The sequence below is a fragment of the Saccostrea cucullata genome, unplaced genomic scaffold (assembly GCF_032062105.1).
Source record: "Saccostrea cucullata isolate Sc308-1 unplaced genomic scaffold, CSIRO_AGI_Scuc_v1 ctg381, whole genome shotgun sequence".
NCBI lineage: Eukaryota > Metazoa > Mollusca > Bivalvia > Ostreida > Ostreidae > Saccostrea > Saccostrea cuccullata.
This window is the reverse complement of record NW_026925537.1, coordinates 2,201-124,096: the sequence shown is the minus strand read 5'-3', so window position 1 is coordinate 124,096 and position 121,896 is coordinate 2,201. Positions and strand designations below refer to the sequence as shown.

The 121,896-nt window shown below is 33.2% G+C and overlaps 8 protein-coding genes across 9 annotated transcripts; 4 read left to right on the top strand and 4 right to left on the bottom strand.

The window, feature by feature from the left end:
• Positions 1–1,460: 1,460 nt before the first annotated feature.
• LOC134269143 (uncharacterized) lies at positions 1,461–5,724 on the bottom strand. 2 transcript variants are annotated; one of them, XM_062751366.1, is made up of 6 exons: positions 5,679–5,724; positions 5,237–5,447; positions 3,172–3,295; positions 2,833–2,896; positions 2,401–2,598; positions 1,461–2,008 (listed from the first exon to the last, which is right to left on the bottom strand). In XM_062751366.1, exons 4-6 carry the CDS (start codon positions 2,873–2,875, stop codon positions 1,821–1,823), a joined length of 429 nt encoding a protein of 142 aa, XP_062607350.1. In that variant the 5' UTR covers positions 2,876–2,896; positions 3,172–3,295; positions 5,237–5,447; positions 5,679–5,724; the 3' UTR covers positions 1,461–1,820. The 2 variants fall into 2 exon arrangements, with proteins under 2 accessions (XP_062607350.1, XP_062607349.1); XM_062751365.1 differs by lacking the exons at positions 5,237–5,447; positions 5,679–5,724 and having other exon boundaries at positions 3,172–3,345.
• On the top strand, positions 5,240–7,738 carry LOC134269142 (uncharacterized). The gene is made up of 3 exons (XM_062751362.1): positions 5,240–5,295; positions 5,686–5,883; positions 6,531–7,738. Exons 1-3 carry the CDS (start codon positions 5,253–5,255, stop codon positions 6,722–6,724), a joined length of 435 nt encoding a protein of 144 aa, XP_062607346.1. The 5' UTR covers positions 5,240–5,252; the 3' UTR covers positions 6,725–7,738.
• Positions 7,739–10,172: 2,434 nt separating this feature from the next.
• LOC134269152 (transcription initiation factor TFIID subunit 6-like) lies at positions 10,173–27,624 on the bottom strand. Its single transcript, XM_062751372.1, has 12 exons — positions 27,386–27,624; positions 27,070–27,156; positions 26,735–26,888; positions 26,248–26,474; positions 26,028–26,093; positions 25,608–25,685; positions 22,890–22,991; positions 15,876–16,000; positions 14,397–14,529; positions 13,950–14,075; positions 13,134–13,343; positions 10,173–11,187 (listed from the first exon to the last, which is right to left on the bottom strand). The coding sequence occupies exons 1-12, from the start codon at positions 27,542–27,544 to the stop codon at positions 10,741–10,743; spliced, it is 1,914 nt and encodes a 637-aa protein (XP_062607356.1). The 5' UTR covers positions 27,545–27,624; the 3' UTR covers positions 10,173–10,740.
• A 3,454-nt stretch (positions 27,625–31,078) lies between these two features.
• On the top strand, positions 31,079–52,365 carry LOC134269148 (probable ATP-dependent DNA helicase HFM1). The gene is made up of 37 exons (XM_062751369.1): positions 31,079–31,290; positions 32,817–33,103; positions 34,841–34,891; positions 35,224–35,291; positions 35,465–35,603; positions 35,750–35,901; positions 36,019–36,099; positions 36,310–36,474; positions 38,441–38,484; positions 38,772–38,928; positions 39,207–39,345; positions 39,533–39,634; positions 39,818–39,963; positions 40,309–40,356; positions 40,481–40,527; positions 40,624–40,757; positions 40,865–40,912; positions 41,002–41,085; positions 41,192–41,283; positions 41,394–41,500; positions 41,798–41,845; positions 42,016–42,113; positions 42,541–42,669; positions 42,848–42,933; positions 43,099–43,182; positions 43,710–43,867; positions 44,028–44,131; positions 44,274–44,371; positions 44,551–44,787; positions 45,195–45,343; positions 45,641–45,747; positions 45,854–45,896; positions 46,005–46,085; positions 47,711–48,524; positions 49,311–49,357; positions 49,478–49,541; positions 52,235–52,365. The coding sequence occupies exons 1-36, from the start codon at positions 31,079–31,081 to the stop codon at positions 49,539–49,541; spliced, it is 4,650 nt and encodes a 1,549-aa protein (XP_062607353.1). The 3' UTR covers positions 52,235–52,365.
• A 2,582-nt stretch (positions 52,366–54,947) lies between these two features.
• Positions 54,948–72,073, bottom strand: LOC134269147 (inactive ubiquitin carboxyl-terminal hydrolase MINDY-4B-like). Its single transcript, XM_062751368.1, has 14 exons — positions 72,011–72,073; positions 71,088–71,105; positions 69,615–69,726; positions 68,421–68,491; positions 68,066–68,185; positions 67,094–67,188; positions 66,316–66,481; positions 65,117–65,182; positions 63,717–63,787; positions 63,360–63,519; positions 59,170–59,256; positions 57,450–57,627; positions 57,090–57,186; positions 54,948–56,112 (listed from the first exon to the last, which is right to left on the bottom strand). The coding sequence occupies exons 1-14, from the start codon at positions 72,071–72,073 to the stop codon at positions 56,061–56,063; spliced, it is 1,356 nt and encodes a 451-aa protein (XP_062607352.1). The 3' UTR covers positions 54,948–56,060.
• A 3,358-nt stretch (positions 72,074–75,431) lies between these two features.
• LOC134269151 (ADP-ribosylarginine hydrolase Tri1-like) lies at positions 75,432–81,456 on the top strand. Its single transcript, XM_062751371.1, has 9 exons — positions 75,432–75,679; positions 75,840–75,950; positions 76,214–76,363; positions 76,861–77,004; positions 77,277–77,431; positions 77,697–77,850; positions 78,532–78,690; positions 78,795–78,925; positions 79,209–81,456. The coding sequence occupies exons 1-9, from the start codon at positions 75,659–75,661 to the stop codon at positions 79,276–79,278; spliced, it is 1,095 nt and encodes a 364-aa protein (XP_062607355.1). The 5' UTR covers positions 75,432–75,658; the 3' UTR covers positions 79,279–81,456.
• Positions 81,457–83,052: 1,596 nt separating this feature from the next.
• LOC134269149 (protection of telomeres protein 1-like) lies at positions 83,053–106,421 on the top strand. The gene is made up of 12 exons (XM_062751370.1): positions 83,053–83,329; positions 85,705–85,844; positions 88,636–88,776; positions 89,174–89,281; positions 89,629–89,702; positions 99,989–100,124; positions 100,357–100,855; positions 101,005–101,167; positions 102,150–102,176; positions 102,322–102,392; positions 103,107–103,201; positions 106,043–106,421. Exons 1-12 carry the CDS (start codon positions 83,200–83,202, stop codon positions 106,232–106,234), a joined length of 1,776 nt encoding a protein of 591 aa, XP_062607354.1. The 5' UTR covers positions 83,053–83,199; the 3' UTR covers positions 106,235–106,421.
• A 2,525-nt stretch (positions 106,422–108,946) lies between these two features.
• Positions 108,947–111,063, bottom strand: LOC134269141 (uncharacterized). Its single transcript, XM_062751361.1, has 4 exons — positions 111,003–111,063; positions 110,781–110,871; positions 109,574–109,711; positions 108,947–109,238 (listed from the first exon to the last, which is right to left on the bottom strand). Exons 1-4 carry the CDS (start codon positions 111,021–111,023, stop codon positions 108,967–108,969), a joined length of 522 nt encoding a protein of 173 aa, XP_062607345.1. The 5' UTR covers positions 111,024–111,063; the 3' UTR covers positions 108,947–108,966.
• Between the last annotated feature and the right edge of the window lie 10,833 nt (positions 111,064–121,896).

The following is a 121,896-nucleotide window of genomic DNA, read 5'->3' as shown; positions in this document are numbered from 1 at the left end:
ATATTAAAATTTAAAAAATACAAATGTACATAAAAACAATAAATGATTGGAGTAATTCTACCTGAAAAGATCTTTTCTAATTGAAAAGATTAGAAGGCCACTAAAGTCATCATATATTCGCCACTTTTCAAGCGGGGATATAATAAATGTATGAAATTTATTCCTGAAAGCTATATCAAAACACATATTTTACACGTTTCATTGGCCTCAGTATCGGTAAATTGGCATTTTTCATTTCGAAAAAATCTTGCTTGAATCTTGCTTGAATCATGGGTATTCTCAGATACAACTGTGAGATACACCTTTAGGTAAATTACTGAAACAATTTCTAAAACGAGATAAATTATTGACAAACAAGTTGATGAAACAAGAATATCAGCAGTCTCGTTTAAAGTCATCATTTCGTAAGTTCTTTGGTCGATAGAATGACCTTAGCAAATACAATTTGTCATTGAGTCAAATGCTGACATACGTTTTTCATACTAATAGTTAGTCCATTATTTATACACTGAATTAACGACAGATTTTTTACTCCTATTCCCTACCTTTCTTATCTCTCTGCACCCTTTTCTTCCTTTTTTTTTTTACATTGTAGATTTATTTGTTGTTCATCACGTGTATATAAATTTGTTTTTCTTTGTGTTGGAGAGGACATTCTAAGTTGGAAAAACTTGTGTCTGATCCAATTGATTATATCAATAAAATATGTTGAAATTCAAACTTCTGTAATTATCATGACTACAAATGCTATATCGTGATGAAGTTCATTAAAAACATTATTATATGGACAATGTATAATCGACGAAAAAAGAAAATTTGTATGTTTGTGAATTAAATTTGTAGTGAAAATTCCACGGACAAAATTTTAAGATGTCCACATGCCGTCTACGGATATCATCTTTGTCATGACTAAACATAAGCTGTGGAGCATGAAGGTTCTTCGGAGTGAATTTATTAATAAACTTCATCAAATCTGTGAAGATTACGGTATATTCGATTCTATATAGTATCCTATTGCTTCTTAAATGCCAGCAATAGATTCTAATGTGTCTCAGGCAAGAGAGACGCCCAAATTTACGGTCACAGTTAACGGTTACCCACCAAGCAGGAAAAAAATATTGAGTAGAAAATAATATTTAAATAAAAAATGGTGAATTTTTTTCCATTTTGGACGAATTTATTGGTACAAGATTTCAAACAAAAACAATTTAAATGTAAAATTGTGGCAGTAAAGCATTTTCTTTCAATAATAGTGCAGGATTTATATAGCTCATTAATTTAAAATTATATTTTTCTATAAAGTTTTGTCTTCTTGAAGTCAAAACATTCGTAAACCCCAGTCAATACTTAATGTATCCTCATCTATATCATACACATTCATTTGATGTGAATGAATTATAGAAAATCAACTGATAAAGTAAGCAATAAATAATTTATTAACAAGAAACAGTTTTGGGTGCCCTCTAGGATAGATATTATATATCTGATTTTTTCACTGCATATTTGTAATATCTAAAACATTTACAAGTAATGATAAACATGATACACTTTCCTTTGTTTATAAAGAGATTTAACACAATTATCTTAACATGTACAAACTTCAGTAATATATTCGAAATGCGACCGCAATTTTGCACCGATTTTAAAATCATAAGAGACTTTTAATCTGAGAAGAAACGTAATTTTCATCTGAGAAGAGTCGAGGCAGCAACAATGAGAACAGCAAACATGGCGATTTCGTTCTTATTCCTTGATTATCTACAAATTCAGTCGTAGATGGAAAATCGAAGAAAGCCAAGACAACCTACGACAGAGAAAGTTTAACCCTGAACTTGCTGGGCCTGCTGAAGGTATAAAAGGTCAGTTCCGGTAAGGTCACCATTTCCGCCAAATCCGGAACCGCTGCTTCCGGCTCCAGACAGGAAGTAGGCGGCCAGAGCACCGACGGCGAGAACTCCAAGAGCGTTGTTGGTAGCAGCAGTGGTAGTGGTAGATGGAGTTGTGAAAGCTGAAGGAAAAAAAAATAAATAAAAATACATGTTGGGATTTAATGATGTTGCACAAATAGCAAGATTTAGCTACAGAAAATATCCTTTTTTTATCTCTCTGTTGGTATGTCAAGAACTTTAAAAGATTAATACAGTATAACTTATTTCAACTATGCACCTCGCAAGACACGAATGGGTGAATTTATTTGAAAGGTCTGCAAAAAATGTACAATTGCATACCATCGTCAGAAACCAAGGTCGGTCTCCTCCTCTTATGAGCTGGTTTCCGACGATGATTTTTTAACATGTAATGCTAGATCGATAAGCCAGATGAAGCCAGACTGTAGGGATGGTTGAAATGATCTATTCTTTTAATTCTAAGGAGGTTTTAATGACAACAAACTGTACTTACTTCCGCATGTGGAGCCGCTGTACCCGGCGTAACAGATGCACTTTCCGGTGGCAGCCGCAGCTGTCAGGGGAGAACCGGTGGTTGTGAAGGTGTCGAGTGCGCAGAATCCGTTAGATGTGGAGGTACAGGCAGCGACACCACTTGTGGAAAAGTCACATGTACCACCTGCGTAACTTTGAGCCATAGCATTCTGAAGGCCTGGAAATCAAGAATCAGGATTAATACATCTATCATAAATTTGAAAGATTCGTCGTTTTACTGACTTTGATAGGTGATATAAATGTTATATTACTCCTTGCTAAGTACATGTAATCAATTTTAAGTTTTTTAAAAATATTTCGGGGGAGGGAGGTTTGCATGCTCAGAATACCGAATAAATTAAACACTTTTAAAATATTCTGTAAACTGAAATGAAATTCGCAAATTACTTACACAAAGCCATCATACAGGCGATAACTGCGATCTGGAATTTCATCTTCGGTGCTGGAAACTGAGTCTACATGGAAAAAAAGAAAAGAATTTTCATATATACTAGCAAGTATCACTTCAATTTTAGTCATGAATGTTAATTAATAATAATAAAAATGAATTAAACTAATAAAAGTATTAATAAATGTGCATAATTTTACTGTTGTAAAAATATCAATTTCTTATTTTCAGTCACAATTTTAAAAAGGTTTCATAATTCTAATGACACCATCTAGTTGGTCTTGGACTTGATTTTTCGCCTTTTTTATCTTTATAGGAACATGTATTCAAAGTCTACCTTACCTTCGTTAGTAAATTCACTGGACTGGCGATAGTTCGCCTGTTCTCCCTTTTTGTACTGCCGTAGTAGACGGATTATGCGTGTTAGGTAATTTGCCGATAGCTATGCAATTCGGCTGAAAAAGAACTAAAAAACAAATTTTAGCGTGTTCGATTTCGTCACATTATGTTGCTAAATCTAACAGAAGCAATCGCCCTCAGACTTCCTGACTCCGGGGTATCACAATTAACTTCAGAATACCTTGAATAACGTTAAAAAATATATATATCATTTTTCGTTTTGAATTTTCTAATTTTTTTCTTCTTCTCTTGAATTTGTTTCCATTGAAATAAAAGAAAAATTGGTCACATATTCTAGTATATATTATTAATGATATGTGGGTTACCTCTATCAATTTTTCAATTTCAGATGCGATACATTTTTTTTATTATTTTGATGCTATGTCTTTGTAACCAGTGACAAAATAAAAGTGGTATAATTATTTTCAGATTGCTTTGAAATCACGACTCTACTTATATTGCAGATCTTGAAGTCATTTATATATATATACGTAGGTAACACAAATCTTTCAACATTAATTGTAAAACAAACTCGTAGCATCTTTTTAAAGTTTTGACGAGAATAACCTCATTTTTATTTATATAGCAGTGACCAGAAAATACGCCATTCATAGTTTTTCTTTAAAAGAATGGGGTGAAATATTTAAAACCCACTGTATGAGGTGTCTTAAATTTTGTGTTCTAATTCTCGTCCTGATACAAAGGTGTTCAAGTATTAGAGACTATATTATATTGTTCAAGTATTACAGACTATATTATATCGTTCTCTGTTCTCTTACGTAAAAATAAAAAAATATAATAAACATGTAGTTCAAATTACTCCAGGCATCTTTGGTACCGGTAACACCCCCCCCCCTTCCCCCCGTTTTAAATTCGTAATTAAGTTGAGAAAATACAGCATCCTTTATTTAAATGGTACACTACTCACTAAAAATTTGAACCAGAATAAAATGTTTAATAATTTATCTAACAACACAACAAAGAGAATTTTTCCAATGTACTGCAGTTTATAGATTGGTCTTGTACAAAACCATACCAAAATTCGAAGTATTTCCAATAAGAATAAAATTATACAAAGGTAGAAAAATGTCGCTCTGTTTCCCTCTCCCTGTAAATTCTTAAAATAAGATGTAACGAAGGAAAAAGTCAAAGAAAGAAAAAACAAATAAAAAGTATTTCATAAGAATTCTAACCCTAAAGTTTATCTCTACTTTTATCAGTATTATAAACTTATCACTTTAGATGTTTTCAAAATCTTTTAATGTACTAGTATCAAAAAAGGTTTAGAAAAGAACTGGAGACTCTTCGAGATCAGCATATATTCTTTGTAGCATATCTGAGGATTGAAATCACATCTTTTTCGAGTGTACGCGAGAAAAGGGAAGTCTAGAATCTACCATAACATTGCAGATATAACGGGTGCTTAGATTTATGCAGATTTACATGAAACATCAGACGTGCGTTTTTCCCTAAGGCTACCGGCGTAACAATTTTGTTTTAAGAAACCATCCCCTGTATCGGGGTATATTTAAAGGCCATCGAGAGTCAAATCATCAGTCTTTTAGATTCACTGATACAGGTAAGTTGTAAGAAAAAAAATGGTGTAGAAACATAGTCTTGGAAAACATACGGTAGTCTTGGAAAACACACTTTTTTCCTTTTGTGAGAAAAGGGAATATAACATTTGGATTTATTAAACTGAACAAATATTGTCACGTGTATAACTTAGATAATCTTATTTTTGTATTTATAATTTATTATATCGATTTTAATTTCGTTTTTTTTTTAAATATTTGAATGTATACTACTTTTTATCATTTTTTTCATCGTATGTTAATTTCATTGTTGCAACTTAAATTTTAGTTGGGGATCAAAGGAATGTTCCATTTATTTAATAAAAAAAACTGTCGTGAGAATTTTTTAGTTTCCTAGTAAAAAGATTTTTTTCATATATTTTCTTTTCCTTTCACTGATGATCTTTTAATTAATTAAATTATTTTTTTCTTACAGATCAACAACCCACAATGAACTCCCTGGTTGTCGTCGCTGTTTGCGCTTTTGCACTGTGTAAGTATTTCAATCGTTTCACTGGAGAGAGTTTAATGGTTCGAAATCCTCTAAGAGTTTCCCGCCTTGTATGTCACCTTTGTCAAAAGCAAGGCCACGGCTGTTTAACCGCTCATTTTAATGAACAGCCATCATTAATTCAATATTTTTATCTATAAAAAACAAAATATATGAATTCAATATCTAAAATTAGCGAATTGCTATGCTACATCATTCCTTAATTTTTATTTGGAAGGCTCCAATTAAATTTTAAATTAAATTCCATTTTACTAAGAAAAAGAGATTACGAGGGTACATTCCCCAGCTTTCACTAACCGGACTTCCGGATATTTGCTTTATCCGTATATCCAACAGTATTTATAATGTAGTCGTATACTTTTAACCTGACAGGCCTTCACAGCGCCCAGGCTTTAACCTACGGAGGTGGAACATGTTCTTTCGCCACCAGTGGCGTCGCTGCCTGTACGTCCACTGCCGCCGGATTCTGCTCCGTGGACACCGTCGCTGTCGCCAACTCTCCTGTCACCGCCATTACTGTCACTGGAAAATGTATCTGCTACCCCAACTACAGTGGCACTGTGTGCGGAAGTAAGTATTACGCATTTAAATGCGTTTGTTTCCATTTAAAAAAAAAAAACACACACACACGAACAAACAAAAACTGGTACATCTAGATAATGTTAGCTGTAATTAGTTTATTGGCGGGACCATAGCAATGGATTAACAAGATATGTTTGTGAAACGCTATATGCGCCCGGCGGCAAAAAAAGGTTTGAAAAAGCTATTTTTAGCATATAGGTCACAGTCAAGGTCACAAGGTCATTGACCTTGGTGTCGTTTGAAAAAACTCAATTAGTGGAGTATGCATTTTAAATATGAAGTTTCTATCTCTTATGGTTCAAAAGTTATGGCGAAAGTTCGAAAATGTTTTTTTTTGCATATTAGTCAGTCAAGGTCACAAGGACATTGACATCGGTGTCATTTGAAAGAACTTTATTAGTAGAGTATGCATTCCAAATCTAGTGAAGGTTAAAGTTGACAACAGACAGACAAACAGATATACAGCTAAACAGACAAACAGATAAACAGACAGGACAAAAACAATATACGCCCTAGATCTATCGATTCGGGCGCATAAAAATAGCAAAATTTTACCTTATGATATCTTCATCTAAATTTTACACAGAAAACGTGTATATTTGATGCTCATTTCTTATTATTCTATTTATTTACAGCTCAAACCGTAACTTCCACCTCTACCACCACCGCCAGTTCTAACAACGCCCTGGGAGTTCTCGCCCTTGGAGCCCTGGCTGCCGCCGCCCTCTCCGGATTCGGATCTGGAGCCTCCGGCGGACTCGGCGGAAGTGGCGACCTCAGCGGAAGTGATCTGTTATATCTCCAACAGATCCAGGGTTTCCAGGGTTAAGCCAGTTTTGAGTCTTTAGCTGGCTCTTTTGTCCTGTCTCTCTTCAAGCTTGAATAACTTATATTAAGAAATATATATACCGTGGCATATTTTGGTTTTCAGCAGGCATTTCTTGAAGATTTGACAATGCATAAACCAAATTCACATAGTTTTTCAATTACCGGTATATTATTTTGTCGTCTTCAATAAAATTTCAGTGCAATAGAAATGTAGAGAAATATTGAAAGGAAATCAGTATACAGTGACTACTAGTATTTTGTAATTGTTTTATTAATCAGTCACATGCATATTTTAAATAATTATTTAGTAAATTATTATATGGCAAGGCGTTTCACTTTCTCTAATTTTAGCTAAGTTAGCTAAAATCCCAAGTTTTGACTTTTGTTGTCGTCGAGTAAATCGAAAGTTCAAATTATCATTTCTGAAATGTTAACTTATTTACTACTTATTCTCAGAAAATATTCTGGTTCGTTCTGTATGAAGTAAAACGGGAAACAAAAATCAAAATCCCTTGTAAAATTTACCTGCAGTGAACTACATTAATCTCAAAAGATGGCACACTTTTAATTTTGGCAATAAGAGAAACGCGACTGACTTAGATCTATATTGTATATACATGATATAGTTCATGCAAACTACGTTATCCTACAAAACCTTTAGGACTGTTTGTAATGCACCATGAATAAAAAACATAGATTTCAATTTAATTTAACACTTGTCTGCCATTTTTCATAAGGATTAAAGTAAAAGTTCCATGTCAAGACAAAGTCCAAAAGTTCCATGTCAAGACAAAGTCCACGCTTTGATTCCACTCATCTTTCACAACGTCTCATTAGACATTTGCAATGTGGTGAATTTAAGAGTAACAGTCATTACTACTTGTTACAAACTCAGTAGTATACAAAAGTATACATGAGTATGTCGTGAGTATTCCAAAATTTGGACACCCGAAGTTGCCATTCAAGTTAATGCTTATACTTTTTTTGTTCCAAGTCAGAATGGGTTTGTTGTATTTATTACCATCTGTTTGTGTGTAACCTGTTTTACATGTATTAATAAAATTATTTATTGATAGTTACTTTTGGTTAGTTCTTGTTTTTCAAGGAGCGCATTGTAGCGTAATCCTTGAACAGTTGTACATTTGTCTCAGTTTTTCGATTGAAAAATGCTAGCTGTTATTGAAATTGTGAAAATGGCGGGTGGCTACCAAAAAAGGGTACCATTTTGTGTCCGGATAACTCATCTATGACAACATATAAATCATTGTACTTTGAGAACATATTTCAAAATGCGTCAATTTTTGGACAAAGTCAACGCAATTTCGTCTTTGTTTTTTTTTTTTTCAAAGTTCGTTACGAGTGTACATCAACATTTTTTTTTTTACCATGGAAGCACTTAATAAAAAATAAATCAGGACTTTAGTAATAGATAGCATTACTGTATACATGGAAAGTTTCGCCCCCGTTTTATTTTCGCCCTAGTCGCAAGTGGGCGAATTTAAAACGGGGCGAATTCAAGGAACATATTATAAATTCTTATACAGAACTGTGACTGGGCGAATTTAAAATGGGGCAAAGTTGTTAGCAAGTGTAAACGGGCGAAAATAACGCGGAGCTTAAATGTTTTCTTTTTTTTCTTTCAAATAGTAATGAATCGCTGAGAACGAGAAGACAGGTAGAAGGGCCATCAGACCATTTATCTATTTTTCCTACCCAAATATATTTATCAATTCTTTCTCTCAATAAATATAAGTTATTACCTAAAACAAGCTTAATCAATTTTATGGTATTTTGTGTCAAATAAACGCCCTTTCATTTATCATTCAGAAGTTATCACCGAAGTTGATTTTTTTTTTAAATTTGGTCAGTCGTGAAAGTCATGGTCAAGGGGTCAGAAATTGTAGCATGCTCGGAGATATCTTGTCACGGGAAATGTACATGTCAAATATGAAAGCCCTATCTCTTCTCAGTCAAACGTTATACGGAAAACTCAACATTTTTTGAAAATTAAAGTCAAAATTCAAGGACAGGGTCACAATGTCAAAAATCATAGTGTATTTAGAAAGGTCTTGTCACAAGCAATACACAGCTTTGATATAACAGCCATATATCTTCTCATTTTAAAGTCATGAGCAAGGTTAAAGATGTTGAAAAGCAAATTAATCTTCAAGGTCATGAGGTAAAAAAAATCCTAGTGTATTTAAAAAGGTCTTGTCACAGGTAATATACAAGTTTAATATGAAAGCCGTATCTCTTTTCATTCTAAAGTTATAGCCAATTTTAGGTCTTTAATCTTTTGACAAGTTAGTCAAGCTTCAAGGTCAAGTTCATGGGAGAAAATCGTAAAGAATTTAGAATGGTCTTGTCACAGGTAATACACATTTTTATATGAAAGCCTTATCTCTTTTCATTCAAAAATTATAGCCAAGTTTGTCTTTAATCTGTTAACAAGTTAGTCAAACTTCAAGGTCAAGGGCGAAAATCGTAGTGTATTTAGAATGGTCTTGTCACAGGTAATATGAAAGCCCTATCTCTTCTCTTTCAAAAGTTATGAACAAGTAGGTCAAACTTCAAGGTCAGGGTCATGAGGTTAAAAAAAATCCTAGTGCATTTAGAAAGGTCTAGTCACAGATAATATACATTTTAATATGGAAGCCCTGTCTCTTCTCTTTCAAAAGTTATGAGCAAGTAGGTCAAACTTCAAGGTCAGGGTCATGAGGTAAAAAAAATCCTAGTGTATTTAGAAAGGTTTTGTTACAGGTAATATACATTTTAATTTGAAAGCCCTATCTCTTCTCATTCAAAAGTTATGGCCATTTCAAAGTAATGTTAAATTTTTTAAGTAGGTCAAGGTCTCGGGGTCAAAAACCAGAAGTAAAAAGATCTTTAGAAAGGTTTTGTCACAGGTAATATAAATGTGCAACATGAAAGTCCTATCTCTTCTCATTCAATAAATATGACCACAGTTTAAGTTTTTGTGATGGACGGACAGACTGACAGAAGAATGAGATTTTATGTCCCCTCACTTTAAAGAAAGCGGGGGACAATCAAAGAAAGTAGAGTGTTTCCAGTAAGGTATGTTTCGCCTGCCCTTACCTTCTTTAAATATGTAACTAATTCTATGAATGACCAGCTATTTATTAGCTACTACCATATAGTTAATGGAAAAAAAATAATAAAATCCACTGATAGTAAGACTGCAATTGAATCTGACAATCAGATAGAAATACAAACCCCTTACCCTAACCGATCGAGCCTCTCAAAAATTGTATTTTCAATAATTTCCAGATAAAAAAAGCTCTTAAATATATTTTGAATTATTTTCGAGTGAAATCATGATATTATACAGAGAAGAAAATATTAACTTCAAACCAGAGTCTAAGCAACTTTAAAGCACAATGAGAACTTTTTAAAAGGAAATATACCTTTTATTTTATATAATTAAATGCATGAAGGTGGTGCGTTTGGATGATTTATTTTTGACATGTCTTTCAGTCTGCATTTCCTCTGACCATACTGTCTAGCAATAGTCATTAAATCAATTTATAGAGGTTTGTTTTCTAGATTGTTTAATGTACAATAAGGTAATACAATTTGGAATCTACTTTATATAGTTTCAATAAAGATTCTGACACTTTTAGACAAGAAATACTATTTTTATAAAAAGTACCACACCTATTATACGGAAAACTCTACAAGACTGCAGAATTGTAGCTCTCCAAAAAATATATTGATTTTTTTCAGACCAGCAAGTACAGATCTGCACTGATGTGTCTGTCAGTGGTCAGTAGGAAACAACGTACTATTTCTTCCATTTTGGAGGCTTATCTCTCCAAATTAACAAAGAAGAATAATAAAATGAAACATATGTTTGTTATACATTTTTACTTTTTCTTTCTTGATTTTTTTTTTGGGTGGATTTTTTTTTTAAATACACTGAGTCTGCCTTTTAAATAACACATTTCATTGTCATATAATCTGCTACATATGTATTCCTTGACCTTCAGCCACCTTCATTCAACCATTTTCACTTTCCTTTTTCATGTTATTTAACTGTTCACTGAACACACTTCTCATGCCCAAGTCCTGACTATTTCCTCCTGATTGTCCCGCGATGGAGGAATTTCCTTGCGACATTGACATCACCACAATTTTGGGTGTGGTGGGTGTCCTTGGCACTGCTGTTGGCATTTGACCTTGAGCACTTCCTGACATAACCTTGACAACTGTAGGTGTCCCTGAACTTATAGAGAGGGGTTTATCTGACTGTCCATTGTTGCTTGGTCTGGCCTGTGATGTCATGACTATAAACTTTTGTTGCCCTGGGGTGCTGGGTGTTTTGGGCTGACCTCCCTGGATTACAGAGGGTGTCCCTGGTGTACGGATACCTCCTTGTGGGGTTTTGGGTGTTCCTGGCAGACTGCCAAGTGATGATGATTGCTGGATAACAAACTGGGATCGTGGCTGTAAAAAATGAACTTGATGTAATCATAATAATCAGATTTAAAGGTAGATGCAAAACAAAGAGCAGAAAAGCTTGTAAGACACAGTAAAAAGGATAAAATGGGTAAAACATACTGTAAACGAACTATTGTTCGTGTCATCTTTTATTAGCCATTAGTCAGTTTAAAAACAATCTGCAATGTCAGATTAATTATCGCAACTTAGAAGATATTCTCCACCCATATAAAGCAAATTAAATGGTTCACAGTGATAAATATTCACGATTTGAAACTCGCAGATATTTCTCGCATGCAAATAAAAGTTGATTAACAGTACCCTGTACTTTCTTTTTAGCTACTTTCTCTATCAATTTCAGAATTAAGACATATTTGAAAGAATACAAGTCCATTCTTTCATGACAAAAAAATTTTTGTTTTTTGCCCTCATGCAAAAGAAGTTAGATAACAGTTAAGACATGAGATTTACCGTTGGGATGGTGACCATTGGCCGTGTTCTGTCCTGTGTTTGACTTACCGTTGGGATTGTGACCATTGGCCGTGTTCTGCCCTGTGTTTGACTTACCATTGGGATGGTGACCATTGGCCTTGTTCTGCCCTGTGTTTGACTTACCATTGGGATGGTGACCATTGGCCATGTTCTGCCCTGTGTTTGACTTACCGTTGGGATGTTGACCATTGGCCGTGTTTGACTTACCGTTGGGATGTTGACCATTGGCCGTGTTCTGTCCTGTGTTTGACTTACCATTGGGATGGTGACCATTGGCCGTGTTCTGCCCTGTGTTTGACTTACCATTGGGATGGTGACCATTGGCCTTGTTCTGCCCTGTGTTTGACTTACCATTGGGATGGTGACCATTGGCCTTGTTCTGCCCTGTGTTTGACTTACCATTGGGATGGTGACCATTGGCCTTGTTCTGCCCTGTGTTTGACTTACCATTGGGATGGTGACCATTGGCCGTGTTTTGTCCTTTGTTTGACTTACCGTTGGTACTGTGATCATTGGCCTTGTTCTGTCCTGTGTTTGACTTACCGCTGGGATTGTGATCATTGGCCGTGTTCTGTCCTGTGTTTGACTTACCGTTGGGATTGTGACCATTGGCCTTGTTCTGTCCTGTGTTTTGACTTACCGTTGGGACTGTGATCATTGGCTATGTTCTGTTCTGTGTTTGACTTACAGTTGGGACTGTGATCATTGGCTACGTTCTGTTCTGTGTTTGACTTACAGTTGGGACTGTGATCATTGGCCGTGTTCTGTCCTGTGTTTGACTTACTGTTGGAACTGTGATCATTGGCTACGTTCTGTTCTGTGTTTGACTTACCGTTGGGACTGTGATCATTGGCTATGTTCTGTCCTGTGTTTGACTTATCGTTGGGACTGTGATCATTGGCTATGTTCTGTTCTGTGTTTGACTTACCGTTGGGATTGTGACCATTGGCTATGTTCTGTCCTGTGTTTGACTTACCGTTGGGATTGTGACCATTGTCATTGGCCGTGTTCTGTCCTGTGTTTTGACTTACCGTTGGGACTGTGATCATTGGCCGTGTTCTGTCCTGTGTTTTGACTTACCGTTGGGACTGTGATCATTGGCTATGTTCTGTTCTGTGTTTGACTTACCTTTGGGACTGTGATCATTGGCTATGTTCTGTTCTGTGTTTGACTTACCGCTGGGACTGTGATCATTGGCTATGTTCTGTTCTGTGTTTGACTTACCTTTGGGACTGTGATCATTGGCTATGTTCTGTTCTGTGTTTGACTTACCGCTGGGACTGTGACCATTGGCTATGTTCTGCTCTGTGTTTGACTTACCGTTGGTTGATCATTGGCTATGTTCTGTTCTGTGTTTGACTTACTGTTGGGATTGTGATCATTGGCTATGTTCTGTTCTGTGTTTGACTTACCGCTGGTATTGTGACCATTGGCTATGTTCTGTCCTGTGTTTGACTTACCGTTGGGATTGTGACCATTGGCCGTGTTCTGTCTTGTGTGGACGTCCCTGCCGCCGCCTTGGCCAGCTGATTTCCCTGGTTTCCAGAGGATTTCCTTTCCCTCCCCACAGCTGTGTGGAGCAGGTTCCCCAGGGACCCAAACTCAGAGACATAATCGTCCACAGACGCCCCCGCCCCCTTCAGAGCCTTTAGTACGGGGGACAGGTATTTCTGTCAAACAAAATTACAATAGCCACATAATACAATAGCCCATGTAAGCCCACTTAATGCTAATATTAAGCCCATTTAATGCTCCTAAGAAAAGTTCAATAGTAAATTGTTTGTTACAGAAATAAGAAAGAAAATAATTTTATAAAATTAATATATTGATATTAGTGTTGGCAAATTGGACAATTTTTAGTAACCCGTTACTCCCTTAATCTTCCGATCAAGTACCCGGTTACTCAGATGTTATTCTTTCAGTTACATGTATATCATCCTTTACTCATTGGTAGTAATAATCACAAATATATTATGTATGAACTATATTGATAAACTTAAAGACACATAGGCACGCACTATCTTAAAAGAATTTGATTTTAAATCCGAAGAAAAGTAATATTCAATGTTTCACACTATTTCACAATGACGTTTATAACCTTTAACTTTTTGGCCCCCCCCAGTATATGTCCTTTGTTATTTTTTATACTAGTAATGTGTTTTACAATGTGGTATTTTTACTTTATAATGTTCCTAAGCAAAATTACTTTCATTTATATAATGTTTGAAAATTATGATACATGTAATATTGCATCTGATAATACAAATCTGACTCACAGCCAGTGACTTCTTGATATTTTCTCCTGCTATCTTATCTGCAGCATTGAGGATAGGGCCCTCCAACACACTCTGTACCTTCTCCCCAATGTCCTTCACATGCGGGAGTAAAAAGGACTTGATGACCTACAAAAGAAAACATAAATCTACCAAAATAAACTAATAAACTGAGTTGTGTCTTAAACAACATTCAATTTGATACATAGCCCTTTCTGTAATTGACTGCCCCCTCCCCAAAGAATTTGCAGAGTTATTAAATGTTCAAATATTACACTAACAAAAAGAGACAGTAATCAAAGAAATATATTTCACATTTAGGAAAGGAATTTATTTTTTTTTGTTTTTGCTTGTCAAGAATATTGTGGGTAGGATTCTTTTTGGACTGGGGTTGAACATCCTCCCTCCCCGCTTCCAGGAAAAAATACCTGGATCCATGCCTGCTCTTACCTCAGATCCCATTTCCCCCAGACCAGCTATAGCTCCATACTGAGTAGCCAGGGCTGCCTTCTCACTCTGTATTGCCTGGGTGAATGTTTTAGTGATACGGGCCTGGATATTGTTGGTGCTAGTGCTGAAATTCCTGTACAGCAAATCAATGAAAGTTTTCACTGTCATATTATAGTTTAAAACCCCTTGAATTGTAAATGTAGCAAGAAACTGAATAAAACTAGAACTGTCCAAACGGGACAAAATACCCCCCGCTGGGTTTTTCAGAAGTAAGTTTTTCCATAATAAAGATATGTATCAAACACGAATTATGAAATTTTTATTCCAGTGACCTTGAACTTCCCCAAATAACCTTGGGTCAAGGTCATGACACACCCTTGGGTCATGGGCAATCTTTCAGTGAAATGAGAACCTACCAAGTTTATCCATAAGAAAGATATGCCAGACATGAATTATGAAATTTTTCTTCCAGTGACCTTGAACTTCCCCAAATGACCTTGGGTCAAGGTCATGACACACCATTGGGTCATAGGAAATCTTTGTGTGAAATGAGAACCTACCAAGTTTATTCATAAGGATATGTTATGATATTTTTCTTCCAGTGACCTTGAACTTCCCCAAATGACCTTGGGTCAAGGTCATGACACACCCTTGGGTCATGGGCAATCTTTGTGTGAAATAAAAACCTACCAAGTTTATCCATAAGAAATATATGGACCGGACAGGAATTATGAAAATTTTCTTCCAGTGACCTTGAACTTTCCCAAATGACCTTGGGTCAAGGTCATGACACATCCTAGGGTCATGGGCAATCTTTGTGTGAAATGAGAACCTACCAAGTTTATCCATAAAAGATATGTATCAAACATGATTTTTGAAAATTTTCTTCCAGTGACCTGAACTTTCCCAAATGACCTTGGGTCAAGGTCATGACACACCCTTGGGTCATGGGCAATCTTTGTGTGAAATGAGAACCTACCAAGTTTATCAATAAGAAAGTTATGGACCGGACACGAATTATGAAATTTTTCTTCCAGTGACCTTGAACTTCCCCAAATGACCTTGGGTCAAGGTCATGACACACCCTTAGGTCATGGGCAATCTTAGTGCGGAGTAGTTTCTAATGTCCCTCTGTATATGGACCGGACACGATTGCACAGACAGACGGACAGACAGACAGACGGACGGACGGACAGACGGACGGACAGACAGACGGACAGACGGACAAGGTGATTCCTATATACCCCCCAAACTTCGTTTGCGGGGGGTATAAATAGGAATTTCTCATCATTACATTTTTCTCCTAGATTTTTATATGATGCCATTTTCTACTGGATTTTAATTTTAAGAGGGTTGACTTAACAATACTAATGACTGACATTTTCTCAGTAGATTTATTGAAGTATTCATTCTCTATGTACTCAATTTTTTAAAACTTTTGCTTGATTTATTCCAGAAAAAAATATCAGAGTTTCCTACTTGCAGATTTGTCCCATTAGACGCGCCGCGAAGTCTCGTAGTGCCCAGTGATTATCAACCTCTGGTCTCATACACAACTGTTTACTGACAATACAGGTACACACTGCCGGAATGAACTCATGAAGCTACAAAAGAAGTTTTCCCCAATTTCCAATAGCTGAAAACACCGCATTAAAACTTTTAATTTTTTTAATGATGTGATAAGACAAGAAGAGAATATGAAAACAATTGTCTGTGTTTCAGTTGCATAATGTTCTTGTTTTAATATGTACGAGGGGTGATCAAAAAGTTCGTGATCTATCTCTACATGTATATCTACAAAACCACAATTAAGATTAGAAAAAATTTTGTACACACATAGCCATACATAAGTTCTATAAATAGCATATGCTGAATCCAGTTTGCTCTTTGTTTGTGACGTCACAATGTGAAAATGACATCACTACGTAGGTCACTTGTAACAATCAAAGTACTGAAAGTACTTGAAAGCGCTAAGCATATTGATTAGAAATTCGTCAGAATTATTTTAAGCGATATTTTGACAGTGCGATAGCGCTAAGTCGAGCAAGTTGTCAAAAAGTATGTGAGTCCTATATGTGAACCCTGTTGGGATATGAAATTCAACATTATGCAAACGTAGCGTTTATAATGTGTAAACTTTGCCTTTTTGCTCACAAACTGAATAAAAGTGCGAAGCACTTTTATGTAAAGTTTGTGAGACAAAGGACTTTTACACATCGATAAATTTAAAAAAGAACGTTTAATTCTTATAATTCCAATTACGATTTTTTTAAATTATTAAAATTATTTCCCTTTGAGGCCGCCATACAATCCGTTATTTTGCACGGCGTAGGAATACTTTAATGCCACCGATGCCACAAAGAAACGTGTACAAGATGAATATCGATAAAATCCAACTTAAATTGTCAAAACAATCAAGAAATAAACTTATAAAAATTCATTGAATATTGTTTAAGTCAACAAATATCGTAAATACGCGTATTCTCCAGAATAATTCGTCCTTGACCATGGCCATGTTGACGTCATGACGAAAGTTGAAGACCGACGACGTCCTCGATTTGCTCTGTTTCGTTCAAAGATTTAGGGAAAATATGGGATCTGTAGGATGTAATCATATGAATTTGATGCCAGAAAGGCAAGAGTATGAGGTACGTTTCTTTTCCCTATCACAACGATACCAACTGAGCTGATATGGAACGTCGAGAAAATGACAGCATGATCAGCGATTTTTTAAAATTCACACTCGTGATGCGACAGTGACATAAACATAATATTCCCGTCTGTCAGTCCTGTTTATTTCCTTTTCATTTATTCATTCGATCATTCATTCATTTTTTATTTCAAGTTTCTTGTAGCTAAAACGGACTAGAAGTATCTGTTTTCATTGTTTTTACAACAGTCAAGAAAGTAGTTCTGATTGAAAGAATTTATCGATGTGTAAAAATTTTCTGGAACGTGTTCTCCTCCAATCAAAACACAGGAAATCATAAAATGAAGATTGGAATTATTGTCTCATGCCTTTTTTTTAAGCATTATACATTATCAAAAGATCAATCAATTTCACTTAAAGTACTGTACACGAAATTGCAAGAAAATATGTTTGCGTGTAAAGTTATTTTCTTTCCCCATCGCCTTGTAGGAATTTATAAGAGGTCGTATTTGCGTATGAATTGCAAATTATTGGAAGGGAGATGTTTTCCGATGAAATTTAAACTCTTAATGTACATGTAGCTATACTTTTGCTGGAAAATGTATACACTGTATTTAAAAAAAATGTGAACACTTGAAATTGTCGCTAAAATTCCTCTCATTTACGCGCAACACTGAAAAATAAAATCTTCTTGTGATCATATTCATTAACAAATTCATTCTGCGTTTACAAGTTTTTCAAATTGAAGATTGGCATCATGTTTGTAACAACGTCATATGACAACACTCTATGTAAATGAAATGAACATCCGTAGAATTAACGCCCTTTATGTGTGATATGTGAACATACATTTTAGTATAAATATATTATATTTATCTTTTGACAAGTATATGATTTATAGCATACATGTATTTGCAGTAACATTTGTGTTGATATACAATATGTGTCACTCATTAGTAAATGATACGTTTTTGTAATAATTTGTTTTTACACTTTTCTTCTTTGGATTAAAAATACGTCATTAAACCCCCAAAAGTACTTTTGACTATTGTTGAAATAATTTAAAATGCTTCAATATTTTTTGCGGACGCTTATTGCTTTTCACCATTCTTTACTTGTGTATCTATGATCTTCACTACCACGCAAAACATGTTGAGAGGTAAACATATCTACTGCATTGTTGAGCTAGTTAAAAAGGAATACTGAAAATAATTGCTCATAATATTTCTGCTATTTCAATAATTAATAATTCAAGAGTCCAAGAAAGAAAACATATTTCTGTCCATATTGCTATGAACATTAATTAAGGTTTTAGCATTTTTCGCCATATCCTGCACACTGCACGCACAATTTTAGAGCACAATACATGTATTCCAAGGAATAAGTTCTACTACTTGAGTGAATTCGTTGAAAACACATCCACCACATGCTCTACATGTCTGTACAGCCACAAACTGCCCTTCCTTTCGAATTATGTACAACACAAGTATAGACATTATAAAATACCGTCCTATTGAATGCATTCCAGTCTGTTACTAATTGATACTTATATGCAAAAATCACACTGATAAATCTCAGCATGGTGCAAGATGTTAATAGAAAGGCTTGTTTTAGTTACATTGCCTGAAATAATTGTCTAGAAGAAAAAAATAATTATAGTTTATATGGATATATAGAACGTACCATATTATGTAAGTAGTAAATTGTAAATAAATTTTATGTGATTTCTTTTGCTGAATAACTCACTTTTAGTTTCAGATTTAAAAACTTAAAATCAAAATCCCATCTGAGTTTTAAATCATGTACCGGGTACGTATTGAATATTCAATCACTATATTGCATGTACATGATAAATAATATGTACTGTTTTTTAAATTAAGTATTTGTGCCATAGAGGCAGCATTTGTTACAACGTGGTACCAAATTAATGAGTGCCGACATAGTTAAATGAACATGATAAGAATGCTCTTATCTACTAACTGTGGAACATCCTTAATTAAACCTTATTTGCCTTCTATTATTAGAAATGCACGTAACGCAGCATTACACTAAAATACATTTCCAGTTGCATATTTTTAGAATGACAAGTTTTGATCCAGAACGGAAGTCAGATGTGCACAGAAAGCGCTTTGCGCTGCGCTTATTAAAAAAGTGACAGTTAAAATGAAAAATTTATGGTATACCTTCAAAAATCCTTTGCAGTAGCGTATAATAATTTGTACCCAGTTTATTAAGACAAAGGACTTCCTATAAATTTAAATAATGATTGGACTGATCGTTTTAGTGAAGGACGGCAGATGGTTAAAAATGATATTTGTTATGTTGCCCAGTGAAAGCAAGTTTTAAAAGACCTGTTTTTAATTAAGCAATTTGCTATCAAAGACCTCCACTTTTCACTTTGCCAAATAGTTGAATATCTTAACAATAAAATAATTATTAAATATCTAGGATATCGTTTACTTTAGATTTTAAACATATTAGATATGATAAAAGTAGGCACTCATTCTCTATTCACCTTAAATAAAGAGACAGAAGATTTGGGTTTTGATGGTCGTCATGCTTATTTTTGGAAAGGATATTCTTATCCACCCATTCTTTTGCCGAGATTTGATCATTTCTAACAAATAAGCTGTCTCTGTAATAAAAATCAACTTACAAGGAAAGAAATATAAAAGGCAGAAAAAACTTTCAGCTTTTGTGACAGAACACTACGGAGAGGGTCACGTGACAGCCTACATCATGTGATTCGCGCATGAGCAGAACAGTGGCAGATATGCATTAAAGTCAGAGAGGGCTACTCACCAAACGAAGTTGAGGAACATGTGTTTTTACTCTGTTTCCTTGATTATGTCGCCCCGAACGGTCGGGGACGACATATAATGGCATGTTGTGTTTATCCAGGCTGTTTCTTGATTTTGCTAGGGAAAATCTGCTAAATTTTCCCCAAAGGACGATCACTGGTTGTAGTTGTGCAGTGAGGTCATTCAGTTTCTATGTCTACCGTTGCCATGGAAACCTGTAAAAAGCGACGAATTTCCTTCTGTTTCTCTCTGGTCCCTTAAACGTTCGTCATGAAACTCTTTTTATTTTAATGATTAGTATCTGTAGTTGTGCGCTTTGCATTTAAAATTTTCAAATAATCGATTATTGCCATGGAAACCAGGGGAATGTTAAAATTCTTTAATTTCGATTTTCTCAATAACTACTCAAGCAATCGTTTTGAAACTTTCAATGTTAATTCCTTGCAATGTGTCAACATGATTTCTACTTTTAAAATAATTGTAATGAGTCGCTAACAGTTGCCATCAAAACGAAACAGAAAAAAAGGTTAAGATGTACACATGTGTTTTCCAAGGTCTAGGTCAAAGGGTCAAAGTTCTTCGTGTCCAATAAAAGTTCATTTCACAAGGATTGCATATTTGAAATACGAAAGCCCTAGCCCTTACCGTTCAAACATTAGGTACTATGTTCAAGACGACCCCCCCCCCCCCCCCTTTTGAAGCGCACTGCCAGGTAGAATACACAGATATAACATATACACCTTACAAGTAACGTTTTAAAAGTTTCATTCATAAAATTCAGTTCTCCTGATGTAATTTGATAGTTTGCCAACATCCATTCTTCTTCTGTCTTGTCTCAGATTTTTAGATTTTATAATTAGTTTATTTTATCTATATAAAAAATAACGATTGTCAGCTGCATTTATTAGCATTTCGCTTTTTTTTTTGTACATGCATATCTATTACTTGTATAGTATTAATTTCATTAGATAGTGCAAGTATAAAATAGAAAAATTGGTACGTTATTTCCATACTTTTTATTCATTCATAAATCCTTGGATCCACGCCTACAGGTGCGCAAAGCCTTGATCACTACTGTAAACAAAACATTCATATCGCCGAAAATGTTCATGATTCCGCTAAACTGAGAAAGTTTACACATGATTTATCATCTCATAAGAAACATCAGCCCTGTGCAATGCAGAAATGCTGGAATTGAAGGTGTCATGTCAGATTCGTTTTCCGGCAGAACCTCTGAAAATGAAAGTGAAAGTAAGGAAATTTCAGAGTTCTCACTGGCGCTATTATACACAAAATAATTCGGCTGATATATAAAAATTACATTTGCCAAGTTTTTTTGGTAGGAAAGATACTGCCAATTAACAAGTACAAGGCTCATTTAAGTACATCAGCTCAATTTCTTTTATGCAAGTCTGCAAATTTAGGAACTTGTAATTTTTTCCTGTACTACTTTCTTCTCCTACCGATTCTAAAAATAATTAGTGGGATGTACCCAATTAAGGTCTTCCGTTTCCAACAAAAAGGACTTATACGACTCGATGGTTGTCCAAGCTTAGCTAATGGACCCTTGTTTTAGTGATGATAAAAATGAAAGTTTTGTCCAACGGGGCGACATATGCTATTGCTTGCAATAGCAGACTTTTTATTTTTCTTCTTGAAAATTTTGTCACAATGATCTTTAAAGTACACATCCGATTAAGGGGAAACCTTTTTAGGATAAGTAGGCATGTTATGTAGATTTGCGGAACGAAGGTCATATTGCGCGCACGTGCTTGCAAGAGCGCGCACGTGCAACACGTGAAATGACCAATATACTTGAAATTGCCGTAACTTTTACATTTTTTGATGTAATGCTTTGATATTTAGAATATATAGACATATTATAAATGGAGATAAAACGACATTGTCAACATGCCATTTTGCGCGCACGTGCTTGCAAGAGCGCGCACGTGCAACACGTTAAATGACCAATATAATGGATATAGCCGTAACTTTTCTATTTTTTTTATAAAATCTTTTGAAATTTATAATGTAAGGATATATTAGTAGCGTATACAAGATGACATGATCAAAAAAGCAAGATCTCACGCGCATGCACGTGCACTTCGCTCTGATTGGCTGAAACTAAAGTCTCTATATCTTTCTTGTTTTTCGACGAAATCCTATGAAATTTTGAACATAGCCATGCATTAAGATATCCTACAATATGATATATAGCAATTATCATGAAAACACGTGCATGCACGTGTGCTGCAATCTGATTGGCTTAAATTTTAAATAGCTATAACTCCTTTGGGTTTCAACCAAACAGGGTGGAATTTGGAACATACTCGTAGATAGATATAATGAACTTCTACAAGACAGTATGGTCACAATGCACATGCATACACGTGCGTGTACGTTCGCTGTAATCTGATTGGCTGAAACTTTAAACAGCTATATTTCCCTTGGTTTTCAACCAAATAGGGTGGGATTTAGAACATAGATAGATGTAAAAGACTTCTACAAGAAGATATGGTCACCATGCTGATGTATGCACGTGCGTTCACATGAAATGAGATAAATCAAAAATACACTTGAATGAGCGTATTTTTTAATACTTTTGGATTAAAAACTTTAATATTTAGTATATAAAAAATATATAGATTGTGTAGACAAGATGATATGGTCATTACGCACATGCATTCACGTGCGAACGCTTGCAATGCTAAAATTTGAATGAACTTGGCGTTGTTAAAGTCTCAAATGCATAGATTTTGTCCTATTTAATGAAGCTGTTACAGGGAATATGGCACCAAAAGGGAGTTTGGGAGCGTTTGGGGAACATCTGTAACGGTCCCCGTTACAATTAGAACTAGTTTAAAATTAAATCAACACTGAAACCAAATATTGTTTCTTACAATGAAGTTATTCAATTAGTTCGCGAACTTTTTGATCACCCCTCATATAGACATGTACATTTAAATTAGTGTGTTTGTGTGACTTATTCATATACAAATACATGTATTTATTGTACAGTACTTACACACATAAAGTACTTACATATTTTTCAAGATAGAGTGTCTGGTTGTCCATGATAGATTTTACCATCCTCATTAGATAAATAAGCAGGGCCAAATTGTTCTGTACTACATTTATTTTAACCTGAAAATGACAAATGGAAATATTTTCAGAAAACCAGAAGTCTCTGTCGAGACTGAAGCTCTACTGGTTTGAACTTATAGCAAAGGAAGAGAAAGTACTTAAGCAGCTGGGATTTGAAACTTTATAAACAGCATTAAATAGAATAATGATCGTTGATAAAGTCTCTTTATGTTCTTAGTGTAGTCTACTTGTGTGCCAAGTTATACTGAAATCAGACCAAAACTGTAGGAGGAGTAGCATTTTGAAACAATTTTACAGACATTTCTATTTTCAGTAACCACGGCAACACCGTTCATCAAAATTAAAATTCGATATACAGAATTATGTATCTTAGTGTATTCTACTTGTGTGCCAAGTTATATTGAAATCAGACCAAAACTGTAGGAGGAGTAGCATTTTGAAACAATTTTACAGATATTTCTATTTTTAGTAACCACGACAACACCATTCGTCGAAATGAAATCAAAAACCGATTTACAGAATTATGTATCTTAGTGTATTCAACTTGTTTGCCAAGTTATACTGAAATCAGACCAAAACTGTAGGAGGAGTAGCATTTTGAAAGAATTTCACACCTATTTTTAGTAACCACGGCAACACTGTTCATCGAAATCAAAAACCGATGCACAGAATTATGTATCTTAGTGTAGTCTACTTGTGTGCCAAGTTACACTGAAATCAGACCAAAACTGTAGGAGGAGTAGCATTTTGAAATAATTTTACAGAAATTTCTATTTTTAGTAACCACGGCAACACCGTTCATCGAATAAAAACCGATACACAGAATTATGTAACTTAGTGTATTCTACTTGTGTGCCAAGTTATACTGAAATCAGAGCAAAACTGTAGGAGGAGTAGCATTTTGAATGAATTTCACAGAAATTTCTATTTTTAGTAACCACGGCAACACCGTTCATCGTCAAAAACCAATACACAGAATTATGTATCTTAGTGTATTCTACTTGTTTGCCAACTTATACTGAAATCAGATCAAAACTGTAGGAGGAGTAGCATTTTGAAAGAATTTCACAGAAATTTCTATTTTTAGTAACCACGGCAACGCCGTATCGAAATCAAAAACTGATACACAGAATTATGTATCTTGTGTGTCTACTTGTGTGCCAAGTTATATTGAAATCACCAAAACTGTAGGAGGATAATTTTGAAAGAATTTCACAGAAATTTCTATTTTTAGTAACCACGGCAACACCGTTCATCGAAATCAAAAACCGATATACAGAATTATGTATCTTAGTGTAGTCTACTTGTGTGCCAAGTTATATTGAAATTAGACCAAAACTGTAGGAGGAGTCTATATTTCTGAAAAATTGTTTACAGACAGACGGACAGACAGACATGCTTACTGTGTAAGCTCTTCTGGTCTCTGACTAAAAGACAAAAAAATCACATCCTGTAAAAAGTAAACATTTTTGCAATGTTTGGATCATAATCTAGGATAGCTAGAATTTGATGCAGTTTTAAGGTGCATTTCGTAAACATACTGATTTACATGTAATTTTAGAGCTAGAACTTTTTGTAATTCAACCCCTTTAAGGACGTTCGATCCTGAGATTTTGAGCATATTTTGGTCAGGTCCTTTATTTATAAAATTCTGCATCATTTTTAAGTTCTAACGTTAAATCTGAATTCTACAGTGCAAATTTAACTATATTCAATGAAAAAACCGCGATTAAATTCCCTTCAAGTAGAATTAATATAAGCTAGGGACTATATTTTGTGGCGGAAGGTTTTTTAGACGAAAATGATCAGTTTTTCCATTTTGAACTATAAAGTATTGTTAGTTTTGGATTCCTCTTTTCCCATCCTGGTTGCACACAAAGCTGTTTTTTGCAGTGAAATGTGTTATTCTGGTTCTGAAATATCTATTAAATTATTTCTTATGAATTCTATCAACAAAGTGTGACAAATATAGTAAATACATTCTGAAAATCCAGGGGAAAATTGAGCCAAATTTAACGTAAAATTGACACTTTTTTAGTAATATTTTTACATCATATACCCCATGACTTTTGATGTTCTTTTTTATTCAAGATAAATTTGACCTATTTGCTTAAAATCAGAAAAAGTTTAAGACATTAAAATAATTTTCTTGCTTATTTAAATTTCAACGCCAAAAAAAATCATATTTTATTAGTGCAGAAAGGTCAAATAATTGATTATGCGAAGCAATTTGAAACTTTTTCTTAGTCACAATTTTTAAGTGTCTTTTTTTAAACAAACTTAGAGTTCATTTTGTTTCATGCTTTAATTGGATAAAAATATTGAAGGGAAAACGTCAAAAATGTAATTTTTAATTAAGACACAAATTTCAGTGCAGAAAGGTCATATTAAATGTATTGTAGCGCCAAAAGAAGCGTATTGACCCCCATTTTTTTTATTTGAATTTTAATTAAGCTATGAATGCAGAAAGTAAAAATATACTTGGCAAAAAAAGTTTAAGACTTTAAATATCAGGATCGAACATCGTTAAGATAACAAATTAATTCTGAATACATTTTTTTTAATTCATCCCATCCACAAAAATCCACAAAAATTGGACAGCCATAGAAAACACCTGTGATGAACTTTTAGACCATATTACTTTCCAATTCTTACCCCTTCTGATATAAAAGTACTGAATCTGGGCAGCATCTGATGCAGACCAGGGTCACTAGCCAAACTCTGCAGTGCTTCCTGTCAATAACAAATTGTATGTCTCTGTTTCGCTATTTTCATGAATATACAACTGGATTAGAAGACATAGCACTACAGCTGAATATCAGCTTTCGATGAATTAAAATTTGGTTTATAAGTGGTATATTTTTACTGATACAATTGAATTTTTTTTTTTTTGAAGAAATTCAGCTGTGCATACAGCTATAAATACAGTTAAAAGAAAATGGTAATAAATGCCTGTATTGAAGTCAATGGATTTTTTTCTTATTTTTGCTCTTTTGGTGTTGTAAATAAGCAATTTTAACTGTCTCTTGCTTTTCAGGTTTAATTGTTATATTTTTCTTAGTCTGAGAGTCGTACCGATCTCCTGGCTTCATCTGGTCCTACACAGGCCTCTGTTATCTCCTTATAGTACAGCTGCTGTTCCTGTGGTCATTGGAAAAATTTGAAGAGCATTTCAGTACATTGAAAAGTAACAATAAAAATATTTTCACTTGGAAAAAAAAAGCACTATAAACTCTTAAATGTTTTCATACTACACTGACTCAAAGGTCATCTGACTCTGCCCAACAAAACTCACCACAGAGAGTTCGTGTGTAGACAGGTCCTTGACCTTGGCGAGGTCAGTAATGGCTTTGTGTTTGTGCTTGATTTTGCTAGGTTCTGCTACAGGAGGCACTTTCTGTTGTTTGTCGATCACTTTCTTTATCGTTGTGTCCAGAATTTCCTTCTGTTGTTGGTCCTTGGAGGCCGGGGGAGGATTTTCTGCAGTGGAGGGCTGGATTCCATCAATACAGAGCCAGTGGGCTGGGGAATAAGAAAATCCTTTTTATTGCATTTTAAATTTTGTGATCCATATATCATCCCATTAACTCTCCCACCCACCCTCTCCCCTAAAAATTACTCATTACTGAAATAAGATTCCTCATTCTAAGTAATGAAACAAAGGAAGATGATAATTAACTTGATATTTAAAGTTGAATTCTACATTTGCTGCACATTAATGAATTTTCAAATAAATAAAAAAGGTTTGCCAGATTTTACTTGGTTAACGAACAAACTCAAACCTTTTAAGGAAATATCCACAGGTATTTTAGGCAATGTTGAATTCACGACGTCCTGTAGATCAAATTCTTTTTCTTCAATGAAATGTAGTTCTCTCCCGCCACCACTGGCAAACCGGAAAGGAATACTGTCCCCGGCCTCAAATCCATAGAGAGGCTTAAATTAGAACCCGCAAGTGTCATTAAACTCAAATAAATCAGGTTACTTACATATGGTCATTGATGTGCACTCATGAATGTCTCAGTTGACTCTGCTGTTCCATGGTTTTTTAAAAATATATATATATATAATTTTGACATTAATTCCTATTAAGCAAATTGAAACATAATTACTGCACCTCAATGTTTTCAGCTCTCATTGCATGATCTATGTCAGCTGTGGATAATTTAAGTCTTTTACCATGATGCATAAACTTCACAGCTTCCTGTACAAAGAAATAACCAAGCATGAAACATACATTTAAGTCTTGAAAAGTCACAATGTTTTTAAAAATTTGATTTCTAAAATGCTGAATACAATGTCCACTTACAGTGCTATCAACATGTATAAGGTAAACATGCAATGCAGTTGGCCTATAAATAAATCTGGCATGGAAACTAAACAATTTAGAAAAATTATATTGTTTTATCACGTTTATGGAGTATAAATGAAACCTGAATAATCTGTTTGAGTCTGTAGCTGCTGTCTTCAGCCAGAACACTCGCTGCGTCATCAGGTATTCCACTGATTCCCACTGATTCAGCAATGACTTTTATAGACTCTCCTGACAGCTGACTGCCAATCTTTTGTTCCTTGTGCTCCTTTTCTGCCATTTCAATGACCTTTCTTTTCTGGCATTACAATATCTTCTACCGGGTACATTGTTACTGTTTGAATTTATTGGTCTCCTAAAAATTAAAATCAGGTGGTAAATAAATTAACTGTAGCAGATGTTTCAAGTGATAAGATATTCACAAGTTTTACACACTTCTTGAAATATCTTTATATCACTCATTAATATTTTTTGGTCTTTTGCTTTGACAAAGATAAGATCTATCTATGATAAAAGTTTTAATTCTTTTGCTAAAACAGGTCTTAGCAGAGTTCCTTGATTAGCTGTATAGTTTGAAATATCTATATACTTTTCTTATCCATTCAAAAAAAAAAAAAGAGAATTTTTTTAACTTAGTTTTTCACTTATAATAAATATGGTTTATATAAGTAGGCAAAGAGATTTGACTACTCATACCCTGTTGACCAGTACTGGTCTGCAATATAATTTCATTGAAGAAAATGTCACAGTTTAATTGCTTTATATAGCCCCTAAATTTAAAGAACTTTGAGTGGAGAGGCTATGAACAGATGGAGGAGATGCAGTTTTTTAAACATTATTTGCGCAATGTCTTATAAAGCTTGAATTATAGCATTAGTTAGCATTTAAAATAAGTTTATTTATCCATTTCATCTCTTTTTTCCTTCAATTTTTTTCAATATTTACAAAAGTTTGCATCTTAGTGGAGTTTTAGTATTCAATCTTGAACTGCTTTGAAAATAATGCATGTAAAGTACACACTGTCACTGTCAAATTGGATCTCCTTCAGAATCTATTCAGATTCTGATAACCAATATAAAAACATTGAAATTTTGAAACTATCATTGGATGTAAGCTTATTAACATGCAAGAAGAAATGCATATTTCAAGACATAAAGATAGATAAAAAGATTGTGCCAAAAAGTTTAAATGTTTTTCCCCACCTACTGTAGGCTGGTTCCATGTTCGTTCACCCTAAAAATTGTTCGCCCGATTTCCCGTTCGCCCAATATTTTTTTCGCCCAGAGTCCGCTCGCCCTAAACTTGTTCGCACAGGGTCCGTTCGCCGTAATTTAATCTAGAATAAAATCTGATGAATTCTATCCTAATTTTTTGGTACATTCAAAATAAAACAGACCGTCACTGTGTCCGTCAGACCATATGGTCACAACTGTTTTAGTATCAGCGGTCAAACCTATTAACGTCTCAGTCCTTTATAAATTGTTTTCAAAACATTGCGCAATTTGTAAAAATAACACGGATGTACCCCCCTAATTAACATTGATATTAATCATCTAATTAACTATAGTGCAAACACTTATTCATTCAAAAACAATCAAATCAAAAATTAATTTAGACTAAATAAACATTGCTCTTCGTATCAGAATTTTAGAAAAAAAATCCAAGTTCGGAAGGGAAATAAATAGAAAAAATTATATACTCGTATGTTAATTTTTAATTTATATATATACAAGTATATATTTCAGTATAGTGAACAATATCTTTTCAATTCTATACTTAACATTGTGTATATGTAGGCTACAGTGAAAACGGCAAACCCTGGACTGACTGGAGACACTGGAGTGATTTTGCCCAAACCGTATGATTTAGAAAGTGCATGTGTGTCTGTTATTAATTCTTTCACATGAATATAAAACAGTTATACAACTTACACACGTAAGCTTAAGAAATCATACCTGAATAAATCAATAATTGATTTCCTCGATGGCTCGATTTCTATTTTTCTTGCTTGCTGATAGACTCGGAAATGCTTATGTGTAACTAAAAGACAAAACCGGATCATGTAACTTAATCAACACTTTATTTTATCAGTTTATGTTTTAATGTTTTAAAAATTGTAATTTTAAGGCTTTGTGTATTTTTTATTTACGTTTCTTCTATGTGATATTATTCATATCAAATTATTTAACAGAAAATGTTTATTTATTTCCGGAATTTAAAGAAAAACAAGGGGAGATAATGCGAGATGTTTTGATCGTCTGCAGGCCAGAGAAATGAACATCAACATCATCTGAAAAAAAGATGAACAATTTAAAATCTTTTTCTACTGGACACTAGGTAAATTATAGGTGGCCTGAACTTTTATGTATTTTTTTTAAAAATTTAATGATTGTAATGTTTTTTTTTTTTATTAAATTCGTTTGGTTCATTGGTTTCCAAACCAATGAAAGGGGAAAGGGTGGGAGTGGGTGGGTATGATAGTAATATCCTTTTAAAGGAGATCAATTTATTAATTTATATATTTTCAAATTTATATGGAATTATTTTATTTCCAAAATCTGAAATGAAAAATTTAAAGTCAACATTATAGCCTATGGTATTTTATTTACGTTTTTATTAATTTAAAACTCTCGAAAGTTGTTTTCTTTTCTTTCGCACAATACTAAATTATATAATTGTTTTTTTTTTCATGCCACCAAACGTTTCAAAGATGGAAAAAAGTTGTAAAACATTAATAATTTTTTTAAATTCTGGGCCTACTTTTCAAATGAGTATACATGTATGATGGAACTCAATATTTGTGCTCATTTTTTTTGACGGCCTAGAGATTTTGTGAGCAAGCTAGAATTTGACGTCAAGTCAAATATTAAACAGCCAAAAGAAAAGGTAAATATAATACAATATATTGCTGTTTTTGAGGTCAGTACGATGATTTAGTCACCTGGACTGAGAAGTACAATATTTACTTGATAACAAATGAATTAAAAAATAATAATAATGGTTTCATTGAGATTAAAAACGTTCTGAATTGGTCCATTTTTTGTCAGTCAGAGAAAAAACTTTAAAAAAAAAGATGCATGTCTTATTTTTAGTTCACCTAAACTAAAAGATCAAGTGTGCTTTTCTGATCACCCGTTGTCCGTCGTCTGACTCGTCCTTCCATTTGTAAACTTTTCAGATTTTGAATTTCAACTTCTTCTCAAGAGCCACAGGGCCAATTTTAACCAAACTTGGTACAAAGCATCTTTGGGTAAACTAAAGGGAAGTTAAACTGAAGGACCAACGCCCCGTACAAAGGGATATAATTAAGAAAAGACAAAAATAGGGTGGTTCATTAAAAAATCTTTTCTAAAACCACGGAGAGAGAAAAGCTGAAACTTATATGTTGAAGCATTCTGGGATAGTGTAGATTCGAAAGTGTTTCAATCACGATCCCAGAGATAGGGCGGGGTCAAGTAGGGAACCGAAGTTTCACATAGAAATATATTTAAAAAATATTTTAAAATCTTCTTCTCAAGAACCACTGGGCCAGAAAAGATCAAACTTTTGTGGAAGCATCCTGCGGTAGTTTAAATTGTTAAAATCATGATCCCCGGGGTAGGGCGGGGCCACAAAAGAAAAGCTTGGCCAAAGTTACTCATGTGAGTGAGGTGGCCCATGGACCTCTTGTTCATACTTGTAAGAAGTAATTTGTGATACTAGTACTAAAAAGTTCTAAGAACAAGGACAGTCTGATTTAAATATAAGGTCATAATTATATACAGTGGTGCAAAGTGCACTTCCATTTTTAGGTTACTAAATAAAATGCAGTTTTATGCCCCAAAACAGTTTAGCATCATCATACCATAATCAAGTTATTGGAGTTGAAGAAAATGATAGCTGTTCTGTACCCGCGGCTCCACGATGTGACTTCCTGCATTCAACTCAACTAGACCCATTTCTGGATTTTCAACCTTCGCAGATTTTTCGGAGTTCTCAGTATGGAAATTCAACGCAGAGCAAACGCCAACAAATGGAGGAAAACATGTATGTAGAATAATTCATGAATATGCATAGTTCTTCAGTTGAAGTTGAATTGAAACCCACCTCTTTAATAAAAATATATTTCTAAACTTCGAAAGTTCACCGCAATTTATAATATCTCCCGTTGAATAAAGTTACCTATCGTCAATGTGCACGTGCACCACCTATTTTTCTTTCAATCACACCATCTCGGGTCTTTCCGTCGGAGGTCGGATAAACAACGCTAGTCGGAAAGGCCCATGAAGTTGCGATTGATTTTTCCTTATTTGGGATTTCCGCTGGCAAAATATTCGCTTTGCCATTTTGGGTCATTTGGGTAGCCATCCCTTACACCCGCTGAATTCAATCAAAATATTTTACAGAACCTTTATTACACCTTTCATTAACTTTTCTATCGGAAAGTAGTTGGAATTGCCTGTTATGTATGGAATCCAGATAGGGCCATGTGATTCACTATCGCATCATCGCACCATCGAGATTAAGGTTAATACTGCGATGACGCGATAATGCGATGACAATTAAGCGATGGTGCGATAGTGCGATGACGATGATGCGATGGCGCGACCATGCAATAACAATGTTGCGAAATCACTATGAAGTGATAGTGCGATGACGCGATGGTGCGATAGCGACATGTATGACACGATGGTGCGATGGCGATGGTACAATAACGATGAAACGATATTCACCATTGCTTTATCATCACTCCATCGTTATCGCACTGTCGCATCATCAGATCATCGACGTTTTAGTCGATGCTCGATGGTGCGATGTTAAACTGCATGGGCCTATCCAGATTCCACGACAAAGGCCTGGGGGTATCCATTTTGTCAACACAAACTCTTCCTAAACCTCGGAATGAAATTCCGTGGAAGTTTTACAGAATCTCATTAAATTTTACATAAACTGCTAAACTTTGCCATCATACTAGCTCCTGTTGGATTGGGGGTATCATTTTTTGAGCTCGGTACGGCAATTAGACTTCTGAAATTAGACTTCTGCGAAAAGCGCACTTTTACAGTCAACGGCTTACTTGGACAATGAATTGAAAAACATGAAAAAATATTTATATTGTATAGTGGTTTTAGGTATGGTTTTAAGAGCGCTGACATGATTTACCAGTATACAATCAACAGAAGAGATGGTGGGAGACAGAATTATATACCGGTAACTTAACACACGTTTTCGTAAAAAGTGTTACCTTTCAACCTCATCTGCTGAGGAAATTAGATAAGGAAGTAAAAAAAATATTCCGAAAGAAAATCTTGGCAGGAGTTGGTATATAAGGATGGAAAGGAGGGAGTTAAGAATAGTGTCGGTGCAGTTCCCTTCCTATACAACGTCTTATGTGCTCTGAAACGGTCCATTTCATTTTACCTTTTTAATTGTTCACCTGAATAATTATTTTGCGAAAGATCTCCATTTACATCTATTGTCGTTATGTTATGGTGTAAAAGTAAGCCGTCAACTGTAAAAGTCAGCGCTACTCGCAAAAGTCCAATAGTATACCTTTGTTTAATTTATTATAGTTTTGGTACACCACAAGAAAAGTTACCAAATACTTCACATTTACAACTATCCCAAAGACGACAGCTATTCAAACCACCGATAAAGACATCATCTACTCAACTGGATGGCGGCAATATTGTTTCCTTTCATAAAAATGACAACCAAGGCGACAAATTTCGCGTGCAGCAGATATCTCAGCCTGACAAGGATTTGACTTCTGTTCAGCGAGACAATAATATTCAGATTGTGACTCCATCTGCCATACCTTCGTTGAAGAAAAGTTATTACACTCCTTCTCCACTTGTTTGTAAGTGTTTGTAATTAAAAAAATCAACCAAGACCGTTATGAATCCGAAATTAGCCATCACGGTAGCTCAGTCGGGAGAGCGCTCGCTCCGTGATCGGAAAACAGTGTGTTCGAATCACGGCCCGACTATTCTAAGTTTGTTTGTTTGTGTGTTGTTTAACGTCCCTCTTTTTTCACTCATATGGAGACACCACCACTTACGTTGGAGAGCTGCAAATTTTGTCCTATATTCGGCACACAGGGCCATTGAACAGGGAGGGATTTCTTTCGTGCCAGCACCTACTGCGACACGGGACCTCGATTTATATGTTATTATCTGAAAGACCGATCTCCACGTCCCACAGTGGGATTCGACTAGAGCAGACGCTGACTAGCCTAAGACAATTAAAAATTGGTAGTAAATATTCCTTCACCAAGTGTTCGGCGCTTTGAGCGAAAGTTGCGAGTTCTTCGGATGAGACCTTAAAAAATGAGACTCCGTGTACGATTGGCGTTAGCACGATAAAGAACCCTCACTGCTCAATGGCCTTTTCTCCCTAATAAATAACTTTGAAACCTTTCACCGGTATATGGTTACGTCTGCATATGATAGAATGAAAAAAAAATCGAACTGGACGGGAAACAACATGCAATCAATCAACCAATCCGAAATTTCCACCTACATGTATTTACTTCACTAAAAATATAAGATTGAAAAAAGATGATACCTTATACCAAAGTAAGTCGAAAGTACATGTAACTCGAAAGTGCTTTACAACAATAACTTCATAGAGATAAAGCAGCATATCTTTATTATACCTATCACTGGCGCGTGTTTTGGCTGATTTGTTTTATACCAATAGTTAGGCATTTGTTTTATACTAAATTTAACTACGGAATGTTCTATTTACCGGTACTCTGTGTAACTCTTCAACAAGAGATGCTTACTCTTCGTAGGCATCAGATCCAACCTCTTGAATTTTCGGGGGTCCGTTTGTGCCTTGTTCCAATTGCCGGGTGAGCTAATGTATTTTCCAATGGCCATTTGGAAAGAAACGGGATATAAATGATTTTTTGATATTGAACAGGGATTCCAATTTAGTTAAAACAGTGAGGTATTTTTGGGAGATTATTTTCACTTTATATTATGTGCCCGGAATCAAGTATCTAATTCCACGAAAGAAAATTGTAATGCTGTCAAATACATCATTATTTAAGTTTTGTATGTCTTAAAAAAGTCATCTTCCCAAGTCAAGTCTCGGTAGCCTAGTGGTAGAGCGTTCGCTTCGTGATCGAGACGCCCGGGTTCGATTCTCGTTTGCGGCACCGCGTCATACCTAAGACGTAAACAAAGGTAGTGACTGTTCCTTCGCCAAGCGCTCGGCACTAGAAGTGAAAGTCACGGGTCTTTCGGATATGACCTTAAAATGTAGGTTCTGTGTCACGGTAGGCGTTGGCGTGATAAAGAAACCTCACTGCTCAATGGCCCTGAGTGCCGAGTATAGGTCTTTGAAACCCTTCACCGGCATACAGTGACGTCTCCATATGAGTGAAAAATTCTCGAGAGGGAGTTAAACAATATACAATCAATCAAGAGTTTCTGAACTGCTCCGTTCCACATAAACGTTTATGTGGAGCGGAGATGATCAGAAACTCTTGATTTGGGATGATGTTTATAACATTGTTATAGATAGTTTCGAATTTCTTTTGCAAAACTTTAATGTAACATATGCATTGTGTTTTTTTTCTTCAATATAGTAAACCAGGGAAATGTTGCTGGTGTAAAGCTGAAGTCTGTAGATGAGATAGGTGATGTTAATTTTTTTTTTTACTATTTTGCGTACACTATTCATCATACCTCTGTTCACTCAAACAAAAAGATGATTTTTCTAATTAAAACTTAATGATTCTCGAAATTCAAACAAATTCAGCATAGCATATCTTGCAAATTATAGTGCAAAATTGTAGTAAAGAAATCTTTCTTTATCTTGAGAATTGTTTAAGGAAAGTTAGTCATTATTCCCAGTAAGAGTTATAAATGAATATAAAAGAGCACATATTTTTTACGGTAAAGGAATTAAAAACGTTAAAACATAACGCTGGGAAATACAGAATAATTTTATTACACATTTTCTTCTCAGCTGAAAAATACAGAGGCGTATTCAAGTTTCCATTCTTCAACATCATCCAGTCTAAAGTCTTTGATGAGGTAATTGCTAGACTGCTAGTTGCACAGAGATTACCTTTAGTATTTCCAAAAAGCCTTCTAAATAAATCTTTATACTATCGCTGTCTTGGAGCTTATGATAAATATGACGTAATGAGAAAAACCCCCTTTGACTATTTTGGACAGCTAGAATGTTTTTTACATTCTACATACAGGTTTTCTACAAGGACAACCCACTTGTTGTGTGTGCACCGACTGGCGCGGGAAAGACAGTGGTGTTCGAGCTGGCAATCGTTCGCTTGTTGATGAAGATGGAACAAATGTCGTTCAACACGAATTTCAAAATCGTTTATAGTAAGTCTACATTAGTTTTCTAAACAATCATCAAAGATGAATGAGAATGACCGGATTACTGAACGTAAAAAATGCTTTAGTGTTAGATATTCTTGATTTTGGAACACAAATTGGTTTACTCAGAGTTGTGCGTTTATTTCTTTCAGTGGCTCCCATCAAAGCTTTATGCAGCGAGCGTTGCTCTGATTGGTCAGATAAGTTTGGAAGTTTCGGATTGAAATGCCAGGAACTAACTGGAGACTCTGAGCAGGATGATTACTACCACATTCAACAAGTCAACATTATCTGCACCACTCCAGTATCAAATCTAAAATTTGAAAAAGATAAAAAATTTAATTATATATTAACCATCTAGATGAAATTATTTCTACTTCCTTACCATTGATTTTATTAAAGAAATAATTTCATTTGACAGGAAAAATGGGATAGTATGACTCGGAGATGGAGAGATAATAAATCTATTGTGCAGTCAATTTGTCTCTTCTTCATTGACGAGGTATCTTCTCAGTTGTTTTTGTGCATGTGTGTAGTCCGGGATTCTGGTCATGGTACCAATGTTGATTGCTGGTGCTTAGTACTAAAAATTCAAATTACTATTTTATCACCAAAGTATTGAATCTTATGCATAATATGCTATATAATGTTGTTTCCATGAATCAATTTTGCTAGACAATTGAATAATATTGAATTACCTTTTATTTTTCAGATTCATGTTCTCAGTGATGCCACTCGAGGTGCAACAATGGAGGCAGTGATTTCAAGAATGAAAACCATTCAAGCAGCCAGAAATAGAGCTGTAGAGAGTGCTGGACAAACAATTCCTCAGCTAAGATTTGTTGCTGTATCTGCTACAATACCAAATATAAAAGATGTTAGTGTGATTTTAAAGGTTTTGGAAGGGGTTTCTTAACCTTTGGATCTGAAAAAATCCCATTCATATGTTCACTACTCATTCTTTTATTTAGGTTTGGTTATGCTGATCTTTTAATTGTGTACATACACCCTTAGTCTGTCTAAAATGAGCCCTTCCATCATTATTAATTTTATATAATTTTTGTCTTGCTTTGAAAAATGTCATTAAACGTTAAATTGTTTATGGGTAAAAACCTCTCTTTTAGACATATTGGATACTCAGAACTTATAATATAAAAGTATAGTACTTTGTTTTAAAGTCTATGGATGTCAAGCATAAGTGAGCACTTTGTGATCCGTAAAATGATCCCATATCAAATAGTAGATCAATATCTTACTCATGACTCCAATGAAGCTTTCCATAAAATGTTCCGAACTTTTGACCATGTCCTTGTTTCTAAATCCTGGAAATTTGCTGTCTGTATGCGAGCTGAACTCATTAAAAATTTTAAAATAAAATGCAAAAAGTTATTATGGTAGAAATCTCCAGGTTATGTAATACATGCATCAGCCCTACATATTTTATTCTTAAAATGACAGATGTTTTTTTAAAAAAAACATCAGTCATTAATTTGGACATACGAGGGACGTTCAATAAATAATGTCACTGGGGCTCGGAAGGAAACAAAAAACGCTTTTCTATGATTTCGTCTTAATGATTTAACTAAAATATTCTCTTTTAATTAAAATACATGTCCGTAACATTTTCAATTTCTAATTGTTTTTAGAACACATTTTTGAGTATGACCCTTCGTATACTGGAATATGGCAGATCCTATGATTTGCTGTACTTGTTTTTTTTCTCTCTGAAAGGTGTTTTCCTTAGTTTGGGAAATGAAACAAGTCAAAGGCTGAAAGATCTGGCGAATATTGTTGATGTGACAAAACATTAACTTTCTATTTACCCCCAAAACTCCTTTACTCTTCATGGCCTGAGGGTTTGGACGCTGTCATGAAGAAAGTTAATGTAGTGAATTCCTCATTCTGTTTCCTTCCTCTCATAAACCTTTCATTTTTTTGCAAATATTTTGCTTACTAGACTCCTCCAGAAATTGAACTGCCTCTCCAAATATGAACTTGAACAACAAGACCGCTAATATTTAAGAAAATAGCGTATAAAACTGTTTTGTGTTCCTGCAAATCTTTGCTCCTCTTAGGCCTTTGCAGTTTTGTCAAGTGCATCTTATTGTTTTGAGGGTTTAACGTAAAATGGATTCAAGTTTAAGGATCTGTTTGAATTTCAGACAAACGTGGATAAGTACAATTTTTGATTTTAAAAAAAATTGTTTAGATTTTCTACACGCTGTCGTTTTCACTTATTTTTAAAAATATAGGGTGACCTTTGAGTATTAAACTTTTTTACTATCAAATGTTTCTTTAAAACAGTGTGAACTACCCCCAAAGTGATGTCTATCAAATTTGCTATGTGTCATAAAGTCAATAAAACATAATCAGTTATAATATGTTAAATTTTCGCTCATATACATTGGTTGTTGTATGTCCTTGTTGACAAGGACGGTACCCATTTTTGATTCCCATTATTTAATTTTTGTTAATTGAAATCCACCTGTTCATGTGTGCATGAAACAGACATAAGTTGCTGTTAACTTCACATATTTCAGTTAATATATTTTTGGGAAATTAACAAGTTTTACAGCAGCTTAAATGACGCGTTCAATTTTACTCTAGTTTACTGATTCTTTACCATTCATTTTTAATGCAGTGTCTCGAATAGCCCTTGTTTTCTAGCTTCCCACAATGAAATTATGCGATGAAAAGTGGTCACATCAACTGTTATCAATTCATTAAAGATTCAATAATGAGAGAAAGTTAAGCTTGATCTCATATGATTTCTATGTTGTATGTCATCGAGCTGATGACATTATTTATTGAACGTCCCTCGTATTTCTTGTTATCTTTCTTAGATTGCAGAATGGCTTGGAGACAAAATGCCTGCAGTTCATTTTAAGTAAGCTTGATTCCAATTTTAAGGAAAGAACATTAAGATCTTAAATAACATTGTCTTCAAAGACATGCTTAATTTTTCAGTTTTTTTTTTATTTTATATAATGTATTATTTTGAATGACAAATTATTTATAAGGAGTGGAAGGTGTAAATTGGAAGAACTTGTTTCCAATCCTTTTGATTCATATGCAATAAGATATGTTCAAAACAAACAAAACAGAAACTTAATATTTGAATTGGTTTATGATTGCATAAAATCTGAGTAGGAAAAAAATAATTTGTTTTCACAGTATGGACGACAGTTTCCGACCAGTGCGCCTAAGGAAGGTGGTGCTGGGATTTCCGTTTGATGAAAACAAGGGCTCTGATTTCCAGTTTGACATGTCACTGAACTACAGACTCCCACGAATCATTAACACCTACTCCGAGAACAAACCAACTCTTGTGGTTAATTTTGTTGACTATTTATTTGATATGTTTTTGTTCTTTTAATATATTGAATGTTATGGCATTTTGCGTTGTTTTTACTAATATTAACAAATTAATAAATGTACTCAAATGTTAGCTAGCTGATGAGCAATTTTTAAAAAAAATCTATTAATGTTTTAAAGAGTTATGAACCAAAAATAAATGAACAAAATTTTATAATATAATTTTCAAAGTAGTAAAAAATATCCCATTCTATCAGAATGCCCTTTCAAAATTTACTTCCATTTTCTGTTCAGTTTTGTTCAACAAGGAAAAGTACTCAGCAAGCTGCTGAGATCCTGTTAAAAGATAACGGAAGTACATATGTAAGAACTTATTTCCAAAAAGAAGCCTTGCAGACGTGTGCCAATTCCCTGAAAGACAATAAACTCAGAGGTAGGCTTATTTGCAAGTAAATCTGCAATTTTGAAAAGTTGAATACCCGTCCTGATTCACTGGAATTTCTTCTTGTTCATCCTTACTGCACTTTTTCTTTCTAAAATTTACTTTAAGAAATTTTTGGTAAAATTGATAAAACTTGTTTGGAATTCAAAAGGGACTAATAATTTATTATTGTGTACAGATCTTGTAGCACGGGGAGTGGGTTACCATCATGCTGGTCTTGATGTACATGACAGGAAAGCCATAGAAGAAATTTTTCTCGAGGGACAACTGATGGTGTTAGGTACATCTTTATCTAAAAAAAGAAACATTTTAATGTACGGTTACTAGTATATCAAATAAGTAAAAAAAATTATTCAGAATAAGTTAAATATACCGGTATTTTGATATTTTGTAATGGGGAATAATCTGTAAAATTCATATACCCCGGTAATCAAAAATTATTTGTAACCTCTTTATTTTTCAGTGGCCACTAGTACACTAGCGATGGGTGTTAATCTCCCTGCTCATCTTGTGATCTTAAAGTCGACTTCCTACTACAATCTTGGTGTTCACGTGGAATACTCAGACACCCAGATTCTGCAAATGATTGGTCGGGCTGGAAGACCACAGGTAGATTTAAAAAAGATACCATTTAAACAATGAGAAAAATGTCGCGAAATTTTCAAGTTTGAACAGTGTTTCGTATGAATAAGCAAACGATACAAAATATGAAAAAAATACATAGTGGAAAACTACAAGAAAATCAGAACAATTTATAACTGCTCACTCAAGTGCTAGAAAAAAAAATATCAAGGACACATAAAAATGCTGTAATGATTATTATAATGGTATCCCTAATATTATAGTATTAGAACTACCATTAAGAGGTAAATAAATCTTTAATGTGCAGTTCCTGATGGGTGTAGTATAACTACATGTTCCAATATGTAATAAACTGGACTTTCAATCTTACAGTTTGACACAACAGCTACTGCAGTAATCATGACCAAGAACCAAACAAAGGTATGATTATAAAGAAATATATATTTATTGTGCTTGAGTATTTGAAAAAAGAGAAATTTTCGTAATGTAAATAAATTTTCAAATTTTAAAAAAGAGATTCAACCTTTTTGTTGAATTTGTTTAGGACAAATATGAATCATTGGTGAATGGAACACAGCTGATAGAGAGTAGGTCTGTATATTGAATGAATGTATGTTTTACTTTTAAATGATTTAAAAAAGAGTGAATATTTCATGTATATTTTGAATTTGTTGCGTTGGTTTACAGTTTGCACAAAAATCTTATTGAACACTTGAATGCAGAGATAGTTTTGCACACGATCAATGACATTTCCATAGCGATGGAGTGGATTCGATATACTTTCTTGTACATTCGTGTCATGAAAAACCCGAAAAACTATGGTAAGACAAAAGTAGTAATATAATTCATAGAAATGAATATTTGCAAAATAATTGCAGACTTAAATTAAAGATTTATAACTAGTATGACCAATTTTTTTACTTTTAAGGCATGCCTATTGGATTAAACAAAGAACAGATAGAAAAGAGGCTGCAGGGTAGGTAAACCTATGTGAAATTCTTCAATTATTTTACAAAGTGTTTAACAGTATGTTTTAAAGGAATGCTTAGTTTCTTTTTAATACAGAATTATGCATGAAAAACTTGAACCTACTGAATACGTATGGAATGATCACAATGGACGAAGAAACCATCGATGTCAAACCAACTGGTATATAAATTATATTTTAAAGTTTTATCAAGGTTTACTATATCATACGAACTTACAGTTCTCATATCACCACATTAATCTATGTTGAATGTTATTTTCATGTGAGAACCTGGGAAGCTGATGGCGAGATATTGCATTGCTTTTGAAACTATGAAAAAGTTTTCCAAGCTGGGACCAACGGAAACGATAAGCGAACTGGTAAATGCTTTTAAAATTTCACATAGGAAAACAATCCATCCTAAAATGGTAGAGTCACAAAGAACTTACTGATAACTAAATAGAGATACTTTTTTGACATAATTTATAAGTTGTATGAGCTGTCTGGATGTGAGGAGTTTACTGAGGTACAGCTGAGGAATAACGAGAAGAAAACCCTGAACATGTTTAACAGAGACAAGAACTGGGTCACCGTCAGGTTTGTACAAGACTTTCTGTAATTAACAAAAATCATAGCACGCAAACTTCACGAAGCAAGTTATATCTTTATTCCGTTTCATTCTTTTTGCTAAAAACTAGTGTTTAAAGACATTGTTTGAGGCAGATGTAAGATTTTCAATTACAAAAAAAGGAGGCATGTTAAAAAAGCCATTGGTTTATCTTATTAAATTGGGTACCTGACTTATGAAAAGCAAATAGATTGAAGTTCAAGTACAGTTTTTAATCCATATTTATTACTTATTTGTACTTATGAGTACTAATTTGAATATTGAAGGTATCCTCTAACAGGCAGAGTGAAAACTAAGCAAATGAAGGTTAACATGTAAGAACAATTATTGCTTTCAAAAAAAAAAAAAAAGAGATATACTTTAGTTAACTAAGAAATCCTTATTTATTAAATAAGTACCGGACAAGAATTATGTACTTATCTTTTAAACTATCCCACTATTGTGTTTTTACTTTTAAACTCATTTGATTGTTTTTGCTTTGAAGTCTTATTCAAGTTGGTCTTGGGTGTCTGCTTTTACAAGACTTCTCCCTTCAGCAAGACACAACCAGGATATTCAGGGCAGCTCAAAGGGTGTCAAGATGTAAGCGTCGTCATGGCAGCATTTCTGTTATTCACTTCATAGCCTGCCTTTGATTTTTTCTAAACAGTTAAGAATTTAGATAGTAAAGTGTAAAGGATTCACCTTGTCCGTCTGTCTGTCTGTGCAAACATGCCCGGTCCATTTTTTTTTTACGGGGGAACACTAAAAATGTTTCAGCAGTTCTCTCTTCTCTTAGATCCATAAAATATCATGAATTTGCACGTTCTCTGAAAACCCAGCGGGGATATTTGTCCCTTTTTGGACAGTTTTAGTTAATCAAATATTTTCAAATATATTAAATTTCTGAATTAGAAAGCAAGTTGTGCGGATTGCAAAATATCAGAAAATTCAGATTTTTATTTTTACGTTCATAGAAATCTTGCATTTTATTTGTTTGAATTAACTCATGGAAACATTTACATGTAAGGTTTGGTGGAATTATTTTGGCTCAAAGCTGATTACAAGTCCCTTCTGAGTGCAGTCCAACTGATGAAGTGTCTGAAAGCTCGGCTCTGGGAAGACTCCAAATACGTTTCAAAACAGTTGGACGGCATCGGTGATTAAATACGAACAGGAATGATATATTTAAAAAAAATAAAATGATTTGGAAATTGATTTTTTTGTCGTTTTATGATATATGCTTTATTCTTAATATCAGTTGACTTTTTGTTTTTTTGTGTTTGAAAAATTTGGCATTGACAAATGATTTGTATATAAGAACACCCATGTTGTAGGCCCTGCTCTTTCAAATGCGCTCGTCAATGCGGGGATCACATCATTTCAAAAGATTTTAGAGTCAAATCCAAGGGAACTAGAATTGGTAAATCAGTTTTAAAAAAAGTGTCAAACCCACAGCGTTATGCAAACTTCATATTCATTGGTTCTTGTCATTAAAATGTTTAGAATAGCTTTAAAATATGAAATAATTTACACCAGACTTTAGAATATGAATGTTAACTATTGTGAAAATTTTATAATCCTGTAGATCGTTAACAGACACCCACCTTTTGGAAATCAGCTGAGGGATTTTGTGTCCTGTCTACCTAAGTATGAACTGACAATAGAACAGGCAAGTTTACCGAAATAAAAACGTGCATTTATTTCTGCCGACTGAAATGATGTAAAATATATATATATTATTGATTGTGTAGTATAACCTTCCGATCACGAAGTATGCCCTCTACAGGCTGAACTGCCTTTATGGTCCATGCTTTTTTTTTTTTAACTAATTGAATGTTCATTTTGTATAAAGATGGAACTTTACTCAAAACAATGACAACTTATAAATTACAACATATGTTGAAAGCATTCTAGCTACAACTTCTATGAAAACTGAGCTCATAACGCAATGCCTATATATATAAAGTCTGTGAATGAAAGGAAGTATATATTAGAAATTATTCAAGCTATGAATAGAGAAATTTAAATAAAACTGCAAATTTCTTTTTGCTTCTTTGTTTGCATCTTTATTTATTAGCTATGGCTTTCATTCCATTTAATAAATTAACAAAAACGTGTTATTTAAAGACGGTTTTACTGAATGTATTCCAAACCTCCTTTCGTCTAACGTATAGAACTCCAATCTTATTTTTGCAGGTCAGCAAATATCATGAAATCTTGGCTGACATAGTCATCCATCTCGTCATCAGCAATCCAGAACAACTGAGTACCCGGAAGACACTCCCAGATAATCACACATGCGTACTCCTCATCGGGGATGAGGACAACAAAGTTATCTACAAAAGGAAAATAATGTAACTGATTTATTGAAACTCATTCATGGAATCCGTATGTGTTTACATCGACGTTTAAGCAAAATCTAATGAGTTCTATAGTAGAATCGATCATAAGCTTTATGGAAGAAAATTACAAATCTTCAAAGTATCTTTTATATTTCGTATAATTCTGTTTAAGGGATGTACTCTTGCTGAAAGAACATGATATTACAAAGAAATTGGAGATAAAACGAGCAGAAAAAGGACCAGAACTGTATATAAACCTGATCAGTCAGGAATGGGGTACTTTTTAACAAGTCTTGTACCAAGTAGAATATCTTGATTCTGTTTATCTACTTTTTTACGATTGAGTATTAGTTACTCACCTGTAAGTATCTCTTTATAATTTCACTTGACTTCTCAGTTTAAAAAAATGATTTTTCAGTTGGACTTGATGTGCAAAGCTCATACACACCCTATTACATCGGAGCAAAAAGGGTTTCAAACATTTCAAATGCAATTGAATCAAATCCCAAGCGTCAGGTAATAAATGAACAGCGTTTTTAGTACCATATTCCTGTCATTTTTGTCAAGTTTACTGCAATATGTAAAATATAATGAACATGTATATGAACTTAAAAAAATGAATTGAAAATTTTGAGATTTATTTTTGTTTTGTAGTGTAGAATTGTAGTGTGATTTTTTCCCTCTTAAAATGACAGGTTGATAACCAAAAGGGAACACCTTGTTGTACAGAAGATCGTAAGGCTTGTGGTCATAGATGTATGAATAAGTCCTTGTGCGGACATGACTGCTGTAGGAATGGAGTGACAAAACAAAGACCTTCAAAGACCAGTAGTAAAACACCCGTTGTCTCAAAACCGAAACCAATGGATTCATACATTAGTAATCTAAAAAGCAGAATTCCAGAAACACCTAACCATGCCAAGCGATTAAAGGTATATATATTGTGAATTAATTGTTTAAAATTCATAATTACAATGCCAGAATTTTGAAGCAATAGCACATTATTCCATCGGTAACTGAAATTTTGTCAAGAAAGGTCATAGAAACTACTGCTGTAAAATATGACAAAGTTATTTATCAAATTTTGCTTCTAAAATTCAACCAGAACAAGTTTTTACAACCATTTGATTCACCAAAGTCCACTTAGAAAGTTGTAAAATAAAAAAGGGGTTAAAGTTCCTTGTATCTAACAGTATTTTTCTGACATGTTTAAAAAACTTGCTTCTGAACACCAGGGTTGTTTAGTTATTATTTCACTTTGTTGAATTTGTCAGCAAGTCACTAACTACATAATTTAAATAGATTTTTCTAGTGAGGTTTAAATATTTTTTTCTCACAGATGTCTGGTTCCACAAGCTTAGGTCCAGAACTGGATCTTAATGTATTTGCTCATCAACCACAAACAAAGAAAATGCCATCTTTCCGTAATTCTGGCATTGATGAATTTGAAAGTGAAGAAGATGGAAGAACTTTGGTGGATTTAGAATGGTACTTTTAGTCTTATTTGCATATACCCGTAACAAGATTGCTGGAATTTCCATTCACAATTTAAATGCAATTGATTAAAGAAATATTTTTCTTAAAAAGTTAAGCACACCTTTCATTTTTTTCCTACTCATAATCAGTATTGAATACAAAATGTGATAAAATTCAACACTTTTCAAGTAAAAAGTATGTGAATACTTTTGTATGAAAGTGATATATCAAATGCAATGATTTATTTTCAGATGTTTAATCTGTTAATTTGCAAACTTGATAAATGTCTTCTGTCTTCTGTTTCTAAAGTGAGCGTCCAAATACTCCACATGAGCAACTAGCGAACAGAAGCTTGTTTTTCTCTCCTAGTGAAGACTGGACAGACTTAGATATGTATATGAAACATCAGCATACAGGTGAATTATAATTTATGAAGATTCAAACAGACTTGAGACGGATAAATGTTTAAGAATTTGAAAATTTCTATGCTGAAAGTGAAAGATTAATTTGATTTCTTCTAAGTTGATGACGAATTGCCTGAGCTGGAAGAGGAATCTTTCGCTATGTAGGTTTTTTTTCTTCAAATTTTAGTATAAAGAAATACAATTTTAGTTAGATTTCTCTTATATTAAGTGTAATGATAATAATTTCTTTCTAAATAATTTTAATTCAGTGATGATGAAGCAGAATTTGAAAGATCACAGGAAAGAGCTGTTGACAATCTCGTGCAACCTTATTGCCAGGCCACACCTCGGTATAATTATTTTGACTGAGAAGCACACATATTTCCTTTGGTTTCTACTTAAAATTTTTAAGTTCCCCGAAAAAAAAATACAGAAAAAAATCTTATGTACCGTTCTTTAAAATGGAGGTCTGTATGCCTTGAGATATTGAGTTGAAATTAATCATTCATTGTAGATTCATATAACATGTTTTGTAATTACATGGAGCGCGTTTAACAACACTATAACGTCATAATACAGCGTCAGGAGTTTTCCATATTCATTTTACATAGTATGTACCAATACTCACTCATTAAAACGTTTTTTATCATTCGATGTAGATTCTGCTAGCAAATTTACCAGGATCATAAATTCGTTACGTTTTAATTGTTTTTTACTGTGTAACTGTTTTCAGCAGTAGAGTTGCGCCAAGCCCTTTCCATGACCGTGTAAAATTTAAAAGCTCTTGATTAGATTTTTCTAATAATCCATTTCCTCAATGATTACTTGTATCAGATATACAGAGTATCATTCAAATATTATTCAAATATCGCTTCTGCCATTTGCATACACAAGCGTGACTTGCATTTTTAAAACATTTCCTGCTTCTTCTACTAGCATTTTCAGAGTTATTCTAGAGTTTACCCGAGTACAACACATCAGTGTATCGTTAACTGCTGCTCCATGACTCTTCTACAACGCATTTTCCCCTCTTTTCAATCAGTGTATCGTTAACTGCTGCTCCATGACTCTTCTACAACGCATTTTCCCCTCTTTTCAATTTGTATTCTTTTCAACAAAGCAAAATAGTAGACTGAATTTATGAAACGTTGTAACTATTCTAAAATAATATGAATGTCTTAGATTTCTTTTTTTCTGGCAACGTTTTATAAAGGAAAAGAATACATTTATAGTTTAGTGTTTTTTTTAATTCCTAAATTTTGACCTTGTCTGCAATCTGAATTATATAGTTTTAGATTCAGAAAAAGTTTGAAACAATCACAACATTTTCAAATAAGTTGATTGAAATATTCCGTGACAACATCTATCGGATTTTGATATAATATGTGTTTAGTTATAAAATCATGAGACAGTAAACTTAAACTGAAATTTGGTATCTCAAACATCGTTATCTCAAACACCGTGGATGTGCAAAGTGATTTGGAATTCTCAAAATTTATTTTTTGAGTATTTTAGCGTCGATATTTCGAATCCTCGGATATTCAATTTTTTTTTCTTGTTCCCTTCGAGTCTGAGGTTACAAGGCAATACATATGTTACAAACAATCATAATAACCATAAATTATAATGATGTTGTCTTTTATCTTAGCCATTCTCAGATAGTACACATTTAAATTTGTCTCAATCATAACCCCTTGGAATAGGGTGATTCAAATTTAGAAGATCAAACTTTTACATAAGAATATACCTTTAATGCATAGAAATATAAAAGCATACCCGGCGTAGATTCAATTTTATTCAAATTATGGCCATATTCTCTGTCCTTTCTGTTGAGGCGAATATAAGGTTGGGGACCCTTGTATATTTAAACTTATCAGTACTGAAATGGTTTCTGTTTGCTCTGGTCAAAATGCTCAAGTGACTCTTCGTGAAATTTTATTTATAGTATGCTTTGTTATAATCGATTTTTTGACAGATTTGGTCAAGTTGTCGCATGGAGTAACAATAAAGAGAATATCAGACCATGTTCTATTACTGGTGAAAAGGATGAAAAACAGAAATGTACTCAAGCATTGTGGGGTCTTAATCAGAATACTTTGTCTGCACTGACAAAATCCAGTGGGGATAGCAATGAGTATTTTAATCAGAAGGCTCGGGGGAATGCCACAGAAAATTATCACGACATTCCAAATATGGATGACCAAAATCAAACCAAGTGTTTGAACAGACAGACGGGCATAAGCAACAGCGAGAATATAGACATTCCGTATGTGGGATTTTCTCATAGTACACGAAGTACAAAATCACTTCCTCAGACTGAATTGTTTCACAAAAACCAGTGGACCAGCAGATATATGCTTGAAAATCAAAGACAACAGGAGAAACAGAAGACATATCCTGTAACAATAACCAATGAAACAACTGATAGTTGGAGTGGAAGCGAAAGCGAATTTCTCATCATTGATGACCCTGAATCTAGAGAAAGTTTCTATGATGGAAGTGCAGTAGATCAGAAAAATTTCTCAACATTTTCATCAGAAGGCGAATCTTTCCAAGAATCGCGTTCCCCAAGAGTAGACTGTTGTGGAAAGTCAGAGAAAATAAGGAAAGCCGAGCAGGAAATGGAACAATTTTTGTTTGGGTCTATCGGTCATTCAAAAGATGCCTACTTGAAAAAAGGGGATGATAATTCTCACACAAGCAAAGAAAAACAAAGCTTGGTCATCCATAACAAAGCCAGGAATACTCCACAAGAAAGTTTTCAAATAATGAATAAGCAAGGAATGGGGGTATGTGAAAAATTAAAACTGCATCATGCAAAATAAATGTCTTATCTATTTAAGACCAGTATTTGATTAATATATTAATAAATAAAAGTACAAATGTTGCATAATTCTGCCACTGTATGTTAGAAGAATTTCTTCAAATTCTTATGTCAGCATATGGTATTTGCATATTTAAAACACAGATTAACAGTTTATAATTAAGATGCAACTTGATCATCTCATGATTATCATGAAAAGATGCAATATATGTATTATTATACATAACTTGGATATCAGGATATACCTGATCATGACAACGAGCACACGGCGGGTGTGACCGGTCGGCAGGGAATGCTCACTCCTCCATGGCACCTGATCCCACCTCTGATGTTTCGGAGGTCCGTAAATTTGCAATACTGCTCTTATTTTGTATATTGTTTAATGGACTTTGAGATTGAATACTGTTCGTTATCTCCATATCCTTCTACCAATATGCTGCTAATGCACGTCAAAAAAAATCTAAGTTGCATGTCACCATGATAAGTTAATGTCAAGGTAATTAAGTTGCACCTTTATTAAGGCATGATTACCGTTATTAGTTTGAAAGCATGAGCTGGCAATCCCATCATGACAGTAGATGTCCAATCTGTCCTTTCTGAAAAAAAAAGAATTTCTTTATTAAGTGTTGTGCTGCATATTGGCATATTATTTGAAAGAAAAAAAAACCAGAAGGCAAATAAGACAGAAATAAGTGACCGTTACCACGTTTTGCTTAAAAACTTTCTTATTTGGTGAATTAATTATTTTTAGTTTGATGGTTGTATGGCCGATAAAATGCCTTATTTGTCGAAAACCAGGTATGAAAATATAGATACTTTTAATTGATCTAAAATAATCAATTGAAACTTCAAATTCAAAGAGAGAGAGAATTTGTTTTACTTTTAATCTATGAACATTTATTTTATCTTATTTTTTAGATCTCCTACAAATTCCACATATGGGCGAGGAACATTCAGTAGTATATTTGATTCCTTGTTTTAAGTGAGTTTTGTGATCTTCATAAAAGATACTGTAGCAGATACGAGGGGTGATCAAAAAGTTCGAAAACTAATTGAATAACTTACATACAAGAAACAATATTTGGTTTTAATGTTGATTATATTTTAAATGAATCCTCCCAGATTTTAATGCACATCAACCACCGTTCTGCGCATGCGCGAATCACGTGATATTGGCGGTCACGTGACCCCCTCCGTAGCGTTCTGTCACAAAAGTTAAAAGATTTTTCCGATTTTTATATTTCTTTCCATGTGAGTTAATTTTTATGACAAGAACAGTTAATTTGTCAGAAATGGTCATATCTCGGCAAAAGGATGGGTGGATAATAACATCCTTTCCAAAAATAAGCATGGCGACCACTAAAACAAATCTTTTGTCTCAGGAGAGACCTTTATTCAAGGTGGATAGAGAATGGGTGCCTCCTTTTTATCATATCTAATATGTTTAAAATCTAAAGTAAACTATATCTTAGGTATCTAATACTTATATCATTGTTCAAATATTCAACTATTTTTCAAAGTGCTAATTGAAGGTCTTTGATAACAAATTGCTTAATTAAAAAAAATAATACATATCTTTTTAAACTTGCTATCACTGGGCAAGATGACAAGTATCATTTTTAACCATCAGCCTTCCTTCACTAAAACGATTAATCCAATCATTAATTGAATTTATAGGAACTCATTTATCTCAATAAACTGTGTACAAATTATTATATGATACTGTAGCCACTGTAGGGATTTCTAAGATATTACAATAAATTGTACAGTCGTTTGGTGAACGAGTTCGACTGAGACAACCATTTTTCGTCACAAGTGACCTAAATAGTGACGTCATTTTCACACTGTGACGTCACAAACAAGGACATAAACTTTATTCAGCATATGCTATTTATAGACCTTGTGTATGGCTATGTGTGTACCGAATTTCATTCTAATCTGAATTGTGGTTTTGTAGATATAGAGATAGTTTGCGAACTTTTTGATCACCCCTCGTAATGAGTAACAGAGGTAACTCAATGCAATGTATAAAGTGAAACACAAATTTTGATATGGAGAAAACTTTCTTAAAATTTTACAAATATAATATAAAATTCTAGAAATTTGTACGCAATTTGAATCATTTTGGTAAACAAATGCTACCGGGTATATGCTCAATGTAAGGTAAATTTAGTCAATTATGTGTATTATAAATATAATACAAATAATAAATAAATTTTTTTCACCAAAAGTTTTATATTTGGAAATCTGCCTTCAAAATTAAACTTTCATAGGTAAATCTCAAAAAATTATCTTCTAGGTAAGGAGAATATATATGCAGACTCAAAAGCATTAAACGTTTACATCCAACTTGGTGGCATGTGTTAAAAATGACGTTAATACGTTTTACGGTGATTATTGAATCGGAAATCTGTTCAGACTCCGTAGTTTTACATAAAGTGAAGAATGATGATTTCATTCGAGTTTGCTTAGATAGTTCCAAGCACGTTTGCATTATATAAGAATAATAAACATGTGTGCGTTTTCCTTTTATAAACCTGGAAATCTCTTTATCAAAAGAGGCAAAAATGTCGATTTTCCCCAGTCAATAAAACATTTTGTTCATTTGATTTTTTATGCAAATATAAACAATCTTCCACAGATTTTCAAAATTTGACTTTTATGGGGATAGAGATAAGCCTTAGCGTATTTAAGTTTTACTCTAACAAGAAAATTAGAAATCATAAGAGCACCAGTAACACAGTTACTCAGCATGTTTGGTCCCTGGGCCTCCTTAATTTTATAACGACCAAATATAGGTTGCAGTTGTGAAATAACGTTTGAAAAGGGACAGTCTAGATAATAATAAATCGATCTTTTAAGAAAAGAAAAACAACTATACAAAGAGCAATTCTTACTACTTTTGCCATTTAGATTGGACAGATGTAGAATACTTTTCTTATCTTTCGAGATCATGTTTCACTGAAGAGTCCTGACCTTATTGATCGAGGCTGCTATTGCTCTTCTTGCAAAAAATATATGAATAAAGTTTACAAAGACCGATCCCTTTGCCTTATCTGACCTTGTATCTGAGACATCTTTTTATTAAAAAATATTGGCATATATGAAGTTTTTAATGATTAATTTGATTGATAAGGTATAGGTGAAGGAATGGAAAATCGCACCTTTTAATAGGCAATGACCAAATAAATATGTACATGTTGGTTTTTCCTACATTAATGCTACGTGCATGCTTTGACTCTTAAGGATGTTGCAGATTAAGATAACAAATGCTTGTTGTGTGCGATTTTCGTTTGATCAGCATGGATCTGACGCACTTACATGTATCTTGACCAAGTTTCCGCTATCGCAAATTTGTGGGTCTGTAGTTGAACTGGCCAAGTTGGGTTAATAGGTTTCCAGACAGAACTTTAGGTTTTTAGAGAATTGTTATTGAGAAAGAATTTAAACAATTGAAAATACAAATATCTGCATTTCTGGAACATTTGCACGTCTGTAGGATATTTTCTTCTAATTAAGCGTAGTTGATTTTATTGTTAAGTACATTTTGATCGGATTTCTCAGTGAGAAATAGGACTTTGAAGAAAAGTGTGTAAGTTAACTAGTAGTTAATATGTATATTAGGGAAGTATTGTTTTGTTATACATTTGTAATAAATGCTTCTTCCGTGTTCAGATTCACAGGTTCATTAGTTGCTGCCTGCAGAGGAAACATCAACAGATGGGACAGAGAAGGATTGCCAATGCGGTCCTAGAGATGCCACCAACTTCTCCCTCAACAACATGGATAAATCTCGTACAATCTGTTGCCAAAAATGAAGACATGGTTGTGGAATGCATTGCAAAAGCCGATAATATCCATGAAAAAATCAAGGAAAGTATCCTTATTCCACTAACAGTTTTAATAATTGGAATTAACGTGGCGATCTTATTCCTGGTAGTAATTGACAAAAGATTTTATAATCCAAAAGTTGCCTTTATTTCCACACTTGGTGTGGCGGATCTATTTGTTGGTGTAGTTTCTGTTGGGACTTTAATTACAAAAGCAAATGAGAAAACATATGAACACTGCTTAATTCGGATTGGTTTTACCGTAACAACGTGTGTCGCCTCCATCCTCAGCTTAATGTGTATTGCACTGGAAAGATTCATTGCAATAACATACTCTCTAAACTACAAATCTGTAGTATCCAAAAATAGGGTTGTTGGCGCTATTGCTGCTATTTGGATTATATCATTTGTGGTTGGATTTCTACCTCTCATGGGTTGGAAAAACAACCATTATCAACAGTATTGTTCGTATCTTTACGTATTGCCAGCCAGCTATATTATATTCATCACCATCTTTGGAGCAATTATCCCATTAGGCATTATGGTCATAATATATATCAAGCTATACAGGAATGCTAGGTTCCATATCAAGCGCATCGAAGCCCTGGAAAATATAATGGTTGTTGAAAGACTTCGTAGAAATATGGGAATTCTGCGGATGTCAGCTCGAAGCTGGAGATCATTAAAAACTATGATTTACGTATTCGGTTGTGTTTTAATTACTTGGAGCCCCTTTATCGTTGCATCCTTCGTCCAAATTACAGTTCAGAAAGATATGTGCATACTTAAAGACATAGTGGGAACTCATTTGTTAGTGTTAGGATTTTCGAATTCCTTTCTTAACCCACTGATATATGTTCTTCGTACCAAGGATTTTCAAGACAGAGTAAAGGAGAGATTGGAACGGTACAAAGTTTGTGCAAGTTACAATCCAAGCAATAATAATGAGTAGTTTATGTACATATTAAAGTATAAAGCAATGTTCTAGAATTAAATATAAATGTTCATTGTTATTCTCATTTTTGAAAGCGATTCAATAGGTGTCCCTGCTTTGGTGGTGCAAGACACGTGGAGCGCATGCGTTGTATCAAAGGAAAGTTATCATGTGACAGTATGAATGCTTTTAATAAGCTTCTCGGAACTTAAAACACAGCAAAACTGAAATCTAATACCCTGTACGAATAATGACTTTAAGATATAAATTAAGAGATCTTGAGCGATTTTGTGATAAACCATCTATTTCATTGCCAAAAATAATTACTGGAATATATGAATATTCAGAGTTTACGAATCTCAATTCTTAGTATTGGAAGAAATAAAACTTTTGTAAAAATATCATTTCAACAGACGGAATTGCCTACGTTTTCTTTCGTATGCTCGTATATTAGGCATTATCAAATAAAATTCTTGCGTTTGCTTTTGACATTCATTTTATATTAAGATGAAATTTCAATTTCTATTTCAAGTTTTAAGCTCTAGGCTAAAATACATATACAATCGAAGTCTCAAAATCAACAGAAAAAGCACTGAAAGTGCTGGATGGCATCAAAGATCCATTAGTGCCCAGGTCATCTTAAATTTTGATAATTTGTATATATATCGAAGTGATATGGATTAAAATAGTTTTATTTGTAAAATGCATTGGTCCATCTTTTTTGCATTCCACAGAAAGTTTTCATGTCCTGGAAGATTGCAATCGAGCGGTACATAATTATTGAATTTGGCTATATATACGATGTTTTGGAGGTCCGTGTTTGCTCTGCTCCTGTTTTGAATTGTTTTATGGATATTTGATCTTGAATACTGTTCGACTTCTAAGAAAATGCAAGTATTCAGGGTATCAATACTTGTTGCGTGACAATATCTGAGAAATATGAACTATTTTATTGTGACATTATTTTCTAAAATATGTTAATAATATCAATTTCCTTCCCAACAAATGCCTAACATACTAGTATATTGACATATAGTTTGGAAAGAGAGATAGAGATGCAAATATTTATCGATATCAATATGCGCATCAACCTTTTTTCGGAAACTGAAGTTTTTTTTGTACGGATATTGTCCTTAACCCAAATGAAACAAATCTCTTCATTAAAAAAATGTAAAAGATTGCATGGAATTCCGAGAAGAAATGCTTCATTAATAAGTACATTTGATTGGGCCTCGGGCTTCCTTGTTTTAATTGTACGAGTGAACGGATGTTAGATAAGATTAGCGTCGTGATATGAAGGCTAATAAAAGACATTAGGGGTTTTCTACTTTTGAAAAACGACTTCAGATTTAAAGTGGATCTATTTATTACTTATAAATAAAATATTGTAAACAAGAAGAGGTCCAATCTGGTTTTAAATTTTAGTGCTTTCATACTCTAGCATTGATAATATTTTGAAGTCTACATATTCAATAACTAATTTGGTACTCAATTACGCATACAGGCTATAATTTTATTTAATTTTAATATATGTTCCTTTTTTACGAATACAATACAACGATAAAGATTGCAGATCAGATGATCTTATCATATGTTCGATTTGACAATTAAACAAAAACAGAAGCAAAAATAAATCCTTTATTATAAGGCTCAAAATTACAAACAACTGGTTTTTGAAAATGCATAAACACTGAAAGAATTGTTTGCTGGAAAATTTGTTGAGGCAATGTAATAAAATCAGAGAAATTTAGGTTTGTTTCGACTGAACACTAGCCTAAGCCTATAAAAAATGTAACTTTTGTCTCTCTAGAAAGTTGAACTGCTACACTGAAAAAAAAAGTTTTGATTGTACTAAGGAGCATCGTTTTAAGGTAAATTACAAGTAAAACATTGCCAGCAAAAATCATATTCTCCATAAATATGATGGGTCTTTTTTCTGATAAATGCAACAGTGATAAAAAAAACTCCAACTTGATAAGACTTTTAAGAAGAAGTGTTACAGAAACTCATAATTAAAATACATATTCATGTACGAAATATCCTTGTTTAAAAATGAGGTAAAGAATATAATACAAATGCTGATGTACTTTGATTATACAACAAGTCAATTTCCTTAAAACACTCTAAATGCAGTTGAAAATACAAGCATACATGTATATATCACTATAAAAACTATCATTATTATACACACAAACACTTAAATAGCAAAAAACACTTAAAAATATCCTTAACAGCAGCATGGGAATAAATAATGAGGTACACATGGTGGATATTTTGAGTTTATGACTAGATTCTGTTATCAACATGAATATAGTCGTCTCTCTTAAGACTGATAAAATATCCTTTAAGATATATCGTTTTTCATGTTTATTAATTATTTTATCTTAAAAGATAATCAATACTTCATTTTGTAAAAAGAATTACATTTAAAAAAAAAGATTAAAGTCTCGAATTCGAACATTTCTTGAAAATATTCATGCTGGTCTTCCATTATCCTTTCAAAACTAATTAAATATACATTTAATAAAAATTATGGTGTAGATTTTCATCAAAATCTAACAATTTTTTAAAACAATTCTGGTGTAGAGTATGTTTACAAATTTTGATTGATATGATAGTCTTTTAAGATGAGAAATGCATAATATGAAAAATAAAACTGTTGCGACAGTCTCCTCCTATAATAGGCCGATATGTCAATGATCAGTGATTGCATAGATGAGAAGCGATTGGTTGGTCGTCAATAGAAAGGTAGCACACCATCAGGCCAGTCTATAGCTGCACCATACCACCTAAGTAAATCACAAATAAAACTTATCAATTATTTATGAAACTATTTGGATTATTATTTTTCTTCAACGGTATATATACATTTTTTTTATTTCTACATGAATATAATAACTTATAAATTATAACCTTTTTAAATGGAATATGTGGAAATAACGAACAGTATTCAAGATAAAAAAAAATCCCATGAAACAATACAAAATAGGAGCAGGGCAAACACGGACCTCTAAAACATCAGAGGTGGTATCAGGTGCTATGGAGGAGCGAGCATCCCTTTCCAACCGGTTAAACCCGCGATGTGCTCCTTGTCATGATCGGGAAATAACGGAAAATACGTCGTCAATTAAGTTTAAGTTTAAATGTGTAAATAATGGACTAATAATTGGAATGAAAAACGTCAATCAGCATTTGACTCAATGATAAATTATATGCTCTGATAAGGTCATTATATCGACCATAGAACTTTTAAAATGATAACTTTAAACGAGACTGCTGATATTCTTGTTTCTTCAACTTGTTTGTCAATAATTTACCTCATTTTAGAAAGAGGAAGTTCTAAGTTGATACTGCAGGGTTTTCAACATCAGCTGGATTGCATTTGTCAAATTTAACTAGCTTGAATGCAAATACAACTTTTGTACATGTTGTAGGTAGAATTTTTACAGGGATGCTTTAAGCTCAGAAGTGACACATGTACAGCGGGTATGACCAGTCGAGTGGAAGCTCGCTCCTACTTTAAGATGAGATCCAACCACAATATTTCTTGGGAGCTTGGTTTTTACAGTTTATATTGCTGATATGATATATTAAGCTGATCACTTTTCCCACATTGGCAGTCACTTTTTTGACTTACTTTTTTTCTAACACACTCAATTATTTTGTTATAGGATAATTCATCTCTGACTTAACGTTGCCAGAGTTTCGTTTGGCCCTGACCTAAAAATTTTAAACAGAAGAATGTTTAATGCTGGTAACAATTTACTTTGTCATGATACACTTTTCAAGCTGTGGTATTGATTCCTCCTTTTGTCGCCTGTAAAGTTTTGTTCTACCCAGCGCATTTCTACCAAATCTGGTCTCTGAAAACGTAAAGAAAAATATTTTAATAGGTATCACTTTGTTTATAAGTCTTTATTATACAAACGCAAAACATTCAAGAAGAACATGCTTTTGGGGTGAGGAAGATCGAAGGAATACCCGGTATATCCGATATACGTCTTTTTTATTAGAGCTGATAAAAAATATTATTGAAAATACTGTATAAAGCACATCAGTTGAAGCACATATCGTAGATGTTCATGGTGTATATGTTGTACATGTTGATGTGAGTCTTGACTCTTACCTATATGCAACGGACATGCTGGGATACCCGGAAGTCCTGTGTAGTAGTGAAGGAAGAACCTGGTTTCAACCCTCCAATCACTGACAAGGTCTAAATTTGTACTGAAAAGCAGACCAGGATGTCCATTTACTGAGGTCAGCCATATTGGTTTCTTTGGAGTCTTCAACATACTGCCTACCTAGAAAAAGAAAATGCCTGAAGCTTTTAGAACGAAAGAAAACCGCTTGATTCGGTGGTTCTATCATGTCGAAAATGTTGAATTTACGGGGTGGCAGTAAATACAACTGCCACCAGGTAAATTCAAAATTCACAACATGACAGTTCGACAAAACGCATTCTGCTCGAGTACAGTCTTTAAATGATTTGTAAATGTAAATGCAAAACTAAAATGGTGCCATATTCCCTGTAAGCTTCATTAGATAAGACAAACTTTATGCAAAGACTTTAACAACGTTTACCTAGAAGGGTACCAAGTTCATTCAAATTTAAAAAAATGCATGTGCGTAATGACCATATCATCTTGTCTACACAATCTATATACTTTAATATACAAAATGTTAAAGTATTTAATCCAAAAGTATTAAAAAATACGCTCATTCAAGTGTATTTTTGATTTTACTTTTCACGTGCATACACGTGCATACATTTTTGACATACCTCTTGTAGAAATCCATTACATCTATCTATGTTCCCCACTCAAAACCAAGGGAGTTATAGCTGATTAAAGTTTCAGCCAATCAGATTGCAGCGTACGTTCGCGCATGATCATACCTTCTTGTAGACGTCCATTATATCTATCTATGTTTCAAATCTCATCCTGTTTGGTTGAAAACTAAGGGAGTTATAGCTATTTAAAGTTTCGGCCAATCAGATTGCAGTGCATGTACACGCACGTATATGGATGTGCATGGTGACCATACCTTCTTGTAGAAGTCTATTATATCTATATATGTTTCAAATCCCATCCTATTTGGTTGAATACAAAGGAAGTTATAGCTATTTAAAGTTTCAGCCAATCATATTGCAGCGCACGTGCATGCAGCAGCGCACGTGCATGCACGTGTTTTCATGAAAATTGTTATATATCATGTTGTAGGATATCCTAATGCATGGTTATGTTAAAAATTTCAAAGGATTTCATCAAAAAACAAGAAAGATTTTGAGACTTTAGTTTCAGCCAATCAGAGCGAAGCGCACGTGCATGTGCGTGAGATCTTGCTATTTTGACCATGTCATATTGTCTATGCTTCTACTATATCCTTATATTATGAGTTTCAAAGCATTTCATCAAAAAGGTAAAAATTTACGCCTATATCAATTAAATCGGTCATTTCACGTGTTGCTCGTGTGCGCTCTTGCAAGCACATGCACACAAAATGGCATGTTGAGAATGTCATCTTATCTACATATATATAATTTATAATATGTCTATATATTCCAAATATCAAAGCATTACATCGAAAAATGTAAAAATTACGGCAATTTCAAGTATATTGGTCATTTCACGTTGCACGCAAAATGACCTTCGTTCCGCAAATCTACATAACATGCCTACTTACCCTAAAAAGGTTTCCCCTTAATCGGATGTGTACTTTACAAGATCATTCGCGAGAAGAAAAAATGATAATAATTATAATGAGAAACAGAGTAAAAACAATATGTTTTGGGGTAATTAAAAAGCCAAATTTAAAAAATGGACAATAAAAAATAAAAGTAGTACATCAGTCCTATCGTCATCATTTTCTCCTTTGTCCCAGAACAAGAAACCGATCTCACTTCTCTCCTGGATGCCTTTCAGTGGTGTTGCCTAATAAAGTAACATAATGAAATTATAAAGATTAACCAATACATTTTGTGTAAAATATCAGCATTCACTGAATTTCAAAGCGCTGTATAAATATGTTTTTTTTTTTTCAAATTTAGGATTGTTAGTACAAATGTATTGACAAATTAGAAAATATGTATAATGATAAATAGATAATAATAATTTACATGTATAACCCAGAGTATGTTATGTATTCACGTTTTAATAACATATATAGTCATTAGGCTTGAAAATTGTTGCAACACTATTGTTTTGGGGTTTGTACGTACAATACATTTTTGCTATTAGGGTGGATCTTACTAAAAATGTTACTGAATGTGAGGAGTGAGCTTGTCATTAAATAATAATCATACAGGACACTAGTCATTCTGACCAAAGCAGGAGGGAAAAAGATCTTACACATATTAAACATTAAATGAAATGATTATTAAATGATTAAAACTATCTTGTCTAACAGGGGGGAAACGATACCATGCCCATATAAGTATTACATGAAATTAAGGTACTAGTAATATTTGATGCATATGCGTCAAACATTTCTTTGACAACTTACGTAAATATCTCACTTTTGTGAGCTTCATAGTGAGTCATGCACCATCGTTATGTTTCTTAATAAAGTGTTTGTTATAAGCAAAGATAAAACCGATAGCTTGCGATAGACATAGAATACAGTAACAGCTATGTGGGTATTTGATTAGTGTTTATTTTACGTCCAAAAACACAGCCTTACCACAGTTAACCACTGCAAAAAATTATTCAACGCATTTCAAACATGACGAAAAATGTGTGAAATTAATTACACGTTTTTCTTCGTATTAACCACAATAAAGAGAAAAAAATGTTTATTTGGTGAATTATCCAATTTGTAATATAACATGAAATTAAACATGATATTAATTATTATAAAACATAGAGATATCTTTAAAAACCCCAACAATTTATTAAGAAATACTGTCTTGTTATCACAACTGCGTTTGTTCACACCCCAAAAATTTAATGCTTAAATGCATTTTACTTTTGAAAGAAAGCAACTTCTTTTATTAGCATTTTGTGAACATTTAAAATTGAAAACTAAACAGATGTGTTATGCAACACAAACCCATTTACATGAATATTATATGCAAGAGAAGCCATTAAACAGAAATGAAGAAAATTCTGATTATCTACAAAGAGTTTGTCACACACACTGTGATCATTAATTATTTTAAGCGACAGTCTTGAATAACCTCTAGTAGACCTGTTATGGTTTTGTAAGATATATACTTACAAGTTCCTCGAGGTCCACGTCATCCTAAAATGTGGTTGTTGACGTAAGTACGCCAGTTCTTTTTTTTTTTATGTATTTATTGTTAATTTTACAACATTTTGCAGAAAACCATCCCCCATTTCTGTTTAATTCATTGTATTCAGTTTCAGTGTGATTAATTCTTAATTTTTTTATGGTAACAAATGCAGAAAAACAAATCGATAACTTGCATATCCAATTGATATAAAAGTACATATTTTCTTCTTCATAAACCAGATACACGTAAGTTTGGCATTGTTTTCTTAACAAAAGTGTGTCCATACCATTACTCAATAGCTCTTGAGTATATTGGTACCCGCAAACTGAGAGTGTTTTAAGACGTAAAGGCCTCATAGTACATATGTCAAGGTCACTGAGCAATGAAATTAGTAAAATGGTTTGTTGGTGTGACTCAATATCATACATCAAAGTTTAAGGTCACTGGCGATGAGATTAAATGAATTAAAGCCTAAAAATGTTCAATATTATTGTGCAATTACAAAGTGTGTCATAAACTTGACTCATTAAAGCTGTATTTCAAAGATGAGGGTCATAAACTGTGTCAATGGTAATAATTTAGAGAGAGTTTTCAATAGTCTCAATGATCGTTTATAAAAATATATCAAATTAAGAAAAAAATCAAATCCTTTGATACTGCGACAGGAAAAAATTATTATTATAATAGCTGTGTTGCAACCACTATTGAAATAACGACCACTATTGAAATAATTATATCAGTAGTGATTGAGAGTGCATTTCAATAACAAACATAGTTAGTAACCACTATTGAAATACGACCACTATTGAAATACATATATCAATAGTGGTTGAGAGTGCATTTCAATAACAAACATAGATATTAGCCACTACTGAAATACGCACACTATTGAAATAATTATTTCAATAGTAGGTGAGAGTGCATTTCAAGATAATAACAAACATATGTTTTAACCACTATTGAAATACAACCACTATTGAAAAGAAAACATAAAACAACTTTAGTTATCATATTTCAAAATCAATAAATTAGTTCATTGTATCTGAAAACAGAATGTATAAGCCTTAATTTTTTTTTAATAATGGGGATATTTCTATGAAGCTTGCAATGTGGTTTTGGTATTGAAATCGTTGTCAGCAACTGTTAAAATAATTATTTCAAATTATTTCAATATATATTGGAATCATTGTTCAAAGCACTATTGAAATCAATAATTTAATCCATGTTGAAATCTTTATTTCAAAAGTGAACATTATTTCAATAGTGGTTGCAACCTATGTTTGTTATTCAAACGAATCTCACCCACTATTGAAATAATTCTTACAATAGTGGTCGTATTTCAATAGTGGTTGAAACCTATGGTTATTATATTGAAATGCACTCTCACCCACTATTGAAATAATTATTATACCCCCCGCTTGAAAAGTGGGAGGGTATACTGTAATCGGTATGTCCGTCCGTCTTTCTGTTACGCTTTAGGGTACCCATCTCTTATCCGCAACTCCTCTTATACCACTGAGTGAAAGAACTACGAACGATAGTATTGTTCTCCCGCCTACGTCTAAGTCAATTCTCAAAAGTTAACATATTCGAATGATTTTCAAATTTTTTTTTTTGATATTTATATGAATTTTCATAAAACGTTACTTGTTTGGGATACTAATGAGAGATAACTCTATAATTTTGGTAAAACTTGTGTTTTTCACTATAGAAATCAATGGATAACGGAAAATATTTTTAAAACATCTCCCCCCCCCCCCCCCCCCCCCCCGTGAAACAAAGATTCTTTTTTACAGGTAATATTGACTGTCATTTTACAAATCTATGCCGAAGCTTTTTGTGTTTCACGGGGGGGGGGGGGCATATATTTATAGAAAAAAACCAAAAAAATGTTGATTTTTCACCAAATTTAAAGCTATTTACAGCTAAAAAATAATTGTATTTTATTAATTCATATATGTTTTATTTATTTGCGTAAAACATAAGAAAAGATATGAGATACATTTTATCATATCTAAGACTATTTCAAAATATGGTGATTCTTGAAAGTTTGATTTCACTAGAAAATATCGTCTACCCCCATTTTTTTCAAGAGCTGGAATTACTGATAATTTACTATCAAGCGCTGGAATTAAAATGATTAATCAATTACTATAGAACTGTTCTTTGTATTAAATAAAGATTTAATGGCCAAATTGCCATTAATATTGAATTTAATGGGTGTAAAATGTAGGCGGGAATCAAGAGTTAGAGTTCGTAGTTCTTTGATGAAACTTTCACAGAATCTTTATTACATATTGCCATTGTGCACCTCCTATTTTACTTTTTGATCCGACACATATTTTGGATTTCCCAGCCACAGAAAAAACATGCGACTTTGCCATTTTACTCAAATGGGAGGCAGGGGGTATCATTTAGTGAGGTCTTTGCTCACAGTACCTCTAGTTTCAATAGTGGTCGTATTTCAATAGTGGTTGTTACCTATGTTTGTTATTGAAATGCACTCTCAACCACTATTGATATAATTATTTCAATAGTGGTCGTATTTCAATAGTGGTTACTAAATATGTTTGTTATTGAAATGCACTCGCAACCACTATTGATATAATTATTTCAATAATGGTCGTTATTTCAACAGTGGTTGCAACATAGCTGATTATCAAAACTTCTCCATTACTAAAGAATATATATGCTAATATAAAGGTACTGAATAATCAGTAAGAAGTTATTGAAAACAACTGTCAATTTCAGAGGTTACTTTGCTTAACGTGATAAAAAAATAAGAATTTTCCTGTTTCGTACCAGCAGATTTCCACTGTGACTGTAGACAAGGTTTCCATTGTGTAGATAATGACATGCGTGACCCGAGATGATCAGATTCGTCAGAGCCTGTGTGCACTCTTCACGATCGTTCAGAAGCTTGTAATTTGTTTCATTCGTGATCAACATCTCTTCCTTTAATCTACAAAGAAATAAAGTTGATATCTGATTTCTTTTCTTAAATGAATTTAAGAATATCAATAGTTCAATAGTAATAGCAATGCATTTTTATGGGTTGTTGCAAAGTCGTTTTCCTTTACCCAAAATCATAGGCTAGGCATGCTAGATATAATCGTTTCTGTATGATAAGTGTAAGTATAACAAATAAATTTAATATACTTAAAGACTGTCGCAGATAGGACCAAACTGTACAAAAACAGAATACACCCGGGACTCTTGTCAGAGGTAAACTAAAATAAAAAGTGAATCAAATTATTCCTGAACCAAAAGCAAAAGTCAAAAAAAGATACAAATTCGGCACAATGTTAATAGATTCCTTTTCAATTACAACTTTATGTTCTAGATTTTTTTTCTGTTGAACGTCCCTCTCGAAAATTAGATTTTATTGTAGAAAATAACTGCTGATACAGTTAAAGATTTTTGTGTGTATAATAAGTAAGTTCTCAAGTTTACTTGAAATACAACTCATAAGATTTAATCTTTCGCTTACTCAATTTTTAATTTCCTTACTAGAGTAAATCTATATACACTGTAACTTCTTCCATACCGAAAATGACTAGACTATAGCATTTTATTACACAGTCAATAAGACTTCTTATGGGTATTCATTGGGAGTAATAGTAATAATAAGGATGATATCAAATTAACTATGAGTATTATAGATGGATAAAATTTCCCACATTTTTAAAATATTTTTATAAAACTTTATATTTATGTAAGAACTACGAACTCTAACTCTTGATTCCCGCCTACATTTTGCACCCATTAAATTCAATATTAATGGCAATTTGGCCATTAAATCTTTGTTTAATACAAAGAACAGTTCTATGTTAATTGATTAATCATTTTAATTCCAGCGCTAGATAGTAAATTATCATTAATTCCAGCTCCTGAAAAAAGGGGGGTAGACGATATTTTCTAGTGAAATCGAACTTTCAAGAATCACCATATTTTGAAATAGTCTTAAATATGATAAAACGTATCTCATATCTTTTCTTATGTTTTACGCAAACAAATAAAACATATATGAATTAATAAAACACAATTATTTAGTTGTATATAGCTTTAAAATTAGTGAAAAATCTGCATTTTTTTCGTTTTTTGTCTTTTAACATATGTTCCCCCGGTGAAACACAAAAAGCATTGGCATAAATTTGTAAAATGAAAGTCAATATTACCTGTAAAAAGGAATTTTTGTTTCACGGGAGGGGGAAGATGTTTTAAAAATATTTTCCGTTTTCCGTTGATTTCTATAGTGAAAAACACAAGTTTTACCAAAATCATAGAGTTATCTCTCTTTAATATCCCAAATAAGTAACGTTTTATGAAAAATTCATATAAATATCTATAAAAATTTTGAAAATCATTCGAATATGTTAACTTTTGAGAATTGACTTAGAGGTAGGCGGGAGAACAATACTATCGTTCGTAGTTCTTTGGCACATTGCAAAGATGAGGAGATAAAGGTCCATGTAATTCTCTCCTTATTAACTTCGATATGGAGGAATCTGAATATGATATTATAAAAAAGCAATACAAAAATCATCATCATTGTATACCTCTTCAATATTCCTTCTCATGAACGTGGAGAGATCTGTGAACTTTTTGAACTCAAATAAGACAACCTACAACAAAAGCATGCAAGTGCTCTTAATAAAGACAGTGAAATAAATGGTACATTTACATATTTTCACACAAACACATATACACATGTATAACATAAACTCATATCCACTTGCGCTTCGTTATTAGCGGACCTATTTTTCTATTCATATGAAGCATACTGTTCAAAACCATATACATGTGCGTGAAAAGACAAAAACAAACACTAGTTGTGGCCTTCATCTCGACATTTAGATATATGGACGGCGTATTGTCAATAAAAACTGGTACTTTTCATTCTATGTTGATACGATATATCCCAATGGACTTGAAATAAAAGATACCACAGAATCTTCCACATCTGTTTCATTTTTTTTTTATACATTTTACTAGAAAAATACGTTACTGGTAATCTAACAAAAAAGCTTTATGATAAACATGATGACTTTAACTTTTCAGTCCTCAACTTCCCTTACTTATGCAGCAATATACCCTTTTCAACTAGTATACCGGTGTACGGGGTTTATATATCTTAGTTGATGAGCTATGCAGGAGTATGCTCAACGTATGACCATTTCTGGAGTGAGGTAGGTTATTGACAAACAAGTAGATGAAACAAGAATATTAGCAGTCCATTTGAAGCCATCTTTCGTCAGTTCTATGGTCAATGCAATGACCTTTTCAGCAAAACAGAATCTATCATTAAATCAAATGCTGACTGACCTTTTTCATACTAATTGTTAAGCCATTATTTACACAGTAAATTCACTAAATTGTTGGCGGATTATTTCCCGATTATGACGAAGAGCACACGGCCGATGTGACCGGTCGATAGGGAATGCTTACTCCTCCATGGCACCTGATCCCACCTCTGATGTTTTAAAGGTCCGTGTTTGCTCTGCTTTGTATTTTTTGGTTTGTATTTTTGATGGACTTTTGACCTTGAATACTGTTCATTATTTCCATATAGGTTTCATTCACCTGTGTTATTAAACACATTTAATGTACCAGAGCTTTTCGTGAGTTTCAGTCTACATGGTGAGTAAAATGTTTGAAACACTAGTTGGCATGCAGTCTCCACATACTAGGTGATTAGGAGTCGTGAAAAACTGAGAAAGATTTTAATATTCCTGTATATAACATGTATAATGCTTACATATTCTGTGATATTGTCGTCCCGTAGCCTATAGTCCTGTGGGAAACTTCTCTTGTCCTGAAGTAGACAAACAGAACACCGCTTACCATCCCCTGCTTTCCATAGGATCTCACAGAGGGCGCCAATCAAAGACCGCTTCCGCTCAAACTCGGTAGGCTTCAGAGCACTAGGAAGAAAACGTGACTTTGCCTCACAGGTTGCAACTGTATCTTACATATATCATAGTTATGCCTCCTCCTTCCTTTACCTCAACATAACATAAACACCACATATGTTGAAATTGTAATTTATTGATGAAATAAATCTTGATATTTATGTGAATAATATTTAAAACAAATCTCTCTTCTCACATAATCTGATGTACAGCATTTCTATTTTATGAATCGGACAGATGTTGCATAATCCCACTTGTTTGTCTGTCATCAAAACTTTAACCTTGGTTACTTGTTACTGAATTCACTGAGTTTACTGAATATTGTGTCGAAAAAACACTCAATCGAGTTATGATTTATTAAGTTTTTAATTTCGATATTTTCTCATCTGCATTGCAGGTGACAAACTGTTTTCCCTGTACATGTACTGTGAATTTTTAGCTCATGATCTTGAAGGTATAAAACTAAATTTTCTAAAATTCATTACCCAAAGTTGTATGAAGAGATCTTTCAAGATGTAACATTAGTTTTGCACCCCAAAAGCAGGTCACCAAAATCCTCTGCATTGACTTGTTAACATAAAATTTTTATCATATCTGCCTTGGTATCAAACAATTGGTATTTACCTTTGTGCAAGAATGTTTGAAACATATTCTCTGTCAAAGATGAGCTGTTTTATTACGTAGGCCTGCACTGCTAAAATTAGACCTCGCGATCCGCACTGAAAGGGAAAAAAAATAACTTGAAATCAAATTGAAATTTTTATTATCCTTTAGACTAAGTAGATTTGAGTCCGATTTAAGTTAGTATCGACGTGACTTAAGTATCCATGCACATGTTGGATTCATTTTTTATTGGTACAAACAATACAGATTTGTATTGCTGTTTAAATGCTTAGAATTTCACTCCTGTATTGTCGCAAATTGAAACAAAAATATAGTATTGGTACTGAAAACTCTGCAACTTTTTTGTTCGTGTAAGCATTATTGGTAGGGTATTTTTGTAAGTGCGCTGACGCAAACAGTGATGCCGAACTTTAAATATGGTAACCATGTAGGAACCATAACAAATTAATGGGTCATATAACGCTTGATTTCAGCATTAAAAGACAGGGTAGAAAATAGAATGAATGAATTCTGTATTTTTACTACAGTTTAAGTTTTCTACCCAGATAACAATTTTGCAAAATACTTTCCAATTAATGATGTATCCATAAAAAGCTAATATTTCATAGTTGTTCCATTTATAATCAACCAGTTTAAACCTACATATGCATTAAAGTAGGTTTATTAAATTTTTAAGTCTTGTGAAAAAATCAAAATTTTAAATTGTAGCACATTTCAATGCTAATAAATGTACATTTACATTTATCCTTCAATAATTCTAGATAATTTTCAAATCCATAAATTATATGCTCAATAATGTTTTGCAATGGTTAAATAGGTATTCATAATATGATATTATAGTTTTCCAAATTCGTTCAAAATATTCACAGATAAATTATAAAATACATCAGACACTTTGATCCAAAAAGTCTACTATATTAATGCAGAATTAATATATTTAACATTTTTGATGAGATAGAAATTTAAACTCACCCTCTGTGTTTGTAATCCCCAGGGGTAGGGACTCGTGGGGTCCTGGAAAGTGAATGACGACTTCTTCCATTCTCTACAAAATGAGTGGACTGTCGAACCGTGAAGGATCTCTCTAACCAACTGTAAATCAATTCAAGGATTATTAAAGTATTTTTTAAATAGGCTAAAATAGTGTTTTTAATTTTTCATTAACATCAAAAAAAGATTGGACAGTGTGTCTATCCTTTGGATTTCGGATTTGTTAAACTTATACAGAATATCAAGAAATAGAAAAAAAAAATATCTGTGTTTCGTGAAGAGGAATTATCCTAATTAATCGCTATATATCATACTGTACATGTACAAATAATCTTACCGTTGCTGTGTGAACCGTTATGGGCGTCCCACCTAAATTTCGTCCCGATCTGGGGCGGACCAAACTTCCATCTGAGGGTAGAATTAACGAAATTTCCGTCATTGTTATTTATCCTCCTTAAGTTACAGGTATATATACACAGTACTACATGTACTAACACAAACAGATACTAGTAGGACTCCAATGTGCGCCATCAAGAAAGTCAATCTATGAATTTCAATTAGAATAATGGAAGATACTGTGGTGAATTCCGATACAATTTAATGATGAAACCACTGAAGCAAGTCAGATAGGAATCAGAGCAAATTATCTTATTTAAATTATTTACGCAATTTAAAAAATATAGACTAAAGTCCATCCTTTTCTCTGAAGAAAGTGCAACCGCGTCACCTCGCACGTGTAGATTCATCCATTTCCGCCAGCATTTAAAAACTTCTGATGATATTATTTCTCCAATGGGGAAAATATCCAATACTTCATTAATAGGGAGAGAGAGACAGCAAAGAGCGCAATTTCAATTTATCAATCTTATTCTGTCAATTGCACAAATGGAACTTTTACAAGGTATTATACAGATTAGAATATTGACAAACTTTCCTGGCTATTTGTTACAAGAGTTTGCGCAGTTTTTTTTATTGTAATGGTATGTTTTTTGTTCATTTCATTCTGCAAAGACTAATGTTTATTTTATGTAAAATGATAAATTGTTTAAAAATGCATTTCGTTTTATGAGCTATCAAGTGCTGAAGTGATTTTTCAGAATGTCAATATTTCATACCATAAAACACTATATAGAGTCTACGTCATACAAATTTTATGTCTAAATTTATATAGCTATATAATGTACATAATTATGTAACCAAAAATGATTTATTTCAAGCCTCATAATGTTTGTTTTACAGATATGGAACATTGCTAAATGATGCTGTTTTAGTGCATGTAAGAATGGAGAGTGGGAAAAAAAGTAAATGAAAGTGCAGTGTCTAAAAATTATTCCTTGCGGTATATAAACTCGAAACTAATTGTAGCACAAATATCATGTTTCTTTATATAAGGTATTTTTCCAGAGCAGCTATTACAGAGCTTTTTTCTGGCGCTCTTTTCAAATCTTTATTAAAGGCTTCCTGGTTTTCTAAATTAATTCGCATAAGTTTTTCTCTCTCTCTCTCTCTTTCTCTCTCTGTGTAAACTTACCTTTATTGAGATGAACTTCAGGCCAAGATTCTACGTAGAACGTCTTCACTCTCTGTGTAAGTCTTGTCGCTTTTTCATCGTCGGCTGCAGGACTGTTGAATCGAACACGCCTCTATTAATAAAAATTGCGAGAAAATGAAACGATTTCTGATTTTGGCTATTCTTTTTCTCGATTCTGATATGTTTAATTTATCGCCATCTTACACTGCATTGTATTTTCACATCTGCCCTATCCATGGTAATATAAACTCTTATTTCGTACATATACAGAAATTAATACAGTTTCAATCCCTGAAACTTTTTAAAAAAATGAAATTAACAAATAAACTCTGCAAAATTTTGGAGCAGAATATATATATATATATTTTCCATATTATCGATGTTCGGAGATCGGTATTGAAGAACACCCCCCTTTCTTTTTAACTTCTGAATATGATTTTACATTAAAGCATCTCAAATTAAAAAGAGTGCAAATTTTTGAAGTTATCTTTTTGTCTTTAAGCTTCATTGCACAAAGTCCTTCACAAATATATATCTGATTTACTGGCAATGAATATTGAATTTTTTTTTATTTCCAAAGCATACATGCAGAGATAATAGTTTTTAAAGTGAGTTGATAAGAAAGACGTGCATGTTAAATTAATTAGCCTTTGTGAGATAAAATCCTAGAAATACGAGTTATCACAATATTGATTATATAAAGTGTATCAAATTATATTACGGTAGTCATGAGTAGTATATTATGATATTTTCCAGATTTCTTTAAATTCTGCAACTATTAATTGATTAATCGGTGTTTTCACGGGTTGGGGTGAAAATCGACACCTTTTAGTTCTGAGTTTAAGGAGGCAGGGTACATCGATTTCTGCTATCTTCCGTTTGCTAAGCACTCTTGACTTGAAGTAATATCAAGTGATTTCTACAAAAGCTGAATTATATCAAGTCAGGTCTCTGATAGTGCAGCTTTATTACCTTTTAATCTTCCTGCAAGAATACAGGACCATTTTATTGCTGAAGTTTTAATCAATACAACCAGAAACTTGAAGAACAATGGTGTGGCTTGACTACGTTGAACCACTGTTTTATAAAGAGTGTGGGTGAACTATTTGCACTTTGTCAACGAAAATTTCGTTTATTAAAACAGAAGTTCTAAAGTATGATTTCTATTTAAAAGACAACAAAACGTTTTTCTGGCCAAATACATGTAAATTTTTTTTAAATTATTTTAAGTGACAAGGAGTTTGGGCGATCAGCTACATGTATGGACAGACTTGAGACAGTAAAGTTTTGCGAGAGATTTGGGGGTAAAACCACAGCATTCAGTGATCTGTGACAAAAAAACCCCTTCAGATCTACATGTTTTAAGTAAATAACATAGTATGAAAAAAAAAATAAGAGAAAAAGAAAAAAAAAATTATTTGTGAAGTTAATTAGAATGTGGGTGCAAGATTCAATAATAAAAAGAATACGTACATGAACACACTTTACGTCCTGTAAATTTGAGGCAAATTTGAAAAATTCTGATCTCAAAACATGGCATGTGTTAAAATGAAATTTGAAGTAAAAAAAATAGTATGTTAACTGATTTTAAATTGACTAGGCTTTCACCAAATTTATTATTAAACATAAAAATGTAATATTAGAAGTACGAAAAGCCTTAAATATATACTTTTGTGCATTTAATACAAATTTTTATTGTTTAAAGAATCGATTATATTCAAAGTTTTCTCCTGCAAAACTATCTGCAAAGAAAATATTTATTTAGAATTAAATGGCATTATTAATGCACAACTGCCACAGTGAAATTAAATAGACCGGTACATTCAATGCCAGGAACATACTGATATTTTTAAAATTAAGTCTAGATCACCAACTTGCAAAGGTACTGATTTGTTGTCTTTATGCCCCGGGATCGAAAGATCCCTGGGGTATACTGTTTTTGTCCTGCCAGTCTGTCTGTTTGTCTGTTGTTAACATTAACCTTGCCCATAACTATTGTACTGTCAAGGGTAAGTGTATACCACTTCAGTCTAGTCGCACTCCAGAAATGAATTGCCCTGTGTTTCACAAACACATCCTGTTTTTCTTTTTCTTTAATATAAGATGTTTGACAATGCCAAGCAAAACATGAACAAGGGGAATTTATCATCATACATAATAAAACTAAGGCATAAAATGAGAATTTATTGAAAATTGGGTTTATCATTTTTTTTTTTATAACACATCATGTACATATGATTGTTACCTAAGAATTTAATGAACAAAATCCATAAACAAAAGTGGGGCTTTCCTGAATTCTGCCATCGTCATTTTTGGTAAAGGATTAATTTTTTTTTCTTTTTTAAAATTTTTCAGCTACCTACAGTTTTAGATCATATAACTTGGCACACAAGTACCTTAAGATTTTGTTGCATCTTTTTGTTTACAAATTGAAGGATTTTTATCCTTCGAGGACCCATGCTGTAAGATTACTTTTTAAAATAATTTACATGACTTTCCTTTCTAACAAAATTTTCTTGCAAACAAATTTATCGAATTAACAATATATTAAATTGAAATAGACTGCAAAATTATATAGGAAATTCAGTTACTAAAAATAGAAATTTCTGTGAAATGTAACTGCATCTCCTTCAGCCGATCAATATAACTTGGCACACAAGTCCAGAAGGTGCATCAGATTTTTTTTATTTCTGAACGGTGTTGCCGTGAATAAAAACATTGATTGACTGCTCTTTCAGTTTTGTCCTTGGGACTAAGTTGAATCCTTTTTGATCATGAAGATTTTGAGTAGTTTGTTTTCTGTGAAATTCTCTCTCTCAGCCCCTACAGTTTTGGTCTGATTTCAATATAACTTGGCACACAGATAGACCCACGTGTCTTGTTTGCATCCGAGGCCATTCTTTTTCATTTTACAACTCACAGTGTATATCCACACAAGTGATATTTAATTCTGTGCATCGGTTTTTGTAAAACAGTGTTGCCAACAAAAATATTTCTGTAATAAACCAGCATTTTCATTGCTTTTATAACTTGGCACACAAGTAGACTACACTAAGATACATAATTCTGTGCATCAGTTTTTTTTATTTCGAAAGGAGTGAAACAGGAAAAATTTCTGGAAATTGTTTCAAAATGCTGCTCTAATTTTGTTATTTTAATATAACTTGATCTACATGTACATAATTCTTTGCATCGGTTTTTGATTTCAATGAACGGTGTTGCCATGGTTACTAAAAGTGGAAATTTCTGTGAAATTGTTTCAAAATGCTAACAAAAACAAAAACTTACACAATACATTAAGGTACATAATTCTGTGCAAAAAATGCATTAAAATACATTTTTATTGAATTGCTAAAAAATCAATAATTGAATTTTAAAAAATCTTGATTTTATGGCCTACCTTAGATTTTTTTCTTGGTTTACAAACTGAAGGATTTTTATCCTTCGAGAATTTAAAGTTAAAAAATTTACATGACTTTTTTTAAAAATTTTCTTGCAAACAAATTTATCGAATTAATAATATATTAAACTGAAATAGACTGCATAATTATACAGGAAATTCCGTTACTGCACAACTGCACTTTTTTTGGTTGTCCACATTCCAGAAGTCAGATTTTTTTTAAATTGATTGACCTACTTATCCTCTAAGTTGAATCCTTTACAAATATATTGTTTAACTTCTCTCTCTCAGCCCCTGGGGATGATAAACCCACGTTCTTTACAGCATCCGAGGCCATCCTTTCATTTTACAATTCACATATATATCCACTATGATATTTACGGCATCGCGTATCTGTAAAACATAACTAAAAATGAAATAAACCAGCATCTCCATTGCTTTTAAAGGTAAAGATCTCGAAGAGGGGAAAACAGGAAAGGATGAAATAATAGCCTAATTTTGTTATGATTTGATTATTCACATCGTTATTAAATGATCAGTGTTAAAATACCAAACAAGAAAATTTAAAATGACAATAAAAAATCCATTAAAATACATTTCATTCAATTGCTATAAAATTAATAATAGAATTTTTGAAATCTTGATTTTATGGCATTATCGATCAGAATTTATAGTTTTAAAAAAGATCGATTTATTTTAATTCTTCTGGAAATTTTACAGCTGAGTTGATAGGCACAAACATCTATTCTACCGGTTTTATATACAGACATAAGTACGAAGCATCGGAAGGAAAAGCTTATGTGTGAAACTCAAACAAAAAATTAAGAGAAATATTTAGCTGTAGTTAAAGATTTTTATCACATAAATTATCTATGTAAATTTAGACTTTCCTGTCTCAGGTTGCAAATCTTGAAATGGATTGGATATATATGAAACCCCATAAAAAATTAAAATATCAACAAATTAAAACCAAATTTCCAGACTGGCAGATATAAACAATTGGAAATTTTTTTTTGTTTTCACATATGAGCATCTTTACTGCTGTCAACTATCATGTCCTGACTTAGAAAAATCATTTCATATTTGTATTAGTTTTAAAATTTGATCATTTTTGTTTATCTTTATATGGAGCTCGTCTTCTAAAGGAGATCGAAATAGTCTAAAAATGGCCACGACCACCCAGCCCCTCTACATCCATAATATAGTTCGTTTTGAATTAATTTTTAACTTCTTTCATAGCATTGCATATCATTTTACGTGCAAAGGCGTATGAAAATGAATCGAACCTAGCTTGAACACATGGAAGGTATATATGCATCTATGTGTGTGTACTTTGTTCAAAGTTTTCTCCAAGCACTGTGCCAGGGTACATGTACTTCTGGTAAAACCCTGATTGATACAATGTTAAAAACCCTATCGAATGATACTTTAAATGAGTTTTACAAATTGTCATATTTAAAAAATAATCGTTATCAATTACATGTGTAGATTATTGAGATATTAGAAATGTCATAAGTTAGGACAAGGAAATTAAGGCACATGTATGTACCATCCATTCTTTAATAAATAATTTTATAGGCTTCTAAAAATCCATTTCAGTCTAACTTTGCCGAATTTAGTTTGTTTTCCTTCTGTTGAGTACAATTTTAACCACAATTACAGTCAATGTGCTACTAAGAATTATATATAACTTCAGATTGTCTACCTACACAGGTACATGTACATAGCTAAACGTGCTAAATAATTATTTTAAAACATGCAGCCTTGTACAGTGTATGTGTGTTCATTCAATCCACCAATATGCATCAAATTTATACCAGTTTATCATATATTATAACGTGAACTTGAAATAATTGAGGGAAAGTCAAATGCAGTATTGTGCACTGTTCAAATATAAAATTTAGATCCGCGCGCTAAATTGTCCCAGAAGATCACGCGGAACAGGTCGCGGGACATATCACAAAAGCTAAAGCTAGGGAATATTTCGCTATGTTACAAAACGTTTTACTTTTAAAATAGCAAAATCATACTATACCTTATTCTTTTTATTTAAGATTTAGAAAACTCCGTTAAAATCAGTAGTAAAATTATGAAAAACCGTCATCACTGTAGGTCATTTCATGGGCACGTCATGTTGTCAAAGACGCTTTGTGACCTCTCGGAAATACTCGGGCGTTATCATACACCCTCACAAATTATCTCATTATTAATAAAACATTTAGCTAGCTTCTGATTAAACATGAAAAAAAAAATTTAACTTCCAACTCAAATAAAATTGAAGAAAATAACACCATTTTACAGTTGGAATAAAATAGAATTATGTATAGATGTACTGGTAGACAATCATTGTTCGGGATCGTTATTCAGAATATATCAATTAAAAACATTGTAAGTGTAGGAAACTAGGAGGGTGGGGTATGTGATAGAGGAAAACAAATGAAACTAGCAAGGACAAATCAATGACATTAAGGGAAATTCTCACATCAACATCTGTTATCTAACTTTCATCTCAAAATGCGACCCAAAATAATACAATGGCTATTTTTAGCAATTTAAAAATAGTTTTATATACACTGACACATGTTTAAAATTGGAAATCTAAACAATTAATAATTGGTGATATACCTATACTTAGTGCAACCTGATGGCGACAGCAAGGTGTATGGTGAGTTTGTAATTGCAGTACTTGCTACTTACTTGGTTTGCAAGACATAGAAAGTTTGGGTTTTTTGGAATTTTATTTGCAAGATGAGAAAAAAATTCTTTATTTTGAGTAAAATTTCTAGGAAGTGTTGTTTTCTATATGCCTTGGTATTTATTCCTAGGTCCTGAGTCCTGAGGTACAACATCAGATACAGGCAGTAGTGTACGGACAGTGTGCGGGGGATGCTATTGGACTGTTGACAGAATTCTTAACCAAACAAGAGGCTAAACAAGTAATTATAAACATACACTATTTATTATCTATTCCTTGAATTTTAAGATCTATGGAACAACCTTTTAATAGACATAACACATTTCACAGTGCCATTTACATTTACAGTTCAGGCAGCTTTGATAATTTGGAATTACAAACATACTGAGATAATATATAGGATTTTCAATTGAACATATCATGTAAGGTTAGGGGAAAGGGTCTCAGTTTTGCTTCAGGGGTATCACTATGGCACTTTTTGAAAAGTTTTACATGTGCTTTCAGTATTATGGAACATTGAAGAAAAATTTGGAATACCAACACAAAGTCATCGTTGGTGACTTTCACAGAACACGATGGAAGGAGGGTGATTGGACAGATGACTCAGACCAAATGATCCTCATCCTGCAGTCCATCACAGATAACAATGGAGAGGTAATTACTGAGTCTTGGAATTACTGATTAACAGATATCAATGAAGAAGTGAGTAAGGCCATCTTTAAAAAAATGTTTGGTTGCCCCTCCTGACCGTCTGACATCATCATTGGCCCAACTCAAAACTTTTTTTTTACATTCCAGGACACAATGTATTTTTTTCTTTATTTATTCTCTTGTCCCATCAACAAATATGATAAAATTTTATGGAAAAAAGGTTTTCCTAACCTATCTACTGACCTAATAATTTGACCCTGAGTCGGGAGAGGGCAAGCAAACAATATCTTAAAGATGACCTAACTTTCAAGTAAACTACAGACTCTCAGGTGATATGAAAGTGTCGTGAAAGTGTATGATAATTCTAATTTGAATTAGTTTTTATACAATGATTCTAAATTGAACTTTATTTTAAGATTAGATTTGTTAGTCATGTAGTATTTTAAATTTTCATGCTTTTCAGACTCTTTGTTTGATATGATATAAATGGTGTGTTTTAGGTAAATTGTAAAGACATTGCTGGTCGACTGAAGGAATGGATGTTAAAGGGAATACCAGAGCTGGGGGACGCTGGGGGGCTGGGGATTGGACGAACTACACACTCTGTCCTCCACCAGAGAAACTTTTTAGATGATCCACATGCTGTATGTATCAGTTAGATTACTATCTGCAGTTTAAGCAAAACTGGCAACCAAATATAAACTAAAAATAATGAACTACATGCATCCGCTTGATGAACCAATCATAAAGAATTTCTATATTTTATTTATTGATAATTTATTCATGAAGTTTTTGATTTATCAGAGAATAATGGCTGCATTATCTTTTTGATCTTTGTGACAACCACAATAGAATAAGGCAAAACAAAGGATTACTATTAAATAATATGGTACTTTGATTTTATTTATTGTTCCAGGCCTCTGAGCATGTGTGGAGAGAAAGCCAGTGTTACCTGGCACCAAATGGAGCGGTGATGAGGACTTCGATTTTAGGGGTACATAGATTTGATGATCTGGAACAAGTGGCCAAAAATGCATCTGATGTAGCCAAGGTTACACACTATGATCCCAGGTTTGTCTGTCTTATAATGTAAAAAATCAAAATGTGCATTTATTGTCTTCAGTTGGTTGGCATTATTTTTTTTCACTGGAAAAAGTTTTATTACATTTTATTCCGTACAGAAAATTAATGTTAGACTGAAGTTAAAGCACTACCTTCGAGAGATTTATTTACGCCAGGCGTTTCTTTTCGTAGTTTTTTCAAATAATTATCAAGAGAAAAAATAAAAATACACAATTCATACAGCTATGATAATTGATTTTTGTCGGGATTTCAGATGTCAGGCTTCCTCAGTTGCTGTGTCTGTTGCCATAGCAATGATGTTACAACGAAACAAAAAACACCTGGACAAGGCGGGACATTACAATATCAGCCTCATTATCAAGGATGCTTATGACTATGCCGTCAAATACCTCGACAATGAGGAACATGTGAGTTCTTTTTTTTTAATCCGACTTCATAACCCTGTTTATAATTCAAAACTTAGGTATTGCTATCTTCTATGACTTTTTGAAGACTTGTTTGATCACAGAAAGGAGCTGTAGGTGTCCTATTACTCTGTTTCTTTTTTTGTACCATATCTGCTGTCACTGTGGAATTATCAATGTTCGTGGGGGGACTAATGTTTGTGGATCACCCTTATCAACAAATTTACAGCCCCATGAGGAAATGTTTTTGTCAACATATTTATTCATTGAATCATCTGTATATACGACTTACCCACAAAATTACGTTGGATTCCTAAGAACCAACTTAATTTTGCTTGCCTATGAACATTGACCCCCCACTAATTAAAATGATTCTACGGTATCTGTTTAGTCACAGTATTTTTTTTTCAGGACTGTACTATAGTAGTATGTTGTTTTTCGCAAACAATAATACATATTTCATATCAAGATTGACTCTATATGTAACTTTCATGGGCCATTGAATCATGGGATACATTGAAATTAAAGGAATGGAAAAAGAGAGATAACTTCTTAAAATTTTTCTATTTCTGAAGATATGTAATATCTCATCATAACTTTCCATACTTTTAATATTTTCTGTAGAAAACAGAACCCCTGGCAAAAAAAAAGAGATGTTTCTTACAATTTAATTACTTCTTGTAGAAAAAAGAACTTCTGATGTATATGAAATGTACGGACATTAAGAAACTGGAGCTTGATGAAGCAGGGAAGATTGGCTACACTTTTAAATCAATGGGGTCAGCTTTTTGGGCACTCAAACAGAAAGATTTCCGCAAGGCAATTACCAAAATTGTAATGCAGGTAAGTTTCAAGAGACACTTATATTTTTGGTCTAATTGTTAAACAGTTTGCCATTGAAGCCTGCAATGTAATGTATATGAAGATACCATGAATTTTACTTTTAGGGAGGTGATGCAGATAGCAATGCCTGTGTAGCTGGTGCAATGTTAGGATGTAAACTTGGTCTAGAGGCCATTCCAAAGTCATGGAGGGGAAAATTACTACACAAAGATTGGCTTGATCAACAAATATCTAGGTAAGGCATGGCAAAGAAATTGGGTCAAAATATTTGTAGGTATTAAGACATAGTTACAAATTTGAAACAACAGGTAGCTCAGTTTTGTTTAAGAAGGCATGACTGAACACTTAAATTGGATAAGCATGGCTTTGTAATTAGGTATAAAAGATGCTGTGTGATTAAGATCATTTTTGAATAAAATATTGTTTGAATTATCAAGGAAAAGGAACACCAGCCCAGATTCACTATAAATGCATGTCATTACATGTACCCAATGTATCTTTATATTTATTCATTGTAGGTATTTCACAATGATAAATGAAGGAACCACAGAAAAAAAGGAAATACCGTCACAGAATGCAGAAACGTAGACCCATAAAAAGGTTGATTTAACTTATTTAAAATGTGTAGTGACCATCATATTTACAAAATGAAGAAAAGCTACAGAATTGTTTGATAAATTTATACTTGAACACATAATACGATTATAATGTTACCACCTGATATAAAATAATTAGAATAGTTTCATTTGTATTTAAAATTTGGATTACAGTGTTTATTTCAATTGCCTTCCTTGGCCAAATGCAGATTTTTGTTGTATTAACGTCAAGGCTGTAACTAGGCTCAAATTTTTAGTGAGGCAAGGGTTCTGGCCAGTGATGCGGCTTAACAGGGGGAGGGGGATCCTGAAACCTGGGTATAGAAAATAAAAGATTTTATCCTTATAAATATTTTACGTTTGGAATTGTCGCCCGCATGACACAGTGGTTAGAGCTCATGCTCTAGATAGCTAGAGTGGCACACTAAGGAGTTGATCCTTACATCGCGGGTTCGAATCCGACTGCGGGATATGGAGACTGGTCCTTCGGATGAGACCTCAAAAACCGAGGTCCTAAATCTTCCTATGTCACAGTAAGTGATGGCACAAAAATGATCTCTCTCTGTTCAATTATCTTCAGTGACCCTGAACAGATTTAAAACTTGCAGCCCTCCACCGGCAAGTAGTGGTGTCTCAATACGAAGGAAAATTTTTAGAAGGGATGTTAAACAATCAAACAATTTACAAAACAAACATTTTGAATTATATTTTCCAATGATGCATTCTAAATGAAAATGAGGTAACCTGGTGAGATCAAAAATATACAGAAAATGAAACAAAAGTTCAAAATATTTATATAGCACGAAGACACACATAATTTACGAGTTCAATGAAAAACTTTTCACTTTTCAGAAAACTCTTAAAATTTAGTGAGGCATTTGCCTCACTTGCCTCAATGGTAGTTACGGCCTTGAACGTGCCATTTGTTTTTTTCTGAACTTAAAAATAAACATAACACCTGACCTAGAAGATAATACACATATGATCATGTTAATATGTAAAAGGCATTCAATATTATTCATTAACTTATATAGTGTTTTTCAACTTGTGCTTTTTCTTATTTTACACATGTTCTGTATCCTGTTAATGACAATATAGCTTAAGTTACGGGTACTCTTCAATTGCCATTTTTTTGTCAAAATTTAAAAGTTTACATTATCACATCTTCACAATGTTAAGGTTTAGCGATATATTTCCTCTCACAAATCCTTGACAAAGTCACTGTTTTAAAGTCTGGTTAAATTGCTACTATGAAGTATTTTGTATTTCATTTGTTCCTGATCTACATGTAGCACTATAAATGAAAACAACTTTTATTTTAGGAAAATTTTGTAAATAAATACAACTTGTCTTATTCACCAGTAATGTGGGATTTGTCCTCTAGTTACCTCAAATTAAATATCGGAGTTTGATTTTTGAAAAATCCTCCCAAACACAATTTTAAAAGATATATGTTGTGGCTTCGCGCCACTTAAAAAATATGGATTTGAAAGATATATTCTCATTGGTTGGTTTATAATTAACCTTATGTAACCCCAAACCTGACTTTCACATAGCATTAAGCAACTTGTGAACTTCTGTCAAGATTGTGAAGATGGCATTATCAGTGATGTATGTGTTTGTATCACATTGACATACCCAATATATAAAATGCTATGTTCTTTAGTATTAAAAAGAGTTATTTTAGGGGAAAAGAACTGAAATTAAATACCAGGTATTATATATCCTAAAGGCTAATACATATTTATAGACATAAGAATTCCTTTAAAATGTTTATTTTTGTTGGAAATCTATATTAGTACATTACTGTGTCATTTAAATGTTTCTTTCTTTGTAAAAATGTCACTGCTATGATTTAGGTAAAAAAAAATATGGTCACTCCAAAAAAGTGTCTTCATTTTATAATTTTTTCTTTAGATTCCTCTGTTTATTCCAAACTTTCATGTTAACATGTATGTCAGTATGGCATTATACACAATTTTGTAAGGGGACAATCATTAGAGAATGCATATTTAAAGCTGTGTGTTTTGTTTTATTTTTAAAGGGTGCAATAAATTGCTGCCATGTTTTATACAAAGCTAGCTGCTGCTGTTACCAAATAAAATAATTAAGTTACAGGATTTTATTGTGAAATACATTGTAATTTTGAATAAATGCTTATAATGATTTATGAAGTCAATTTTTGTCATTTGGTGATAAACGAAGGCAATCAGAAGATAGAGCTCACCTCAGCAAAACTGTCTTGCAAAGTTACTCATTAAGAAAATGTAGGTTAAGTCCAGCACCTAAAACAATTTTTAGAGTATTTTTGGTCATGAAAAAACTGAATAACCTGTTTTCTAGCTGCACAACTAGCGTTTTGGCTTATTTTTAAGTGTTTTACTACATATTTAAATACTACATATTTAACAATTCAAACTCATCTGGAAAATGTAGGTCAAATCCCGTATCCAAAGCAACTCTGGTAGTGTTCAGCAATAAATGTATCTTCATGATCAGTGCAAAGTTGGTACCTTAGCATAGGGCTTGTAGTAGATCTCGCATCCATAGCAAGCCTTACTTACGTAGTGTGCATCCTCAGATGACTTGTTTGGTCAATACACTAAAACTCGGTTATAATGAAGTCACAGGAACCTACGAAATTACTTCACTATATCCATAATTCGTAATATCCGTATAAGGCATTCATTTAATTCATATACTTGGGGATCCAAGATAACTTCGCTATATCCATGAATTCGCAATTGCAATATTCGTGTTCGTACTAAATGAGTCTTACTGTAATAGGGCTTGAAGTACCTGAATCAGCTCAAATTAAACTATTGGGGAGAAGCATTTTGAACAATATGTGTTTGTGAAGCACTGATTCTCGCATATGACAGCTTAAATATGGCGAAGATTGAAATTTTTGAATTGCGAGTCAAAATCCAAGGTCAATGACAAAAGGTCAAAATTGTTAATTTGTATCCATAAAGAGTACGTCTTATCACAAGAAATACACCTGTGAAATATAAAAGACTTAAGTATGAAGTTTTTAAAAAGTGTGTCACAGGCACGTAGCATCGTTTTTGAACGTGGGGGGGGCAGACAATTATTTTTTTACTTTCCTGCAAAAAAAAAAAAGCCCAAACTCGAAAACCCTATCCTGTATAGGCTTTCGTAACTGGTAAAATGAGTACCTATATCATCTTGCAAAATAATTTTTTGGGGGGAAGGTTGAACTTTTATGAAACAACATTTAAGTCATTACCTTGACAAAAAACTTTAAATTTTGAAATAATGCTTCGTATATATTTATAGCACCGCCGAATCTGTTTCTTATTCGGAACTGGTCAAACAACTGTACCTATGTGAAGTATGAAAACCCTTGGTTCAACTGTTCAAAAGTTTTGGCCAAGGTTAATGTTGATATCTTTTTGGTAAAACTCCATATGGTCAAGACCAAGAGGTCAAATGGTGGTACCCAAAAGAAAGGTCTTATCAAAAGGAATACATGTATCTGTGAAATATAAAAGTTCATTCATGTAGCTCCAATCAATCAATTTGTTTTTTTATACAATTATTAGATTTATAGCTAGAATTTGACTAGGACTTATATTGGCCTTTAAAAAATTGCACTATATCCTTTTTTCTTGACTGCCGAATAGTTCCTGGAACGGGTGGAATTTTTTTTTTTCAAGCGTGTTAAAGACGTTGACAAAGATATTACCCGCCATATTTGACTGATTTGGTTTGACAAACTAAGTCTAAGAATCTGCAGTCTTCAGCGATGACTAGTGACAATAAACAACATAAATTCAAGAGATCTGTGTATTTTTAGTCAAAAGCCTACACAGAATTCGTGTCACTCTGTTCATATGGCCTATGGAATTCTTTACAGGTGTATGATCCCTGACGTTGCACTGATTGAAAGATGGCAAGTAAAAAGCAAAAGACAGCAGAATACACGTACACAAAGCTTGCTGACCTACAAGCAAACAGTATTGTCAACGTGTTTGGTGTTGTTAAATTTGCCAGACCGCCAACGAAAACGCGAGGATCAGGTATAAATTTACTGATCTGTTTCACTGAACATGATGAAGTACCTCATAACTTGGTTCACCATTGAAAAATGTAAAGGATTTTATATTATTTCTGAATTTTCTCAAAAATAAAAACAATGCTTTTCTTGTTACAATAAGTACATATTGAATTTACCATTAATATGGTAAATTCAGTGCAAAGTTGGTACCTTAGCATAGGGCTTGTAGTAGATCTCGCATCCATAGCAAGCCTTACTTACATACATGCCAACTTTTGAAAATTCCCATGGGGGATTTAGCGCGTGACGACAATTTTCAAAGCTTTAAATTCGCGACATTTTGTCGTGAAATTAAATGATTATGAAATGATTTTTTTTTATTTATAATATTGATATCACTTATCAATAAAACTCAAGGATTAATTTACCACAAAAAATGTTTTTCTTTCCAAAATTGAAATATTTTTGCTAAAATACTGGTGCCTCTCTCACTAAAGAAGGGGTATTTAGTTACATATATATAAACAACTTTTTTTCTACCAGGACAGAATTTAGTGAAAAATTGAAAATTGTACAACTTTAAAATCATTTTTTTCAAAGGCTAAAAATAAATGAGGTGTTGATACTGTAAAGTCCTGTTTCTAGAAACATTTTTTTATTTATATTTCAATTAATTAGAAATTTAATAAGATATTAAATTTACAGAAATTTATACCACCTATCCAAAACAGAATTATTTTTTTTTTTATAGTCATGAAATTTGTCAGGCTTGATGGTGCCATGTGGGTATTTCCTTAAGTCATGCACATAGATCTACCTAACATATTACTTTTGGGAGAAGGGAGGGAAAAGAAATTCTAATTGACATACACTTGATTGTTTCATCTTAATTTTTTAATAATATTTTAACTGGCAAACTTTACAATATTTTTCATTTTTTTCATTATAGGTAGATAAAATCAGCAGCTATGTTTTATTAGTTTTCTACTTTCGTTTTCAAAAAACGATCTCTTTGGATTCCGTTTTTATTGTTTGATTTGCATTTTATTGTCTTTAATTTATATTTTTAATAAAATGACAAACAACTATCTTGTTAATCTATGTGTTTCACCTTGCATACCCTTTAAAACTAACAAGATATATCCCTAATTGCCCCAAGCTATAAGCTTCTTGCTCCAGTGGACAACTTCGTGCGTTCAAGCGTGAAGTGATTTCCTGTGTCTAGGCCTAATTAACATCTGGTTAAATAAACAATGAAACTTATCTGTGTGCATTGAATAAACAAGTCTGACATTGTTATCCCGATTGTCAAAATTCAGCGGTAGGGAATTACTTTTAAAATCGGAAATTTTGGTGATTTTTTTTTCAAATCGGGAAATAAGGGCAATTTTGCTTTCCCGATCGGGAAGGCGGGATGAAAGGGTAAAATCGGGAGGATCCCGCCTAAATCGGGAAAGTTGGCATGTATGTACTTACGTAGTATGCATTCTCAGATGATTTGTTTGGTCAATACACTAAAACTCCGTTATAATGAAGTAACAGGGACCTATGAAATTACTTCACTATATCCATAATTCGTCATATCCGTATAAGGCATTCATTCAATTCATATACTTGGGGATCCAAGATAACTTCGCAATATACATGAATTAGCAATTGCAATATTCATGTTAATAGTAATACTAAACCGTTGGGATGAGGGCACTTGTAGTTTTACCTTCAAAAATACACCAGAAACGTTGATCTACCACTTCAAAGCGAAAAACGTCACGTCGCATGACACATCTAGACTGTGACATCCTACGAGAGCTCGTCAGGATTCACAGAAACAGCCGAGCATCTAGTTGAAACTATAGACCTAGTGCAATTTTTGTTGAAAGACATTGCAGAGTTATTTTTTGTTTCTTTTAAAGATTTCTACAAGCTGAAAGCCTTTTATGCTCTATGTTTTATCTATTCGCCCAAAGGGTGTTGGGAAGCAAAGGAATTCTTGGAAGGTTTCACACAAAAATTTGCTTGACATATATACAGATTTAATTCCAAATTTCCTCTGTTCTTACATGTTAGTCTGTTGAGCTATTAACTGTTCAATTGGATTGAAACATGAGCCTCTGACAGAAGCAATTTGAAACATTCAAATAGTTTTGGGGCTAAGCCCAAATTTTCAATAGCCTTTATTATGTCTAGCCATGCAGAAAATGTTAACCCCCCTCCCCCCACACCCATCTAAGTTAACTTTTTCAGATATTTGTCAAAATGTTAATGCATGTGGCACATAAAAGTTGATAGTAATGCTGCTGGTTCTGACTTTTCCTGGCATGTAAAATATTTTAAAATCATAAAAAAAAGCCTGGGAAACATCAGATATTTCAAACTAAAAAGTTGATATCTTTTCAGATTATAGTATGGTCTTAAGCATCATAGATCCATCACTGCATGAGAATGATCAAAAGTTGAAATGTCTGTTGTTCAACAGAGAGAAAAATAGCTTGCCTTTCCTTGATATTGGTAAAATTGTAAGGCTGCATCGCCTGAAGGTATGCAAAAGTTATTAATATTTCGATTTTCTTTCTTAAATATATTTTTCTCTGGGTAACCATACTTTGACAATGCCCTTTACATAGGTAGGGTTGCTCAGCTGCTTTGATAGATAATGGAAAAATGAGTTAACATACTTGTATTATGTTTTCAGTTCTTTTAGTTTTACATAGTTAAAAACTCGTTGAAGTCATTTCAAATGAAAAGAAAACCTCCAAAATATTTACATGTAATTGCTTAATTGTCATAAATTAAATGCGTAGAGGTTTTAATCAACGTTATTTGGTTTTATGGTAGTGTAAGTGTACAATCATGTCATTTAATCAGTGTTGATTTAAGGTACATGTATATGTTTTAGAATGATTAGCTGTTTGATTAGTTACAAATGACCCTATTTTATTAGGGCCCCGCAAGGATTTGCGGGTGCCCTATAGTAATCACTCTGTCTGTCCGTCTGTCCGTCTGTCATTCTTCCGTCCACAAATTTTCTGTTTTTTCTTAATAACTTTTTTTATGGTTGCCCAATTAAGATCAAATTTGGTATGGTAGTTCAATAGGCAGAAAGACATATTTTGATGCTAAGTTTGTTTCTCTGTCTCCTGGTTTGGAGCTGGGGTGGTGGGGTATATTCTTTAACTTTATACAAGAATGCCTTGGCAAAGAGAGATAAGTGCTGAAGATGTTTCCATTGTAGACTGAATGCTGCTATGAGTCCCTTGGGATTAATTAGCTTTCCTCCTGAAGAAAATCCAAAGCATTATCTTTATCTGTCACATTGAGATTAATTACAACCCCTGTCTGCAAATGAAGTTTGTTTTGAAGTTCAGTCAATTTGAACACTCTGAAATGTGGATTTAGATATAAATGTTTATACTTTCAGAGTTCCCGAAACGCACCGGTCCACCGGGGATCCCCGGTAAATTTTGAATGGGACCGGTAAAATTTAAATTTTATCGTTCAAAATGTCCGACGGTTTTTTTTACAGACTGTATAACAATGACACATAATTTTAACAAAATCATTTAATTCAAGATTCAATCAGCGTGCAAAGCCAAAGAAATTTCAAAAAAAAAAAAAACGTCAGTGGTGCGCCAGATTATTCTCGTGCATTCTTGTTTAAATGTAGACGGTGTATGTCTACTATAAAAGGCTACATAATAAAATAATATTCTCCATAAGTCTGGAAAAAAACCCTGTCAAACAAATATTTTTCCTTCTTAATATACACTCTGTAGTTCTGACAGTAAAAAATGTGGCAATTTACTTTCGTTTTGCAGGACGAACTTTGCAGGGTTAACATGGTTAAGATCAAGCCAAGTTGCCAGCTATTTCTGCTTGATTATAGACAATTTCTTACCATTTTTATTTTCTCTGTAAATTAATTCATTAGAATTATAAATGTAAAACTAATTTTTGGATTTTTTTCCCCATGCATTTGTTAGCATTTTATACAAGCGCGTTTTTCCCCGTTTCTAAAAAAAGCGGACTAGCTGACTTCATGTAATAAAACGACAAAAATGTCACTTAAAATCATCATTTTCATGATTAATTTGCATATTTTTATATTATTAGTACATATTTCTGTATAATACATTCTTAAGTAAAACAATCAAACAAAAGACGTCATGTTGCAGATTTTATTTTAAAAATAAAATATGTCAGAAAGGACATAATTTTTATACGATGAAGCCCTGGTCATCATACACTGTCAGCGACGTCTAACCCCAGATACATAGGCCTAATAGAAAATATTTTAATGAATTAATAAAAAAAAAAAAACGTATTTGCTAACTTTTCATTTAGATGTCCTAAGGTCTTCCTGATCATGGACTACAGTGGCAAACTGGTAAGACAAACTGAATGGGAAATAGAGAGAGAGAAAAGGAATAAATTAAAGAATTTTTTTAACTGTTTGCATTACTTTTAAGTGGATTTTATTTTATCTAAAAAATTAATGTCCGGTAAATTTTACATTTGTCAGGTGAATTTTAAAAATTTACAGGACAATTGTCCGACAGATTTTTGACTAGTTTCGGGAACTCTGTACTTTATTTTGGTTAAAATACCTATACAATGAGTTATGATTTCATTGAATTCTAAAAACAAGAAATAGATTAAAGAAGACATATGTTTTATTTTTACTTTTTTTCCCTTATGTAAATTCAAGAATAATATTAATTTTTAAGGTAGTTGGATTAAAAAAAAACATTCTAATATTAATACTGAAAAAGTTCTTATTGTAATTTTAGAAGAAAATGATGAGAGAGGTACAATTAATCCCTTGGGATTAATTATCTAGCCTGCTGAAGAAAATTTAGTAGGCCTATCTTTTTCTGTCATTTTAAGATTAATGAAAACCTTTGTCTGCAACTGCTGTTTGTTTTGAAGTTAAGGTCAAGCCTTCATGATACATGTATTTGCATTCATTGAAGACTGGCATTTTATATAACACTAACATAAACTTCATTATTGTTTACATATGCATTCAATGTTAGGTTGTTCTTTACTGCCTAATGTAAATATACAAGGATCTAATTTACAGGTTTTTGGATATTTGTCAGGAATTATGTTGAAAATTTTAAGAATTGACAGTTGCCGTTGGTTATTTCTTCATATATTTTTTAATCATTCTGTAAGCTGCATCCTTTTAATTCCACCCCATGGCGGGGCCCTTGCTGACGGGTCAGTTTTCTAGTTAAATTTTAAGATTATCCAATTTCATGGAGAATGTTTTAGAATGACCTGGCTGTTTGATTAATTTTGAATGACCCTGTTTATTTATATATTAAGATTACACAGTTCCATGGAGATCTTCAGGGCCAGAGTGGACCTGGATTTTCCTGGCTGGCTTTTGATGAAGACAAGGAGTCTCCCCTAAGGCCCGTGTCATCCAGCTCTAACTTCACCTTCACAGAAAGTGACAAAAAGATGGTAAGTTTTATGCTGCCTTGAGTATATTATGTCTGCCATTTTTTCAAAGCAAAATATAGGATCTCTTTTCCTGGTGTCTGTTCCTCCATCTATCTGATAGATAGAGAGCATGTACAACATATCTAATTACTTCTACTAATTATAATTACACATAAATGAACTGAAGGTTTGTTAAGTGAAAAAAAAAACTGTTGCAATATTAGTTATCTTGAATCTTTTGAGATTGGTTTACAGTGTATTAGAAATTTACTTCAGTAAAGAAAGTTATACAGGAAGGATATAAAGAGAAAAGTCTAGAACAATAAAATGGTTATTTTGAAACATATATATTAAAGTTCACAATCTCTAAAATCATGTTAACTTGATTTGATGATTTTTGTGCTGTTTATTTTTACAGGTTGAGGAACTTCGTGATTGGGTGGCTACACTGAACGACATTCAGCATCCAAATAAAACCTGCTTTGCAGACATGAAACCTCAACAGTATTATGATATCTATTGTCAGGTAATGTTTTTATTTCTCGTCATTTTAATCAATTGCAGAAGCTAATCGTCTTTATTGTAGAACTTGGCACAAAAGAAAAAAGTGTTTGCCAGTCTTCTTAGAAAAGAGAAAAATACAGGTTTTATAAACTGTATCCTATTGTAATTTTTTTTCTTTCAAAAATTAGGGATTAAATTATCAGTGTTTAGTACATGTAATATAAATTGGACAATTTTTAGAGCTGATTATTTTATACTGAATGCAGCAATTTGTTGCACTCCTGTTTTCATTAAGAGAGTTAACTAACACTTCCAAAATGCAAGTAAATATTTATGTGTTCAATGATTTCTTCTCTAATACATTTGTAGGTCCTGGCTACATGCATTTTAGAGGAAAATGTAGGTTTTATGTTACGTGTATGGGATGGAACCAAACCAATGAAGTAAGTGTAAGTTAGCATGGTTATGGCAAAATATTGCTTGATAAACTAAAATAATGTTAGATCCCTTGGAGAAAAATGAGACAGAGCATGAAGTTTCGAAAAAGAACAGGCTAATCAGGAGACTTTGTGTCTGCTAATTCAGGAAAAATTTGAAGAAAAAGCAGATGGAGAAAAATAAATGTCAACCTTGACCTTTCAGCTTTTTGCCTTAAAGTCATAAGGGTCTTTTTAAAGAAATTTGAGACCTTGAGTTTCTTTAAAGCTTACAGAGTGCTAAAGTTAGCATTTGTAAACTATTGTAGACTTTGTTGGATTGTCTAAATTTTACAGGTGTGAAGGGACATAATTTTATGCATTCACTCTTATCTACAAAAGGAAAGATAACCTTGAACCCTAATTATTAAATCATTGAGATTGTGACTTTGTGGATGCTTGATACCCATGAATTTCACAAATATTAAGCCACCAGGAAATGAAATTACATGTACATATTACATAGTATCAATGCAATATGTAAATTTCTGATTATGGTCTTTGATTTCTTGACATGAAATCCATTTAAAAAAAAGATCATTGTAAATAAAATTTCATTGCAAATCTTAAAGAAAACTAGTGCTAATTGTAACGGGGACCGTTACAGATGTTCCCCAAACGCTCCCCAACTCCCTTTTGGTGCCATATTCCCTATAAGCTTCATTAAATAAGACAAACTCTATGCATTTGAGACTTTAACAACGTTTACCCAGAAGTGTACCAATTTCATTCAAATTTTAGCATTGCACGCATGCTCACGTGAATGCATGTGCGTAATGACCATATAATCTTGTCTTTACAATCTATAGATTTTAATATACTAAATATCAAAGTATTAAATCCAAACGTATTAAAAAATACGCTAATTCAAGTGTATTTTTTATTTTACTCATTTCACGTGCACGCACGTGCTCACATGAGCATGGTGACCATACTTTCTTGTAGAAGTCCATTACATCTATCTATGTTCTAAATCCCACCCCGTTTAGTTGAACACCAAGGGAGTTATAGCTGTTCAAAGTTTCAGCCAATCAGATTGCAGCGCACGTACATGCACGTGTATGCATGTGCATGGTGACCACGTCTTCTTGTAGAAGTCCATTATATCTATCCATTTCCAAATCCCATCCTGTTTGGTTGAAAACCAAGGGAATTATAGCTATTTAAAGCATCAACCAATCAGATTGCAGCGCACGTGCATGCACGCGTTTTCAAAATAATTGCTATATATCTTATTGTAGGATATCCTAATACATGCCTATATTCAAAATTTCAAAGGATTTCGTCAAAAAACAAGAAAGATATTGAGACTTTAGTTTCAGCCAATCAGAGCGAAGCGCACGTGCATGCGCGTGAGATCTTGCTTTTTTGACCACGTCATCTTGTCTATGCTTCTATAATATACTTCTAATATGAGTTTTAAAGCATATCATCAATAATTTAAATAGTTACGTCTGTATCAATTATATTGGACATTTCTCGTGTTGCACGTGCGAGCTCTTGCAAGCACACGTGCATGCACATGCTTTCATGATATTTCTTTTATTACGGGCTGTAGATCTCCCTAATGTATGACTATGTTCAAAATTTCAAATGATTTTATCAAAAAACAAGAAAGATATTGAGACTTTAGTTTCAGCCAATCAGAGCGAAGCGCACGTGCTTGCTCGTGCGATCTTGCTGTTTTGACCATGTCATCTTGTGCATACTACTCATATATCCTTACATTATGAGTTTCAAAACATTTCGTCTAAAAATAGAAAAGTTACTGTTACATCCATTATATATTGGTCATTTCAAGTTTTGCACGTGCGCGCTCTTGCAAGCACGTGCGCGGAAAATGACCTTGATTCCGCAAATCTACATAACATGCCTACTTACCCTAAAAAGGTTTCCCCTTAATCGGATGTGTACTTTACAAGATCATTCGCGGACAAAATTTTCCCGAGAAGAAAAATAATAATAACTAGAAACGAAACTCGTTGCGAGCAACGAGGCAACGAGGGGTCTTCCGTTCGATTCAGAAAAAACAACGTAAAATCAAACTGAAAAAGTGATTTTAAAAATCGGACACACGGGGGATCGAATCCGGGTCGCCAGCGTGAAAATCCATTGTGGTACCCATTACACCTTTGGGAACCCGCTTCAAATTTAACATTCGAATATCGCGAGATTGCTTTTTTTTATTCCAACATACATTACACTTTTTTAAAAAATTCAGTTTGGAATTGTAAAATGACAGCCAGCTTGCCAAACTTTTGTCAAGATGATCACATCGGAATTTGTAACTTGAATTTTAACAGTAATTTTTAGGATAGATAATCTATTAATGATGAACAGATGATACAGTTTTCTTTCCTTTTTTCGATATGTATTCAACTTTTTATCTCATGCAACTCCATATAAAGGCATGCCAATGTTATATATTTCTGCACTATTGTCGCCATTTGTCTACTACTAAGTCGGGTCACGATGCATTATTTCGTGCCAAACGTCACAAGTAGTTCTTAACGCTATTCCTTTGAAATGTTTGATTTATTTAATGGATGTGATAGCCTCAATGAAAATTAGAAATGTATGTTCTTATAACCAGAATTTCGAGCGTTAGAAAGTACGAGAATATTTATCTCATTATACAAATTTAATTTCGTATACGGCCAAGTAACAATAAAGCTGTGAATTCGGTAAGATTTTCCACGAATTTTGTATCCTGTTTACCCCCAGAGTGGAGATGAGTTACACGTTCATGAAAAGACTGGAATGTTTCACTGAAAAAAAAAATCACTCGCCCTCCCACGGTCAAGGAATCTGATACTATTTATGTCAATAAATTGCATTTATTACAAGAATATTCATATAACCTTTAATAAACAATCTTTTAAAAATGTTTTTCTTATTTTTGTCTTTTCTATTCATTTAATATGTCACAAGCCTGTGTAAAGAAAAATAAACAGAAGTCAAGTAATACTTCAGAAACATAGTGAATATTAAGTCAAGCAAGTTTCTTGAAAAGTATTATAACCATGGTTTAGGATACGTTTTCCCTGGTGCAAAATAAAAGACTGAAGTCATCATATTTCCACTTGTAGTCATGTTGTATTCTACTTTGAGATGCAGACAAAAGCGATTTCAATAGAAGTTTGAGGAAACCTCATGTTAAAAGTATACTCAATGCAACGTAATTGCGATGTAGCAATCAAAAGAATCCTTTACGTTTCATAAATCTTTTTGGTAGAAGTTTCGTTCATCTAAACGCTCAGCTGACCTTCTAGAACCCGACTTGCTTAATGGCAGAGTTTACCGAGACCGCCGCCATCTTGGACACGCTTCAGATTTTTAAATGCGAATATCTAGTGTGTGGATTGATCAATTCTTAGATAAATTATACATTAGGCCTTTCCAGTAAGGTCTTAATTACTATTAATTATATCAAAGAAAAATATTGAAAAACAAAAAAAGTTGAAAATGTGTACATTTTGAATTCACTTCCTGTAGCGACCGGAAGTACTGACGACGCAAACGAAGGCAAAATTGCACATCTATAACTCATGGTCTATCATCTCTAACAAGTCTCCAGTTAATATCTTTAGCCGTTTTCGAGAACACTCGAAGACAAAATTGCATTTTAAAATCAGGAAATTGCCCATAACTTGGCACTGGTACCGAATTTTCCAACAAACGGAATTTTATATAAAATTCATATAATGACCTATAATTCCTGAAATTTTCATTGAAATCCACCGAATAGTTTACGAGAAATCGCCTGCACAAAATTTTGTCTAAAAAAAAAGAATAATAATAATAACTAGATGCGTTCTTGTTGCTGGTGCAACAAGCAGGTCTTCCGACCGACTTCTCTTTTGCAATTTAGTCTGCGTCAACCTAAGAAATAGATTCCATAATGTATTTTTTCGTTTACGTTCATTTACAGTAGTTTCTCAACACAGATCGTGATTGTTCCAGGTATTTCACAAAATATATCCAAATATAGCTTTTAAAAATCGGAAAAATTTTCCACACATGTTCTAAAAGAGTGAAAAGTAATTTGCAACTGAAAAAAGACAAAAACAAAGAAAAAATTTGGGGAACTCCCCGAGCGGGATTCGAACCCGCGACAGTAAGACAAAGTTTGGTTCTGTCATATCTTTGCAATAAACGCACGCATGAAAAAAGTGAAAACATATATAAATATCTTTGAAAACGCTCTATAAACCCTGTAAATCTGAAAGAAAAATATTGAAAAACAAAAAAGTTGTAAAATGAGACTTTTTGAATTCACTTCCGTTTGCGACCGGAGGTAGGAACGACAAAAAATGAAGGACGTTCGGCACATTTACATGTGATGCTCTTTCATGTCCATAAGTTTCAATGTCATATCTTTAGCCGTTTTCGAGAAAACTGGGGTACAAAAATCCATTTAAAAAATACAAATTTCCCCAAAAATCGCGAATGGAAGCAAATTTTGAAAAAATGAAAAACACGTCTGGAGATATTAATGTGATGCATCTTTCCTGTAAAAATCTTTGAAATCCGTACAGTCACAGCTGAGATATCGCCATAACTATGAAAAAAGAATAATAATAATAATAATAATAATAGGAAACCGACGGAAAACAATAAGGTCTTCCGAAGGAAGTCGGAAGACCTTAATAAGAAACAATAGAATCACTATAAGGTCTTCCGTGAAGACGGAAGACCTTAATAATAATAACTAGAAACTCTTGTTGCTACAGCAACAAAGAAGGTCTTCCGTTCTCCTCTATTAATCTGTATGCAGAATGTTTTTTTTTCTATTTTAAAAAAGACAGACATATCATAAACTAGTAGACTAATTGTTCAGTGAACAATTATCGGCCTTTCCACCTTTTTAAGCATTTCAATATCATTTGGGCTGAAGAAAGTAGAAAAAAGCAAAGAAATAAATTAAACAGCAAAATTCTCATTTCTCTACAAGGATTTTAGATCGGGCTCGTACATGTAGTTGGTCTAAATATACTCTAAACAGACTTCCTGGATTATACGAGTCGACTCGGGGATAGCCACGATTTCAATGATCACGCAAAGAGAGCACGTTCAAAACATTCTAGCACGCTCCTAGGTGCATATATCAGCTTGAATGAGATTGTTTTCGAGTTAAGATGTAAGGGGTAGGGTCTGATTAAAATTATGATATACCTAATAATATGAATAACATGCATTTGATCTGCGCATCAAGACGGAAGCGTAAGTGAAAACGTTGTGAAATGTCCCATGTGTACCTGCATCATATGTGCATTATACATGTATTAAAGAGATGTTTGAAAAATATCCGATTTGAGTTGTTTTATGTTTGAAATGAATGGCGATAAATTATTTAAGACCATGTGAGAAACATGAGGGAGAGATGCAAGGCAGTTTGTAATTACAGAAAAGGAAAACAGAGAATCGGGTTCGGATTTTAACAATCCTGACCGAAATAGGTATGGAATATGTGTGTGGATTAAATTCATTGTATGTAGCATAAATAAAATTCCAAATAGGTATTTTAGATGGGAAACACAGGGAAGAAACAACGTGTATTGCTTTTTACTATGCTGAAAGTCGCTATTTCTTATAAGATTGTGTTATTCTAGAAAAAAAAAATCAAATTTCAAATGAAATCAAGATTCATTCAATTAAAATTAAATCTTAATAAAATTGAAATAAATTCTACATACCAAAGAAAGCTAGAATACTTTGTATTAAAATGTCGTATTAGAGCAGGAGAATCAAATGATATTAACAACAAATGAAGAAATAGCCAATGCAAGCTTTAATTCATTTTATGCCCATCAGAATTTAAATTTCAAACAGAAAAAAAAATACAGTTTTTGGCGATATTCCGTAGAATTTCATTATACTCAAGAGACTCACCGTAAAACTCTTAGGACACTTTCTTTAAGGTTTCTTCTACTCAAATCCTTTATCTTATGTCGATCTGTGTTGTCTTTTCAGAGGTAAAAGTTTTTTCTATGTTGCTATTGATTTTTTTAAGGGACGGGAGGGGGGGGGGGGTTATTTCATAAGCATTTGTTAAAATGAGAGTTGTTAATACCTCCACATACTTAAGCTTGATTGTGACCTTTTGGGTCAATGGGGTCAAAGGTCAAGGTCATTTATCAAGGTCAAAGGTCAAGGTCATCAGAGAGAGAGAGGTAAACTTGAGATTAACACTTGAAGCTGAATCTAGATAAAGGTAATAAATATTTCTTTATTACTTTTTGAGTAAGGGTCAAAGGTCTCATTTTGAGGACAAGAAATCACGTGACCTGAAGAAAGTAAATTTTAAAAGAAGATATTTGAGGTTACTCTAGACATTTGCAGTCTGAATAAAATGTCCCAAAATCATTTCAAATACTTTCTTATAAAAGATATTTATGGGATAGTACGATACTCAATTTATGCAATTTTTCTCTCATAATTGGAAGTCGTCATTTTTCTTTCCAGTAGGACTACATATCTCGAAACTACAAGTAAGATGCTATAAGGTAATACTAAGAAAGATTCCATTAAGAAAAAATTAAAATTTTGATTTATTTGATCACTTCCTGTGACAACCGGTAGTCTACTCCTCAAGGTCTACCATCCCTATTAATTTGTTGTTTTAATCTCTTACCGTTTACGAGATCCAGTTATGATAACTTCTGATATTGAGGTCAGGAAGTCACGCGACCGGAAGTGAATTTTACTGAGATATTAGACATTACTGTAGACATTTGCAGTCTGAATAACATATCTAAAAATCATTACAAATACTTTAACTATAAAAAAAATTTAAGGGAAAGAAAGATAATCAAATTATGTAGTTTTCCTCTTTTAACCGGAAGTTGTCATTTTGTTTCCATTGGGACTGATACATTTCGAAACTTCAAATAAGGTGCTATAATGTGATGCAAAACAAGTTTCAAAAAAGAAAAGTTGATTTTTTTTATTTCTTTGATCACTTCCTGTGACGACCGGAAGTGACGGCGGACGATCTTACCCCAAATGGGCTCGCCTCCTAATCAAGATCTACCACTTGTATAAGTTTGGTGTCTTAATCTCTTTCCGTTTACGAGATCTAGCTATTATAACTTCTCATTTTGAGGACAGGAAATCACGCGACCGGAAGTGAATTTTACAAAGATATTTGACGTTACTGTAGACATTTGCAGTTAGATAGAATGTTCTATCGTTAAAATGATATTGTCCTACGGACCCGGTTTAACGATAGAATTCGTTCCGTGTTTTCATAATGTAGCAAAAGAAACACGGGCGATAACTCGCATAGTGCATTTACAAAGAACAATCTAGAGAGTTCCGAATGTAAACATGGAGGTAATTTGAATCGAGAGAAAAACGTTGAGAAAATGAATTGGATTTTCGTATTTATATGGATTATTTTTTGGGATGAAAGGCATAAGCAATCTCAAGAAGGTTTGTTTTGATTATTTTGGTAGTTTTTCCCAGTGCAAATAATTTTATATTCTTCAAAATCGTTTCGGTGCGATTCTGCAATTTTTTGCTACATTACGAGTATATGGGTGGTATTCTAACTGTGGTGAGGGCCTGTACCGAGACACAGTTAGATTATTCTAACTAATTTGCAGTCTGAATAACATATCCAAAAATCATTACAAATACTTTATTTATAACAAATATTTATGGGAAAGAAAAATACTCAAAATATGTAGTTTTTCTCTTATAACCGGAAGTTGTCGTTTTTGTTTCCGGTGAGACTGATATATTTCGAAACTACAAATAAGATGCTATAATCTGATGCAAAAAAAGTTTCATGAAAGAAAAGTTGAAATTTTCGATTTCTTTGATCACTTCCTGTGACGACCGGAAGTAACGCCGGACAATCTTAACCCAAATGGGCTCGCCTACTTATCAAGATCTATTACTCATATAAGTTTCGTGTCTTTATCTCTTATCGTTTCTGAGATATGACTCAGACAAAATTATTTTGAAAAAAACGGAAATCGGACATAGCTGACGACCGGAAGTGACTTTTGAAAAACTGAAAACTACATTTGAAAGATATTTTCACTCTGTATTATCCCTGAAAATTTCATGAGAATCTGTCCTGTCATCTCTGAGAAATCGTCGAAAAAAGAAAAGGGGAAAAAAATAATAATAATAATAATAATAAAAAGAAACAGTAGAATCACTATAAGGTCTTCCGTCTGAAACGGAAGACCTTAACTAGATGAAACTCATTGCAAGCAACGAGAGGTCTTCCGTCCGATTCCGGAAAGAAAACGTAAAATCAATTTGAAAAGTAAAAAAAAAAAAGATTTGCACACAAGGGGGATTGAACCAACGTCGTCACATGAAATTCCAACGCACTAAATATTACGCTATCGGGACCTCTACTCTAAATCTACTTGTATATTTCATTGATACAGTGCTTCTCTCTTAAAATTATGAAAGGCGGGTCACTATTCAAATCTTAGCGCCAAACGCCATGAGTTAATCTTCGCCCCTTTTCTTTGGAATGTTCTATTAAATAGGAGTGATAGCTTTAATGAAATTAAATGAAAAGAACGTTCTTATAGCCTAAGATTCGAAGTTTAGAAAGTATGTTTAACACATTTTACAAATTCCATATTGTACATATGCATGTAACACTAAAGCGGTGAAACGGTTATGAATTTTTTTCAATTTCCTGTTTATCCTCAAAGTGAACCATCCCGAATAGTTAATCGAAAAAGGTTGAAACGTTTCGCCGGAAAACATGGCTCGCCCTACGACTGTCAGGAATCCGATATCGTTTATGCTCAATAACTTGAATCAGGTCTTTGAGACAAGAATGCTAAAATAAACTCCATGAAGCGATCTTTAAAAAAAAACATTTTCTTATTTTTGTCTAATTTATTAGTTTAATATGACACAAGTGTGCATAGGAAAAACAGTGGTTAATATTTATATTGACAAAATTAATTGATATTCTTTTTTGAGAAAGCATTACTTATAAGTATGATTTAAGATCTGTTTTTCGGCGATGCACAAGAGATATTAGGTATCGAATTTCATTTGCACATTTAGTCTTTTCTTTTTCTACTTTGAAAACCAGCCAAAACCAATTATAGAAGACGTTAGTTTGACACAGAACTGCAACATAAATACGACGTGACAATCCAAGTATTCCTCTGCCTTTCATTTATTCTTATGTTACTTTCGTTCAAACAAATGCTCGGCTGCCTCCGTAAACACCTATTGCGAAATGTCGGCGTTGACAGAGACAGCCGCCATTTTGGACCCGCTTCAGATTTTTGAATGCTAATATATAGAGTTTAGTCTTATCACCATTCAAACAAATTATATAGTAAGCATTATTAGAAGGGTTTCTATAAACAAGCTTAAAATAAATGAAAAATACTGAAAAACAAAAAAGTTAGAAAATACGATTTTTTTTAATTTGCATCTCGTAACAACCGGAAGTACTGACGACGCACGAAAAGGTGATTCTGCAAACCACAAAGTCATAATCTATCATCTCCAAGAAGTCTCCAGTTCATATCCTAAACCGTTTTCGATAAAAAGGGGCGACAAAATTGCATTTTAAAATCAGGAAAATGTCCATAACATGGCACCAGAAGTGAATTTTCCAAATTTTGCATCGGAAGTAACAACTTCATATTATAACTCATATTTTGTGAAAGTTTCATGAAAAACCGCTGAATAGTTTCCGAGAAATCGCCTGCACAAAATTTTGTCAAAAAAAAGAATAATAATAATAATAATAAGAAACAGTAGAATCACTATAAGGTCTTCCGTGAAGACGGAAGACCTTAATAATAAGAAACAGAGTAAAAACAATATGTTCCCCAACTTCGTTTGGGGAACATAATTAGAGTAATCTTCACTAAAACATTTTCTGCAAGAAATATATTTTTTCACCCTGACCTTTTAATCTATAAGAATAAAAAGGAGTCTTTCTTAAGTCAATAAGAGTTATGATGTAATAATGCATTGATAAGCTGAAGGAAAAAAGAATTCATCTGGAAACCATTATTTTGCATTGCCTGAATTTCTGATTGTAACTTTGACCTTTAAATCAAAAGTTTTCTTTATAAAGTCTTATAGAGTTGTGATATAAAATTACATTGAAAAAGCTATAAAAAAAAAAAACCACACAAAATCATCTATGTCAGAATCAAACAATATATTTTCACCCAAAAATATTGAAGACATGGAGTTATAATCATAATGGGCAGTATTTCAATAACGAGGTTATCCTTCCTTGACAGTCCTGTACGAGAATTTGACGTCTCCATAGGGGAGTTCACTGCTGATAAAAGGCAGGATTTGCTGGACGTAGCGGGACATTTTGCACTGGATGTAGCCTTGTATGATGATCATTATGAAACTGCAAGAAAAATCAAGGTCTGGTCATAAACATTAGCTATATCAATGTTAACGTATTTAAATGATTTTTTGTTGTGCACATGTAAGAATTCTTATTTAAAATTTTTGGAGGACCTCTGTCTCCCTGGAACTATTAGGCAAATTATTAATAAATTTGCTAATATCACAGTCTTTTTCAGATGACAGGCTTTTAAATTATTAATTAAACATCTTTTTTTCATTTTCAAAATCCTTTTATTACACCAAACAGCCAGGACAGTTTATAAAGTTAAACAACCTCCATGCTGCCACCTTCGTATCGGCTGAGAACCGACCAGAAATGTCGGAGTTACCTATGATAGAGCTGGTCATTCACCGCGGCACAGCGTACGGTAGAGGTGTCCATGTTATAAAAGATGATTTCGATGGAATCAAAACACTGAAAGAAAGACTTGAGAAGGTCACAGCAGAGGTCAGGAGAAGAGGAGATTCTGAAACTTCAGAACATTCCAATTCTGCTGCCAGGAAAGTTACAGAAGTGGTGGATAATTCAGGGAACTGTAGGAGTCCTAATGGCAACCATGACATATCAACCAGTCAGCCAGCAATAAACTTGTCTTCTGACAATGCTCAGGAAGTGACAATGGAGGTATCATGTGACCGTATAGACCAATCACAACCCCACAAGAGTTTCACAGGAGAACAAACCCACCACTCAAATTCGCAGCAGTCACAGAATTGGGCTAGATGCATGATGCAGACATCAACAGGTTTGTTTAGGAAATGCAGAACTAAGCTCATCACTGAATTTACAATAGCTCTGGGAATGTTCATGTTTATTGTTTTTTTAAACAAATTTAGTCAGGCAAATGCCCCAGTATTGTTTTCTATTTAAATAACTGCTTTTTCTCCCTTACAGTTGTTCTGAATCATCCTCATATCCAGTGTACAAATATTAAGGATGTACTTTCACACAGCGTGCCTTATAAATTCAGAATTCTGGCAAGAGTTGTAGACTTCTTCCCAAGATTTAACATACCAGAAGACATCTGTAAACTGTACTGCCCAGAGTGTAACTACTTGTAAGACTTTATTATTTATTTTTTCAATGACTCTACTCAAATGCAATCTAAATCTACATTTTGAACCGAAAAGTTAATTTTTGTTTTAAAATATTGTTGGTATATGTATATTGTCATTTGAAAAAGAAAAAAATTAAGGGAGTGTGAAATAAAAGTGCCATTACTGTATATGTACACATGTTAGTGTACACTCGTATTTAGATGAAAAACAGAACATAATGTACATGTATCTAAAACAAAAATTTTCACCTATATTTTATAAGTAGCCTTTTTGTCCATTTTGAGAAGAATATTACATGTACAATGAAAAGATCTAAAATAAAACCTGATGGGAAATGATAATAGTTTTGGAAGGTTAAGGTGTCTGTAGTAAGTAAGTAAGTAAGTAAATATTTTATTATCGTGACGTGTATACAGTTATTTTTAACAAACATTATACAATTAAACATAATTTATGTTCAACACCCGCCCCATCGGACCTATAAGTCACTTTTAGCAATTTATATACATTACAGTTTACATGCGTGTGATTTTTATTTGTCTTATATTATAGGCTTTTTAAATAAAATTTGCAGATTGACGAGGGAAGTGAGTTAACAGATATTTAGAGAGAACACTTAAATCATTATAATTATGTAAATTTGAAATTCCAATATTTCTTAGAAAGTCCTGTCTACAGATTTTATATAGATTACATTTAAAAAGAAAGTGAAGTTCATCCTCTACTTCATTCATATCACAGAGGTTACATATTCTTATAGTTTATAAGGCTGTAATTTTGTGTCTATGAAAAACAATTACCCAAACCCACCTAGAGGCTAGTACACATTTACATTTTACCAGTGTTGATTGTTGAAATAAAACATTTAATCTGTGGTCTTTCACTATTCAATACATTTGCGGTATATCGTTATGTTCATGGAATGTTACATGTTTTGGTATAACCATTATTTTCCTTTATAAATTCATTTTTTTTTTACAGGTGTGATGTCCCTTTAGAAGAAAATGGGTAAGTTTAAAAAATAATAGCATTTTGTGAGTTGTATTCTTGTTCTTTCTCTTATATCTATAATTTATATTGTTGCACTGCCACAGTAAATTAACCTGAGAAGACTGATAATGTTGCAATTACTGTTATTTTCAATAACTGTTAGGAAAACTACCTTGAAAATTAGCAGAAGAGGAAGACAATTAAAGCATTACCTATGTCCTGTCTGTAGTAAAGGTAAGACTAATTTTAGATGTAAAATATAGAAACACACTTTTATACACTCACTCTGATGGAGTGGGGCTGTAATGTTTTACCCATGTGTGTTGATGCTGGTCTGTTTGTCTGTCCATAACAAACTCTTGACACAGTTTTCAGGGCAACTGCTTGAAATGTTTTAGCACACTTTTTGTTTAGGCATGCTATATGGTGGGATTTATTTTTATGTGGATCAGAAGTCAATTTCTCATTTATCCCTGTGTCTGTGTGTAAACTTGTGTATATTCACATGAAAGCATATTTTCAGCAGAGCAGAGGTATTGCTAGTGAGCATTGCCTCACAGACTTCCTGTTTCCCAGAAGGTTAAAATTCCATGGAACACAATTTGTGTTCAAACTGCAAATGGAACATTTCATGGAATTCTTGGAATGCATAGTGTTTTAGGTTATTTTAAGTATGTTTAATTTCTTTGAAAATATTGTGATCATGCACCAAAATAGTGTTAAATGTTCCCATGCAGAAAAAAAACTGTCTGAAGTATTAAACACATTCATTCACAATTGTGATGATATGATTCAGATTTTGCATGAAATAAATATAGATAATAATAATAATGTTCATACTTTCTACATTGAAGAATTTATATATTTCAGATTCCCAGTTTGAGTTAGAGTATATTGTTATTTTTTTCCAGATTCCCAAATTGAATTAGAGTATATCATGTATTTCAGATTCCCAGTTTGAGTTGGAGTATATCTTTATGATGAGATTCTTGCTGAGAGATAAAACAGGAGAGATCTTGGTCAACCTATGGAGGAAAGATGCAGTAAGCAGTGTCTTGTTTGTTTTATACCCTCTTGAGCATTATAAATCTCAGCAGTAGATTTTTACCATGTCCAGTGAAACTGGTTTTTAAAAAAATCAACAATTCATGAATAGTTCATATTCAATAAACATCCTAGAGAAACTAGCAAAATTACACAAGACAATTTAATTTGCCATGTGGCTAGACTTTTTTTTTATATCTGCATTTTTGACTGACTCCTCTTTGACCTTTAACACTAATCAGAAAACAAACCATTCTTTTGATTTATTCTTTTTTTTTTTTGAGTAATCAACAGAATGATATTCTCGCCTTATGAATTCTGAAATTAGCATTTTTACATGCACTTGGAGATCGAATATGGCAGCTAACACTATGCTAATGTGATTAACAACCAAAAGATACACATAAAGAGTGATTTTTAGTCAAATTTTAGAAAAATATCAGAAGCAGCAAACAATGATCAATTATGAAAATGAACTGATACCTCACCATTGTTTTTAACTTTGACCTTAATGATTTTAACTGATTTTTTTCCTGACATACTTGGCAACAAAAATTCAAACTCATGTTATATTAAACTGCCACTTTGGCAATCATCAGGAACTCCAAATATTCCACACCTAAAGTAATTGTGGTTTCCTATCTTGGAATACTGTAAAATCATCATTGTTTGTGCAGTGATTGGGTTAAGCACGCGCCCTGCGCCATAGTCGCATTAAATTTTAAAATGTCACATTAAAATTAAAAACGCTGCGCCATCGTGGCGCATATATAATCATGCACTACATACTTTTAAACTTTGAGCTTTCCCCCAAGCTTTCCCACAACAATCGCTGTCAATTTACGCTTGAAAAAAAACAGTATTTAATGTCGTTTAGTTAAAGCGTTCTTATGACTTTCTTTTCTCCAGTATCTAATCAAACAGTTACGTGTTTTCTGATTGGCTAACCCGTACGAAATACCGTAAACTCAGGAGTGCAGCATTCTGCATAAAAAAATACCTCGTATCGATAAAGGGCAGACATTTCTTAATTTTAACAATCTTAACAAACAGGATTCAAGTAAATTGGTAGAAAATGACTCGGAAGAAGTATAACATGCTGACAGAACAAAATGGAGATGAATCTGACGGTAAGACTGATGATGTAGTCTCGCAGGAAAAAACCAAAACGAAAACTTAACATGAATTAGAGGGAAGCAGTTTAGATCTTAACCAGGCTTTAAATCATTTTAAAGATGTCAAACATCGGAGACAAAAAATAAAGAATTAAAATTAAATTGCAGTGTTTATTTATTTTCTGACACTTGAGAATTTAAATATACTAATTTTGTATCTTTTAATGTCATCATTCAATAATTTGACAATTTCAATTAAGTAAAGTCAACTGAAATTCTAACAGCAACTAATCAATTGCAAGTTTGTAACTAGGAAATGTCCCATTAAAAAGTATGTTTGGCGCATTGAATTTTGAAATGTCACATTGACACTGACTTGGAGTGTGCCATTGTCACATTTACTCCCTAGCTTATCCTAATCACTGTTTGTGGGGGATCATTGTTCATGGATTTTGTGGGTCACCCATACCAACGAATTTACATCCCCACAACATCCCCACAAACGTTAATTAGGTCACCTGGGGCCCGTTTTACAAAAGGACTTACGACCAACAAATTTAATTCTTCACATAACTTTTTAATTAACTTTATATCGAAAATTATTTTAAACTTTTTTAAAGGAATGTGGAAAGATATTTTTACAGAAAAAATTTCAAAGAGAATGATTAATTTTGCAAAATTTTACAAACATCTAAAGTTTTTGGTCTTAGTCGTAAGTTCTTTTGTAAAACGGCCCCAGAGCTGAAGGCTTAAGTGAGCTCTTCTGATCACATTTTGTCTGTCGTTCATCTGTCTGTAAACTTTTCACATTTTCGACTTCTTATCAAGAACCACTTGGCCAAATTTAACCAAACTTGGTACAAAGCATTCTTGGGTGAAGGGGAATTTAAATTCTTAAAATGAAGGGCCAGGACTTCTCACAAGGGGAGATAATCAAGAAAAAAAATAGGTTGGGTACATTAAAAATCTTCTCGAGAACCACTTGGCCAGAAAAGCTGAAACTTATGTGGAAGTATCCTGGGGTAGTGTAAATTCTAAATTTTTCAAATTTTGACCCCGGGGGTTGGGTTGGGCCACAATAGGGTATCAAAGTTTTACCTAGAAGTATATAGGAAAAAAACTTTAACAATCTTCTTCTCAAGAACTACTTCGCCAGAAAAGCTGAAACTTATGTGGAAGCATCCTGTGATAGTGTAGATTTTAAATTGTCCTAATTATGACCCGTGGGATATGATTGGGTCACAATAGGTATTACAAGGGGGAAATCTGGTTAAGAATAGCATGGTCAAAGCTTCTGAGGTGAGCCATGTGGCCCATGGGCCTCTTGTTATGTTAACATATTGATTCACTGAACCTTCAAATTTAAGAGTGACCCACAAAATTATGTCCCTATGAACAGGTCAAATTTTGCTTATCAACGAACATTGAAACCCCCCCCCTCCCAATTTAAATGGTTCCACAGTAGGGCAAAGATTTCTAACTGAATATCACCTTTTCAGTGATGAGAACATTTAAATATTTGAGTGTTAATACTCAGGATGTTCTTCTTGCAAAAAAATGTCATTCTCAAGTATATTTTTATTAGCATATAAGTATATCAGGCAATACTAGCATTCATATAAAATCTGCCATGTTCATATATACATGTACCAAACACCTATCTCAAGAAAAATAAGAAGTTGAAAAAATTTGATTAACTAAGCAGTTATTCTCTTTTTTTTACAGGTGACTTTTTTCCAGGATATAACTCCAGTGGAAATGCTGACAGAATCAGCTTTGTGTACTGTGATAGAAAACTGTCTAAATGCTATCTGTGATCCTGACAAGAGTGACTGCCCTTGGTTTGAATGTTGTGTAAAATCCTACAATACCCAGATGGGAGTTCGTTATCAGATTTTTGACACCTGTTTAGCATGACATTGTTATCAAAGATAAATTTTAAAATGGTGCTTTAGTTATTGTCATAAATATTAATTGATTATTAAATTTATAGGGAATGAGATCTTGGATTTTTTCCCAGAAGATGACAATAAATACAGGATTCTGAAGGATAATTGATGTACTTCTCAGTATATTACCATGGAATTTAGAAATTGTTACATTTCACCTTGGTGCTTCCCTCTAGATTGCTCCAAAAATTTTTAATTGTTAAAAGCAAAAACTTGCATAAAGGTTATATGCAAGTTTTGAAGCATATTTTAAATGCTGCAGGTAACCTACACAGCAAATGAAAGCAAAGGATAAAAGTTCAAGCAGCTTATTCTTATAAAGTATTTCTCTTTCAAATATATGATGTATTAATCATAATTGATCCTGCAATGCATATGGATTTGTCATAGGCCACATGCATCTAAAAGACTATTGAATAGATAACCTTATCCAAACCACAATTTTACAGATAAGTTGATTATTCTTGACTGTAACCTCTAGTTTCTCTTTATAATTCATGAAATTAGCTTGAGGTTACATTATATGTACCTTCAAACGTTCCCTAGTAATTAACTTTTGTGCTTCCATGCTTCCAATGCAGATAAAATTTCATTGGCAGACCAAGTTTTATGAGACACCTAACCAATGTATTACTGCATGCTCATCAAAAACAAAAAAAAAATTTTTACAAACCCTTTAACGAAATTAAATAAAATCTACCTGAAACGTATTTTTTTAAAAAGCATACATTTTAAATGTTGCATGCATAATTATTATTATTATTGCAAATTTTCATTAAAATTTTCAAAGTGATCTAAGACTTCAGAGTAAATGTGTCGCTGTGAACAGTCCTTGTACACTGAATTTGATATACAAGTTCGATTACGCTTTATATATTATGGAAATGGGGTTATTTCTACCCTTCCAAAAAAAAAATCTCTACAAAAGAAAAAAAATATTTCTCTGTTATCATGTTTTGCATACAAGGTACCTAACACAGATTTAGACACACCCTCTTCATGCTCCCATTATGTCTATTTTTCAGTCATTAACATACATTTGTACATTAATTTGTACATTAATGTGACATGGTTCACTTTGAGAGAATTTTTTTCTTTTTAATAAATCATTCCAGATCTCCTTCAAGTCTTTGTATTATGATACTAATCATTTATTGCACAAAAAGGTTTCAACTTCTAGCTTCATTTTGAGACGGGTAAAAAGGATTCCAAATTGTTCGAACAAAGAGCAAAGTACCACTTCGAGGATGAGATAATCCAAAAAAATCAAATACGGGGAGGGTCATAAAATACAAAATAAAGGACCACTGGGATGGAAACGATAAACATTGAAAACTTCCTGAGGTAGTGAAGTTTCTACATGTAATTTCGCCAAATCTTGCTCCAGTGGGAAAGGGACCGCAAAAGGGGGTGATTTTTTCCCCATTGAAATATAAAAGAACATTTTAAAAGAACCATAGCCCAAAAAATACAACCTTTGAGGGTGCTTCCGAAAAAAAAGCACTTTTTAAAATGTTCAAATTGTAACCCTATGGATTAATAAATAGCAGCAAGGAATCAAACTTTCACATTAGAATACATAAGAAAAACCAAGAACCCGAGATTCGTTCAAAAATAATGCAAATGGTCATCTAAATTAGGAAAAGTACGTAATACACACGCTTACTAGTTTCATCCCCTCATCTACTCCCTTTTACCCTTTGCACATGCTTAAGGGCTTTGTACCTATGTCTAGAAACCTCGGCACATACATGTACATCTTTAACAATGCCCAAAAGACAATGACGGATATCATTTCCCATGGCATATCTGATATATTGTTCAATCTTTTAAAATTACACTGGAGACCTGTATCTGGACTTACTTTGAAGGAAATCTGTTTTATTTTCCTTTGTGCAATTTAAACATAAAAGTAACCATTTATGATTCTTTATATTTGACGCCAAGATCAACTGTTTTAAAAGTAAATTCGTGCTTTATTGGTCTCCATGGAGTTTCTTTTAACCGCCTGATGAGTTGGTTACAAATGACACGAACCAATTTGCCTTTTCATTTTTGTTGCTGCCCTTAGATTTATTGATGAAACCCGTAGAACTAAAATTGCTTTAATCTTACAAAATTTCACTTGTATTACTTGTTTTTCTTGTAAAATCCACAGATTCACTTCCATGAATGAGGGAGATGACGGGGAACTGGTCTTGCATTGGACTTTTTTATGCTACATGTAAATTCAAAATTTAAATTAACATTAACAAAAACTAGAGGCCCTGTGAACACTGAGCTCACTAAATGGTAACCCCCTCCCCCGCCTCTCATGTGAAAATTAAGTCAAATGTTTTGCTCTGGGAGACCCGAAATAAGTGTCGCATCAAGAAGTAAAATAAAAGGATAAAAAAAATCGGTGAAAGTATCATTAAATTTTATTCAGTTATATAGAGGGAGTCGCGGATAAGAGATGGATACCCCAAAGAGTAACGAACGGATGGAGGTACAGACGGACACACAGACGGCGAACACTATATACCCTCGCACTTTCAAGTGGGGGTTATAAGTGTGTGGAGGGGCTAGTCCCCTCCTCAACACACATCCCCCACTGATTTTCTCTTTTCTCTTCCTTTGTTTTTTAAAACCTGTATGGCTCGGCAAATATAAGATTCGAAAACAAGTTTTATGAGTGCTTTATTGAGATAAATTTATAATTTATCCGCTGATATATGCATCATTACAACTACCCAAGCACCAGCGAGGACAGCCACTCCCTCTCTTACACATGACCTCAGAGAGGCGGTTTGCAAACTTGTGGCAGTTGTTGCTCAATAAATTGTAGCTACCGAACGTGCACCGGTAGTTGCGTGCGCAACCCTTCAGACACTCGACATCTACCTCACTGTAACCAGCAGGCGAACTCTCCCTTCCGCCCGAACATTTGTACCCAAGAAGACGGTTTGGTGAAACATGGGCTTTGGAGTCACCTTTAAAATTAATTGCATATATCATATATATTTGCATTCTGTCACATCATAATGTTGCTTGTTTATTATATTGTTTGTGTGCAAAAGAAATACTAGTACTCCGCAAGTAGGCTTTGTAAAGTCTCTGACTTCGCATAAGTTGCATTAGTCCAAAATTACAAGGAATAACATAACAAATAAAATGAAATGAAATGAAAAGTTAGTGATATCTTTAAGAAATTGAAGTTTAAATAATTTAAAACTCTTGAAGGAATAATTTAAATAATTTTATTACAATCAGTATTATTGGATTTGGAATGATTTTGACATTTAATATAACTAGAGAAAATACTCACTTGAAAATTCGAAATACAACCCTTTATAGTAAATAAACCGATGAGTCAATTCCCACACTCCCCTTGTTGGAATGCCACGTCTGCCCTTGTTCATGCACCAAAGATTTGTGGTACCAAAATAATACGGACTTGCTCCACCTTCGCGTTAACAAAACAGGCAAAAAACTAAAGAATGGAGGCGTACAAGGCGAGGACAATCCCCCGCTCTGAGAAAAGACATTTCTCAATTCTAAAAGTTACATTTTTTCAAAATTATATTGTTTATATCATCTTTTACACATTTAATTCTGTATTTCATTGTTTTAATATTTTATTATGAATTTATTTTTCACTCATGTTTTTACGATATGTGAAAAAGAAAGAAAAAGCTTCATATATCATTCGAACTCTCTCCATGGCGCTGGGTTTGGTCCAAGACGGACCGCTTTAACCACTACCCTACGAAGTACGTGTATATGCATTATCGACGTCGGTCAGTGTGATTTAAATGAACGTGTTTGTTGAAGCGTATATATTTTTTTAAAGAAATTTTTGATTTTCATATAGAACGGGTTGACCAATTCATGTTCAAAGTTCATTTTTTATAGCTCTAGTAAACCCATTTTTCACCAAATATGCTTAACTGTCAACTTTGAAATAAAGATTATCAAATAATAAGTCGTTCAGTAAAATAAAATGATAAGATGTTTTGAAGATGACATTACTGAGAACATGATTTTAGAAAAATATAACTTTTCTGTGAATTTTGAAAATTGAGAAACATTTTGTCTCAGAGTGGGGGATTGTCCACGCCTTATACGCCCTCTTTCTTTAATAAAATTCATGACTTATGATGAAAGCAATCGACGGAGACCAGCTAGAAGAATAAAATCAAATAGTCTAAGAGAATAAAATGGGTGGAATACTATTAGAATACTTAAAATGGTTTATTATTTGACGATTATCCTTTAAAAATTTGAACACTAAAGTTACAAGTAACAACGATCAAAGTTTTCACCATAGGAAATCAAAGTATTTTTACTGTGAATTTCAGATATATATATTTATTTTTTTCCCTACAAGTCATTTTCTGATATTACAGAGAACTATGTCTTGTATATTTATATTTTTGAAAAACTATAGTAAAGTTTTTTTTGTTAGAATTTTTAGAGTATCTATCTTTATCTTGATAAAGGCATATAAATATATATTTGAATAAAAGGTTTACCTCTTGCAGGACAGTTCCCGCTGTTACCATTTTTCCCCACTAACCACCACGCATCTGATTCGCAGAGCAGGAAAACACCCAGTACGAAAAACTAAATAAAACATTTAAGACATGTGAAAAATAAATGTTCATTAAACTAAAAATTGTCAAGAAAAATAATTCGTAAGGTGAATAAAAAGTAAAAAAAAATTCGTTTTGACAATCAAGAAGAAATTTACTCACGTTGACAGATCTGGAAAACATTGCGAAAGGTTTTTCATTCGCAGAAAGAATGTTTATTGGACAAGGGATCCACTTAGTTTATATTCTTATTTTTTGTCGATAAAATAGCTTGCCTGAGTATATTAAGCTTAAACTGAAATATGATATCATAAATTTCAATTTTTCCTTTCTTGCTCAACATCTGAACCGGTGGATACAACGAATAAAGAAGAACCAGATTATGTTTAATAATTTTTCTTTCGATACATACTATACATATTTTTATTGACATGTATACACATGATGCATGTTTTGAACTCTTTTTCGTTCATTGCATGTCTATGGATCGTCACGAGAGTGCAATCGGTAGAGCGTTCAAAAAAGGTAGCAATTGTTCCTTCGCCATGTGCTCGGCACTTTGAAGTGAAAGCCGCGGGTCATTCGGACGGAACTTTAAAAACTGAGGTCCCGTGTCACCACAAGGGTTTGCACAATAAAGATCCCTCGCTGCTCAATAACTCTTTTGTACCGAGTAAAGGACAAATTTTGAAGTCCGTCACCGGTTTATGATGACGTCTCTGTAGCAGATGAGAGGTAAAATGACAAGTACTGTGAATTAAGGAACAGTGTGAACAGAAAGGATGAAGACCTGACTATTTCAACAGGATATCCTGGACTCCGAGCGAAGTCTGTTTAAAAAATTTTAAAGTTTATGAAAACATTTTCCGAAACAAAAACAAAGATACGTTGTAAAATAAGTTCGGAGACAGAGAAGGCTTCTTGCTGATCCTGAATTTGACATTTAAAAGACACCAAGAAGTGGAAGCTACATGATGATAACATTTGATTCATTGTGGAATCGCCGACTATAGGAACTCATAATATTCAACTTGAGACCATCTGATGATGTCAATGACTTATTTTGAAGCTCCAAGGAGTCTAGATTAGGGGGCATATCAACATAAAGCATCTACCGTAATCTGTGAGTTACCAATTTAGTTGGTGACCTTAAATAAAAACAATATTTGATCGATACATTCATTAAAGGATTAATATAATAATTATGATGTTTTGATAATTTTAATGTATGATTGAATAATTCTTAGACCCCCTATTAGGTGAGGTCCAACATTGCAGAAAAAATGCTTTGATATGTTCAATTGCACGTCACCTTACTGATAAACAGAAGTATTTTCTTTTTTCTTATTCAGATACGAAAATTCCAAATCGATACAAATAGCTCTGGGAAGATCACTGGCACCCTTCTGTTAATATTTCAGGGGCACAGAATCTGGGAGGGTGGGTGGGTTGATCTGTGGTGCATATTGAACTGCCCCTCCCCACTTGTTTTTTTAAAGAATGTAAATATTATTTTCGTAAGAATTTTTTTTTGAAAAGGTTGGATGCTAAATAAGGTTTGTTCTTTTGTCATAAAATCATTCAGTAAAACCGTTATTGCAGTTTTATAGTTCAGTACGATATTTGAAGTCCTTCAAGTATATATACAATATTCACTCACCCTTCGAATTCGGACTCGATGAATATTTTACTTCCTCAGGACTTAAGAATTTAATGATAATAACATTTGTATATTTTTCAATTAATGAAACAAACAAAACCCCTTATAAATATTGAAAAAAAACTTTAATTGTATTTTTGGAGGAATTTTCACGATCGAGTATCGCGACATAGCTCTTTCTAGCAAATTCTTCTCGTACGAAAATTAGTCGTCACTGATAGATTTCAGACTTAACATTCACGAATACATGTAAATACTGTTTCAAATAATAGTTTGTTATTAGCAATTTTATCAATATTTTCTTTCCAAAGAAAAAAAAATACGTTTCACCATTATTTCAATACTCGTATTTAAAAGAGTGAAAACTTGTATCTTTTGAATTTTTAGCCTCGTCATCGCGAATATTTCTCGCCGCTAAACCGGTTCTTAAAGCCACGGTGTCTATTAACAACAGATCCAAAAGAAGGCTTGATCGTGAAAATTAATCGTCGTAAACTTTAGTTTATCCCTGGCAAATAGCGAAATAAAATCGTTGCAAATAAAAGTTGTTTTACAGTAGTTTGATTTCTAATGAGTCTTTATAGATAATGACGGGTGAGCTTTAGAGATCCTTAGTTTGCTTGTTATATCAACAATTTACAATGAGGAAGTGTTTGCTATATACATGGGTAATTCATCACATTACACGTACAGCATCCTTTGAACAGATGCATTGAAAAGCTATTCGGTATTGTAAATTACACTGAATCTCTACTTAACGCACCACAAATCGCACACTCGTGATTATCAGTTTCATCAATCAATATCAACAGAAATTTGTTTTATTTACTCTTACATGTTTAATTTCAATATAAAGTTAAAATATCTAAGTCAATTCGAAGTATGCAAAGTATGAAGAATATATTGTTATCCAGTTCGTCTTTTAGTCAACTTTCTTCTTTTTGAAACTACTCTCATATCGTATAATTAAATGCTGAAAATGTGCTATTTTTTGTGAAATTCTCATTTTAAATTGAGGTCAAAATTTCTCCATTATACCATGGAAGCACAAAGGGTTCGAAAAAGTTAATTCTACAAATTAAAACAACTTTGTTCTCTGAAAACCTCTCATTTTTTGCGGAAACAAACTTATCTTTGGAATTTGATTGGTGATGTATTGTAAATGTGATAAAAGATAAAAGGATTTGGAATTTTGGTTTTCACCCTGTGGGCTAATGAGGGTCAATTAAAAGCGTCGTTTCTCTACAAAAAAATTGATTCCCTGAACTCATCTTATATTTTTTGGCAGTATCCTATTCAAAATTTGAAATAGGATATGGCGTGTATTATACATGTAGATGTGCGATGACGCTTCTTTAATTTTGATTGTCACTTTCTGGGATGATGGAGGTCGAAAAAAATGTTTTTTTCTGTGAACTTCTGGCCCCTTGAACTTCTCTTACGGGGTATATTTTTTGCATTTACCAAATCATATTTTGAAATATGATTGGAACTCTCCTTGTACAAAAATATTTCAGAATTTTAACTGGGGGCCAAATAGAATTTTAAAATTTTTTTTTAAAAAATCCCAATGGGCAGTAATTAGGATATTTATTAGCAATTATATTTTCATATTCCAATGAAGCAGATTTTATTTTAAAAAAAACATAAGAAAAAATACTTGCTGTGACTTTCAACTCGATATTCAGATATCTCGGCAATATTTTATCAATTAACAACAGTACTGTTATTTTGATTTATATGTCTATTCTATGTATCACATTGAATTTGAAATAAGAATAAAAACAGCAGAGGGTTTAATTTGCCACATCTGCATTTTTCGATGATTCACACAAAAATTTCATTCTCAAGTATATTTTATTTGCATGTAGGTATATCAGACAATAACTTACATTCTTGTTAAACTTGCCGTGTTCATATATACCAAACACCTATCTCAAGAAAAAAAAATGTTGCAAAAATTTGATTAACTACAGCACAGTTATTATTATTTTCCTCTTTTTGTATTTTTTACAGGTGATCTTTTTCCAGGACATATCTCCATTGGAAATGCTGACAGAATCAGCTTTGTGTACTGTGATAGAAAACTGTCTAAATGTTATCTGTGATCCCGACAAGAGTGACTGCCCTTGGTTTGAATGTTGTGTAAAGTCCTACAGTACCCAGATGGGAGTTCGTTATCAGATTTTTGACACTTGTTTAGCATAACATTGTTATCAAAGATAAATTTGATTGAAAATGGGACTTCTTTCGTTATTGTCATAAATAATAAAAATGTAGTTCATGTATGTGTACTATCTTTTAAAAAATAAGAATTTGTTAGGGGTTGATTAATTGATTATTAAATTTATAAGGAATGAGATCTTGAATATTTTTCAAAAGATGAAAATGAATGCAGGATTCTTAAGGATATCAGAATGAGAAACAGAAATGCACCAAAAATAAAACTCATTATAAAAGTAGTCATTATTGTTAACCATCATCCAAGAACACCTACACACACACAATTTCAATATTTCCACTTATAACCTCAATGCCACTGTTTCAGCAATCAAATCAGGTCAAATATAGCAAATTGATGTACTTCTCAGTATATAACCATGGAATTAAGAAACTGTTACAGTTCACCTTGTTGCTTCTCTCAAGCGTTCTGCAAAAAATTTAATTGCCAAATGCGAAAGCTTGCATAAAGCTTATAAACAAGTTTAAACGCACATTTTAAATGCTGCAGGTAGCATACGCAGCAATTGAAAGCAAAGGATAAAGTTCAAGCAGCTTTTTGTTAAGTTAGTACTTGTACTTCTCTTTCAGATATGTCTTAATCACATTTGATCCTGCAATGCACATGGGTTTGTCATAGGCCACGTGCGTCTATAAGACTGTTGAAAAGATATCCTTGTACAAACAACAATTTAATAGGTCAGTTGATTATTCTTGACTGTAACCCCCAGTCTGTCTTTACAATTCTTGAACTTGGTTTGAGGCTACACTAAGCAATATATAATGTACCTTCATGCGTTGCTTCCTATTAATTAACTTTTGAGCTTGCTTCCATTCTTTCAATGCACATAAAATTTCGTTGACAGACCAATTATTATGAGATACATGATAAATATTTTTTAATTTCAAGCTCATCAAAAACGATTTTTTTAACAAAAATTAATATCAACTAGAAACTGCTTTATTCAAAAGCGAACATTTGAATGGTGCATGCATAACTAATTATTTTTGCGAATTTTCATTAAAATTGTAAAACTGATCTTAGACTTTAGAGAAAATGCTTGTTGTACTTAAATATGCTGATGATGATGCACGTCAACAGTCCTTGTACAATAAATTTGATGTGTAAGTGTATAATTATCTTTATATTTTTTTGGCAATATGGTATTTCTACCCTTCCACACCAAATGTCCGTCTTCAACAAGAAAAAAAAATATTTCTCTGTTATCATGTTTCACATACAAGGAACCTAATACAGTTTACAGCACCCCCTCCTCAAGCTCCCATTTTATTTATTTATCAATCAAATACGTAATCATGTCACATTACATTATATTGTGACATGATTCACTTTGAGATACTTTTTTGTCTTTTTAATAAAGCATTCCAGATGACCAAGTTTTTGTATTTTAATTTACTTACTTCACAAAAAGGTTTCAACTTCTAGCTTCATTTTGACACAGGTAAAAAGGATTCCAAATTGTTCAAACAAAGAACCAATTCCACTTCTAGGATGATATAATCCCCCCCCCCCCCCCCCCAAAAAAAATCAAATATGGGGGTCATTAAGAAAATAATAAAGCACGACTCGGATGGAAACGATAAACTTATTGAAAAATTCTTGAGGTAATGAAGTTTCTAATTTGGCCAAATCTTGATCCAGTGGGATAGGGACCGCAAAAGGGGGTGATTGTTTCCCCATTGAAATATAGATTGATTAAATATTGTTTAACGTCCCTCTCGGGAATTTTTCGCTCATATGGAGACGCCACCACTTGCCGGTGGAGAGCTGCAAAGGGCAAGGTAGGGTAACCACTGAATCTGGCCCCTTATTTAATGTTAAAATCAGAACAAAGTTAAAATTGTAGTAGTTTGTAGTAAAGAACTTAAATTGATGCTTGTTTTAAAATCAGCACTAGTCTAATTTTGATTCAAAGCTTACATGTAGGTCACAAGAGGGCGCAAAATGGGACTTTTTACCATAATTTCTCATTTTGGGTGGAATTTCGTCACATTTGAGATACTTTTCACTTCAGAAAACATAGAGCACAAGCTTGCCTATCTGAGATTTTAACACAAAAGATGCAACTGATACTAGAAATATATAAATTCGGTAGATAGGAAAGCTTGTACTCTGTTTTGTGAAAGAAAAAATAGCTGTAAAATTGATTAAAATTTACATAAAAGTGGGAAAAATCAAAATTTGATATATTTTCTAACCTTCCTGTGACCCCTGTGTATCCCATATATTAGAACAAATACTCATTTTGTGGCAGGGGTGATACGTGGTTTTCAATTTATAAACTTTTGCATCATTCTAAAAGACCCAAAACCAGGGGCCAAAAACGGATCTTACCCTATCTTGTCCTTTGTCCTACAATCGGCACTCAGGGCCATTGAGCAGGGAGGGATCTTTTTCCTGCCATCAGCTACTGCGACACGGGACCTCGGTTTGTACGGTCTCATCAGAAGGACCAGTCTCCACGTCCCATGGTGGGATTCGAATCCGCGACGTAAGGATCAACTCCTTACCTCGCGACTCTAGAGCTTTAGGTCTTCGTACTCATGTCTACAAAACGTTGGCACAAACGAGGATTGTTCGAAAAGTTCGTGGACGATGTCAATCTTCGTTATATCACTTACTAGAAATTTAAAATAAGCACAATATCATGAATATGATATGTAAAAATATTTGTTTTGTTGATGTGTGAAGTTCCATTCTAGTCGATTTAACAGAAATCAATTTACTTCATTTTAAAATCAACATGTTTTGTACCCGCGGAGCACACCCTAAACGGAAATGTAACATCAAAACATAGCGTCAAGAATTTCTAAAAAAAAAAAAAAAATACTATCCCTATACATTTCACACGGTATAATCCAATGCCCACTCATTGAATCCCTTTTCTTATACTTGAAATATATTTTAAGAATTGCTCCCGTAGAAGAATTTCCTTTGTGAAGGTTTTTATTTCTTTAATTACTTAACTCTGCTTTGAGAGGATACGCAACTCTGAAGCGCTTATGTCTTTCCTTTTTAGCTCACCTGAGCCAAAGGCTCAAGTGAGCTTTTTTGATAACATTTGTCCGTCTGTCTGTAAACAATTTTTCAAAATGCAACTCCTCCTACAGTTTGGTCTGATTTCAATACAACGTGGCACACAAGTAGACTAAACTAAGATACATAATTCTGTATATCAGTTTTTGATTTCAATGAACGGTGTTGCCGTGGTTACTAAAAATAGACATTTCTGTGAAATACATTTAAAATGCTACTCCTTCTACAGATTTTGTCTGATTTCACTATGGCTTAGCCAGGGGCGTAGCAACAGGGGGGGGCTGACCCCCCACTTTTTTCCCCAACCTTACTTATACTATAGGAAATGTTAATTGAAAGCCTGGTCGCCCCCCCCCCCCCCCACACACACTTTTAGTGATGTACCGAAAATTTAGTATTAGAATTGGTACTTAAAGTAGTTGACACTGAGAACAAGTTTACCTACACCCCCCCCCCCCCCCCCCCACGAAAGAGGATTTTCGACATTGGACAATTTTTTCACATTTTCCACACTAAGATACTTAATTCTATATATCGGTTTTTAATTTGGATGAACGATGTTGCTTTGGTTATTAAAAATAGAAATTTCTGTGAAGTACTCTCAAAATGCTACTGCATGCTCCTGCAGTTTTAGTCTGGTTGTAATATAATTTGGCTTGCAAGTAGACTACACTGAGATACATAATTATTAGTTTTATGTTTTAGATTTTGAGTATTGATGTTGCCATGGTAATTTAAATTCAAAATTCTGTAAAATTTTATTAAAAGCTACTCCCACAGTTGTAGTCTTATTACAATCTTGCACAAAAGAGACTTAGTAAAGGATCATTATTCTATATATTGCTTTTGTAAAGTTATATTAGTCCCAACTGTTACTTTTCTCTTCCGTTATTATAAGTACAAACCAGTAGAGCTACAGTCTCAACAGAGACTTCTGGTTCTAAAATAATCTGATAATTTTATTTAGCTACGGACACTACATAGTCCAAATATTTACGATTGGCTTTTGTTTGTGAAAAAAAAAACATTTTATAGACTTCTGAAATCTGAACTAGTACCTATTACAAATAAGATTTAAATGATTGTTAGATACAAAATACACGAAAATCAGATATTATTTCAAAAACAATTTACTTGCAGAACTAATGTCAACAGGAAAGAAAAATCCAATTTAAAAAATTTGAAACCTCCTGTTTTCACATTTACAACTATATAACTTAAGTGCAAAACAAAAGTTCTCTATAACTTATTAACGTTTTATGAAAACTTTTTAACATGTAGTTACACTGATCAACGAAGTCAGTCAAATTTAAGCGTTACGGACACTTCATATGGCTCAATTTTTCACAGGCTTGAGGATCAAGTTTTTGTTTTTCTCCCCATTTCCTAACGTATTCAGCATTCTGAAATGGCGGACCAACAATTTATAAAAGTCACCATTTAGCGACCAAAAAGTAATTGTGACTTGGAGAACTGAAATTTCCAAAGTTTTGAAATATGTGTGTCCAGGGCCAGTGGTTCCTGTGGTTATAAAGTTGAAATGTATTTTCTCTTTGTTACTCTGATCTAACTCTTGGTATTAATTTACTAGAGTAAGCATGCTAAAGGTATAATTATGATAAGCAATGGTGCTTCTTTCATTTTATTGTAGACTAGTTAATAGCTTTATAATACATGTAATAAAACAGGCAGAAAAGAAAATATGAAATCAGAAGAGGATATGTAAATGATAATCTCTATCCGTCAACTCCTACAAATATCATCTGACATTTAATTAATTAAGGGAATCCACTGGCAAACTCTGTATTCTTATTTCTGTAGCTGTTTGTATATTGATGTTATATGGTTCTTGTCTGAGAGCTTGTTGGTATGAGTATAAAGCAGCCTGGAGGTTCCCTGTCACCTGTTGACAGATCCCCAGAATCTGCCACGATATGTCTCTGTATGGTAAAGATATAAGCTGACCCTGATCATAGTGAACTAGGGTCTGTACATCATCTGTTGTTGGTGCTGGATTTGTGTCTACATGTCTGTAACACAAGATCTCTGGGTGACAGGGGACCTCCAGGCTGCTTTATACTCATACCAACAAGCTCTCAGACAAGAACCATATAACATCAATAGAAATAAGAATACAGAGTTTGCCAGTGGATTCCCTTAATTAATTAAATGTCAGATGATATTTGTAGGAGTTGACGGATAGAGATTATCATTTACATATCCTCTTCTGATTTCATATTTTCTTTTCTGCCTGTTTTATTACATGTATTATAAAGCTTTTAACTAGTCTATAATAAAATGAAACCATTGCTTATCATGATTATACCTTTAGCATGCTTACTCTAGTAAGTTAATACCCAGAGTTAGATCAGAGTAACAAAGAGAAAATGCATTTCAACTTTAAAATCACTTGTGCACCCCACTCCACAGGAACCACTGACCCTGGGTACACATATTTCAAAACTTCGGAAATTTCAGTTCTCCAAGTCACAATTACTTTTTGGTCGCTAAATGGTGACTTTTAAAAATTGTTGGTCGCCATTTTAGAATGCTGAATAGGTTAGGAAATGGGGAGAAAAACAAAAACTTGATCCTCAAGCCTGTGAAAAAATTGAGCCCTGTGTAGTGTTCATAACCTTTAAAATTGATTGCCTTCGTTGATCAGTGTATCTACATTCTAAAAAAGTTTTCATAAAACGTCAATAAGTTTGAGAACTTTTGTTTTGCACTTAAGTTATATAGTTGTAAATGTGAAAACAGGAGGTGTTAATTTATTTTAAATTTGATTTTTCTTTCCTGTTGACATTAGTTCTGCAAGTAAATTGTTTTTAAAATAATATCTAATTTTCGTGTATTGTGTATCTAATAATCATTTAAATCTTATTTGTAATAGTTCAGATTTCAGAAGTTTATAAAATGTTTTTTTCTCCACAAACAAAAGTCAATCGTAAATATTTGGATTTAATATGCAGTGTCCGTAACTAAATAAAGGTATCATAAAACTGATAATTATGTATCTCAGTGTAGTCTACTTGCATGCCATATTATATTACAACCAGACTAAAACTACAGGAGGAGTAGCATTATGAAAGTATTTCACAGAAATTTCTATTTTTGTAACCAAGGCATCGTTCATCCAAATCAAAAACCGATATACAGAATTATGTATCTTTGTGCAGTCTACTTGTGTGCTGACTAATATTGAAATCAGACCAAAACTGTAGAAGGAGTAGCATTTTAAAAGTATTTCACAGAAATTTCTATCGGTATAATAAAATAGTCCTGGTCTTGGGGAACTAGAATCTTGCTAACTCTCTCAATGATATACTTTAACTGTATATCAAAAAAATATTATATTGAATATTAGTTTGTCAGTATGGGTATTTATAGCCGCAATACAGTTTGCGACAGGACAGGAAGGTTTTTTTCCCGGATCTTCGTTACATGCAGTACTATACACAAAATCACAGGCACCTGTCGTATGGTTGGTGTACATTTCCCCTCTCCCTCCTCATGGGAATTTAACTTTGCAAATATTCACGAATTCCTCGTCTGTGTAACTAATTAATGAAATATTTCGATATTTGATATCATTTCCCGTTTTTGTGAAGTTTTAAAGATAAATTCTTTCTTTACGTTAAGGTATGTATCGGTATTTAAAAATACTACTCCTATAAGTAACAGCCGCGGTAAATGTCCCCACGCTCCTTATTACACACTATTACCGACACCGGCAACTGGGACTACCGATGCAACTGGGAAGACAGATCGCACAGTTGTTTATCGCTATGACAGAAACCTAATGAATATATATATAATATTTTTGACTATTTATGATATCCATTTACTTTTGTTTGGCGGTTTCCACGTTTGATCTTACCATAAACTTTTTTTCTGTTGAATTAAAACTATGATTTCATAGTAAAACAAAATAAGAAAAGAATAAAGTTAAATTTCAATAATTGTTCAGGAAAAATTGGTCAAACTGATCTTATATTATTAAAACTGCCACTCCATGGTCACATTTCTTGTTTATTATAAATTGAGGCTCTTTACGGCATAAATGCAAAATATGGATAGTCTTAAAGTTTGTTGTTTAATAAACGAGCCGCAAGAGC

Bases quoted from the DNA above. Each gene is read 5' to 3' on its own strand.
- LOC134269148 (XM_062751369.1), top strand. From the start codon at position 31,079: ATGCCCCAAAACAGTTTAGCATCATCATACCATAATCAAGTTATTGGA. The intron at 35,604-35,749 runs GTAAGTCTACAT...TATTTCTTTCAG, and splicing joins GAATTTCAAAATCGTTTATA to TGGCTCCCATCAAAGCTTTA. The intron at 42,114-42,540 runs GTAAGCGTCGTC...TTTACATGTAAG, and splicing joins AGCTCAAAGGGTGTCAAGAT to GTTTGGTGGAATTATTTTGG.
- LOC134269151 (XM_062751371.1), top strand. From the start codon at position 75,659: ATGGCGACAGCAAGGTGTATG. The intron at 77,851-78,531 runs GTGAGTTCTTTT...TACTTCTTGTAG, and splicing joins ACCTCGACAATGAGGAACAT to AAAAAAGAACTTCTGATGTA. The intron at 78,691-78,794 runs GTAAGTTTCAAG...TTTTACTTTTAG, and splicing joins TTACCAAAATTGTAATGCAG to GGAGGTGATGCAGATAGCAA.
- LOC134269142 (XM_062751362.1), top strand. From the start codon at position 5,253: ATGAACTCCCTGGTTGTCGTCGCTGTTTGCGCTTTTGCACTGT. The intron at 5,296-5,685 runs GTAAGTATTTCA...TTAACCTGACAG, and splicing joins TGTTTGCGCTTTTGCACTGT to GCCTTCACAGCGCCCAGGCT. The intron at 5,884-6,530 runs GTAAGTATTACG...ATTTATTTACAG, and splicing joins CAGTGGCACTGTGTGCGGAA to CTCAAACCGTAACTTCCACC.
- LOC134269143 (XM_062751366.1), bottom strand. From the start codon at position 2,875: ATGAAATTCCAGATCGCAGTTATCGCCTGTATGATGGCTTTGT. The intron at 2,599-2,832 runs GTAAGTAATTTG...CTTGATTTCCAG, and splicing joins CGCCTGTATGATGGCTTTGT to GCCTTCAGAATGCTATGGCT. The intron at 2,009-2,400 runs GTAAGTACAGTT...TTTTTCCTTCAG, and splicing joins CAGCGGCTCCACATGCGGAA to CTTTCACAACTCCATCTACC.
- LOC134269152 (XM_062751372.1), bottom strand. From the start codon at position 27,544: ATGGCAGAAAAGGAGCACAAGGAACAAAAGATTGGCAGTCAGCTGTCA. The intron at 25,686-26,027 runs GTACGACTCTCA...TGTTATTGACAG, and splicing joins CAGATGAAGCCAGGAGATCG to GAAGCACTGCAGAGTTTGGC. The intron at 11,188-13,133 runs GTAAGTCAAACA...CATTTTTTACAG, and splicing joins CAATGGTCACAATCCCAACG to CCACGATCCCAGTTTGTTAT.
- LOC134269149 (XM_062751370.1), top strand. From the start codon at position 83,200: ATGGCAAGTAAAAAGCAAAAGACAGCAGAATACACGTACACAAAGCTT. The intron at 85,845-88,635 runs GTATGCAAAAGT...TTATATATTAAG, and splicing joins TAAGGCTGCATCGCCTGAAG to ATTACACAGTTCCATGGAGA. The intron at 89,282-89,628 runs GTAATGTTTTTA...ATACATTTGTAG, and splicing joins ATTATGATATCTATTGTCAG to GTCCTGGCTACATGCATTTT.
- LOC134269141 (XM_062751361.1), bottom strand. From the start codon at position 111,023: ATGTTTTCCAGATCTGTCAAC. The intron at 110,872-111,002 runs GTGAGTAAATTT...TGTTTTATTTAG, and splicing joins TGTTTTCCAGATCTGTCAAC to TTTTTCGTACTGGGTGTTTT. The intron at 109,712-110,780 runs GTAAACCTTTTA...GTTAACGCGAAG, and splicing joins CGGGAACTGTCCTGCAAGAG to GTGGAGCAAGTCCGTATTAT.
- LOC134269147 (XM_062751368.1), bottom strand. From the start codon at position 72,073: ATGGGTCCTCGAAGGATAAAAATCCTTCAATTTGTAAACAAAAAGATG. The intron at 63,788-65,116 runs GTATACAATGAT...TTTTTATTTTAG, and splicing joins TGAGAAGGAATATTGAAGAG to TTTACCTCTGACAAGAGTCC. The intron at 56,113-57,089 runs GTAAATTGTTAC...TGATTTACTTAG, and splicing joins GAAAAGTGTATCATGACAAA to GTGGTATGGTGCAGCTATAG.